The 144,179-nt window shown below is 43.0% G+C and overlaps 3 protein-coding genes, 1 non-coding gene and 2 pseudogenes across 5 annotated transcripts; 2 read left to right on the forward strand and 4 right to left on the reverse strand.

Moving 5' to 3' along the window:
- Positions 1–14,510: 14,510 nt before the first annotated feature.
- On the reverse strand, positions 14,511–20,998 carry LOC123999501 (annotated as a pseudogene).
- Positions 20,999–21,516: 518 nt separating this feature from the next.
- On the forward strand, positions 21,517–24,276 carry LOC123999502 (oxidized purine nucleoside triphosphate hydrolase). Its single transcript, XM_046305362.1, has 5 exons — positions 21,517–21,699; positions 21,972–22,128; positions 22,354–22,499; positions 22,689–23,766; positions 23,829–24,276. The coding sequence occupies exons 2-4, from the start codon at positions 21,977–21,979 to the stop codon at positions 22,859–22,861; spliced, it is 471 nt and encodes a 156-aa protein (XP_046161318.1). The 5' UTR covers positions 21,517–21,699; positions 21,972–21,976; the 3' UTR covers positions 22,862–23,766; positions 23,829–24,276.
- Positions 24,277–24,680: 404 nt separating this feature from the next.
- Positions 24,681–37,097, reverse strand: LOC123999736 (sorting nexin-8-like). Its single transcript, XM_046305768.1, has 13 exons — positions 36,986–37,097; positions 33,204–33,331; positions 32,336–32,481; positions 31,971–31,974; positions 30,886–31,006; positions 29,066–29,202; positions 28,854–28,934; positions 28,597–28,757; positions 28,221–28,350; positions 28,058–28,126; positions 27,533–27,682; positions 26,866–27,015; positions 24,681–26,655 (listed from the first exon to the last, which is right to left on the reverse strand). The coding sequence occupies exons 1-13, from the start codon at positions 37,005–37,007 to the stop codon at positions 26,566–26,568; spliced, it is 1,389 nt and encodes a 462-aa protein (XP_046161724.1). The 5' UTR covers positions 37,008–37,097; the 3' UTR covers positions 24,681–26,565.
- On the reverse strand, positions 27,848–27,922 carry trnaa-ugc. The gene has a single exon. It is a non-coding gene; the product is annotated as a tRNA-Ala (tRNA).
- A 1,265-nt stretch (positions 37,098–38,362) lies between the features above and the next one.
- Positions 38,363–117,554, forward strand: LOC123999500 (annotated as a pseudogene). The gene is made up of 14 exons (XR_006832465.1): positions 38,363–39,448; positions 62,358–62,527; positions 86,813–86,924; positions 87,157–87,377; positions 88,450–88,545; positions 95,357–95,429; positions 96,012–96,087; positions 101,739–101,794; positions 103,044–103,136; positions 104,266–104,358; positions 107,208–107,344; positions 109,424–109,599; positions 110,301–110,379; positions 113,982–117,554. The product of XR_006832465.1 is annotated as a protein tweety homolog 3-like (transcript).
- A 7,921-nt stretch (positions 117,555–125,475) lies between these two features.
- LOC124000378 (beta-1,3-N-acetylglucosaminyltransferase lunatic fringe-like) lies at positions 125,476–133,438 on the reverse strand. The gene is made up of 7 exons (XM_046306697.1): positions 132,885–133,438; positions 128,433–128,481; positions 128,066–128,168; positions 127,816–127,969; positions 127,436–127,687; positions 127,236–127,321; positions 125,476–127,091 (listed from the first exon to the last, which is right to left on the reverse strand). Exons 1-7 carry the CDS (start codon positions 133,314–133,316, stop codon positions 127,025–127,027), a joined length of 1,143 nt encoding a protein of 380 aa, XP_046162653.1. The 5' UTR covers positions 133,317–133,438; the 3' UTR covers positions 125,476–127,024.
- Positions 133,439–144,179: the final 10,741 nt, after the last annotated feature.

Here is a 144,179-nt window from a genome sequence, read left to right on the forward strand (position 1 = left end):
TTCCCAAGTCATCTGACTGTCAGCTCAGCTGTTGTTACCATGGCACCCCTGGCTGGTAAAGGAAGAACCACAAACTGCTGCAGACAGCAAATGCAAGAATAGAATAAGAATAGAAAAGAATGGTTGTGTTCTTTGCATAATTTGGAGACCATTTTGTGAAGACTCTCAAGAGTACAATATGCAAAGTCCAGTTCAGTGAATTCACCTCAGTAGGATAATTTTAAATACATTGACATGCGATATCTTTGAGCCAGAACTGTTCAAACTATGTACATTACACGGTTATTGTATCTAACTTTGCCACATCATTTGGATAATTGTGTCAAGATAAAGAGAGTATATAGTAGATAATTAAGTTCCGAGAAGGGCAGAATTGAAACAGGCTATCGTAGAGATACCTTGCACATTAAAGTAAATGGAACATAAAAAGAATAGACCAAAATAATAACTGGTTTATTGAATTAAAAATAATGCATTAACAATTATTTATTTCTGTCAAGTATTTTTGATAAATGTTTTTCCTTTAGCTAAAATTCATTAAGGGAATACCATTCAATTACAGCTGTAAAGATTTAGAATAACAAATGCTTTTGGGACATGAGGACAGCATTAAAGAAATTGCTAAAAAAAAAACAGAGCTATCTCAGAACCCAGTCTTTGAGAATACTGCTGAAACGAGAGATTCTCCAAGCCCACTTTCTTCATCACATGTGTCTTTGAGAGACATGGTGCTGGATCCAAAGAGTTAGGGAGCTTTTCACCAGAGTTTGAGGCAGCTTGTCGAAACCATTTATTGTGTGGAAAGTATTGGCAGCTTTTCCCCCCTCGAGGACTCAGCAAACTTCTCTTTAATGAAGGGGAATATCAAACACCATTCCCAGCGGTATTCATTGCCTGTAGAGGCTTTCACTTGTTGTTTCACAGCAGTAGAATTACAGTGGGGCTTTTTAGTCTCACCACCAGTTAGCAGTGTGCATTGCACAGCACAGAGTGTAACAAGTCTGTGGGGTCTAATTGAAGTCCGAACAACAGATTGTCTTTGATCATCCTTCCAGATGGAGAGAAGTACGGAGCGATCTCAATGTCAGTCGCTGGAGCCAAAACATTTGTCTAATCAAAAAGTCGACCTAACGACACCTCTCACAATGGAGGAAAACCAAGCGATGGCTTTCTGGCATCAGAACATACATACTAATTGTTACCCCTTGACTCAGACTAATAGTGACATAACTAACAACATTAGTTTCAAGTTCTAATGTCACATGGACAAGTACATTGAAATGCCTTTCTTGCGAACCCCAAAACACAATAATCAATAACAATGTAATACTAGAAAAAAAACATGAGAAATAAGAAGAAATATAAAGAACACAATAAGTAAGTAGATAAGCATACAGGGTCAGTTCTAATACCATAGTTACAATGTGCAGGGATACTGGAGTGATGGAGGTAGATATGGATAGGGGAACGGTGACTAGCCAAAAGGATATAAGATAAACAGAGTAATAGCAGTGTGTGTGTGTGTGTGTGTGTGTGTGTGTGTGTGTGTGTGTGTGTGTGTGTGTGTGTGTGTGTGTGTGTGTGTGTGTGTGTGTGTGTGTGTGTGTGTGTGTGTGTGTGTGTGTGTGTGTGTGTGTGTGTAGAGTCAGTTTAATATGGCCCTGTGAGTGGGTAAGGCCCTGTGAGTGAGGCCCTGTGAGTGGGTAAGGCCCTGTGAGTGGGTAAGGCCCTGTGAGTGGGTAGGGCCCTGTGAGTGGGTAAGGTCCTGTGAGTGGGTAAGGCCCTGTGAGTGGGTAGGGCCCTGTGAGTGGGTAGGGCCCTGTGAGTGGGTCGGGCCCTGTGAGTGGGTAAGGCCCTGTGAGTGGGAGGCCCTGTGAGTGGGTAAGGCCCTGTGAGTGGGTAAGGCCCTGTGAGTGGGTAGGGCCCTGTGAGTGGGGGTGAGTGGGTAGGGCCCTGAGTGAGTGGGTCGGGCCCTGTGAGTGGGTAGGGCCCTGTGAGTGGGAGGGTGGGCCCTGTGAGTGGGTAGGGCCCTGTGAGTGGGTAGTGGGGGCCCTGTGAGTGGGTAGGGCCCTGTGAGTGGGTAGGGCCCTGTGAGTGGGTAGGGCCCTGTGAGTGTGCATAGAGACAGTGCAAAGGTAAAAGGTTAAAAAAAAGGATACAAGGTTAACTCAGATAGTCTGTGTAGCTATTTTGTTAGCTATTTATCAGTCTTAGGCCCTGTGAGTGGGTAGGGCCCTGTGAGTGGGTAAGGTCCTGTGAGTGGGTAAGGCCCTGTGAGTGGGTAGGGCCCTGTGAGTGGGTAGGGCCCTGTGAGTGAGGCCCTGTGAGTGGGTAAGGCCCTGTGAGTGGGTAAGGCCCTTTGAGTGGGTAGGGCCCTGTGAGTGGGTAGGGCCCTGTGAGTGGGTAAGGCCCTGTGAGTGGGTAGGGCCCTGTGAGTGGGTAGGGCCCTGTGAGTGGGTAGGGCCCTGTGAGTGGGTAGGGCCCTGTGAGTGGGTGAGGTCCTGTGAGTGGGTAAGGCCCTGTGAGTGGGTAGGGCCCTGTGAGTGGGTAAGGTCCTGTGAGTGGGTAAGGCCCTGAGTGGGTGGGTAGGGCCCTGTGAGTGGGTAGGCCCTGTGAGTGGGGCCCTGTGAGTGGGTAGGGCCCTGTGAGTGGGTAGGGCCCTGTGAGTGGGTAGGGCCCTGTGAGTGGGTAAGGCCCTGTGAGTGGGTAGGGCCCTGTGAGTGGGGGCCCTGTGAGTGGGTAGGGCCCTGTGAGTGGGTAGGGCCCTGTGAGGGCCCTGTGAGTGTGCATAGAGACAGTGCAAAGGTAAAAGGTTAAAAAAAAGGATACAAGGTTAACTCAGATAGTCTGTGTAGCTATTTTGTTAGCTATTTATCAGTCTTACTGCTTGGGGATAGAAGCTGTTCAGGAGCCTGTTGGTGTCAGACTAGATGCACCGGTACCGTTTGCCGTGCGGAAGCATAGAGTCTATGGCTTGGTGGTTAGAGTCTTTAATGATTTCCTGGGCCTTCCTGCCACACTGCCTGATATAGATGTCCTGGATGGCATGGAGCACGGCCCCCGTGATGTACTAGGCTGTCTGCACCACCCTCTGTAGTGCCGTGCAATCGAGGGCGGTGCTATTGCCATATCAGGCAGTGTTGCAGCCAAATACTATCAAAGGTACAGCTGTAGAACTTTTTGAGAATTTGAGAGCCCAAGCCAAACTTTTCCAACCTCCTGAGGAGGAACAGGCGCTGTTGCACCTTCTTCATGACTGCGCATGCGTTTGGACCATTTTAAGTCTAGTGATTTGGACACCGAGGAACTTGAAGCTCTCAACCTGCTCCACTGTGGCCACATCGATGAAGTCCACGGTCAGATAATTGGTCTTACTGACATTGAGGGAGAGGTTGTTGTTCTGGCACCACACTGCCAGGTCACTGACCTCCTCCCTATAGGCTGACTCATCATCTCCAGTGATCAGGCCTACCACCGTCGTGTCATCAGCAAACTTGAATATGGTGTTGGAGTCTTGCTTGGCCGATCAGTCTTGAGTGAACAGGCAGTACAGGAGGTACAGGAGGGGACTAAGCACACAGCCCTGTAGGGCCCCTGAGTTGCGAGTTAGTATGGTGGAGGTGATGTTGCCTACCCTCACCACCTGGGGGCATCCTGTCAGGAAGTCTAGGATCCAGTAGCAGAGGGAGGTGTTCAGACCCTAGGTCGTAAGCTTGGTAATGAGCTTGGAGTGGTGTTGAACGCAGAGCTGTAGTCAATGACCAGCATTCTCACATAGGTATTCCTCTTATCCATGTGGGTGAGGGCAGTGTGGAGAGCAATTGAGATTGCGTCATCTATGAATCTGTTGGGGCAGGGATGCAAATTGGAGTGGGTCTAGGATGTTTGTGATGGTGGAGTTAATGTGTGCCATAAACAGCCTCTCAAAGCACTTCCTGATTACTGAAGTGAGTGCTACAGGGCAGTAGTCATTGTAGCGTGAAGCCTTAGAGTTCATGGGCACGGGAATGATGGCGGTCATCTTTAAACATGTGGGGATTACAGTCTGGGACAAGGAGAGGTTGAAAATGACCGTGAATATGCCTGCCAGCTGTTCTGGATGCTCTGAGATCGCACCCTGGAGTACCGTCGGGCCCCTCGGCCTTGCGGCTGTTGACCTGGTTAAAGACCTTTCACACATCGGCCTCGGAGAGCGAGATCACCCAACCCTCTGGGTCGGTGACGGCACTCACACCCAGCACGATGTTGTCGTTGTCAAAGCATGCATAACATGCACAGTGTTCGTCTGGTAGAGAGGCATCGTTGGACAGATCACAGTTGGGTCTTCGTTTGTAACCCGTATTAGCTGTAGTTCCTGCCACATGTGGCGGGCATCGGAGCCCGTGTAATATGATTCCACCATATTCCTATACTGTCCTCTTGTTCGTTATACCTCAGATTTACATCACTCTATATCATCCATAGGTTCATATCCATGCGCATTGATGAATGACTTGCCTCATAAATAATGCAGCAATATGGTTAATGCCCTGAATGTAAATAATGTTCACAACTTTATAACTCTCATGTGCGAAGCAAAGGCAAGGTCATTTGACTTACCAGTTGTCATTGACTATCACCAACGGTGTTCTGTTAAGCTGTGATTTAAAGGCACAATCTGTAAGATTGCCCACTGTTCAATGGCAACTTAATGATATATATACCAGCAGGATCAACCTGTTGAAATAACAGATTGTGCCTTTAGGCGGGATATCTGGATTCCTCAGTAAGGGCTTCAGGGTGATTCCCTTGAGTAAGAGACTCTGGTTTGATTCTCATCCAGCTCATTCCTGGCATTTCTGAGTGTTTGGCAGCCCCTTCATTTCTCTTGACAATCGATTACATGTCTTAAACTTTAAAGTTCAATGTAATTAGTAATTATTCTTAACGTTTAAGCTGACAATAATAGTTCATCTTAACCCTAATGGAAGAATGTGCCATCTCAGACAACCTTTCCTGAGTGAATGCATGCATCATTCTCTTTAATGTAGGATAAAAGGAAACGGTCATTTGTCTACTCAACTTGTTTTGTTAAAAGTCAAACACTTTTCCTATGTTCGATTCCCCCAACCCCCCCGATCCAGATAGTCCCTTGTCAAATAGATGTGGGATTGACCACTCATCAGAGCTGTGTAAATGAAAGAGTTGCTATATCATCAGAGCTGTGTAAATGAAAGAGTTGCTTTGAAGGCATCAATTACATGATAAACCTACCATGGCCTCTTGATTTCTATACTCCCAGTGCCACGAGATAACAATTCGACGTCAACTATCTTCAAAGCTATGAACTCTGCATGGCTGGAATGGAAAGGCTAATTAGCAAATTTCCATTGAAAAGATGAAAAGACAGTCAGTGTCTATTTATCCTGTCATTTTAAACCAATTCTTCTCACTATATGATTTGCAGCAATAAACAAATTCATTCGAAAATATATGGTGCTGGATGCTGCAGTATGGTGCTGGATGCTGCAGTATGGTGCAGTATGGAGCTGGATGCTGCAGTATGGTGCTGTATGCTGCAGTATGGTGCTGGATGCTGCAGTATGGAGCTGGATGCTGCAGTATGGTGCATTATGGGGCTGGATGCTGCAGTATGGAGCTGGATGCTGCAGTATGGAGCTGGATGCTGCAGTATGGTGCAGTATGGTGCTGGATGCTGCAGTATGGTACAGTATGGAGCTGGATGCTGCAGTATGGTGCTGGATGCTGCAGTATGGTGCAGTATGGAGCTGGATGCTGCAGTATGGAGCTGGATGCTGCAGTATGGTGCTGTATGCTGCAGTATGGAGCTGGATGCTGAAGTATGGTGCAGTATGGAGCTGGATGCTGCAGTATGGTGCAGTATGGAGCTGGATGCTGCAGTATGTTGCAGTATGGAGCTGGATGCTGCAGTATGGTGCTGTATGGAGCTGGATGCTGCAGTATGGTGCAGTATGGAGCTGGATGCTGCAGTATGGTGCAGTATGGAGCTGGATGCTGCAGTATGGTGCTGGATGCTGCAGTATGGTGCTGGATGCTGCAGTATGGAGCTGGATGCTGCAGTATGGTGCTGTATGGAGCTGGATGCTGCAGTATGCTGCAGTATGGTGCTGTATGCTGCAGTATGGTGCTGGATGCTGTGGAGCAGATATGTTTTTTATGGGATGAAAAAGTTTTCAAAGATTTCATAAACATTAAGACCATGCCTTAGATTGTTAGCAAGCGAACTTCAAAGCCAAACCGAATGACTTTTTTTGTATGTTCCTATGGCAATTAGACAAAACAAGAAACATCCCTGAGCAAATCATGTTTATGCCACTCTGTATATAAACACATTCAGAATATCTTATTAAATACCAGTTGATTATTTTCAGGAGGATAAAACGGGTTTGAAATGGAATTTCTCTGCATGTTTTATTTATTTTACGGCAAATATACATCAAGATTACGTAGTAATTTGCAGTTCCCCCATTTCCTCTTTGCAGAGGCAATGCAAAAAGACAGATTAAGCTTAATTAAATGCTCCATTTGGTTAAACATCAGGTGAATAAAGTAGCGATGTGCAACTTTTTTTTTTTAACTTCTTCATATTGAGCCATATGCAGTTTGTGATGACAAACTGGTACTGCATACCCTATGGTGTTGGCACATTCTGACACGTTCTGATTCTAAAGAAAAATTGGTCATTCCACATGAATATTCAAATCTGATTCAAGTGAAGTGCTGTACCTCAGAAATGCAAATCCTTAAAAAAAAAATCACAGCTAAACAAGACCAAAAAGTGTCATTTAAAACAGGTCACATGTATAATTCAAAGCTGTTGTGTAACAGCAAGAAGAGTCGTTTTCCCCCTTCATTTGTAGACCTCCCGCTGCTTTCCCTTCTGAGAGAAATGTTAGATGTCTTACCAAAAAGCATTGTCTCCTGCTGCTAGCCTGAGAACTATCACCGAAGGTGAGTCAACAGGAATGACCAGCAGAGCACCGTGGGAGCTCTCTGGTTCTCCAGATAGCCAGTCAGAACAGTTTAGCAACCAACACCCCTCCATAAACACAGGGGAGGCTGTTACAACATACACTTCTCTATACTGACTCGGGCCATATAGTGGAACTTACTGTAGTGCTGTGTGTCAAACTCTGCCTTCAGCATCTTTAGAGATGAATGGCTACATGTAGTCCAAAATACTCCCTAGTTTACACTGTGAGCTCCTAAGTAATCCAGGAGGGCATCCAGCTATAACCAGAGAAGCAAAGTGAGGGAATTTCTCTTCAAAAGGGTTTGGATTTGATATGCAGGGATCATTTATAGCAATTAAGACTTGGCATGAAGGTATGAAGGGGATGAACATTTGTACGCTTCAGTGATTTGTGAATAATATTCTTTGGGGAAAAAAACTAGTTCCCTTAACCATCATCAGTGAATTTTAAAACAGGAATATTTTCAACTGTACACTTACTTACAAATCAGTCAGGGTTAGAATAAATATATTTGTTCAAATATTTTAGTGCTTGCCCTGAGTGGTCCGTTTTATATCATGTGCAAATGACATGTCATGGGCTAATTTGTAGGAGATAGTTAGAAAGTGCAGATAATAAATGTACTTGGTCCGTTTTTATGAATAAATCATCATCTCCCATGATTTCCTTGTAGTGGGATCCAAATCATTTCCCGTCTGACAGGTAACGAAGCAAGATGCCCCAGAACTAGCCCTTGCACCATCTGTCTCACCACACGCTCTATTCCGGCAGTAACTTCTCATTTACACTGTCCACAGGCCTGCGATCCAGCCCTGCAACCCTAGAAACCAGTTACACACCTGTCCCTTGACAAGTTAATTAAATGAAAGGAATAATTGGTCCATGGCAAAGGATCCTAATAGCTCTGTCAAACTGTCATGCAATTAAAAGAGAAACTTCTAATGGGGACTGTATGGAAGTCCATGTGGCGTATAGGTACTTTATACAGTAAGAACATATCTGGGGTTTCAGATACGACCTGGATTAAAGGAGAAGCTGCCCTCCATCTCTTTATCTCCTCCCTCTCTCCAAGATGGAATTCAATTGATCTGCCTTAGACTAGCCTGGGAGACAGCTGATGAGGAGAGCTAACCCCTGAGTACTCCCGGACGGGTGTAATTCTGAACATTTACGCCAGAAAGAGAAATGTCTAATTGAAGAGTGAAGTCTGGACACCTGTCTGAAGTCTTTTGCCTGATTTCAAGACTTCATGGTGTAGAGAGAGCTACTTAAGCACCTACTGTCGTATGTTGGCAACCTAATGCCTGAACGGGTATGCATATTCAATTGCATGCCTCATTGTACCCTCCCGCATCCTTCAGGAGGGCCTGCACCTAGATGTTTGCAGACAAGTCTCTCAGTGTGTCCGTGCCCAAATGGTGTAGCTGAACCATCAAAACTATGAACTGTAAGTGTCAATGATAACACAAAGAAAGACAAATATACATCAAGAGATTTCTGGATAAGAGCATGTGCTAAATGTGTAAAATGTCAATTTCAAGTTCATTTAACTGTCAGCGCAGTTATGAATGCTTGGCCAGTCCACCATAATTTGCGCTTGCTTATAAAATTGGATAAGTGGATAATGGCCTAAAAGTCTATTCAACAAGCTAGGGGGTGTGTGTTGGTAATGTCATTTCACTTCATCCATTTCTTCTTCCAAGAAGTGAATGCAGCATCCTGATGCAGTGAACTGATTATTGAGTCAACTGTGTTGCAGTCACATTTGATCTTACGCTTTCTTTGATGCCATACAGATGTGAGCCCTGTGAATCAATGCTCCAAAGTGTGCGTTTTTCTGCTGTGTCAGAGTAAGATGAGGTGACTAGAAAATACATACTTTTTCCTGGAAATGTACTTTTGTTTTTACTGTGTTCACATCACAAGTTTCACACTTTGTTAAGCAAAGGTAATCCATTAAGAAATAATAGCCAAGTGTCAGGATCTGCATGCAATGCTCGGTTGGCAACTTTCTTAGTCCTTCTCTAATGACCGAATCCTAACTTGACAAGCACCAATTTCTCATGTGTCATCCAACTCTGAACTCAAATGGACTGCAGACAACATCACTTTACATTCAGGCCCAAGCCACTTCCTGAATTGAACCGCTAAAAGAGGAGGCTCCTAATCTCCCGGATGCAGGCTTTTAGCATAAAAGCAAATTAACCCATTGCTGACAGAGCCAGGTAGCTACATCTATTAACAATCCATGTGGGAATACATTTCCACCACAATCCATGAGAAAGTTTATTGGAAATCCCTAGTGCTGCCTGAAAGAAAGGAAACACATTAGAAAGTTAACTTCAAACGGTTCCTCTGAAGCTGTGGAAGTTTGTTCACAAGCCAGATGATTAAAGAGGTGATCTCATTTCCATAATTGAATTTGAAGGAATTCATAGTCCCTCCAAAATGCTTATTTTTTATTTTTTAAGCTTAATTGCCTACTATTTACATACAAGCCACCAGCTGTCTCCACAAAGGTAAATTAACCCACAAGGCGTTATGCCTAGCCCTTTCAGCAACAGCAGTAACAAGTGCAAAGGAATTGTAGGATTGCATCTAAATACGTGTCAGAAGCACAGTGTTTAGGGAATAATATTAAAATGTGATCTGAGTACCAAACGAATTGCACGATCAACAAGTAATGAGCAGAAATCAAAAGGGGCTTTTCACATTTTTCTCCATCAACAGACAAACAATTGGGATTGAAGGTTTCTTCTTTATTAAGGTAATTTCAGCATGGCCAGAAATGTGTTCAACAAAGTATACTCAGTCATCACTCCTAAAGAAAGTGACAGGTTGCCTAAAGGAAACCAAATAAGCAGATTTAATTAATACATTAACATGATCTATCTATTTCATTGGTGCCATAAATACATGCAAATCAAGTCATAATTAGGTTTAAAAATTCGATTTCATGGGATAATCGGACTTCTAAAAACTCAATTTTAGATTTTAATCAGATTTCAACAAGGATATTAACTCAGTGGTAATTTGAAGGGCATTTATTCATGTAGAGTATATTCAGCCTGAGAGCAGTTGATTAATTAAATAAAATTAAACCGTTGAGAGCTTTTATTCAGTAGAAATGTTAAAACACTGTTAGGCACTATGCTAAAAGAAAGATGTTTTGTTCCAACAATTTAGCATGAAAAACCCCAATTGAAAGATACGGTCAAAGGTCTACTTGAAAAATTCATATTCTTTTCAAATTGATTTAAGAGGTTGTTGTGACCCATACAATACTTACATGTCTCGTGCTTTTGTAACTTATAAAGGCTGTACAATTCTGAAAAGCAGCTGGTAGACATTATACTTGGGGATGGCTGAACCCAAATGCTGGCATCAGAAGTCGTGTTGTGTATCTATTGAATAGAAGGACTATCTTTACATCAGGGTTTGTAAAGATAGCAAAATGCCCATTTATAAACTGGGAGATTTGAGCTCTGAATGCTGATTGGCTGACAGCTGTGGTACAGATGAAGTCAGATGTTTACATACGCCTTAGCCAAATACATTTAAACTCAGTTTTTCACAATTCCTGACATTTAAGCAGAGAAGAAATCCCTGTTTCAGGTCAGTAAGGATCACCACTTTATTTTAAGAATGTGAAATGTCAGAATAATAGCAGAGAGAAGGATTTATTTCAGCTTTTATTTCTTTCATCACCTTTCATCACATTCCCAGTGGGTCAGAAGTTTACATACACTCAATTAGTATTTGGTAGCATTGCCTTTAAATTGTTTAACTTGTATCAAACATTCCGGGTAGCCTTCCACAAGCTTCCCACAATAAGTTGGGTGAATTTTGGCCCATTCCTCCTGACAGAGCTGGTGTAACTGAGTCAGGTTTGTAGGCTTCCTTGCTCGCACACACTTTTTCAGTTCTGCCCACAGATTTTCTATAGGGTTGAGGTCAGGGCTGTGTGATGGCCACTCCAATACCTTGAATTTGTTGTACTAAAGCCATTTTGCCACAACTTTGAAAGTTTGCTTGGGGTCAATGTCCATTTGGAAGACCCATTTGCAAACCAAGCTTTAACTTCTTGACTGATGTCTTGAGATGTTGCTTCAATATATCCACATAATTTTCCTCCCTCATGATGCCATCTATTTTGTGAAGTGCACCAGGTGTTCTTCAACTTGAAAGCCCCCCCCCCCCTTTTCCTCCAAACATAACAATGGTAATTTTGGCCAAACAGTTCTATATTTGTTTCATCAGACCAGAGGACATCTCTCCAAAAAGTACAATCTTTGTCCCCATGTGCAGTTGCAAACTGTAGTCTGGCTTTTTTTAATGGCGGTTTTGGTAGCAGTGGCTTCTTCCTTGCTGAGCGGCCTTTCAGGTTATGTCGCTATAGGACTCGGTTTACTGTGGCTATAGATACTTCTGTACCTGTTTCCTCCAGCTTCTTCACAAGGTCCTTTGCAGTTGTTCTGGGATTGATTTGCACTTTTCGCACCAAAGTACGTTCATCTCTAGGAGACAGAACATGTCTCCTTCTTGAGCAGTGTGACGGCTGCATGGTCCCATGGTGTTTATACTTGCGTACTATTGTTTGTACAGATGAACGTGGTACCTTCAGGCATTTGGAAATTGCTCCCAAGGATGAACCAGACTTCCAGAGGTCTACAATTCTTTTTCTGAGGTCTTGGCTGATTTCTTTTGTTTTTTCCATGATGTCAAGCAAAGAGGCACTGAGTTTGAAGGTAGGCCTTGAAATACATCCACAGGTACACCTCCACTTGGCTAAAATGATGTCAATTAGCCTATCAGAAGCTTCTAAAGCCATGACATAATTTTCTGGAATTTTCCAAGCTATTTAAAGGCACTGTCAACTTCGTATGTAAACTTCTGACCAACTGGAATTGTGATACAGTGAATTATAAGTAAAATAATCTGTCTGTAAACTATTTTTGGAAAAAGGACTTGTGTCATGCACAAAGTAGACATTTGTGAAGTGGTTGAAAAATTAGTGTTAATGACTCTGACATAAGTGTGTAAACTTCCGACTTCAACAGTATATCAGACCATATATCCTGGGTATGACAAAACATGTATTTTTACTGCTCTAATTACATTGGTAACCAGTTTATAATAGCAATAAGGCACCTCGGGGGTTTGTGATATATGGCCAATATACCACGGCTAAGGGTTGTGTCCAGACACACCGCGATGCATCGTGCATCATTTTATACATGTTTTTATTTAACTAGGCAATTCAGTGAAGAACAAATTCTTATTTACAATGAAGGCCTACCAAAAGGCCTCCTGCGTGGACGAGGGCTGGGATTAAAAATATTTTTTTTTGGACAAAACACACATCACGACAAGAGACAACACTACATAAATAGAGACCTAAGACAACAACATAGCAAGGCAGCAACACATGACAACACAGCATGGTAGCAACACAACATGGTAGCAGCACAAAACATGGTACAAACATTATTGGGCACAGACAACAGCACAAAGGGCAAGAAGGTAGAGACAACAATACATCACGCAAAGCAGCCACAACTGTCAGTAAGAGTGTCCATGATTGAGTCTTTGAATGAAGAGATTGAGATGGGCAGTTCTATCTTTTATCAAGAACAGCCCTTAGCCATGGTATATTGGCCATATACCACACCCCCTCGTGCCTTATTTATGAATTTGAAATCATTCCCCATTAATGTCTTGTAGTTGTTATAAAGAAAAACATCGCTATGAGCCACAGATAAAGCGGTCTATCAGGGCTCTGGTAAAACTCCAGGCACTTCACAACCACCTGTATTGTGGATTTACACTACATTACAGAAACTGGTGATACGCAACATGTCCTTGAAGCTGGAAATTGAGGACTTTTCAAAGACAAGAATGGAAAAGCAAATACATAGATACAAGGTAGCTAGCCTAAACTACACGGAGACTATGAGGAAGCTCTGGATCTTCTTACCAAGGCAATGCACCAATATTGGAACATGGAATGCCAAAACAATGTATTTATTTATGATTGTGTTAGGCCTTTCAACCTTTCACCTCTAAACATGTCTAGTTTACTTCAGAAGTTCCTTGCACACTTTCCTGCTGGAGCAGGTGAAACCTTCACACGTGCTGTGGTTAATCGTACCACAATGACCTGTGCGTCAGCAGCAATAACAAATCGAACTTTGAGGTTACCATGGAGGTGGAAAGAAATCTGGACAGCATATCAGCTCACACAGTGTACAATGTAATCTATTATGTCCCCCTCCTACCTACACACAATGCTTGATGGTAGTGGTGACTGGCTTCAAACCACTCTATGGTGGAACTTGTATAGCCGGTGCTAGTCTCATTTATGGCAGTGAGGTTAAAGGAGTATTGAATAGAAATGCCATTTAACTGGACATTATTTGTGTCTTTGGTCATCAATGATTTGTGAAAAGTCAAGGCGTTTGAAAAACATAGTTCAAGGTCGAGTTCAGTGGTCGATACCATGAAGACGATGTTTAAAACGAGGTTGATTTGTCACGCACATACCTAATATTTTTATGCAGACTGATGTCCACATTGCTGTTCATTCTTTGTGCTATGTAACACAAGTCATGTGGAACTCAATATGCCAACAATGAACCCTTTACAATCTAGCTGCGGATCACATACAACTGAGATGATAACAGGGAGGTATCCATGGCTTGAAAGTCACAGCTCACTGGCTAATTGTAGGAAGGTTTATAATAGCATCATGGAGACAGGGCCCCTCCACCAATGTATGGTATCAAATATATGAAATCTTCCATGTGGATCTTTATGGTGAGGTTCTTTTCATCATATTCTCCATTTTAAGGGACATTTGTATCTGTTTCTCCTGGCCCCATCACATTTAATTGTGTTCTCAGTCCATTGCATAGTTCTGATACATTTGTTTCTTTGTTCCTAATAAAATCAGCAGAGTACTTTCAAACCCTGAGAGGCATATAATTACAGGAAGAAAACAGGCAAAGTAAAAGGTACCAAATCAACACTACCGTAGGCCTTCATCCCGTGTTATTTCGCTCTGTATATTTTTATTTTATTTAACTAGACAAGCCAGTTAAGAACAAATTCTTATTTTCAACAAAGGCCTAGGAACAGTGGGTTGTCATTCTGCCTTGCTCTGGGATTCGACCTCACAACCTTTCGGTTATTATTCCAACACTCTAACCACTAGGCTACCTGCCGCCCCCTGAGGGAAATCTCAACCAGTGGCAGTCCACTTGACAAAAATAATTATAAATCACATCATTTCAAGCAGAGCATTCAAATGCAAGCCTGATGATGTATTGAAGAGCACATCCCCGCTCTCAGAGAGTGAAGACCAACACTATTTATAATGCACGGCTTCAGTGGCATCAGCCATTTCATTAGTCATGCTGTCCATGGTTCTTTCATCCAGCCTGTTTTCCCTTTATAAGCCCTAAATGAGAGAATGATTACATATTACTACATGGCTGGCAAAACTGATTATAAGCATTACAAATGGAAAACTGGAATATTTATTATCAAACAAATACCAAATGTACTTTGTAATACTTCAAACATGCCTGACAAAGGAAAAAATAAATAGTTCTGACGTGCACAGAAATTTACTTGAGGAACACGGTGGCTCTGATGATAAGGGCTTGATACATACAATACATTCTGGCCCATAGCTGTTGATATCACCTTGTCTCTCGGTAAAGATGAAAACAGCCCATATGGAGAAATTATTGGCGCCTGCAAACGCACAGTTTATTGATACCTCAAGGGCGCCATCTTCTGGTAGGCTAAATATTTCAGCTCAATAGAGAAAGGAATAATGCATGCTTGATCCAAATTTATTGTTGGATTTTACAGATGTGGTATGGACTTACAAAGTATGTTTAAAATATTTTATGGAAGGTTTCAAGAATTGTAGATGTTGAATAATGTAAATCATTGTGGAATATCCATCGATTTTAATGAGTTGGGTAAAGAGATCATAGAACACTATAGATTTTTTACAAAAAGTACATTCAGGAAGGAGAAATAGAGGGGCTACTCAAGTGCTTGAGCACCTAAAGCCTTTCATTGCAGGTGAACAAAGCTTATGACACGCATGAAAATATACAGTCAGACTATTTCATTTTCTCTGTACGACCGGGCAAGGAAAAACAACTCGGACGACTCCTTTCGGCTGGCTTTTGGTTTGACTGTCCTGACGTCACGGAACACAGCTGAAAGCTTCTGCTAAAGCTGGTGCGCCAATGTCCCGTCCCAATACTTACAAATCAGAGAGCCACCGGTCTGCAACACCTTCTCAGCCAAGTCAATCAATGACAATGACATTGTGATGAGTTTTTCATGGTCCATCTCCTTGAAACCACTGGCATTGGGTGCCCCATCACTCATGATGACATGAGCCTGGACACCAGGGAGAAGTTCAAGCAGCTTGGCATGTGTGACTGGGTCGGTGATGTCATGATTGGACAGGAAGTGAGCTCCATCTAGAGGTGCTATATGCAGAAGGTCAATTCCAACCACAGTGCCACGGGGGAATTCTCCATCTGGAAGTAACAAAACATGCAAGAGGTCATGAAGTGTAGAACTGCGGTCATAACTCATTTTCACAGCTTCTTAGCTTTTTAGCTTTTTAGCACATAAAAGAACATTGGATAACACTGTCAAGCCTTGACAATACATTTCACTGATGGCACACCGATGTTCTACAGATGATCCTAATGCTTGGCACAGAGCTCTCCACAAGACCAACAATGAACTTAAAATGTCAAAAAACAGAACAATGAGGCAACTGTACATTGATTCCACCCCCAATAGTAACATTCATATTTATTAGAAACAGCGCTGAGAAGGTTCAAGGTTCGGAGGCCAGTTTGGATCAATTTGTCCACTACTTCGACCAAATAAAACATCTTGTTGCTGAACTTAAAACCTCTCCACTGTCACTACCTACAGCAGCCTCCACTCCCTCTGTGCCCTAGAATGTAGTCCCCAGTGTCGCTCTTCCTCCCTCGCCTGCAGCAGACACAGCCCTGAGCATGCCTCTCTCACACGGGACACCTGCTGTACCACAGCATCTTCTAGAGGAGATCAGCCTGGTGCTTCAGCATAGGGATGAGGTTTGGGAGCCGCAGTGTGCATTGAATAATGTTGAGGAGGAAAACCAGGCTTTCGGGATAGAAGTATGTAGACTTGGAGAGGAACTGTCCAGCACAGTCAGTCAACACTGGCCACATACACAACCTGCAGAAGGAGCTACATGACCTAAGGCAGGAATTTCTCAGCCGTAACCATCCACTCTACAAAGAGTCCCACAAAAACGAGGACAACAGCTAAATCAGAACACACCAACACACCAACCAACCAACCAATGCACTGACCCAACTGACCACTCCATCCCCAACTCACAGCCTGTAATTCTCCAATCACTCCTACCATCCTTCATAGAACGGACGAAAAACCAGACATTATATTAATGATGGATTCAAGTGGAATGTATTTATTAGAGAATAAACTTTTCCCAAATAAAAATGTGTCAAAGTTATGGTGCCCCACAACAGAGGGAGCTTTGGAGATGTTGACTGTGGCCCAGTTTGTCTCCCCCAGCCACACTGCCCTTCACACCACCCTCTTCAATTCCCCTTACAATCTCCCTCCCATGGTACCAGATCAGGCCCGCCTCAGCACAGCTGAACCAGACCCATCACAACACAGCTCAACCAGTCCTGGCCTATCACAGTACAGCTCTACCAGACCCAGCACAGCTCAACCAGACCTGGCCCATCACAGCACAGCTCTACCAGACCTGGCCCATCACAGCACAGCTCTACCAGACCCAGCACAGCTCTACCAGACCTGGCCCATCACAGCACAGCTCTACCAGACCTGGCCCATCACAGCACAGCTCTACCAGACCTGGCCCACCACAGCACAGCTCAACCAGACCTGGCCCATTACAGCACAGCTCAACCAGACCTGGCCTATCACAGTACAGCTCTACCAGACCCAGCACAGCTCTACCAGACCTGGCCCATCACAGCACAGCTCTACCAGACCTGGCCCATCACAGCACAGCTCTACCAGACCTGGCCCACCTCAGCACAGCTCAAGCAGACCCATCACAGCACAGCTCAACCAGACCTGGCCCATCACAGCACAGCTCTACCAGACCTGGCCCATCACAGCACAGCTCTACCAGACCTGGCCCACCTCAGCCCAGCTCAAGCAGACCCATCACAGCACAGCTCAACCAGACCTGGCCCATTACAGCACAGCTCTACCAGACCTGGCCCACCTCAACTCAGCCCAGCTTTACACTGGACTGACCATTACCCCAGGGTCTAGCAAAACACTGTTGAGGGTAGTGCACTACATGATGCAGTCCACACCATGTATCATTCACATAATCAGCCACACTGTCCTCCATACCACCCTCCTCATTTCGCCCACAACCTCCCTCCCAGGCTAGACCTTGGCAAAGTCTCAGCTCACTCAACAAATAGCTGCAGATGACCCTGTGCCTGTTAGCTCTTATGGGACTGAGCTGAATACGCCCTCTGACTTTAAATCCTGTAGGGGTCTTGGGCTAATGCGCCTAAATGTGCAAAGTATGGTTTTAAAAAATAGACACAATTAACATTTGGGTGCAGGACTCGTGTCCTGACATTCTGGTTCTCTAGGAAACATGGTTAAATGGTTCTGTATCTGATAAAGACATTGAAATGATTATAATTTATTTAGATGTGACAGATTACAGAAAGGGGGAGGAATGCCCATATATGTCAAATCTATTTTCATGGTGTCCCAATCTTTAAATATTTATATTCCCCATAAATGTTAGCTCCTGGTTGTAGAAGTGCACATAAACCAGAATACACACTTATTTGTTGCTGGGATTTACACCCCCAAGCTGCCATGGCAGATGCTATTGGTGCTATATCTGAGTGTTTAACACCTTTTTCTGTCCACGGAGTTGGTCATTTTAGGGGATTTTAATCTGCATTGGCTATCCCCGGCCTCAAATCCATTTAAGAGCATATACATTGATTTGAATCTGACTCCAACTGATCTCAAAACCCACACAAATAAATGTGAAAAACTATTGTTAACTCCTCATTGATTAATTTTATTCTTACTAATAACCCCAAAAAATATATATTTTAGTATTTGCGTATATCTTGGTGATCATTGTCCCAAAGTATGTATTAGAGATACAAAACAGCAAAATACTCATCCTTGTTTCATTAAGAAGAGACATTTGAAAACATTTTCTCCTCAAGGGTTTTTAAATGGCATGTTCTACTCTGATTTAGCCACCATATCCTGTATTCCTGACCCAGAGTTGGATCTACTCTGATTTCAGAGCACTCTCATCTGAGTGTGCCAGAGTGCAGAATAACTGATGAATTTTGGAATGCTCAACACCCATTAAATATGGCCGATGTCAGTAAACCTCAGCAAAAAGTTGTATTTAAAATTGATGCCAGCAGGACAGTTACAGTTTCTAACTCTCTGAATACCTTAAAAACAGCCTAACCAGCTCTGCTAGGGCAAGAAAAATGGTCAGAGTGAGGTGTTCTCTCATTTATGCCTGGAAGTAGCTGGCCTGCTAGCTAACTTTAGCCAGTGAGCTCGGATCAACACTACTCCTCAGCCAGAGCGTCCGGTGTGCACTCTGAATGCTCCGAGAGCGAAACGCTCTGAATTTAAAAACGGACAATCTGAAAATGCTCTGAATTTATGAACGCCCAGAGCGCACTGAGCTCTCTCTGGCAATCCAGAGTGAATTTACGAACGCACCCCTGGTGAATCTTTGTTTTCATTTAAAAAAATGTACTATCTGTGATGTGCTAGATGCCTTAAGATTGGGCTGATATGCTTGATCCATTTTCTGATGCAGCTCTCTGCCCCCCTGATAGCTGAATCATTAACCCATATGTTTAACCTGATGATTATATCTGGTACTATCCCCAGGGTTTGGAAGAAGGCCCATGTACTCCCTCTTCACTAAGGTGGTGACCCTTGTGACCTAAATAATTATCAGCCTATTTCTAAACTTTCTTGCCTCGCTAAAATATTAGAATCCTTGATTAATTCTCAGCTAAGAACCTTCTTATCTTTGACATGTATTCTAAATGTACATCAGTCTGGTTTTAGACCAGGTCGTAGCACGATCTCTGCTGCATCCCTAGTTATAAATGATGTGGTTAACTGTATGGATAAAAGGCAACATTGAGCTGCCCTCTTCATTGACCTTTTGATACTGTTGATAATTCACTGCTAATTCAGAGGCTTTCATTAAGTGGTCTTAGACCAGGCTGAATGTACCTGGTTTAAAAATGACTTGACACATAGAACTTAATGTGTATCTACTGATGGTGTTAAATCAGGTTTCCTGGATATTAAGAAAGGTGTTCCACAGGGGTCGATTCTGGGTCCTGTACTTTTTACTGATTACATTAACAATATCGTACTATGCTTTATTACGGGCGACAATTTTAGTAGCCATCACTGCATTCTCCACCAGAAAGTTGGTTGTCCCTCTTTGATGTCCCATTGCTATGTTTTCATTTATAATGCCCTTTTACAAAAAAGTCCCACTGTACCTAACATCTTGACTAAACTTAAAACATATGAGTTAGCACACCCAGTCTCAGGGATGGTTAACTCTGGAAATTTACTAAAAGCTAACTAAAAGCTGATTTGCCCTTCTTGAACGTTATTTGTGGAACCATCTTCAAAATGTTCTTAAATGTGATGTTCTGGTGCCTCTAGGTCCATTCAGAAAGCTGATTGAGGACCGTATTACTGATGAATGTGATGTTCTGGTGCCTCTAGGTCCATTCAGAAAGCTGATTGAGGACCGTATTACTGGTGAATGTGATGTTCTGGTGCCTCTAGGTCCATTCAGAAAGCTGATTGAGGACCGTATTACTGATGAATGTGATGTTCTGGTGCCTCTAGGTCCATTCAGAAAGCTGATTGAGGACCGTATTACTGGTGAATGTGTTTGTTTTCCAGGCTCTGATCAGGCCCTACACCCAAACAAGGGCACTGCGTTCATCCACCTCTGGCCTGCTCACCTCCCTACCACTGAGGAAGTACAGCTCCCGCTCAGCCCAGTCAAAACTGTTCGCTGCTCTGGCCCCCCAATGGTGGAACAAACTCCCTCACGACGCCAGGACAGCGGAGTCAATCACCACCTTCCGGAGACACCTGAAACCCCACCTCTTTAAGGAATACCTAGGATAGGATAAGTAATCCCTCTCACCCCCCCCTATAAGATTTCGATGCACTATTGTAAAGTGACTGTTCCACTGGATGTCATAAGGTGAATGCACCAATTTGTAAGTCGCTCTGGATAAGAGCGTCTGCTAAATTACTTAAATGTAAATGGACCATGCTGTTATTTCTGCTTGTGTTTATTTTATTTCTATTGTGCGTATTTTCTGCAGTTTATGTAATTCAGGGCTCATCTGTAAAAGAGACCTTGGTCTCAGTATGACTCCCTGATAAAATAAAGGTTAGATAAATAAATACAAATAAACATGGTCGTCAAAAGAATGTCAGACGCAGGAAGATATATATATTGGCCTGGCTGGTAGGTTAATTATAACAGTATGTCATGTGTTAATCTGCCAGTTGGGTAAATACAAGACGTACTCACTAGCCGCAGTTGAGTTGACCCTGTGAACAGCGATCTGGCTCCAAGCACCCGGTGCAGCACCACAATCTATTGCGTTGAAACCGGGTTTTAAAAGTGTGTATTTGTCATCAATCTCCAGCAGTTTGAAGGCGCTTCTACACCGGTAGTTGTGCACATGGGCAGCCTTCACAAAGGGGCCATTAAGCTGCCGAACTATCCAGCGCTGATCAGCAGTACTCTTTCCTTTTAGCGTATGCGCAGCCTTTTTTAGGAGATATACAGAGGTATGTAGATATTATTTTTGTAACACTGAGTACCACATTATTTAGCTAAATGTAATGGCAGCGATGTGCTAATGCTGCTGGCAAACATCATTTCGGTCGATTTTGTAGTTGCACTTCCTGATCACATGAGTTTGTTGGACACGCTCGATTTAGTCAAAGACAGCCGACTCGGCGATTTAGCTCTCCCGGGAGTCCTGCAGGGCGACATTAGAATCACGCGTGATCCGCCAACCCGGCGCGCCGCGCGAGCTAAATTGAACGCATCTAATTCATGTGTCCGAGGACGTCAATGATGCACATAATCTGCGCAGATCGATTTATTTTGGAGAAGTTATAACGGGTGGCAATTATTTTGTTTTCAAACGTGTTACATTATATGAGGATGCGTAATTAAAGATGTTACCGTAATACTACAGCAACTGATATCACCAGTTATGGAATTGTTTTGATATGATGTGGCATTATACTTTTGTTTCCAGTCGACAATATTTGAGGGTAACACATTTTCACAGATCTTTAACTAAAACGACCAACTTTATCCTATATTGTTTTTATCAATATCGAATGCTACAGGTCAGTGCCCGACACATTGAATACGACCACATGGCAGTGCCGGACACATTGAATACGATCACATGGCAGGCATTTCTACAGTCAACGCGGGATTGGAGAAATTCGTTATTTATTCTGGATAACTCTAATCTACGAAAACCATTTAAAGGACTAGATTGACAACCTAAAAGTTGCTATAAAGGCAAGTTACTTGCATGGATTTTTACTTCTAGTCTACTTGAAGAATGCAATAAAAGGCTACTTTAGTTTGCCGCTGTGCACTGTTGTAATGTCTTCTTGCGTACCAGAACTCTTACAAAAGTGTTTTGGCAGAAAATAACTTTACAGAATGCTGCTGTATAATCTGAAATGTATAATTTCTAGAGATACTGTAGCTTCGATGCAACCAAGAGAGTGAGGTCATCCATGGATTGTGGTCTACTGATTATTACACCCTGATTATGTATATTACAGGTACAATGTTGACCAACAAGCTGCTGACCCTGGTGCTGGTGGTGCAGCCTGGACGGGTGCTGCTGGGCATGAAGAAGAGAGGGTTCGGAGCAGGGAAGTGGAATGGGTTTGGTGGCAAAGTCCAACCTGGGGAGACTATTGAAGAGGCTGCCAGGCGGTGAGATTGGTTGCAGTCCTTGGTAGATGCCTTGAAAGGTTTTCCTACTATTTGGTTGATCAATTTGCTAACATATTCCAGCACTGGGCAGCATCCGATACTACATACCCCCATAAATGTCATATGGTGATGGATGTTACAGTAGGCATGGTCTGATTGCATGTTATCTGAAGCCTACACACTTTCCTGCTACTTTCTCTCTACTTGCAAACTTTTTTTCTCCAGAGAACTGCAGGAGGAATGTGGCCTCACAGTGGATGCACTTGATAAGATTGGAAATATCAAATTTGAATTCATCGGAGAAACAGAGCTGCTTGATGTGCATGTTTTCCGAGCTGACAACTACAATGGGGAGCCAACAGAGTCGGATGGTATTCATTCTCAATCTCATACATTCTATGTAGGGCCAGGTTTGGAGACCAGGATAAACTCATAGCCCAACAGGCTATAATCATAGACCCCATAGTTTTCCTGGAAGAGACTGCTGACCCTATACTACGTGCCTTTTTATGGACATTCCTTAGACTGTTGTCTGACGAAGTTCACCTTTTCTCTTATAGAGATGCGGCCGCAGTGGTTCGACTCGGACAAGATACCCTTCAGTCAGATGTGGGTTGACGATATTCTGTGGTTTCCACTGATGCTTCAAAAGAAGAAGTTCTTGGGCTACTTCAAATTTCAGGGTCATGACTTGATCATCGAACACAAGTTGGAGGAGGTAGAAAGGCTTTAAGACAGACTACTGACCTCGGACTCATTCGTACTGTCAAAGAGCATTCCCACATGTTGTCTACCTAAAACATCCCTGGAGAAATACTGCAGAATTCCTACTGATTCCAGCTACCCTTGTTCAGTGCCAAGAAATCCCCAGGTCTTTTGTAAATTAACAAACACTTTGTTGCCAGTGACCATATGCCTGTGAATCAGTAATAATAATTCCCACTGAGCAAAAACAAAATACTGGATGTTTAAATGTTGCTGACATATGTATCGTATTCCACTATGTGTGTTTTATGTTTCTATATTACACACTGTGTGTTTAAAGTATGTGCGAATGCATTGTGCTCTTTAGTAAAGAATGCATCTCTTTTTTGTTACTTTATCAAACAGGTGGTAAACTGGAATGACAATGATTTGGATTGTTACTTTATCAAACAGGTGGTAAACTGGAATGACAATGATTTGGATTGTTACTTTATCAAACAGGTGGTAAACTGGAATGACAATGATTTGGATTGTTACTTTATCAAACAGGTGGTAAACTGGAATGACAATGATTTGGATTGTTACTTTATCAAACAGGTGGTAAACTGGAATGACAATGATTTGGATTGTTACTTTATCAAACAGGTGGTAAACTGGAATGACAATGATTTGGATTGTTACTTTATCAAACAGGTGGTAAACTGGAATGACAATGATTTGGATTGTTACTTTATCAAACAGGTGGTAAACTGGAATGACAATGATTTGGATTGTTACTTTATCAAACAGGTGGTAAACTGGAATGACAATGATTTGGATTGTTACTTTATCAAACAGGTGGTAAACTGGAATGACAATGATTTGGATTGTTACTTTATCAAACAGGTGGTAAACTGGAATGACAATGATTTGGATTGTTACTTTATCAAACAGGTGGTAAACTGGAATGATTTGGAATGACTGGAAATGATTTGGATTGTTACTTTATCAAACAGGTGGTAAACTGGAATGACAATGATTTGGATTGTTACTTTATCAAACAGGTGGTAAACTGGAATGACAATGATTTGGATTGTTACTTTATCAAACAGGTGGTAAACTGGAATGACAATGATTTGGATTGTTACTTTATCAAACAGGTGGTAAACTGGAATGACTGATTTGGATTGTTACTTTATCAAACAGGTGGTAAACTGGAATGACAATGATTTGGATTGTTACTTTATCAAACAGGTGGTAAACTGGAATGACAATGATTTGGATTGTTACTTTATCAAACAGGTGGTAAACTGGAATGACAATGATTTGGATTGTTACTTTATCAAACAGGTGGTAAACTGGAATGACAATGATTTGGATTGTTACTTTATCAAACAGGTGGTAAACTGGAATGACAATGATTTGGATTGTTACTTTATCAAACAGGTGGTAAACTGGAATGACTGATTTGGATTGTTACTTTATCAAACAGGTGGTAAACTGGAATGACTGATTTGGATTGTTACTTTATCAAACTGGAATGATTGTTACTTTATCAAAGGTGATTTGGATTGTTACTTTATCAAACAGGTGGTAAACTGGAATGACTGATTTGGATTGTTACTTTATCAAGCAGGTGGTAAACTGGAATGACAATGATTTGGATTGTTACTTTATCAAACAGGTGGTAAACTGGAATGACAGGGCTAACTGGGCTAACTGTGCACCGCCCTATAGGACTCCCAATCATGGCCGGATGTGATACAGCCTGGATTTGAATCAGGTACTATAGCGACGCCTCTTGCACTGAGATGCAGTGCCTTAGACCGCTGCACCACTCGGGAGCCAAATAATAATAATGAGACGGGTGGGTATCTGATATTTTTTATTTAAGTGAGATTCAACATAACTACAATAGTTAATGGTCCTGTATCCACATCCTTCACCTAGTTCCAATGTTCTTTCTCAAAGATCAGATAAAGCATTTGTTCCTCTTATTATTTAAGACTTCCCAAAAAACAAGGTTATGACAATATCTTATGTTGACACAATAATAAGAACTTGTGAGGAACCAATTAACAGTTCCACAGAGGACAAAAAAGAATGCATTGAATAACAAAACGTATTGCCCCAGAGCTCTTTAATATAACTCAGTTCTAATTGGGAGACAACATTTTGTAACACAGCCTCATTCATGTACTTTAATGTAAAACACATGCAATTTGCACATCCTGCAAGAGGGTGAATTTTGCAAGAACAGGTTACGTAAAACCTTCAGAATTGTGAGTGGAAAACTGAATTCTTCATCAGATCAAATAATGAGAAACTTTACCAACAATCTTATGCTTTAGACATGGAATCAATGTATACTGTTGAATAAGAGGACAAATCATTGGGTATATTATTGAAAAAGATCAATCAGAATATTACATACACAGAAAAATATTAAATATAGTTTTCAGCTCTACATTAAGTCAACACTGAACCACCATTGCAGCTCAATTCAAACTGAAACATTGCGAACATGTCAGAAGCATTAACACAGAGCACATTTAATTTCTACCTGAAATAATATATTACACGATAATTACTTCATAATTGCACTAATGACTGTGTGGCATTGTAGCATGTTTCTTTGGTATGTTCACCATTGGTCAGGTGGAGTGTTATATCAGCCATAAATCATAAATGATTTACATTTGATCAAACTTCCTCTTGATAGCTTGCTCGGCTCTTGCGTAGAAACTGAAGTAGCTTTTCACAGTACTGCAACTAAGATTCGATTGAAGCTAGGAATCTGAAGTCCTTTGCATGAATATCAACACAACAAGCTAGCAAGCCCAGTTGCACAAGTGTGGTCAGTAGGATGATTAATACTTATGTTGTACTTCCCAACAAATCATTGAATAGCATGCTGCTACTACATTTATTTTAATATATATTGGTTTGCCTGTCTTTATCAGAAATGAGGCTTTGCCCTGATTGGAATCTTTCTAAACATTTACGCTAGTCATTTTAAACACAAAAGGTTATATTGCCACCACCTGGCTGCGGCAAGGAAACCTATCGTCTCTGTGTGGCAACATCTTCAAATCAGCTTAATTAGTGGATTCTTACATTCTTAAATTTGTCTGCCTGCAATAAGACACTACATTATACCTCAACATAGGCGAATGATCCTCCAAGAAGTGTAGGTAAGAAGTCCCTCATATGGTAAAGGCAGTGAGCTACAATATAACACAGAAAGGTCCAGCTTTTCAACAAAATGTTCCCTATATATCAATTATGAAATCAATATTTTCCTCCTCATACAGCAAGGCAGCAGTACACATTCTTCAAAGCACTCTTCCACTTCCCAATGAGCTCCTTTGACTGATCAACCTCTGACATCCCTAGTGAGGATGCACGTACAGCATAATATATCTCGAGGTGCAGACCACATCCATTCATTGAAATCAGTGATATAGTGGTAAAAAAAGTGGGTAAACTGATAGCTTGGTAGCAGAGAAAAAAGTAATGCTCCCTAAACTTCAATGCATTTTTCAGCAAAAGATGGATAAACTGTCCCACAAAGAAAAATGTGAGTAAACTACATTTACTCACCACTGATTGATACTTAAGGCACAGTTTGTAGTGTCTTTCAAGGTTTTATAAAAAACAGTTCACCATCAGTCCCTTCTGAGACTTTGACTGTCTCTCGGCTTGCAAAGCAGCATATTCATCGCTCGTGGAGAGAGAAGGGGACATGGGTGTCTACTTGGGTGTAAGAGGAGGGGATTGCATTTCATCGACACCGAAGAGACACCCAAGCTTCTGCTGGAGATCATTCCACACTGCACCCATCTAGTTATCGAACAAACAAAGTAGTCTGTTACAGTGAAAGCATCCTCTGACCAAAATTCCAAGACGATCATCTTATAATTGTGTATCTATTAAAAATTAGAATCAACACACACACACACACACAGCAACCTATGAACTGTGTGCTCCACTACTTCAACTCAATCCTTAGAAATCCATGCCCAACACTGTATATTTCCAGGCGAGTCTCACCTCTTGGTGACCTTGGACCTGTGAGTTGACGAAGGCTCCCAGGATGTGAGAGGTGATGGGCAGGTATGTGAAGATGAGCTGAGTCTCCTGGTGAAGGCAGAACAGGGAGAAGTAGTTCCGCAGTTCCATGGTCTGAATGGCATTCTCCTGCTGTTGGGGGAGGATACAAACCATTACTTCACAAACCACAACCATATGATGGTTATCAAGAGTGAACAGCCTCATTGATCATAAGACCATGCTGTCATGGCCTTGTCTGTAGAAGTCAGTGTTGAAAAACATGACATATGAGATCCATTCTCAGGGCTGAAATGCCCAAATGTCAAATGCAATATCGTCCTAAAATGGTTTAGTATGAGAAATGTGGTAGGATATACAAGGACATCAATCCTTATACCAGGCTATCAATCAACTCCCCAATGATGGCATATAGGAAAATGCTGTTCCCTCCTTCCTCTCAATGTCGGAGAGGACAGTCTCTCCGAAGGAGGGAGTGTGGGTTGGCCTGTGATGTCAGGATAATGAAGATTAAATAATGTCAACAGTGTTGATTTGACATGTGACAACCCTGAGTAAACGAGGAAGGAAGAGCGTTTTCAAGCACACTGAATGAGCGAGTGAGAGAGTGAGAGATAGAGAAGGAGGTAGAATGAATGAGAAAGAGAACCTGCACAATGCGAGACTCCAGTTGCTCCACTGACACCTGCTCTTTGGGCTGCACTGTGGCACTCATCATCTGCCTCTTCATCATGCCGTACTTCTGCAGCGCTCTCTGGTGCTCGTGCAATACTCCCTTCTCATGCCGCTCACACAGATCCTATGGGACACAGCAACACACACACACACACACACACACACACACACACAGGGTAAGAAATTTCTAAATAACTAGCCAATTTTTTGTTTTTACATTATAGTAATTTAACAGACACTCTTGTCCAGCGCGGCTTACAGTAAGTAGTGAGTACATACTTTTTCGTACTGGTCCCCCGTGGGAATCAAACCCACGACCCTGGCGTTGCAAGCACCATGCTCTACCAACTGAGCCACATGGGTCAAAGATGTATTGCTAACACTCTAAATTAAGTTGCTGTTAAACCTGTGTGGTACATTTGTAATAATACTGCTAACATTGCATTAACATGACACATAGTTCTTCAGGAACTGCATTTTTTACATCTCTCAAACTCACTCTGTATGATTGCAGCAAATCCAAGAATAGATTCAGCTTTTCCACAACATCGTCCTCTTCTCTCCTCCCCTTAAGATATCAATGAATTAATTGTTTTGCACGCAGGTAGTTTGGCAATAGCACTGGAGAACAGGTGGTACGTATACAGTGAGTTGGATTGTACCTGCTGAGCACCTTTGTCGGCTAGCAGAGCAAACTCCACGGAAAGGCCTTTCAGAGACTGACGGAGAATGCCCCAGGTGCTTTGGGATGAAGCCAGAGAGGGAATGGGTGAACCATCTGAGCCCAGTGTACTGCAACAGAAAGCATAACTAGAGAAGCTGGACCAGTACGGTGTCTTGGCTGACAAAAACGATTTGAAGTGAAACCCGGAAAAGGAAAAGGAAAACAAATCATTTACAATTGCCAACATTTTCTTCCCCAAAACTGTTGTATGGGTGGGGTAGCTAGCATAATACATTTCCTTGGGCCAAAACACTTGCGTAGAGAGGGGCGATAGAGAAAGAGAGCTTTATGCCCTTAAATGCTGAGTTCTGTACCTGAGCTCCCTTCCAAACATTAGCAAATCAGTGGCGTTTTCCTTGGAGCGCTCTGCCATCTTCTCTGCCCGGTCCCGCAGCTTGTGAAAGCTGTTGTGGATATTCCTGATCAGTTCTCTGCTTGATGAAAACTGGGCCTGGATATCAGCTGGGAGATAATCCTACAGCACAGATGTACCAAGTCTCACACTGCTGTGTCTCAGTAGGATATCAAATAGTCATTTGATGCACTATTTCATAATAGAAACAATACAAACCTTTGCCAGAGTCGCCATTGTATTAGTCATGAATTCATCTCCCATTTTCTTGCAAGCATCACGCATTTTCACTTGAACATCCTGAGAGTAAGAGAGAGAGAGTAAAGTTGTGTGAGCAGTACGGTCATTATCCATGGCAAGCCCAATGTGAACTTGGCATAGACAACTAGCAGAGATGAACCAAGGTGGTCTTTTCAGTAGCAGAGACGTACCGAGCCGTTGAAGGTGAGAAAGGTCTTGACCAGTTCGTCCTCAGAGAAGAAGGGGTGTCGTGCCACTAGGTTGATGAACCGGCCCAGAGCACGCCGCCTTCCCTCTATAAAGTCCCTCTCAGACATGGAGGTCAGGACTGTAGACAGACAGAGGTCAGTTAAAGAGCCAGCATATTCAGTTGTTCTGCTTCTGTAAAACTGAAGATATCATACCGTTCTATGTAATACAGTCAGGGTTGGCTCTTGAAGTAACTAATCAACCTGGATTAATTTTTAAAAAGTATAATCGGATTACTTACATTCTTAAAAACAGCTAATTGCTTGACGGGATTACTTCATCTATCTATTCATTTATCTATTGATTTGATTTGATATACTTCATCTTGATAAAACTTTGTCATCATTGCTGTCATTTAGCGTACCATCAGCACTTCTCACATGCTCTCAGAGATTCTATTATTCTGCTGATCGCCCATCAAGGGTGGATGGCTTCTTATGTGGTTGAATGAATTGGTAAGGCTTCCAAAACATTTACACCTGGCTCAATGGTCAATGAAAATCATCTGGACTACAGAGTTCCTGCTTGCTGCTTTGAAGCAGTGCAGTTTCAAACTCTCTTTCCTTTATGAAATGCTTTCTGATTGCACAATATTTCAAAATGTAGGCCTAATCATGGGAAAAACACTATTGAATGCCACCAATGTTGATACTGTTTACAAGAAAAAGGGTCTACGCTTTCTGATCTGAATTGTATTTAATATTCAACAAAGGGCACTCACGTCGGGCATTCAAGGTGGGTGTATAGGCATATAGATTAAATGTACTGTTAGATATACATTTCACGGCTACCTATCAATAATATGCTATATTTTGAGTTAGTGATCTAGCTAACCACTTCCTCAGCTGGTGAATTAGTCCCAAATAAACTAGCCTCAAAATGTAAATTAGTGCCCAAAAAGATGTAGACAAATGAATATCTATTGAACAATTTTTTAAAAACAATTCTGTAACCCTATTTTCATAGTAAAATAATAACAATTGCCTCGTTGCCAAACCCCAAATCCTTGACAATCACCAGTTTAGGTTGCAAATCAAAATAGCTGGAATCATGCAGTTGTACTTGAACATGATGTTAGAATAAACCGTGTATTTCTTGAATCATACCGTGTTAGTAGTCTAGTACACCTCTGAATAAAAAACGCTGAATTGCTTTATAAGACGATAAAGCTACCATTGTTTTCTATTGCATGACCCCACAGCAATTGTGGTGTAACCAAATCATGGGCTGGTGCCAAGAAGTGAAAATGTCAGTATGGAGCCCTGTGACTATGCTCTTACACATAGAATATAACATGAATTATAGGATCTTTAAGCTATGCTCTCACCCCATTTGGAAATAATCATGTTACTAAATTAAAGAATACTACATTAAATCAACAGTTTTAAGCATTTGCAAATATGTCTGGATGCTAGAAGTGAAAGTAATACAAAAGTAATCAAAAATGTAATTGGATTAGGTTACTTATTTGGAGTAATTCAAATGATTATTTATCATGTAACTGTAATCAGTAACGGATTACATTTTTCAAGTTATCCGCCCAACCCTGAATAAAGTAATAACAATGGTATCTAATAATGGTAATATAAAGACAGAGTTCATGTCTGGATGTGAGAACACGGGTGAAGTTGGATTAATACAATTAGAGTTCCTCTGGATCAGCGGGACCCCAGCTCTGATGCAGACTGGAACACTTATTTACAGATCAAAGCCTCACTCTCCTCCTAATAATCAAACGTTCTGACTGACATCCTCCATGTACCTCCTTTCAGCATTCTCTTAGGCGGCAGTGCAGGCACCATTCTGTAGGCAAACCTCTGCAGCAAGAGCTCGTGGAAGACATCGAAATCAGTGTACCGCCGGTAAACAGAGATCTTAAAATGCTGAAAAAGTTCAAACAAATATTATCTGTTAATAACAGAGATGTGCAAAATAACATAATGCTTTGGGTTGTGAATTCAACAAATATATTGACAATGGATGTGTTTGTCATGGGTTGGCTTTAGTTCATACTGTTTGGGAATGCTCACTGCACAGAAACCACGCCAGCTCTGTTCAGCTTAGGCAGTGTAAACGATGCAATGTACTGTATGTATACATTCATTCTTAGATGGACCCTTACCAACAAGCATTAAAGCCCCTCGTTTCACCAAGACAAAAATGCAGAAATAATTGGTTCCCTTTATCTAATATTAGGATTTGGTTGAAGATCTGATAACATTCAGTATCAAAAATATGCAAAAGTAAAGAAAATTAGGGGTAAAAATAGTTTTTCACGGCACTATATATACACATAGTAAAGAGCACAGGACCCAATACCAACGCCTACGGTACACCTTTCATAATATTGAGGAAACTAGACTTGACACCATTAGAAAGCACACATGACTCTCCCTAAACTCAAATGTCTCTTAAGTCTTTCAAACAATTATGATGGAGTGATTCATGTGATCCTGAATGTAACCCTGAATGTAACCCTCCTTAACATTCCACAGAGATATGAGCAGAGTTAATAGTCCTCCTACAACAACCAAGAAACCAACTCTACCATAGCTCAGCAGAGAAAATGTGACATCAATTTCACAGAAAGCGGTCAGCTGCCATATTGGCAGCACTTGAAATAACACAGAGGGCCCTAAATAATCATATGAGCTTTGGAACAGAGCTCTAACTCAGCGCTGTGTTCGGAGTAATGGCTACCTCTGAAAAACAAAAGACGACGTCTCCTCTCCAACTTAAGTACACGGTAACACTCAAAAACCTAGCCGCAAGAATACAATCAAGAAATACAAGTGTACTTAAGAGAGAGGGAAGAGTTCTTCCTGTAACTTTCATTATGATTTTCACAGAGCTGTTCCAGAGGAATAAAAAATGTCAGGGAAAGGTCTTTTACAGAGACATGGGAAGGGAGCTGGTGTATTCCCGGACGCAATGCCCAGAGGTTAGAGGAAACCGGCCAACAAATACAACACACTATGATAGAACTAGGACCAGCTTTTAGCACAGCACACTTGCTTCTTTTGTGTGCAAATTCAATGTGTACTTTAGCTTGTCACATGCATATTCAACTTCACACAAGAAATATATAGTGAACTGAACTTTCTCACACAAGCGGTTCATAGGGGTCACAAAGGTTTTTGACCTTAGATACTAAACAGCCAAGCTACTCATTAAGCTACACATTTACTGCTATGTCCTCCCTTGAAAACAACTAGTTAAAAGGCTTACCTTGTATGCAGTTCTCTAAGAGTTTCGGGCTTGGTTGCTTTCCTTGCTGAGCAAGCGCGATCAACGCCAGTGCTTTATATAGGGACAACTTGCTTAAGAATCCATCTGTGTAGTCAACATGCTCAGCAATCTGAAAAAGACAAGGACATTACAGGACTCTCTTAACAGGTCATTGCTCGATCCAGGCTAAAAATCCAGCAGTGGTTGACGAGAAAATGCAGAACACACTTTAGTAATGATATAATACAGTAGGAAACATCAAACTGAACCATGTGGTCTCAGCTGAAATACATCAATGAAGCGTTTCCATGGCTAACGTGTAACACGTTGTATTTTTCATGTCCCATGTGCTCTTGAATAACACAACTTTTAAACGCCATCCCCTCAAATACCATCACTTTTCAGTAAGCTTTACTGAAGCAAATACCACTAATTAAATGGCAGCAAGGAGATAGTTAGCAGAAACCACCCTTTCTAATAACTGGTGTTGGAACTAGTATTGTAATTACCCCCTTAGTACCTAGTGGTAAAACAAATACAGGCTTGAGAGGCTTTGAATAGAGTTGAATTGTTTGTATCAAAGAGCGCTAGATGTTTTTCAAGACTTTTCTGTTTAGTGTCTACTTCCTATTCTGCAGAATGTCTTGTTCACTTTTCTTGGAGTTCCAAGAAGGGAAGAGGATAGAAAACCCATAGGTCTAATACATAACAAACCAGCCTGTGCTTTGGTTTTATAACAACAAAAACTTGAGCCTAAAAAAAAACCACAAAACAGCCAGAACTCCCTTTCCACATTTGGCGGCCATTTTAAATCATAGATGTGACAACAAGTAAAGAAAACGTTGTGTTCACCTGGCTCTGCACAGCACTGGGGAGATCTGTTCTGCTGAGCAACCTCTGGAAGACCTCCACCTGCACTCGTTCCTCTATCTTACTCCGGATGGCCTCATACACCTCCCTGTAGTATGGAGGCACTGATCCTGACAGAGGAGGTGCACAAACCATTAGGCATGGATTTATGTGGATGAAGACATTCTTATTAATTGCATGACTTGTGGTTAAACATCATGGCAACATCGATTTAATTTAACCTACACAAAATCAACTGTATTGGTCACGTACACATATTTTGCAAATGTAATCGCAGGTGCAACGAAATGCTTGTTTATAGCTCCAACAGTGCAGTAAAACCTAACAATACAGAAACACACACACTCCAAAAGAAATATCAGAATGAGCAATGTCAGAGTCCGACTAATATATATATATATACACATGAAGAACACCTGCTCCATTACTGAACACCATTACAGACTGACCAGGTGAATTCAGGTGACCAGGTGAATCCAGGTGAAAGCTATGATCCTTTTTGATGTCACTTGTTAAATCCACTTCAAATCAGTGTAGATGAAGGGGAGGAGACAGGTTAAAGAAGGAGTTTTAAGCCTTGAGACATGGATTGTGTATGTGTACCATTCAGAGGGTGAATGAATAAGACAAACTATTTAAGTGCCTTTGAACAGGGTATGGTAGTAGGTGTCAGGCACACCAGTTTGTGTCAAGAACTGCAAAGCTGCTGGGTTTTTCACGCTCAACAGTTTCCGTGTGTATCAAGAATGGTCCACCACCCAAAGGACATCCAGTCAACTTGACAACTGTGGGACGCATTGGAGTCAACATGGGTCAGCATCAACATGGGCCAGAAGGTGTTCCTAATGTTTGGTATACTCAGTGTATATTTATATAATGGTGTGAAACTATGGACAGTATATGAATAGAGAAGGTGTGTACAGAAGTAGTTATATAAGATGAGCCTTGACTAGAATACAGTATATACATATGAAGTGGGTAAAACAGTACGTAAACATAATTAAAGTGGCAGTCTCTAAGGTGCAGGTAGGGCTGAATTCTGGGCTTATAAAATTATACCTAGGCTAAAAAATAAGCCTTCAACATAGGAGCCACTAATAATATAATTATTTTATCAAAATAGATTAACCTGCATTTTTGCAAAATCACTGATCTGGCTTTCAAATCAGTCTACGAAATGCAATTTTTGTTATAATTTTTACCAGAACCATGCACATCCACTAATAATGACCAACTTCTCGTAACGGGCATTATAGAAAAATAAAGGTGTAAAATGTAACTTTTTGGGCAAACCAGCATGTTCACATAGAAATGTGCGTTATAGATCTGTCATTCATGAAAAGCAAGTCTAAGAAGCGGTAGATCTATTTTATTTGCCCTATTTCTATGCATCCTGTACATTAGTTTCGTTTTTGCGGTTTTTTACTTTAAGTTTTGTACATCAGCTGAAAATACAATATTTTTTTTATGGAAAATATATTTCACAGTGGTTAGATGGTACAATGATGCTCTCCACTATATTTGCTTGTTTTGTCACAAACTGAAATTAGGCAAACTATTCAAATTTTAGTAACCAGGAAATGGCTGAGTGATTTCTGCATAGTGCATCTTGAACACAGATCTCATAAACAATCTCAAGCACCAGCCCACCTGCTAGTGAGTCGCCAGATAATCTTTATATTTAAAGTCTTGCCAACTTGGATCTACAGTGCATTTTGTTGTGTTACAGCCTTAATTTAAAATGTATTAAATTGAGATGTTGTGTCACTGGTCCACACACACACACACACAGTACCCTACAACGTCAAATTGTAATTTTGTTTTTAGAAATGTTTACTTGTTAAAAATGAAAAGCTGAAATGTATTGAGTGAATAAGCATTCAACCCCTGTTAATGCAAACCTAAATAGGTTCAGGAGTAAAGATTTTCTAAACAAGTTACATAATAAGTTGCATGGATTTACTCTGTGTGCAATGATAGTGTTTAACATGAGTTTTGAATGACTACCTCATCTCTGTACCCCACACACTCTGTAAGGTCCCTCAGTCGAGCACTTAATTTCAAACACAGATTCCACCACAAAGACCAGGGAGGTTTCCCAATGTTTCTCAAAGAAGGGCACCTATTGGTAGATGGGTAAAAAAAGCAGACATTTAATATCCCTTTGAGCATGGTGAAGTTATTAAATACACTTTCGATGGTGTGTCAATACACCCAGTCACTACAAAGAGACAGGTGTCCTTCCTAACTCAGTTGCCAGGGAGGAAGGAAACTGCTCAGGGATTTCACAATGAGGCCAATGGTGATTTTAAAACAGTTACAGAGTTTAATGTCTGTGATAGGACAAAACTGAGGATGGATCAACAACAATGTAGTTACTCGACAATACTAACCTAAATGAGAGTTAAAAGAAGGAAGCCTGTACTGACAAAAAATATTCAAAAACAAATTTTATGTCCTGAATGCAAAACAATGTCTAAGGTACCACTCCAGAATCTCCCAAGGTGTTCAATTGGGTTGAGATCTGGTGACTGAGACAACCATGGCATATGGTTTACATCGTTTTCATGCCCATCAAACCATTCAGTGGCCAATCATGCTCTGTGGGATGGCTAGCCAAAATAATGGCCTGCCCAGCATTTTTATACATGACCCTAAGCATGATAGGATGTTAATTGCTAAATTAACTCAGGAACCACCTGCTTTCAATATACTTTGTATCCCTCATTTCCATGATATGTAATTTTCATAAGGAAAAAAAATAACTATCGACAACTTTCCTATGGTAGTCTGGGTACCAACTAACTTTCCACTCCTGTCATTTGCCAAGAGGCTGGTAAAAATAAGAAGATGAAGCAAGACGGGAATCCTCTGCTCTCCCCACACCCAATGTTATGTTTACAATGACATGTATTAAGTCAGAATACCTAATGTTAGAATGTTTCTGATTAAATGTATGAATTAAATTAATGTTTTTCTATTAGTCTAATTTGCATAAATATTGTGATTGGATGATAGCTGTGAGGGTTATCGAATCAGGATCCAATTTTAATGATAGAATGTTCATATGAAGAGTGCCTAAAGTCTCTTAGGCAAATGACAGGGTAGTGGAATTTAATAGCTAAATAAAAGACAACCAGGCTAGTCCTATGCTATGGAACGTTGAATACGTGAGTTGGACAGGTCATATAAATATAATCTAGATGTTAATGTCCCATAGAATTACAATCCAAACCAGGTGAGAACATGACAATGAGCAGACCAATGCAACGGTACAGCAGCCTACCCTACTGTATAAAAACGAGTTTCTGTCAAATCACCCTTAATTACACCTATATGTTCTTGTCTATTACTGTTCTGTACTGTTATGCATTTGTAAGTTTTACGTGGACCTCAGGAAGAGTAGTTGCTGCATGTGCAGTAGCTAATGGGGATCCTAATAAACTAAACACCCTTGCTAAATTTGTAATCTAATGCTCAGATGAGTAGCCTGCATTTTACAATTCGCAGTAAACCTACTATATTACTGTTTATCTTAAATTGACAGGTTTTATAGTTACATCACGAATCGTAGGCTGCACTATTTAGCTCTGAACACTTCACATCGCGTTCTCTTAGTCTGAATTTAATGAACAAACATAACGGCCCCCCGAAAAAAGAACATTATTTCGCCTGCCGCCACGTAGGACGTTTACAAAAAGTCGAAAACATATTCTTAAATCCAACATAAAGATGTGGAACATAACATGTATTTAGCAAATTACCTTCATTGAGCTCGCCTGCCATAATTCAGATTGTCATGTGAGCACGACAGCACCTCCATGTGATTTCCTGAAGAAAAACCTCGAATAATTTCCTATTTCTTAAAGTTGCAGTGAACTTTGGACTTTTGCCAGATTTCAGACCTTATGCAGCAGTACTGTATATGTCCAAACATTATTGTATGCACTCGACAATATATGGATTACTGCAAACTGGATATTAGGAATCCAGAACATAGGAGCATAGGTGAACAAGAGTTCTTGTATATGGGCCCTCCCCCACAAAGGCTTGAAACACCTCAAATATGCCTCTGCATTCCCATTCTCAGTCCAATTTTGGAAACCGAGCAATTATGACATAGCCTAAACGCAGTGGTGTAAAGTACTTAAGTAAAAATACTTTAGAGTACTACTTAAGTAGTTTTTGGGGATATATGGACTTTACTGTACTATTTATATTGTTGACTATTTTTACTTCACTACATTCCTAAAGAAAATGCTGTACTTTTTACTCCATACATTTTCCCTGGCATCCAAAAGTACTAGTTACAATTTGAATGCTTAGCAGTACAGGAGAAAGGTCAAATTCACATACTTATCAAGAGAAAGTCCCTGGTCATCCCTACTGCCTCTGATCTGGTGGACTCACTAAACGCAAATGCTTCCTTTGTAAATTATGTCTCAGTGTTGGAGTGTGCCCCTGGCTGTCAAAAATAATAATAAAAAGGAAATTGTGCCATCTGGTTTGCTAAATATACGTAATTTGATCTATAGCATTTACTTTTATTTTGTACTTTTACTCAAGTAGTATTTTAATGGGTTACTTTCACTTTTACTTGAGTCATGTTATATTAAGGTAGCTTTACTCAAGTATGACAATCGAGTACCTTTTCCACCTTTGCCTAACCACAACTTGATTTGAAAAAGACTCTAGCCAAATAAATCAAAGAACATCTCTTTGAGGACCATTGCACCAAATATATTTATTGGATATTGATATAGAAATGTGTATATGATTACATTGGGTTCAGATGGTCTACAAGTCTATTTTGGGTTCAGATGGTCTAAAAAAAAGGGGGGGTGATTTGTCTCCTCCAATAGATCCCGAAGGAGTGAAAAAAAACAGTCAAATAATTAGCAGGACCCTAAATTGATAATTACAAAAATGTTGATATTGTACAGAATGTGTCATAATGATTTCCTGGATAGAGCCCAATAGTTTGTTCATTTATCCCTTTACTCAGCAGGTCGACTTGATAACTCGCTCTTACTCAAAATATGCCTGGGTGTGTGTAGCTTCACCATCTTGCCACCAGAGGCCACTACACACAAATCATTTGCAACGAGATAGTGGCGCTGCGCGAGGAGTGGGTTTGTTGTGGGTGCGAGCGGGACTGCAATCTGCATCGGATGGTGTCGAGGTTGCAGCGTCGTAGCCCCCTGAACAGTTCACCGAATTGTTGTTTATCTTTATTGAATGAACGGGAATTGTCCACTTTAAACTACTTTGCAATACAGTAAAAGACTTGGTCACAATCAAAGCATTTAGGAAAATTGAAGAAAAGACAAAGGGCGCAAATGGAACTGGAGCAACTACGGACGGAGCACGGATATATTCGCTAAGCTAGTTAGCAAGCCAACTAGCCTGCTGCTAACTTGATACATTGGAACACGAGTAACAATCAACTGGCTATGACTGATAACGAGGAAAGGACAGTCAAATTATAATCTAGAATGAATTATTGAGAGTCAAATCAAATGTTTTAGCTACGCATTTTTTGTTACGAAAGTATTTGCATGGAATGGATGCGTTCTGTAGAATTGCTCAACAACAATAGTTAGCCGGCTAGCTAGCTACGGTTACTTGCATGTTGAGTTGGGAAGCTATCCCGTTAGCCAAATAACGTTACGTCATCTGTACAGTAGTTAATAACTAGACGGTCAGGCAACTACAATAAGGTGGATGGACTGTCATCTGCGTGGGGGTGTTCGTGAAGTTAACGTTAACTGGGTAGCCTATTCCTCCTTCAGATGTTTTGACACAGTTTAGTATTACACGTGACAGAAGTGAACATGGTAGTGTTATATGACAATGGATATAGTTAGCTACCCGTTTGTTAGTACCGTAGGGAAGAAGTGACAACCGATATCTCAGGTACAGTTTAACGTTGGACCACAATGCATTAGGTCTGACGTTCTGCTTTAAAGACACAGGAATCTCTTTGGTTTTGCTGGACAGCATACTAACAATAACTTTATGACGCGGGCTCAGTCCATTATTTCATTTTTGACTGACCACACAGATCACAGTTTCCCTAAAGCGTCCACAGCCCTCATACCATGGCAGCGGTTGTCAACTACTCACCGCCGTGGTGGGTCAACCTGCTACACCGACTCCCTCATTTCAACCTTCAATTCGAACAGACGAGCAGCGATTTTCGCCCGGAGGACTCGTCATATCAACAGGTAACTTTGACATACACTTACTTGAACTGTGTATGTGTGTCTTGTGAATCAGAAGCAATAAATGTCTGTCAAACATTATACGTTTGTAAACAAAGGAGTTGCCAGTGGGTTGCTGTTTGATGTATGATACTATTCTGGGATGATGCAATTGATTGAGGATTTTGGGGAGTTGAACAAATGGGGCAGGCATCAGCACAGACCAATACAATGTTATACGCCGGTGCATTGACAATGCCTATTAAACTTGTTTGGTGCAGAGCCTTTGCAAGAGTACTCAAGACTCCTTATTAACTGTGGTTCCCTAGGCGGTGTACAGTACATAGACCTACTCCCTACTGAGACTGGAGGGGTGACTGACAACTACTTTTGCAGGCTATATTTCTCAAACTGTTGTCAGGTTGATTTCCCATTGCAGAAACAGCCACTGTTACCTTCTGACAAGACATGACATGTATGGATTCGAGGGATGGGTGGAGATGGACTAAAGACAGTGGTCTTTAAACCGAGTTATAACAGGGATCCCATATTTCATAAATTGCAGCATAATCACAGCTATTCATCGAGGTCTGGTTCTCCTAATTAAGTGTGTGTGTGAGGGGGAGCATAATGCCCATTTACTGTGTGGCTGTTATGGCTTTGGCCCGTGCAACAGCAAACAAACTATGGACATTTTAAGTTAGCTAAAATGGGGATTTCCAAAATGAGCTTGTCTGCTTCCAAAGTGTATGGAGGAGGATGAGATTAACAGATGGCTTCCCCTTCCCTGTCAGCTGCTGTGGGTATCACAACGACAGTTGTCACAACAGGCTCAAAAAAGGGCTGTGTCTCCTGGCACTGTGTGTGACTGTCTGTTGAGTGCTCAGGGAGAAGAGAGATTGCCAGAGCTGCTCATTCACAGCTTCTAGGACCAAGATAACCTGTCAGTTATCAGACTTAATACTGGGCCGTGGGCCTGCTGACCTAACACTTCATCCAGCCTACACGTCTCAACCCCAGATTAAGTCATGCTGATGGAATTGAATTTACTATCCCTGACCTACAGAAGTTATTTCTCAAATTTCTTGAGATGACTGTCCTAAACAAAGCAAGTTGTGGGCCATGTCAGTGTGAATGAGACTCAGTCATGTCTGTAATGTGCCATGCAGTCATGTCTGTAATGTGCCATGTGTTCGCTGATGATTAGTCTGTTAGGCATTATTTGCATTCTTGTCACACTGTAACTCTGTTCCTCAGGAGACAGAGCCCGGCATCAATAGGTCATTAACTTCTTGCGTCGAGCCATCCCGGATCCGGTATCGTGACTACAGCCTCAAACTCATTACCATAACGCAACGTTAACTATTCATGAAAATCGCAAATGAAATGAAATTAATCTATTTGCTCGCAAGTTTAGCCTTTTGTTAACAACACTGTCATCTCAGATTTTCAAAATATGCTTCTCAACCATTGCAAAACAAGCATTTGTGTAACAGTATTGATAGCTAACGTAGCATTTAGCGTTAGCATTCAGCAGGCAACATTTACACAAAAAAACAGAAAAGCATTCAAATAAAATCATTTACCTTTGAAGAATTTCAGATGTTTTCAATGAGGAGACTCTCAGATAGCAAATGCTCAGTTTTTCCTGAAAGATTATTTGTTTAGGATAAATCGCTCCGTTTTCTGCGTCATGTTTAGCTACGAAAAAAAACCTGTATTCAGGATTGTGTAAATCTAACCGCAAGCTCATTAGCATAACACAACGTTAACTATTCATGAAAATCGCAAATGAAATGAAATTAATCTATTTGCTCTCAAGCTTAGCCTTTTGTTAACAACACTGTCATCTCAGATGTTCAAAATATGCTTCTCAACCATTGCAAAACAAGCATTTGTGTAACAGTATTGATGGCTAATGTACCATTTAGCGTTAGCATTCAGCATGCAACATCTTCCACAAAAACCAGAAAAGAATTAAAATAAAATAATTTACCTTTGAAGAATTTCAGATGTTTTCAATGAGGAGACTTTGTTAGATAGCAAATGTTCCGTTTTTACAAAAAATATTATTTGTTTCGACTAATCGCTCCGTTTTGTTCATCACATTTGGGGAGGGGGGAAAAAAAATATATATATATATTAAGTCATTAAAACGCAAACTTTTTTCCAAATTAACTCCATAATATCGACAGAAACATGGCAAACCGATGTTTAGAATCAATCCTCAAGGTGTTTTTCACATATCTATCGACGATAAAATCCATCGTGGCATTTTACTTTCTCTTCTGAAGAAATGGAACGTGCATGGACCTACAGATTACGCACACAGGACACCGGGTGGGACACCAGGTAAATGTAGTCTCTTATGGTCAATCTTCCAATGATATGCCTACAAACACGTCACAATGCTGCAGACACCTCAGGGAATAGACAGAAACCGCAGGCTCATTCCTGGCCCATTCACAGCCATATAAGGAGACATTGGAACACAGTGCCTTCAGAATCTGGGGCATTTCCTGTATGAAACTTCATCTTGGTTTCGCCTGTTGCATTAGTTCTGGGGCACTCACAGATAATATCTTTGCAGTTTTGGAGACGTCAGAGTTTTGTCTTTCCAAGGCTGTCAATTCCATGCATAGTCGAGCATCTTTTCGTGACAAAATATTGCGCTTAAAACGGGCACGTCTTTTTATGCAATAATGACATAGCGCCCCCATAGGTTGAACAGGTTAAGAGCTTGATGTATGACATTTGACCTGAGGTTGTGATCCCCAAGGTCTTCTGGCTGCCTGATTTTTACGTTTTAGTTACTTAGCAAATGCTCTTATCCAGAGTGACTTAAAGTTCATCTTAAAGAAGAATTTCACTATTTAGAACCATAATCTGTATTTTTTTATGTAAATGGCATGTTAATGAAGGTTCCAGACAGATTTATTTGCAATTTCACTTGATTTTGAGAAACTTATCCCACCAGCAACTTCCCGAGTCTTATTCTTGAGTTACAAGGCATCCAGAAAACATGAACTGATGCTCCAAATACATCCTACAAATGCCAAAGCTCTCAGTATCCTGATGCAGGTCTTTAGATGTTGTACACATGACATTTTGTCATACTGAACTTTATCCACAACTTTATAATATATTTTTTTAACACGAGCGATCATTTCTAGCGTGCACATATTGGCGTGCATGCGTTTACTTCCTTGTTCCTCTCGCTTCTGCCTATACCTCAGTGACTACTGCACACCTATAAGTTATGGGGTGTGTTTCACAAACACACTAGCCAGTCCACAACAACGTGTCCACTGTAAACGCAGAGCTGCTAGCTAGCTGCTGGTCGCTAATCTACCGAGAAAGATAATTATTTGTTGTTTTTTACTATGCTACCAACACGTCTGACTAGAAAATATGAGGAAATGTTTGAATTTGCAGGCGAGCCTTATTTATTTGATGTTGTATACACAGACGAAGAGCTTCAACAGATTGAGGATGACAGAGAAAGGGGAGGGTGAGATGGAGCAGGCAGGGGCTCAGGCAGATATTCAACCAGCAGCTGAGATGGGACTGAGGACCTCTGGGAACTGGTGGTATACCGCTGAAGGCAAGTGTCTTTGCTGCACGGAGTTGGACCTGCTTATACCAGCTTTGGAAAATCTATACTGAACAACAATATAAACATAAATGTCAACATTTTTACTGAGTTACAGTTCATATAAGAAAATCAGTCAATTGAAATAAATAAATTTGGCCCTAATCTATGGATTTCACATGACTAGGCAGCAGCGTAGCCATGGGTGGCCAATCAATCAGAATACGTTTTTCCCCACAAAGGGACTTTATTAAAGACAGAAACACTCCTCAGTTTCATCAGCTGTTTGGGTGGTTGGTCTCAGATGATCCCGCAGGGGAAGAAGCTGGATGTGGAGGTCCTAGGCTGTCGTAGTTACACGTGGTCTGCGGTTGTGAGGCCGGTTGGATGTGTGGTTGTGAAGCCGGTTGGACATATGGCCAAATTCTCTAAAACAATGTTGGAGGTAGCTTATGGTAGAGAAATAAACATTAAATTCTCTGTCAACAGATCTGGTGGACATTCCTGTAGTCAGCATGTCAATTGCACCCTAACTCAACTTGAGACCTGTGGCGTTGTGTTATGTGACACAACTGCACATTTTAGTGTCCCTTTATTTTCCGAAGCACAATGGGCACCTGTTCAATTCTTCATATGCACAAAAAGCTTATTTCTCTCATTCTGTCCACAAATTTGTTTTATATCCCTGTTAGTGAGCATTTCTCCTTTGCCAAGATCATCCATCGACCTGACAGGTGTGGCATATCAAGAAGCTGATTAAACAGCATGATCATTACACAGGTGCACCTTGATGGGATCCTGAGGCCCATTGTCGTGCCATTCATCTGCCGCCATCACCTCATGTTTCAGCATGATAATGCACAGCCTCATGTGAACAGATCCATTGCTATGCTATGGATTAGAGGTCGACCGAATATGATTTTTCGACGCCGATACCGATTATTGGATGACACCCCCCCCCCAAAAAAAAACGATACCGATTAATCGGTCAATTTTTATTTTATTTCTAATAATGACAATTACAACAATACTGAATGAACACTTATTTTAACTTAATATAATAATAATATAATAATAAAATCAATTTAGCCTCAAGTAAATAATGCAAAAACAAAGTGTTGGAGAAGAAAGTAAAAGTGCAATATGTGCTATGTAAGAAAGCTAACGTTTCAGTTCCTTGCTCAGAACATGAGAACATATGAAAGCTGGTGGTTCCTTTTAACATGAGTCTTCAATATTCCCAGGTAAGAACATTTAGGTTGTAGTTATTATAGGAATTATAGGACTATTTCCCTATATACCATTTGTATTTCATTAACCTTTGACTATTGGATGTTCTTATAGGCACTTTAGTATTGCCAGTGTAACAGTATAGCTTCCGTCCCTCTAGTTAGCACACGCTAACTAGCTAGCCATTTCACTTCGGTTACACCAGCCTCATCTCGGGAGTTGATAGGCTTGAAGTCATAAACAGCGCAATGCTTGACGCACCACGAAGAGCTGCTGGCAAAACGCACGAAAGTGCTGTTTGAATGAATGTTTACGCGCCTGCTTCTGCCTACCACCGCTCAGTCAGATACTTAGATACTTGTATGCTCAGTCAGATTATATGCAACGCAGGACACACTAGATAATATCTAGTAATATCATCTACTAGTGATTATGATTGACTGTTTTTTATAAGATAAGTTTAATGCTAGCTAGCAACTTACCTTGGTTTACTGCATTCGCGTAACAGGCAGTCTCCTTGTGGAGTGCAACGAGAGAGAGGCAGGTCGTTATTGCGTTGGACTAGTTAACTGTAAGGTTGCAAGATTGGATCCCCCGAGCTGACAAGGTGAAAATCTGTCGTTCTGCCCCTGAACAAGGCAGTTAACCCACCGTTCCTAGGCCGTCATTGAAAATAAGAATGTTTTCTTAACTGACTTGCCTAGTTAAATAAAGGTATTAAAAATAAAAAACGGCAAATCGGCGCCCAAAAATACCGATATCCGATTGTTATGGAAACTTTAAATCGGCCCTAATTAATCGGCCAGTACGATTAATCGGTCGACCTCTACTCTGGATGGACGTGTATGACATTGTGTTCCAGTTCCCGCCAATATCCAGCAACTTCAATGGCAACAGCTGTTGAAGAGGATTGGGACAGCATTCCACAGGTCACAATCAACAGCCTGGTCAACTCTATGCGAAAGCAGATGTGTCATGCTGCATGAGGCAAATGGTGGTCACATCAGGCACTGACTGGTTTTCTGATCCAAGCACCCACCTTTTTTTTTTCTTGGTATCTGACCAACAGAGATCTGTATTCCCAGTCATGTGAAATCCATAGATTAGGGCATCATTTTAAATGACTGATTTCTTTATATGTACTGTAATTCAGTAAATTTTTAAAATTGTTGCATTTATATTTGTTCAGTATACATCTCTGCCTAAATGTTCTTATGTGCTGCAGCAGATTGTTAGATGTGTGGGGGTGTAGAGCACTATAGGCTATGGCACTAGTAAACATCATCTTTGATGTGTGGACTTTCTTTTAAACAAAACATGTTTTCATTGCTTGCTAGTAATTATATAAATCGATCTTTAAAAAAAACGTTTGGATGTGTCTGACTATTCACTCCTTATTTGACAGCAGTCAACAAGGTTGTTCTGGCTCTGAGGAAGCTGATTTAGTTGATCTCGTCACGAACGAGCATCATTTATTTCCCCTTATAAATTGTTTAGGGTGTTCATGTTTCCACGTATATCTAGTAATTCATTTCTTCTAAATGTATATACTGTTGCTTACTCTTTTTGCCAGTGTCATGTTATTTACTGTGCGCAAGGCTAATAATTATGTGTCGCGGAAATGTTTGGTCGAGTTGCATTGTCTCATTTCAGTTTCATATTTAACTGCAGTAATTTACCATTTTGCAATCCTCCCAGTGGCTGCAATGTTTGTTTATTTCCATATTGTAATGTGTCCTGTGTTTTGAGGTTGTGTGTGTCTCGGAACTCCATGTCTTGTCAGTTTTCTCTGTGCATAATGGGAGCGCAGCTCCATAAGTAATATGTTTTGCCTCCTGTTGGCCTGCAGAACTATTGTTATGAATTGTGTATTCATTAATGGAAATTATTCCCGCATATTATTTAAACAGAATATGTTAATGTAGGTATAATGAGTATGTCTGTTACATGATTTAATATGCCATATTTGGGTTAATGGTATGGTTCATAGGGAGGGGCCATAGGTATAAAGGTACTTGTTTCACCTGTGAGCTTCAGTTATGTTGTAGCTCTGCTATGTGCTCTGTATGGGGCGGCTGTCCATAGTCTGGTATACCCCAACCTGCTATAGTTGGTTTGGCAGGTTAGGCCTGATTTGAGGTTTAGGTTTTTGATTCATATTCAAACCTGTATTTTAAGTCTGTTCATTTTGTAGATACCTTTTAGTAGGTTATGTACATTTTCATTGGATTTTGTCATTTACTGGGAATTACCTTTCACTGTTACTAAGCTGGACACTATTTTGCACTTGATCTTGCTGCCTGCTACTGACTGCCCTTAAGGCTGCTCCAACATCTGGTCCCCATGACCTGTGCCTAATGTTGTGTCAAATGGACAATGAATGCACCAATCCTCTGCAACTTGGCATAGTATAGTTTGATATGGAATATTTTCTTAATTTATAGACTAATCAACGGTGGTCAGCACCGGTCCTGGCCGATATGCCGCGGGACATTTAAAAAAAATGCCGCTCCTATACTCGCAAAGTAGAATTGTAGCCTAGGCTATACGGTGTCGGCCTGCAATTAACTATTTTATGAATGTCTGTGTAACCCACCGTTTGTAAAACAGGCAATTTACCATTAATTTTATGTTAATTTATTTAATCATTAATTTACTGCTCTCATTCTCGGAGTGGAAAAGTTGTTTGCAGATTTCAAAACCTCCTTTGCTTGTGAGAAACAACTTTTGGTTTATTTCCTAACATATTTTACATGCTCCATATGAGCATGTGTCTGGTTTCTCTGTCCTGTTAATGTTGACGGAGCACGCATAGAAGTACCTGGCTTGCTTCTCGCAAATGTAAAATGTAGGAAAGTGGCCAGCTGGGCTTCTCAGTTTTTCTTCACCTCACACAGTAAGTCAACGAAGTCTGTTTTTTTTTTTTAAATACATTTTTTACATCCATTCAAATTTATAGTAGTTCCTCACAGTATTTAAAAACTCTTTCCAACACTCTCCCCTTCGATAATCAGCATCGCTGATAAATAGGCTATGGACATGTTGCATGTATTTGTTTCTATTTTAATGATGGTCAATTTTAATCTTCATACTATAGCATAGATGTCCCCGTTCATACGCTAATTGTCAATTCATTATCTTGTACTCTGCTTTCCAGAAAGTAAAGCTAGGCCTAGGTTTTTTTAATACGTTTTAAGGAAAGGAGAAATACTTGCTCTTGTATCTGACATACGCTAGTGGCTTTGATTGACGGGTGCTTTTACAGGGTTGTGAGTACGCTGATTCTCTCTATAGGCCTATATGTCCATTCAGAAAGTTTCCTAAAGAAGCCTGTCTGGACTCCATCTCCTTAATAAGAGTCAAACGCTCCTGTCTTGATTTAATCTGGTAAACGGTCTGTTTTCGGTAGTTTAGGCTACATTATTTCTCTCATTACAGCGTTCTCTCTTTGAAGAACATATGTCACTGCCATTGAATGACCGCAGCAGCAGGGTTTGTGGCATGTGACTATTTCGGGAAAGGTTTGAGAACACATCGGACTTTGCTTGAATGGATTTGTGCGTCGAAATAATAGGATCTGTATTAGAAAATGTTATATGCAGAAAAGCCAACAGACACGGACGGGTTAGGCATATATCATTATTTTGACTTGTTATTGTTGTGTCAATACAAAAATGTGACGGGTCCTCTCCAACCTGCTATTTCTTAATTTGTTGAGTAATATTTATAAGTAAGAGCAGGAGTCAGAATCAGCTACAATCTGGGCCTTGTCTGGTCTTGGAACACTAGATATGTTCTTGGGTGGTCGTGTTGGAAGTTGAACATTTGAGAGCGGGTCCTTGTACACCGCTGTCTTGTCCTTCCGTCTTTTCAGCACAGCCTTACCAGGTCCATCCGGAAAGTCTGTTTTGTTGGGTCGTAAATGTTTGTGGGGGGAGAACCATAATGTACCTGGGTGTGCCTGAGAAGAAATGAAACCCCAATCAGCAATTTTCTTACTTCCGCATAAGATTTACACACTAAGTCTACCTGTTTGTCTACCTTCCCTGAAAATAAGATTACAAAGTATGCACAATGACAGTAACAAGTATTACAGGAAAGAGTGACATGGTGTTACTTTCATCAAGTCTACAAAGACATGAAAACAATGACAATGTGATTAGCTTCTCCCTAACCCTAGACAATGTCTCCATAGAATCCATGACCTCTCCGTTATATAATCCATGACCTGTCTATTGCAAAACCATCACATTTTACCTGCATCAGTGGTTGCCTGTCAGGTGTTGTTGTCAGGGGCTACAACAAAAATGTGTGATGTGGGGGTTACTCGTGAACCAGAGTTGGGGAAACACTGATCTCAGGTGTACGGTGCAAATTCGAACACATGTTATAATCCGAAAAGCTTGTGAGTACATTGTAATGCACTCAATTGTGGTGCAGCTTAATGGGTTGGTTCTGGCTGACATGGAGCAGTGGTCAATTAACTTTAGGTTTCCTGTGACATAAAAACCCCCATAAGCAACAAGACGACAATGCCAAATCAGTCTTTTATACATAAACTCAGCAAAAAAAAGACATCTTCTCACTGTCAACTGTTTTTATTTTCAGCAAACTTAATGAAGCTAGGGGGCACTATTTTTATGTTTGGAAAAATAACGTTCCCAAAGTAAACAGCCTATTTCTCTAGACCAGATGCTAGAATATGCATATAATTGACAGCTTAAGATAGAAAACACTCTAAAGTTTCCAAAACTGTAAAAATATTGTCTTTGAGTATAACAACTGATATTGCAGGCAAAAGCCTGAGAAAAATCCAATCAGGAAGTGACTCTTATTTTGAAACCTCTGTGTTCCTATGCATCCCTATTGACCATTGAAAGGGATATCAACCAGATTCTGTTTTCTATGGCTTCCCTAAGGTATCTACTGCCTTTAGACATATTTTCAGGCCTTTATTTTGAAGAATGCACGTGAACGACCACATTACGTAAGTGGTCAGGTGGGGGCTCTGAGTGATTTTTGTGCAAAAGAGAGAGGCGGCCATTGTTCCTCCCGGTCCTAGTGAAAAGCCAACTGTCCCGGTTGATATATTATCCAATAGATATTTGAAAAACACCTTGATGATTGATTATAAAAAAACGTTTGCCATGTTTCTGTCGACATTATGGATATAATTTGGAATTTTTGTCTGCGTTGTCGTGACTGCTATTTCCAGTGGATTCCTGGGCATAACGCACCAAACTAACGGAGGTATTTGGATATAAAAATATCTTTATGGAACAAAAGGAACATTTGCTGTCTAACTGGGAGTCTCGTGAGTGAAAACATCCGAAGATCATCAAAGGTAAATGGTTAATTTTATTGCTTTTCTGATTTTCGTGACCAAGCTTCCTGATGCTAAGTGTACATAATTCTATGCTAGGCTATCGATAAACTTACACAAACACTTGTATTGCTTTTGCTGTAAAGCATAATTTCAAAATCTGAGACAACAGGGTGATTAACAAAAGGCTAAACTGTGTTTCACTATATTTCACTTGTGATTTCATGGATATGAATATTTTCTAGTAATATTTTTTGACTGTTGCGCTATGCTATTCAGTGGTTGCTGATGACAAATATACCGGATCTGGGATGAGTAGTTCTAAAAGGTTTTAACATATGTAAATATTTGTACGAACATAACGGGATTCAACAACTGAGACATAAACTGAACAGGTTCCACAGACATGTGACTAACAGAAATTGATTAATGGGTCCCTGAACAAAGGGAGGTCAAAATCAAAAGTAACAGGCCGTATCTGATGTGGCCACCAGCTGCATTAAGTACTGCAGATTTGCCAATTCTTTCTGTGAGAATGTTACCCCACTCTTCCACCAAGGCACCTGCAAGTTCCCAGACATTTCTTGGGGGGAATGTCCCTAGCCCTCACTCTCCGATCCAACAGGTCACCGGTGTGCTCAATGGGATTGAGATCCAGGCTCTTCGCTGGCCATGGCAGAACACTGACATTCCTGTCTTGCAGGAAATCACGCACAGAAAGAGCAGTATGGCTGGTGGCATTGTCATGCTGGAGGGTCATGTCAGGATGAGCCTGCAGGAAGGGTACCACATGAGGGAGGTGGATGTCTTCCCCTGTAACGGACAGCGTTGAGATTGCCTGCAATGACAACAAGCTCAGTCCGATGATGCTGTGACAACACCACCCAAGACCATGACGGACCCTCCAAATCGATATCGCTCCAGAGTACAGGTCTCGGTGTAACGCTCATTCCTTTGACGATAAACGCGAATCCAACCATCACCCCTGGTGAGACAAAACCGCGACTTGTCAGTGAAGAGCACTTTTTGCCAGTCCTGTCTGGTCCAGAGACGGAGGTTTGTGCCCATAGGCGACGTTGTTGCCTGTGATATCTGGTAGGCTTGTTTGTAAGGCAGGTCCTCACAAGCCCTCAGTCCAGCCTCTCTCAGCCTATTGCAGACAGTCTGAGCACTGATGGAGGGATTGTGCGTTCCCTGTGTAACTCTGGCAGTTGTTGCCATCCTGTACCTGTTCAGCAGGTGTGATGTTCGGTGAGTGCCTATTCACAGAATAACACAGCCATTTTTCCTGCCAAAGAGAGGATTCACAAAAAGCAGAAATATAGATAAAAATGAATCACTAACCTTTGATGATCTTAATCAGATGACACTCATAGGACTTCATGTTACACAATACATGTACGTTTTGTTCGGTAAAGTTCATATTTATATCCAAAAATCTGAGTACATTTGCCCCTTACGTTCAGAAATTCCAAACCATCCTTTGATTTTGCAGAGAGCCACATCAATTTACAGGAATACTCATATTAAACATTGCTAAAAGATACAACTGTTGTGCATGGAATTTTAGATGCACTTCTCCTTAACCTCTTGCTCCTACCTGGCACGCAGGCGTCCCATCTAGAGCTCTGGAAATGCAAATGCGCTACGCTAAATGCTAATAGTATTAGTTAAAACTCAAACGTTCATTAAAATACACATGCAGGGTATTGAATTAAAGCTACACTCGTTGTGAATCCAGGCAACAAGTCAGATTTTTAAAATGCTTTGCGGCGAAAGCATGAGAAGCTATTATCTGATAGCATATAACACCCCAAAAGACCCGCAGGGGACGTAAACAAAATAATTAGCGTAGTCGTCGCTACACAAACCGCACAAATAAAATATAAAACATTCATTACCTTTGACCATCTTCTTTGTTGGCACTCCTAGATGTCTTTTTTCGATTTAAATCGGTCCGTATATAGCCTAGATATCGATCTATGAAGACTGTGTGATAAACGGAAAAAAATAGCATTTCATAACGTAACGTCATTTTTTTTAAATTCAAAAAGTCGACGATAAACTTTCACAAAACACTTCGAAATACTTTTGTAATGCAACTTTAGGTATTATTAAACGTTAATAAGCGATCAAATTGATCACGAGGCGAAGTATACTCTTTAGCTGTCCGTCTGGACAAAATGTCCGTGTAACTCTCAACCAAAATATCCGGACGGAGACCGGAGGGAATCGATTCCCTTAATTCGGTTTGACCAAGAATCAAAGCTGAATCAAATGACAAGACTCTAGACATCGTGTGGAAGCTGTAGGCACTGAAACCTCGGCCTCATGTAATTCGGTTCACTTTGAACAATTCCTGGAAGTGGCGCAAGGATATTTATTTCCATTTTCAGTGATCAGATTTTCTTGCACTTTTCGATGAAACGCATGTTCTGTTATAGTCACAGCCGTGATTTAACCAGTTTTATAAACGTCTGAGTGTTTTCTATCCACACATACTAATCATATGCATATACTATATTCCTGGCCTGAGTAGCAGGGCGCTGAAATGTTGCGCGATTTTTAACAGAATGTTCGACTGAAGAGGGTCGACTGAAGAGGTTAATGCAACCACAGTGTCAGATTTAAAAAAAGCTTTACGGAAAAAGCAAAAAAGTCGGCGCTCAGAGCCCAATCAAGACACAAATATATCCACCATATTATGCAGTCAACGAAATTCATAAATAGCATCATAAATCTTCACTTACCTTTGCTGATCTTCGTCGGAATGCACTCCCAGGACTCCCACTTCCACAAGAAATGTTTGTTTGTTTGGTAATGTCCATTTTATGTCCAAATAGTTACTTTTGTTAGCGCATTTGGTAAACAAATCCAAACTCACGAAGCGTGTTCACTAAAAGCAGACGAAATGTCAAAGTTCCGTAACAGTCAGTAGAAACATGTCAAATGATGTATTGAATCAATCTTTAGGATGTTTTTAACATAAATCTTAAATCATGTTCCAACCGGGGAATTCAATTGTCTTCAGAAGTGCAATGAACGCGCATGGTCAGAGCATGGTCAGCTCATGGCAGATCTTACTCATTCCCTTCTCCTTCGGCCCCACTTCACAGTAGAAGCATCAGACAAGGTTCTAAAGACTGTTGATGTCTAGTGGAAGCCTTAAGAATTGCAACATACCAATATCCCACTGTATCTTCAATAGGAGCTGAGTTGAAAATAGACCAACCTCAGATTTCCCACTTCCTGGTTGGATTTTTTTCTCAGGTTTTTGCCTGTCATGAGTTCTGTTATATTCACAGACATCATTAAAACAGTTTTAGAAACTTGTTTTCTATCCAAATCTACTAATAATATGCATATTCTAGCTTTTATGGCTTTGTAGCAGGCCATTTACTCTGTGCATGCTTTTCATCCGGACGTGAAAATACTGCCACCGACCCCAAAGAAGTTAAACCCTTTCAATGAAGATCTGTGAAGTTATTTAGATTTTTACAAATTATCTTTGAAAGACCGGGTCCTGAAAAAGGGACATGTCTATAAGTGAAAGCATTATTGCTAAATGTTTTGATAAGCAGTGATCTGATAACTACATACAGTGGGGCAAAAAAGTATTTAGTCAGCCACAAATTATGCATGTTCTCCCACTTAAAAAGATGAGAGGCCTATAATTTTCATCATAGGTATACTTCAACTATGACACAAAATGAGGGGGAAAAATCCAGAAGATCACATTGTAGGATTTTTAATGAATTTATTTGCAGATTATGGTGGAAAATAAGTATTTCCAAATGCCTGAAATTGGAAATTGCTCCCAAGGACGAACCAGACTTGTTGAGGTCTACAAAAACAATTCCGAGGTCTTGGCTGATTTCTTTTGATTTTTTCCCCCATGATGTCAAGCAACAAGGCACTGAATTTGAAGGTAGGCCTTGAAATACATGCACAGGTACCACTCCAAATGACTCGAATTATGTCAATTAGCCTATCAGAAGCTTCTAAAGCCATAACATAATTTTCTGGAATTTTCCAAGCTGTTTAAAGGCACAGTCAACTTATTGTATGTTTAACTTCTGACCTACTGGAATTGTGATACAGTGAAATAATCTGTCTGTAAACAATTGTTGGAAAAATGACTTGTGTCATGCACAAAGTAGATGTCCTAACCGACTTGCCAAAACTATAGTTTGTTAACAAGAAATTTGTGAAGTGGTTGAAAAACAAGTTTTAATGGCTCTGACCTAAGTTTATGTAAACTTATGTATTTATATATTAATGTGTGTATGTACATATCCTCCGTAGGAAATCGTATAGATACTACAATAGGCATGATCATTTAAGTTGACATTGCACATTGGGTGGACTGACGGCAATCTTTGTGGCACTAATTTGAAGTTAAAATTACAATTCACTTAAAATGTCAAAGGTGTTGCAGTGGTGTGAAGGGATAGGTCCATTGGTGGTTAAAAAAATTATTCAACAACAAATAACAAATCTAGAATTTAGAAAAGTTTGACAAACCTGTTTTGTAAGCTTTTAACAATATCGAACTGAAGTATTTATATTTTCCAGTGATAAAGACATCATTACCTCGCTATTGCCCACCACCAATTTCCACTACCATAGATTTAGAGGTTACGCCAATGAGTGTGTAGTAGAAGATGAGTGAGTGCAGCAGTCCAGTGCAAGCGAGCTGCACAGCTGAAGATTGGGGAGGGGAGAACCATCCTCCTGCACTCTGCAGCATGGCACACAGAATTAATGGATATTCTCAGCTCATTTACTTGAGGGTTTCACTCAACCCTTACTGAAGTAAAATCCACTCTGTCTTTGATGTGCTGATCAGTGACCTTTTTCTCTTTTTAACGGCAAGTGTTAAGAATTTAGTGTTGAAGTGGATTTCAAAATGAGAGATAATTGCCAGTCTGTCGACAGGGTACGACAAAAGCCAGGATTTGTTTTACCCCCCCCCCCACGGGAGTGGGACTGGAGCTCGGTTTGTTTGGGTGTGGGCAGACTGGGGTGAGGAAAGTAGACAGGGCCAGCATGGTTTCAGCCTCCTACCTTGGTTAGAGACCCAGGAGAGAGCCCAGGCTAGCCTGAGGAATGGGAAAATATATATTCTTTAGATTTAGGCCATACTTGGCCAGAAATGCCTTTTTTTAAAGTAGGCTACTTTGGTTAAGGCAAGTATGTTGACATCCACACTGCCAATAGCACAGTGAGATCGATGTATGAGAGAACCAATTTTTATGTACCTGGTGTGGTGGAGTGTTAGCCAAAAATGAAATTGTATTTAAACATTTACTTTGTCTTTACGTAGTGTCATCTAATGATGTGCCTTCATGCACAGGAAGTGGAGAAGGGCAACAGGGTGATAATCTGTTATGTCAGCTTGTTCACCTGGTGTGACACAAGACTTCCTAGCTGTTACAGGAAACAGGCTGTTTGTCACTGCATCCGTCTGCATATGTTCGTCAAGCAGTTCATTTTAGATGGGGAATTTGACCTGGAAGTGAAACTTGATTGTAATGGACAAAGTGGACAGTTGAGTCAGCACGTGTTATTTTCTCTCTTCCCTTGTCTTGTGATTTGGGTCTGCTATTCTTTCATGGCAATGTGTCCAATTCAAAGCCATACTTAAGTGCCCTTTAATTGAACACATATGGACCACAATTGGCTTTTTTGGTATGTGAAAAACAACTCCCATCCCTGAAACTTGAATCAAAACATAAAACAAGGACCATTTCCTTTTCTAGACAACGGGGAGTGAAAATGAAAGAAATCATGACTAAAAGGTAGAGAATTACTTTTAAATTGAAGGTCATTATTAGTCAGCATTGAATTCCCATCATCTTGGATCAGAAGCTGGGAAGATGAGAAGGGGTTGAAACAATGCCAGCATCCTGTTCACAGGATGGTACGGCTCCTCTCCAGACCCTTTGAACTTCACTTAGTCAGACAGTGACAATGACTATTTTCCATTTATTTAACCACTCAAGGTATGAATTTTCTCAACTTGCATTTCAGCATATGTAGTATTTGAAAATGTTTGCGCTGTGTATCCATGAAGTAGTGGTATAATATCACTAGGTCGCTCTGGATAAGAGCGTCTGCTAAATGACTTAAATGTAATGTAAATGTACTAGGTAACACAGATGGCTGCCCAGGAGATGGAGCTCAGTGAGATACTGTAATTTGAGTTCAGATATTGTTTCTCCAGGGTGGGGGAACCGTCTCAATAAAGCGCTTCAATGGAGAGGCCTCTATTCACCAAGAGCCCAGGGGCAGCCCGTTAGGCTGATCTTAATGAAAAATGCATCTGTTTAGAGAACCAGGGTGCCGGTATTTTCCTGTTTAATATATCCGACTACTAGGGGAGGAGAAACTGTCTGGATCGAAATCTGTGTAATTACAATGAACTTCCAACCTGTATTCCCCCACAGGAATACAAACATGAGCGAGAGGCCTGTGTGAACTACATATGAAGTGCCTACCCTCTCCCTATGTGCTGCAGGCTGAAGTATGGGACTGGTGCTGGACCTACAGTACTCAGCAATAGACCCGTTTCTCTAGCACAATACTTAACATGTCATCAGGCCATGAGATCCATTTGATAATAGGTGTTATGCTGTTTCAGTTTGATCATACACTGCTCAAAAAAATAAAGGGAACACTTAAACAACACACTGTAACTCCAAGTCAATCACACTGTGAAGTCAACTGTGAAGTCAAACTGTCCACTTAGGAAGCGACACTGATTGACAATACATTTCACATGCTGTTGTGCAAATGGAATAGACAACAGGTGGAAATTATAGGCAATTAGCAAGACACCCCCAATAAAGGAGCGGTTCTACAGGTGGTGACCACAGACCACTTCTCAGTTCCTATGCTTCCTGGCTGAAGTTTTGGTCACTTTTGAATGCTGGCGGTGCTTGCACTCTAGTGGTAGCATGAGATGGGGTCTACAACCCACACAAGTGGCTCAGGTTGTGCATCTCATCCAGGATGGCACATCAATGCGAGCTGTGGCAAGAAGGTTTGCTGTGTCAGCATTGTGTCCAGAGCATGGAGGCGCTACCAGGAGACATGGAGGAGGCTGTAGGAGGGAAACAACCCAGCAGCAAGACCGCTACCTCTGCCTTTGTGCAAGGAGGAGCAGCACTGCCAGAGCCCTGTAAAAAAGACCTCCAGTTGGCCACAAATGTGCATGTGTCTGCTCAAATGGTCAGAAACAGACTCCATGAGGGTGGTATGAGGGCCCAACGTCCACAGGTGGGGGTTGTACTTACAGCCCAATACCGTGCAGGACGTTTGACATTTGCCAGAGAACATCAAGATTGGCAAATTCGCCACTGGCGCCCTGTGCTCTTCACAGATGAAAGCAGGTTCAAACTTAGCACATGTGACAGATTTGACAGAGTCTGGAGACGCCGTGGAGAACGTTCTGCTGCCTGCAACATCCTCCAGTATGACCGGTTTGGTGGTGGGTCAGTCATGGTGTGGGGTGGCATTTCTTTGTGGGGCCGCACAGCCCTCCATGTGCTCGCCAGAGGTAGCCTGACTGCCAATAGGTAGCGAGATGAGATCCTCAGACCCCTTGTGAGACCATATGCTGGTGCGGTTGGGTTCCTCCTAATGCAAGACAATGCTAGACCTCATGTGGCTGGAGTGTGTCAGCAGTTCCTGCAAGAGGATTGATGCTTTGATGCTATGGACTGGCCCGCCCGTTCCCCAGACCTGAATCCAATTGAGCACATCTGGGACATCATGTCTCACTCCATCCACCAACGCCACGTTGTACCACAGACTGTCCATGAGTTGGCGGATGCTTTAGTCCAGGTCTGGGAGGAAATCCCTCAGGAGACCATCCGCCACCTCATCAGGAGCATGCCCAGGCATTGTAGGGAGGTCATACAGGCACGTGGAGGCCACACACACTACTGAGCCTCATTTTGACTTGTTTTAAGGACATTACATCAAAGTTGGATCATCCTGTAGTGTGGTTTTCTACTTTAATTTTGAGTATGACTCCAAATCCAGACCTCCATTGGTTGATAAATTTGATTTCCATTGATCATTTTTGTGTGATTTTGTTGTCAGCACATTCAACTATGTAAAGAAAAAAGTATTTTAAGAATATTTCATTCATTCAGATCTAGGATGTGTTATTATAGTGTTCCCTTAATTTTTTTGAGCAGTGTATTTAGCCTAAACTCGCATTTTTGTTTGCTCGAGCTCTCTTCACCTCTTTCTCTCTTTCTTTATTTTTCTCTCAATTCAATTCAAGGGGCTTCATTGGCACGGGAAACATATGTTAACATTGCCATAACAAGTGAAGTAGATAATATACAAAAGTGAAATAAACTATTAAAATGAACAGTAAACATTACACTCACCGAAGTTCCAAAAGAATAAAGACATTACAAATGTCATACTATATGTTGTAACGATGTACAAATGGTAAAAGTACTCACTCACATTCACCCTAAGACTTCCAAGGTTCAGCAGATGGGTGCCCTTTCACATCAAAGCTCTATATCGTAAGATCTGATCCCAGACCATATGACATCTACCTTGCAGCCTAGCCAGGACTTTATGTCAGTATTGAACCCACTTTCTTATCATTTTGATCCACTTTACCCGTAGGTGAATAAAGTGTCCTACTACTACATAAATTGTCTTGCTGATATGATTTTACACTCCAAGTTGAGAAGGCTACACTGCCAATAGAGAAGACAAGCTCTTGCTATTCTTTGGACATTAGGCTAAATCAGGGGAGCAGGCATATCCTCATTGATACAGGCCGTGCTCCCAGATTGGCTTGTTTTTAGCTGCATTCCTGCTCAGTTGCAGCATTCTGTTTCCTGTTCACTTTTGCCTTACTTTTAAGCCAGTTGGCAGTTTCCACATAGACCCTTGTTCTCTTTTCCCTGTTCTGAAATGAGGCTATGTGAGAGAGATTCATTTGCCACTATAGCACACTCCAAATAATGTCTTAATGATTGAAACATGCTTTATATAAAGCTCATAACGGGCTCTACCCAGTTGGTTACAATGATCAAATCTAACTTTATTTGTCACATGCTTTGTTAACAAGGGTGAAATGCTTGCATACAGGTCCTTGTCAACAATGCAGAGAAAGAAAAAAGAAACATTAGAAAAACTTGGCCGTATACATGGGATGAATGTGTAGGGGTACGATGTAATTGAGATGGATATGTACATCTACGTATGGGTAAAGTGACAAGGCAGCTGGATAGATAATCAACAGTTACCAGACACTCATTTAACACCAACCAAAATAATTTGTTCATTTAAGCAACAAGGCAACAAGGGGGGTGTGGTATATGACCAATATACCACGGCTAATGGCTGTTCTTTAAGCACGACACAATGCAGAGTACCTGCCAATCAGTTGTCAGCCAATCAGCATTCAGGGCTCAAACTTCTGCCTATATCCTCTTTCATTTAAGGAATGTGAATTATTTGTTTTCTAAGCAATCTTTACTTGGCATACAGTTGGCAGTATAAAGTCTATTTTGTTTTTCCTGTGCAAGAATTAATGACCTTTTGTCTGAGATGGGCTCGGTAAGTAAATGCATCTGAATATCATTAAAGTCAAGAAGTCTTAATGGATTTACTTCGAGAGCCTTCATTTCCTTTTATGTACTGTTCCATTTTAGGGAGAATGCTTTGTTTTTTTTGTTCGCTTTTCACTGTCCGCACTCGAGGTCGACCGATCAAGTTTTCATAACAATCGGAAATCCGTATTTTTGAGCACCAATTTTTTTATATATATATATTTATTTAACTAGGCATGTCAGTTAAGAACACATTCTTATTTTCAATGACGGCCTAGGAACGGTGGGTTAACTGCCTCGTTCAGGGGCAGAATGACAGATTTTCACCTTGTCAGCTCGGGGGATCCAATCTTGCAACCTTACAGTTAACTAGTCCAACGCAATAACGACCTGCCTCTCTCTCGTTGCACTCCACAAGGAGACTGCCTGTTACGCGAATGCAGTAAGCCAAGATAAGTTGCTAGCTAGCATTAAACTTATCTTATAAAAAACAATCAATCATAATCACTAGTTGATTATATTACTAGATATTATCTAGTGTGTCCTGCGTTGCATATAATCTGACTGAGCATACAAATATCTAAGTATCTGACTGAGCGGTGGTAGGCAGAAGCAGGCGCATAAATATTCATTCAAACAGCACTTTCGTGCATTTTGCCAGCAGCTCTTCGTTGAGCGTCAAGCATTGCGCTGTTTATGACTTCAAGCCTATCAACTCCCGAGATGAGGCTGGTGTAACCAAAGTGAAATGGCTAGCTAGTTAGCGCGCACTAGTAGCATTTCAAACGTCACTCGCTCTGAGCCGTCTAGTAGTTTTCCCCTTGCTCTGCATGGGTAACCCTGCTTCGATGGTGGCTGTTGTGTTGCTGGTTCGAGCCCAGGGAGGAGCGAGGAGAGGGACGGAAGCTATACTGTTACACTGGCAATACTAAAGTGCCTATAAGAACATCCAATAGTCAAATGTTAATGAAATACAAATGGTATAGAGGGAAATAGTCCTATAATTCCTATAATAACTACAACCTAAAACTTATTACCTGGGAATATTGAAGACTCTTGTTAAAAGGAACAACCAGCTTTCATATGTTCTCATGTTCTGAGCCAGGAACTGAAACTTTAGCTTTCTTACATAGCACACATTGCACTTTTACTTTCTTCTCCAACACTTTGTTTTTGCATTATTTAAACCAAATTGAACATGCTTCATTATTTACTTGAGGCTAAATTGATTTTATTGATGTATTATATTAAGTTAAAATAAGTGTTCATTCAGTATTGTTGTAATTGTCATTATTACAAATAAAAAAAAAATTGGCCTATTAGTATCGGCCTTTTTGGTCATCCAATAATCGGTATCGGCGCTGAAAAATCATAATCGGCCGACCTCTAGTCCGCACGCATGAACAGAAGACTGGAGCCCAGGTGGCGCCTAAAATTAGATCCTTATTTAGCATTTGCCCAAAGGAGCTGGGCTGTCCTGCATTTTGTAAATCATTTCCTATCTCAAAGGAGCTCAGAGCAGCTGTTGTTGAGGAAGGGTGCGGTAATACTGGATTCATTCTCATTTAAGGCGTTACAACAACAGGAGAAGGCAGAGAAGAACAATAATCCAAAAGACCATTTCCTATGCACATTTGTTCTCAACCTGATATCCATGAGGTAGTGAAGCCAAATAATTACCACTGCTACCTGGGCATTTTAATAATATACAGTATTGCATTGGACAAATCACTTCAAATGTACATCTGACAGCAGTAAAGAGCGAGTGAGCGGTGCTAAGCCCAAATGACAGTGGCCTTCCTCTGTCACCCCAGGGCTCTGGTCACTTAAGACTTTGTCTGGAATGGAATGACAGTCATTCTTCTCTTTTCCCTCTGCTGGAGAAGTAAGTCGCCTCACACGAACCCTGACTCTCTTTACCCCACTTCCTATAAAGTCACAAGCTCTGGTCTGGCCTGAGCCAACACAATACTCTCTCCAGCACCCCGTTTGGAATGGGGAAGATGGCAGCTTGTGAGCGTCCAAAGATTCCAGTCATTTTGAAGTGTTCACATGGAAACAGGGGTTCACTGGGCCCACAAAAATCAAGTTATTTGATATTAAGCCACGCCCAAATTTCATACAGGATATATCCATTACGATGAATCATAAGACTGACGGTACTGTACAGCAGACAGATTGGGAGCATAATATGCTTTACAGTATCTTCTGTTTTTATGATTCATCGTAATGGATATATCCTGTTTGAAATTTGGGCTTGATTTGAAATAATTGTGGCCTTACCCTGTATTATGAGAACGGGCTTTAAGTGAAACTTCAAAAATGAGGTCAGGGAAACACAGATTATTCATGTGTGAGGACGTTCGAGACTAAGATTATATGGTTTCTATGTGTTTCAGTAGGCTTTCTCAGAGTATGCGTCTTATGGTGGTGTGTTTGTGCTTGTTCATGATGGGGGGTTTTATGAGACTTGAGGTTTTTCTCCTCTGCCTTCTACGTTATTCTCAAAGTTATGACGATAACCCTTAATTAACTGTGATCTGGTGTAAATGAGCTATGACGAGCCAAAGGGCATAGCTAATAATCAGAGACCATCTCATTGCCATGTGACTCCTCTGGGTGGTCAGAGTGTATATCTGCTTTAATAGCTTCTCATTCCTTGCAGACTGGATGTGCAAGATAGCCTAGCGGTTAGAGTGTTGGGCCAGTAACCAAAAGTTTACTGGTTTGAAGCCCCAAGCCGGCATTGTGGGGAAATCTGCCGTTCTGCCCTTGAGGAAGGCAGTTAATCCCCAACAACAACTGCTCCCCGGTCTCTGATGACATGGATGTCTTTTTAAGGCAGCCCCCCCCACACACACACACCTCTCTGATTCAGAGGGGTGGCCATAAATGCGGAAGACACATTTAGGTTGAATGCATTGTTGTGCAACTGACTAGGTATCCCCTTTCCCTCAATATCATTCCAACGGGCAACAGCTATGCAGTAAAATAAAATGTAAAGGTCTAAATTAGACTATTGTTCTAGGACCACTAAATGGATCCTGGATGCTTGGCTCCTGTATCTCTACATCCTACAAAGTCTCTCTGAAAGCTTTCCCCAGCAGGTGTGTGTGTGTAATAACTGCAAAACTTTCCATTGCTATTATTCATTATGTGTGTGAGATGACGTCTCATCGTCCTCTTGTTCCCCCTCAGTCCATCCTGCTGCTGGGAGGCGTGGCTCTAGCTTGCCTGGCCCTGGACCTGCTCTTCCTGCTCTTCTACTCCTTCTGGCTGTGCTGCCGGCGGAAGAAGAGCGAGGAGCAGCCCAACGCCGACTGCTGCTGCACCGCCTGGTGTGTCATCATCGCCACGCTCGTCTGCAGGTGAGTCCCACATGGAAAGACGTACGGCTGTGATCACTCAACAGACCCTTGGTTCACTACCCAAAATACAGGCCTAGCTGTAATGAGGTGGGCCATCTCTAATTTCAACATGTAAAGCCTGGGACTGCAGATGACAATGCAAGGATTAGCAGTGTTCGCCATCACCCCTTAACATCCTCGATTGGCCCTGTAGTGCACAGACATAAGCGCGTTCCATGCATGATGGAGCAGTTTGTGCCTTTTTAATCTCCTCCTTGATACCTTTGTTATCTAACACATTGCCAGCAGTCTTTCTCTGAGATGAGTGAACACCACCCACGGTGTCATACGTGACTGGCTTTAAGACCTCATGCCAAGTCTGCCAGAGGGAATTTATTAGGGGTTTAACGGTACATGTATTCGTGTTCGGTCCATAATGTGAACCCGAATGAATACATAAAAGATATTTACAGTCCAACATAAGAGTACATTTCAGGATATTCTGTTAAAACAGCTAGATCCTTTGCATATTTTTTTTTGCAACATTTTAATTTTAATTGCAGCATATCAAACTGTACTTTTGTGAGGTGCAGAAGTAAATTATTTTTGTATGATGGCGAGTGGTGGGATTGATTAACCAGAATTTAACCAGAATTTATATACAATGCTCAAAAAAATAAAGGGAACACTAAAATAACACATCCTAGATCTGAATGAATGAAATATTCTTATTAAATACTTTTTTCTTTACATAGTTGAATGTGCTGACAACAAAATCACATGAAAATGATCAACGGAAATCAAATTTATCAACCCATGGAGGTCTGGATTTGGAGTCGCACTTAAAATTAAAGTGGAAAACCACACTACAGGCTGATCCAACTTTGATGCAATATCCTTAAAACAAGTCAAAATGAGGCTCAGTAGTGTGTGTGCCTCTATGACCTCCCTACAATGCCTGGGCATGCTCCTGATGAGGTGGCGGATGGTCTCCTGAGGGATCTCCTCCCAGACCTGGACTAAAGCCAGAACCCAGGGCCAACCGCACCAGCATATGGTCTCACAAGGGGTCTGAGGATCCTATCTCGGTACCTAATGGCAGTCAGGCTACCTCTGGCGAGCACATGGAGGGCTGTGCGGCTCCCAAAATAAATGCCACCCCACACCGTGACTGACCCACCACCAAACCGGTCATGCTGGAGGATGTTGCAGGCAGCAGAACGTTCTCCACGGCGTCTCCAGACTGTCACGTGCTCAGTGTGAACCTGCTTTCATCTGTGAAGAGCACAGGGCGCCAGTGGCGAATTTGCCAATCTTGGTGTTCTCTGGCAAATGCCAAACGTCCTGCACGGTATTGGGCTGTAAGCACAACCCCCACCTGTGGACGTTGGGCCCTCATACCACCCTCATGGAGTCTGTTTCTGACCATTTGAGCAGACACATGCACATTTGTGGCCTGCTGGAGGTCATTTTGCAGGGCTCTGGCAGTGCTCCTCCTGCTCCTCCTTGCACAAAGGCGGAGGTAGCGGTCCTGCTGCTGGGTTGTTGCCCTCCTATGGCCTCCTCCACGTCTCCTGATGTACTGGCCTGTCTCCTGGTAGTGCCTCCATGCTCTGGACACTACGCTGACAGACACAGAAAACCTTCTTGCCACAGCTCGCATTGATGTGCCATCCTGGATGAGCTGCACTACCTGAGCCACTTGTGTGGGTTGTAGACTCCGTCTCATTGAACCACTAGAGTGAAAGCACCGCCAGCATTCAAAAGTGACCAAAACATCAGCCAGGAAGCATAGGAACTGAGAAGTGGTCTGTGGTAACCACCTGCAGAACCACTCCTTTATTGGGGGTGTCTTGCTAATTGCCTATAATTTCCACCTGTTGTCTATTCCATTTGCACAACAGCATGTGAAATGTATTGTCAATCAGTGTTGCTTCCTAAGTGGACAGTTTGATTTCACAGAAGTGTGATTAACTTGGAGTTACATTATGTTGTTTAAGTGTTCCCTTAATTTTTTTGAGCAGTGTATATAGGACTGGGAAAAATCTACTTGAATGGCCCTCCAACAGGTACATTTCCACCTCTCACATAGTTCGAAACGCAGCATCAGAGTGGAAGCTTGAGAGGCCCAACATAACAGTTCTGTCACAACAGACAATGCCAGGAACATTGTGAATGCTGAACATTGTGAACAGCATTTAATTTTCCCACTGTACCGAAACCAAACTGAAACGTGACTCCAAAACCGCAACACGTACCGAACCGTGGGTTTGGTGAACTATTACACCCCTAGAATTTATGCATAGTTTACTCTGCTGGAGGCTGTGCTCTAAGGAGAGCAGAACTGTGACCTGTCTCCAAACTCATAATGGACACAGGAGGTATTTGACACACACTGTCAGATGCCACTTTTATTGTTGTTTATACCTCTCCCCTTCTGAACTGAGGATACAAGAGCAGATCTTCATTTGACATTGGACTTCACAAACCATGGGTTGCATGCTGTAGTCTGGGGATGACAGACAGGACCCCCACAATTCTTCTAAACTTTGGCCCATAAATGTAATCCCTTTGAGAAAATATTTTGTTTTTGTGTAGGCAAACAATTTCTCTGCAGTGGAAGGGATGTAGTTTGGTATCTTGTAGCATCTGAAAGCTGCTGTTACTGGTTTAGTGTCTAACTACTGTGGTGAGATGGTGGTATTTTTAGAACTAATCTTCTGCTTACTTCATTGAAGCTCTCAATTGGAGGGTAGGCTACTTGGGCGCTTGCTGCTTGGTGTTAACCCCTTCCCGTCTGGTGTTCACATGTTTTAAACAATCTAGCATCTATTCAAGCAGAGAATGAGAGGTGCACAGGGTTAAAAGGCTTGACACCACAAATCCCTCTACTAGATACGTTCTGCAGTCTGCCTCAAATTAAATAATCCTCAATCACAGCTACTTTTTTGTATCTAGGCTGTTAGATTTCCTTTCTTAGAAAGGTTATCTAACTACTTACAGTTGAAGTCTGAAGTTTACACACACTTAGGTTATTAACTTATTTTTCAACCACTCCACAAATGTCTTGTTAACAAACTATAGGTTTGGCAAGTCGGTTATGACATCTACTTTGTGCATGACACAAGTAATTATTCCAACAATTGTTTACAGACAGATTATTTCAATTATAATTCACTGTATCACAATTCCAGTGGGTCAGAAGTTTACATACACAAAGTTGACTGTGCCTTTTAAATAGCTTAGAAAATTCCAGAAAAGGATGTCATGGCTTTAGAAGCTTCTGATAGGCTAATTGACCTCATTTGAGTCAATTGGAGGTGTACCTGTGGATGTATTTCAAGGCCTACCTTCAAACTCAGTGCCTCTTTGCCTGACATCATGGGAAAATCCAAAGATAACAGCCAAGAACTCAAATTGTAGACGAGTCTGGTTCATCCTTGGGAGCAATTTCCAAACAAATCAAATCAAATTGTATTTGTCACATACACATGGTAAGCAGATGTTAATGCGAGTGTAGCGAAATGCTTGTGCTTCTAGTTCCGACAATGCAGTAATAACCAACAAGTAATCTAACTAACAATTCCAAAACTACTGTCTTATACACACAAGTGTAGGGGGATAAAGAATATGTACATAAAGATATATGAATGAGTGATGGTACAGAGCGGCATAGGCAAGATACAGTAGATGGTATCGAGTACAGTATATACATATGAGATGAGTATGTAAACAAAGTGGCATAGTTAAAGTGGCTAGTGATACATGTATTACATAAAGATGCAGTAGATGATAGGTACCACGTTAATCTGTACAAACAATAGTATGCCAGTATAAACACCATGGGACCACGCAGCCGTCACACCGCTCAGGAAGGAGACGCGTTCTGTCTTCTAGAGATGAACGTACTTTGGTGCGAAAAGTGAAAATCAATCCCAGAAGCAAAGGACCTTGTGAAGATGCTGGAGGAAACGGGTACAAAAGTATATATCCACAGTAAAACGAGTCCTATATCGACATAACCTGAAAGGCCACTCAGCAAGGAAGATGCCACTGCTCCAAAGCCCCCATTTAAATATAATAAAAACTTGTTGTTTTTTATTTATTTTAAGAGCCAGACTACTGTTTGCAACTGCACATGGAGACAAAGATCGTACTTTTAGGAGAAATGTCTTCTGGTCTGATGAAACAAAAATACAACTGTTTTTGACCATCGTTATGTTTGGAGGAAAAAGGGGGATGCTTGCAAGCCGAAGAACACCATCCCAACCATGAACCAGGGGGTGGCAGCATCATGTTGTGGGGGTGCTTTTCTGCAGGAGGGACTGGTGCACTTCAGGAAAATTGTGTGGATATATTGAAGCAACATCTCAAGACATCAGTCAGGAAGTTAAAGCTTGGTCGCAAATGGGTCTTCCAAATGGACAATGACCCCAAGCATACTTCCAAAGTTGTGGCAAAATGGCTTAAGGACAACAAAGTCAAGGTATTGGAGTGGCCATCACACAGCCCTGACCCCAATCCAGTAGAACATTTTTGGGCAGAACTGAAAAAGCTTGTGGTGCAAGGAGACCTACCAACCTGACTCAGTTACACCATCTCTGTCAGGAGAAATGGGCCAAAATTCACCCAACTTATGGTGAGAAGCTTGTGGAAGTCTTCCTGAAACATTTGACCCAAGTTAACCTGTTACCTGCTGCATCCCTTGTTCTCAATTTCCTCCTGAAGACATACCCTAATCTAACTGCCTGTAGCTCAGCTCCAGAGGCAAGGATATGCATATTCTTGGTATCATTTGAATGGAAACATTCTGAAGTTTGTTGAAATGTTAATTGAATGTAGGGGAATATAACACCAATAGATCTGGTAGAAGAAAAAAACCTCAAAAATGAGCGAGCTACAATGACATTGAGCATGAAGTCACCCAGGTGTCCCACTCAAATGTACCCAAGTGGCCGAATTGGTACAGTGATTCATTTTGAAGGAAAGAACAATATACAAAATACATAAATGCTATTCTAACACACACCCCCAAAAATATATATTTAAAAAATATATATACCGTAATTTCCGGACTATAAGCCGCTACTTTATTCCCATGCTTTGAACCTCGCGGTTTATACAATGACACGGCTAATTTATGAATTTTTCCCGCTTTCACAAGATTTATGCCGCCAAAAAACTGAGCACCGTCACATAATGTGCTCAAACTTCCCATCATTCTGATTACGGTAGTAATTTTGTCACCCTCATCATGGCAAAGACACGAAGAAATGCATATGATGCAGCTTTCAAGTTGAAAGCGATCGATCTGGCTGTTGGAAATGGAGCTACCGCACGGGAGCTTGGCCTTAAAGTCGTTGTAAACAGCAGCGTGAGGAACTGACTCAGTGCAAAAAGACAAGAAAAGCTTTCAGAGGGAAGAAAAGCAGATGGCCCAAAGTATTTGCAGCCACTCGACATCAGTGTCAGTCGTGCATTTAAGGTGGCGCTCCTTGTTCAGTGGGAGGCTTGGATGACAAGTGGGGAGAAATCCTTCACTAAAACGGGCTGCATGCGAAGAGCATCTTATGGTCAAGTCTGCCAGTGGGTCCTGACAGCGTGGAGCATTGTCAAAAAATCCACTATCATCAACGGGTTTCGAAAGGCTGGACTGCTGCGTGTTGAAGGGGCAGCATGAGCTGAGCGGGGTATTTGCCTCCGGATGAAAGTGACGAGAGCGACAATGAAAATGATCCAACATCGGATGAAGCAATTCTGAGGCTATTTAACTCCGACACCGAAGGAGATTACTTCAGTGGTTTCAGTGCACAGGAGGAGGAAGATAGTGCCCAAGTTAATTTGTTTCAATGTACCGGTAGGCACCTGCGGCTTATGGACATGTGCGGCTTATTTATGTACAAAATACATCATTTTTTATAATTCAGTGGGTGCGGTTTATATTCAGGTGTGCTTAATAGTCCAGCAATTATGGTATTTATAAATAAAAATAACAAGAGTAACTATTTACACATGTTCTATTTACAATATTGTGAAGACCCTCAGTCCTCTACACAATATTGTGCTGCTGGTGCCATGGCCCATAGCATAGGTGTAAAGCAGAGGCTTACTGAACAGGTGGTGCAGGTGATGGGGCATTTCCTGTTACAAAGGCATCTCCCTACTGTGCCCTTTTTGCCCTGAGGCACATTCATGCCTGCAGAGATGAATCTGGTCAGGTGAACAACACTGGTTGGAGCAGAAGGGACAGAGGTAGAGGGGACAGAAGGTGTTACAGTGGACTTGCTGTAGCTAGCAAGCTCCTGGATGAGTAGCTCCCTGAAGGCTAGCTGTGAGATGGGGGGCTGTCCACAGCTCTTGGCTATTTCCTTCTGCAGGATGAAGGAATTCACCACAGCAATGTCAAGGAAATTATAGAAAAATGTCTTGTACCATTTCATGGTCTTGTGGAGAACATTGTAGTATCATATCCTACCTCCCATGCCCTTGTTGTAGTCCTTCACAGCAGCTGGAACGGGGACATTTTTTGTGGTCCATGCCCCACTACTGTCCTTCACACGCCTGACGACGTGATCGCCACTGGAGGACTTGTGGATAGTTGTGCACATGACCACCTCTCTGGGATCCATCCACTTTACAAAGAGCAGGCCATCTTCACGAATCCATCTCATGGTACCCCGCTCAGCCCGATAGGCATGTTGTTCACCTTTGTTTTTGGAAAGCCCTCTCTGTTGGTCCGGATGGTGCCACAAGCCCACACTTCCCGCTTCCTCAGCTCTGTAAACAGGGTAGGGCTTGTATAGAAGTTGTCCACAAACAGTTTGTAGTCCTTCCCCAGCAGTTGAAAATCCAATAACTCCATAACGGAATCATAACTCAGTCCATTACCGGTAGCAAAACTGTTTATCCCCTCATAAACACAAAAATTGCAAGTGTAGGCACACACAGAATCTTCCAAAACAAACAGTTTGTAACCCCATTTGGTTGGTTTGTTACACATGTACTGTTTGATGCTGATTCTGCCCTTTGAGGCTACCATCCTCTCATCAATGGACAGGTTCTGGGCAGGCTGAAAGTAGGTCTTGCAGGCCTCAACGATGTTGGGGTAGAGAGGTTTGATTTTGCAGAGCCTATCAAACCTTGCGGTGCCTCTCTTCTTGTCATTCTCCCCATCAACTTCTGGGTCACTGATGTGAAGCGCCCGTGAGATAGTCAGAAACCTTTTAGAAGACATGACAGTGGTGGGGAAAGGCAGTTGATAGAGAGCTGATGTTTTCCAGTAGTCCCTCAGAGTTTTCAACTTCACCAGCCCCATGTAAATGACCAGTGAAAGAAAGCAGAAAAGGTCTGACATGGAAATGGTCTTCCATGCCTCTTTCTTTCCTGCCTGCTTCTTAGCCCCTGACGAGGTGAAAAACAGTTGAAAAAGTTGAAGGGGGCTATACTTTGCAGTCATGTCTAGTTGAGGTCCTGGCTGCCTTTTTGGTCTAAAAACTGTTGGAATTGGTTCCACATCTTCCAACACAGTGTCAACGACCCTCTGGCCCTCTGTCTGTGGGTTTCTGTCTTCCCCACCTCCGCTTCTTTGTCACTGACTTCAAACCTCTAGATGGCAGGGTAGGTGTGGAGCCAGTGACAGCAGGGGTCCTGCTGGATGAACAAGCTTCAGAGGGGGATGGACACCTAGACATTGGTGGCGCATAATCAGAATCGCTACCACTGTGGAAAAAATCATTGTTTCAGTAAGAATACTTTAACGTATGAGCCCTGTATCAACACGTAAAATAAACAGATGTATATAGAGTACAGGGAACATAATCACTATGGTGAAGTGCTGTAAAATAAATGTAAAAAATATCGCACACAATGTATAGCCAATGTGTACCTTACACATTTCATTACTGATGATAGTTGTATATATTGCAAACAAAAAATCTCATAAATTATATTTTATATTAATTTTAAACAACGACATTAGCATGATAAGTTTTTACCAGTCCAGCATGGAATCCTCTCCGTACAGAAACATGTCTTCAACTTGCCTCGCTGAAAGATTCATCTTCCTGAAGCAACTCTGTCTTTCTCTATCAATTTCTTCTATAATTTGGGTTACATCTGTATATCTAGACTTTGTTTTAGCTTTTCATAATTTAAATATATAAAATAGCTGAAAATGCACTTCACTATGTACTTCTATGCGTAACACTCGTGGCTCCGTCAAGTAGGATTTGCAATGGCGAATGAACTTCTTTTACGCCAGAGGCTGGTCTTTGAACGTATAACCATTACATATTGCCGTTTGCCTCAGCTCATTGGCTATCTTCCAAGCTCGATTTCAAGATGATCAGTGGTCATCGGGCCAAAATACAGTCAATCAACGACAGACCGCTACTACCATTGGTGCGCAATGAGGTCATTGATTGGTGTCTTCAAATCGGGTTGTTTCGGTCAATGCGTCCTGGAAAAAGAGCCATCAAGTGTGATTGTGTTACTAACAAACAGAGGATTGCAATGAAACCAACCATGACTGGATAAACGTGTGTTTAGTGTGTATTTACCACAAATGTTTCATCCAAAGTTGAATGAGACGGAAATCACGACGCAAGCGATTTACAAATGTTTCGTGTTAGGCTATAAAAATGGATTTTATCAAACAAAACTAACATTCACTGTGGAGCTAGGACAATTGGCATTGCCACCAGAGGAATATTTAAGGTAAGTGATTTATTTTATTGTTATTTCTGACTTTTGTGACACTAATGCTTGGTTGGAAAATGCTAGTAATACTTTTGTTAGATGGGTGCTCTCCTCAGCATGGTTTGCGTTCGACGTAAAGATTTTTTGAAATCTGACACAGCGGCTGGATTAATAAGATGTTAAGATGTTAAGACACATGTATTTACAAGAATGTTTAATATTACGAATGGTGTATTTAGAATTTTAGCGCTCTGCAATTTCACTGGCTGTTGGCCAGGTGCCAGAGAGGTTAAAGCTGGTGCGAGAGAGGTTAAAGCTGGTGCGAGAGAGGTTAAAGCTGGTGCGAGAGAGGTTAAAGCTGGTGCGAGAGAGGTTAAAGCTGGTGCGAGAGCGGTTAAAGCTGGTGCGAGAGCGGTTAAAGCTGGTGCGAGAGAGGTTAAAGCTGGTGCGAGAGAGGTTAAAGCTGGTGCGAGAGAGGTTAAAGCTGGTGCGAGAGAGGTTAAAGCTGGTGCGAGAGAGGTTAAAGCTGGTGCGAGAGAGGTTAAAGCTGGTGCGAGGGAGGTTAAAGCTGGTGCGAGGGAGGTTAAAGCTGGTGCGAGGGAGGTTAAAGCTGGTGCGAGGGAGGTTAAAGCTGGTGCGAGGGAGGTTAAAGCTGGTGCGAGGGAGGTTAAAGCTGGTGCGAGAGAGGTTAAAGCTGGTGCGAGAGAGGTTAAAGCTGGTGCGAGAGAGGTTAAAGCTGGTGCGAGAGAGGTTAAAGCTGGTGCGAGAGAGGTTAAAGCTGTTGAAGTGGTTGTTGTCTGACTGAGAGATGCTATTATGAAGATGAGGACATATTGATTCTGTTTAGAGTAAGTTGATGCCACAGATCACTGAATAAGTGGAACGAGGAAGTTGGAGAGGCATTGTTGTATAATGTAATCTTCTGTATGATTATGAACAGTGAAGAGTGTTACACAGAAACCTTTTTTTGTGGACATGTGATGGGTCTCAGCTGTTATTTTTATTTATTTTATTTAACCTTTTATTTAACAAGGTAAGTCAGCTATTGAACAGCTCTATGCTGAACCACAACTGGTTTAATGGCCAGACATATTTAGGCTTTAATTTTATAAAGGTAAAATAAAAATTAGCATTGGTATATGCAAGTTCCTGCGCTGCACTGCAGTCAGCATTGCCATAGAATAATGCCAGTTTTCAGCGTCTCTGTCTGAAACGTTGGTTCCTTACCAAACACCATGCCAACGCCCCTATTCTCTGGGATAGACGTGATAACCGTGAGGCCTCGTCTCTGCAGGAAGTCCTTCAGCAATGTATTGGAAAGTAACAAAAAAGTTAGGAAAACAAAAGATTTCTCACATTCAAACTCAAATCATGTGACAAATGAGCTCTCACTGTAGTTTCCATGGCAACATCCTCTCAGAAGCCAACTCAGGACACAGAAGAAGACTCAGAGGGGCTGGCTCAGCGCAGGCAGGGCTCTGGCTCAGAGCAGGCAGAGGGATACTCAAGGACTCTGGTGGTTTAGCGTTAGAACCCTTTGAATGACAATAATATTGTGGTGTATTTTCAGGAATTAGGCTACCCCAAGAATTCTGCAAACTAATCACACTAGATGGCATACTATACTGGACAAAATGTAAATGCAACATGTAAAGTGTACAGAAATACAAGATCCCAGATATTTTCCATACACACAAAGATTATTTCTCTCAAATATTGTGCACAAATTTGTGTACATCCCTGTTAGTGAGCATTTCTTCTTTGCCATATCATATCAAGAAGCTGATTTAAACAACATGGTCATTACACAGGTCCACCTTGTGCTGGAGACAATATAAGGCCACTCTAAAATGTGCAGTTTCATCACACAACACAATGCCACAGATGTCTCAAGTTTTGAGGGAGTGTGCAATTGGCATGCTGACTGCAGGAATGTCCAACAGAGTTGTTGCCAGAGAATTGAGTGTTAATTTCTCTACCATAAGCCGCCTCCAACAACGTTTTATAGAATTTGTCAGTACCATGCTGTATTTATGTCTGTAATAAAGCCCTTTTGTGGGGAAAAACTCATTCTGATTGGCTGAGCCCCTGCCCAGTCATGTGAAATCTATTGATTTATTTCAATTGACCAATTTCCTTCTATGAACTGTAACTCTTTCAAATGTTGCATGTTGCGTTTTATATTTTTGTACAGTATACTTCAATGGGATGGCAAAGTATCACATTGGGGTAAATGCTAAGGACGATATACCCTTTCACTATCAAAGAGTAGCTCTGTGTCTAGTACAGTGGGAAACCAGACCAAACTGTTGTCTGTTTCTGAGTCCTTCCTTCTGGAGTCCCTCCCAACCAATAATTTACACGGCTGTCTGGAATAACAACAGGCTAGTCCACCACAGTCACACAGACAAGCTTTGGAATCCCTGGGTCTCACAAAGGGTCATGTTCTGAGTGGCAGTGACAGATAAGTGAATGAACAGTGCTGTCTGTCAAAATAATGGACCTAGAATTCCTAGAAAAACCTTCCTTATTATGCAGCCCCTTCCTTATTATGCAGCCCCTTTGTCAGTGATCTCTTAAGACAAAGCTATTGGCCAAAATGGCCACTCTGTAGTGTCTGGGGCCCAGCCCAGTATTTATGACTGATGATAGGTTTTTTGTCTTCTCACCTCAGTCTCCCTCCATCCGTCTGTGGGATAGGCACTTCCCAGCCTTCTGTTTTCAAGGCGCTGTGACCCAGGTGGTACCTCTCCCTGAACTGTAATTGCATCTCTGGTTGAATATGAATGATGGATATCTGTCCTCCCTGAACCCCAGTGAGTATTGACTATCTGCACCTGTCACTGCCTTAACAGTGAGCTTCTGGAGTCTCTCTGCCCGCCTCTCCTGCCCTGCCCCTCCTGTGAGAACAAATCCATCCACATGATGCAAGTCTCTGCAAGCCCAGGCAGCTGAAAATATTTCTTCCCGGCTGTGGGAGTCTTATCGACTCCCATCTATGCTTGTAGAAAGAAGTCTCTTCGCCCTACCCTCCTTTCACAAGCTATGAGACGGTCTCTCCCAATTGGGAAGGAGCACAACCCATAATAAGCAGCGGAGGTATCATGAATTTAACTACTCTCTGTGCTTAATGCTATTGTGTAATTCTTGTGGTCTGTGCTAGGGATGGGCCCGGTTAATTGAACGGACGTTAGTATTTGATTATTTGCGAGTGTACATGTGTAGGCCTATTTTAACATTGAAAAGGCTTTGTCTGAATTAACTAAAATGATCCATGAAGTGACATTACTACATACAAGTAAATACCGTGACATTTGACATTCTATATTTAATAAAACAACAAACTTTTTAATATAAAAAAGACACATTAATATTAAAAAAGACACACTGGTAGCCTTCACACATTTCACACGTGTAAATCGGTAGGTGATGTGAACAAAACCTTTTAAACAGGTCAACATTCACAAAGCCGCTGGGCCAGACGGATTACCAGGACATGTACTCAAAGCATGGGCGGATCAACTGTCAAGTGTCACTGACATTTTCAACCTCTCCCTGACTGAGTCTGTAATACCTACATGTTTCAAGCAAACAAACCATTGTCCCTGTGCGCAAGGAAGCGAAGGTAACCTGCCTAAATGACTACCGCCCCGTGGTACTCACGTCGGTAGCCATGAAGTGCTTTGAAAGGCTAGTCATGGCTCACATCAACAACATCCTCCCGGACACCCTAGACCCACTCCAATTTGCATACCGCCCCAACAGATCCACAGACGACAAAATCTCAATCGCACTCCACACTGCCCTTTCTCACCTGGACAAAAGGAACACCTATGTGAAAATGTTGTTCATTGACTACAGCTCAGCATTCAACACCATAGTGCCCACGAAGCTCGTCACTAAGCTAAGGACTCTGGGACTAAACACCTCCCTCTGCAACTGGATCCTGGACTTTCTAACGGGCCGCACCCAGGTGGTAAGAGTAGGCCACAACACGTCTGCCACGCTGATCCTTAACACTGGGGCCCCTCAGGAGTGTGTACTTAGTCCCCTCCTGTATTCCCTGTTCACCCACGACTGTGTGTACAAACACAACTCCAACACCATCATTAAGTTTGCTTGGTGTCCACATCACCAACAAACTATCATGGTCCAAACATACCAAGACAGTTGTGAAGAGGGCACGACAACACCTTTTCCCCCTCAGGAGACTGAAAAGATTTGGCATGGGTCCCCAGATCCTCAAATGGTTCTACAGCTGCACCATTGAGAGCATCCTGAGCGGTTGCATCACCGCCTGGTATGGAAACTGCTCGGCATCTGACCGTATGGCACTACAGAGGGTAGTGTGAATTGCCCAGTACATCACTGGGGCCAAGCTTCCTGCCATCCAGGACCTATATAATATGCGGTGTCAGAGGAAAGCCCATAAACTTGTCAGAGACCCCAGTCACACAAGTCATATACTGTTGTCTGTGTTACCGCGCGGCAAGCGGTACCGGAGCGCCAAGTCTAGGACCAAAAGGCTCCTCAATAGCTTCTACCCCCAAGCCATAAGACTGCTGATCAATTCATAAAATCGCCACCGGACTATTTACATTGACCCCCCCCCTTTGTACACTGCTACTCGCTGTTTGTTTGTTTGTTACCTATGCATAGTCACTTCGCCCCCACCTACATGTACAGATTACCTTAACTAGCCTGTACCCCTGCACACTGACTCGGTACCGGTGTATACAGCCGGTTGTTATTCTTATTGTTACTTTTTATTTGAGTCTACTTGGTAAATATTTTCTTCGTCTTGAACTGCACTGTTGGTTAAGGGCTTGTAAGTAAGCATTTCACTGTAAAGTCTACACTTGTTGTTTTCGGCACGTGTGACAAATAAAGTTGGATTTGGTCAAAGCGGCACTACAGTCAGAGGCTAGATATGTAGCCTAGCAGGTGAGTGGGGACATTCCTAATCAATGCATAAAGAAATAGAAACGACGGAAGTTAGACTGTTTTTTAATCTGAAGCTTGCCGTTAATGTTCCATTGTAGGGCATTACATAGGAGAAGCGTGAGAGATTAGTACTCTGCCAATGACTGTGCCTGTTATAGCAGCACGTGTCCCCGCGTTGGACTGTATCCGTAATCGGTAGATGGTTCTGATGGAAAGGTTGCCTTTTGCATGGCCCAGCAGTGCCCAAGAAAGTGTTCAATCAAATAGTTTGATGCCATCAAATCAAATCAAATTTTATTTGTCACATACACATGGTTAGCAGATGTTAATGATAGTGTAGCGAAATGCTTGTGCTTCTAGTTCCGACAATAGTAATAATAATAAGTAATCTAATAACCAGTAATAACCAACAAGTAATCTAACTAACAATTCCAAAACTACTGTCTTATACACAGTGTAAGGGGATAAAGCATATGTACATAAAGATATATGAATGAGTGGTGGTACAGAGCAGCATAGGCAAGATACAGTAGATGGTATCGAGTACAGTATATACATATGAGATGAGTATGTAAACAAAGTGGCATAGTTAAAGTGGCTAGTGATACATGTATTACATAAGGATGCAGTAGATGATATAGAGTACAGGATATACGTATGCATATGAGATGAATAATGTAGGGTATGTAACATTATATTAGGTAGCATTGTTTAAAGTGCCTAGTGATATATTTTACATCATTTCCCATCAATTCCCATTATTAAAGTGGCTGGAGTTGAGTCAGTGTCAGTGTGTTGGCAGCAGCCACTCAATGTTAGTGGTGGCTGTTTAACAGTCTGATGGCCTTGAGATGGAAGCTGTTTTTCAGTCTCTCGGTCCCAGCTTTGATGCACCTGTACTGACCTCGCCTTCTGGATGATACCGGGGTGAACAGGCAGTGGCTCAAGTGGTTGTTGTCCTTGATGATCTTTATGGCCTTCCTGTAACATCGGGTGGTGTAGTTGTCCTGGAGGGCAGGTAGTTTGCCCCCGGTGTTGCGTTGTGCAGACCTTACTACCCTCTGGAGAGCCTTGCGGTTGTGGGCGGAGCAGTTGCCGTACCAGGCGGTGATACAGCCCGCCAGGATGCTCTCGATTGTGCATCTGTAGAAGTTTGTGAGTGCTTTTGGCGACAAGCCAAATTTCTTCAGCCTCCTGAGGTTGAAGAGGCGCTGCTGCGCCTTCTTCATGATGCTGTCTGTGTGAGTGGACCAATTCAGTTTGCCTGTGATGTGTATGCCGAGGAACTTAAAACGTACTACCCTCTCCACTACTGTTCCATCGATGTGGATAGGGGGGTGTTCCCTCTGCTGTTTCCTGAAGTCCACAATCATCTCCTTAGTTTTGTTGACGTTGAGTGTGAGGTTATTTTCCTGACACCACACTCCCGAGGGCCCTCACCTCCTCCCTGTAGGCCATCTCGTCGTTGTTGGTAATCAAGCCTACCACTGTTGTCGTCCGCAAACTTGATGATTGAGTTGAAGGCGTGCGTGGCCACGCAGTCCTGGGTGAACAGGGAGTACAGGAGAAGGCTCAGAACGCACCCTTGTGGGGCCCCAGTGTTGAGGATCAGCGGGGTGGCCCACCTGGGGGCGGCCCGTCAGGAAGTCCAGTACCCAGTTGCACAGGGCGGGGTCCCACACGAGCTTGGAGGGTACTATGGTGTTGAATGCCGAGCTGTAGTCGATGAACAGCATTCTCACATACGTATTCCTCTTGTCCAGATGGGTTAGGGCAGTGTGCAGTGTGGTTGAGATTGCATCGTCTGTGGACCTATTTGGGCGGTAAGCAAATTGGAGTGGGTCTAGGGTGTCAGGTAGGGTGGAGGTGATATGGTCCTTGACTAGTCTCTCAAAGCACTTCATGATGACGGAAGTGAGTGCTACGGGGCGGTAGTCGTTTAGCTCAGTTACCTTAGCTTTCTTGGGAATAGGAACAATGGTGGCCCTCTTGAAGCATGTGGGGACAGCAGACCGGTATAGGGATTGATTGAATATGTCCGTAAACACACCGATCAGCTGGTCTGCGCATGCTCTGAGGGCGCGGCTGAGGATGCCGTCTGGGCCTGCAGCCTTGCGAGGGTTAACACGTTTAAATGTCTTTACTCACCTCGGCTGCAGTGAAGGAGAGTCCGCATGTTTTCGTTGCAGGCCGTGTCAGTGGCACTGTATTGTCCTCAAAGCGGGCAAAAAAGTAATTTAGTCTGCCTGGGAGCAAGACATCCTGGTCCGTGACTGGGCTGGGTTTCTTCTTGTAGTCCGTGATTGACTGTATACCCTGCCACATACCTCTTGTGTCTGAGCCATTGAATTGAGATTCTACTTTGTCTCTATACTGACACTTAGCTTGTTTGATAGCCTTGCGGAGGGAATAGCTGCACTGTTTGTATTCGGTCATGTTACCAGTCACCTTGCCCTGATTAAAAGCAGTGGTTCGCGCTTTCAGTTTCACGCGAATGCTGCCATCAATCCACGGTTTCTGGTTAGGGAATGTTTTAATCGTTGCTATGGGAACGACATCTTCAACACACGTTCTAATGAACTCGCACACCAAATCAGCGTATTCGTCAATGTCGTTATCTGACGCAATACGAAACATATCCCAGTCCACTTGATGGAAGCAGTCTTGGAGTGTGGAGTCAGCTTGGTCGGACCAGCGTTGGACAGACCTCAGCGTGGGAGCCTCCAGTTTTAGTTTCTGTCTGTAGGCAGGGATCAACAAAATGGAGTCGTGGTCAGCTTTTACGAAAGGAGGGCGGGGCAGGGCCTTATATGCGTCACGGAAGTTAGAGTAACAATGACCCAAGGTTTTTCCACCCCTGGTTGCGCAATCGATATGCTGATAAAATTTAGGGAGTCTTGTTTTCAGATTCGCCTTGTTAAAATCCCCAGCTACAATGAATGCAGCCTCTGGATAAATGGATTCCAGTTTGCAAAGAGTCAAATAAAGTTTGTTCAGAGCCATCGATGTGTCTGCTTGGGGGGGAATATATACGGCTGTGATTATAATCGAAGAGAATTCTCTTGGTAGATAATGCGGTCGACATTTGATTGTGAGGAATTCTAAATCAGGTGAACAGAAGGATTTGAGTTCCTGTATGTTTCTTTCATCACACCATGTCTCATTAGCCATAAGGCATACGCCCCCGCCCCTCTTCTTACCAGAAAGATGTTTGTTTCTGTCGGCGCGATGCGTGGAGAAACCCGCTGGCTGCACCGCCTCCGATAGCGTCTCTCCAGTGAGCCATGTTTCCGTGAAGCAAAGAACGTTACAGTCTCTGATGTCCCTCTGGAATGCTACCCTTGCTCGGATTTCATCAACCTTGTTGTCAAGAGACTGGACATTGGCGAGAAGAATGATAGGGAGTGGTGCACAATGTGCCCGTCTCCGGAGTCTGACCAGAAGACCGCCTCGTTTCCCTCTTTTACGGGGTCGTTTTTTTGGGTCGCCGCATGGGATCCATTCCGTTGTCCTGGTTGAAAGGCAGAACACAGGATCCGCGTCACGAAAATCATATTCTTGGACGTACTGATGGTGAGTTGACGCTGATCTTATATTCAGTAGTTCTTCTCGACTGTATGTAGACCTGGGGTACTAATGTAAGAAATAACACGTAAAAAAAAACTGCATAGTTTCCTAGGAACGCGAAGCGAGGCGGCCATCTCTGTCGGCGCCGGAAGAGGCCTCACCACCACCCCTTCAAATGAGAAGCCAACATTGGGCCGGGACATAACTCTCAAGGTGGGTATACATTATAAGCTTAGTCCTGAGTTCGACTCTGGGCTAGGAGTTGTTGTACTTGTAGACAAGGAAGGGGAACGTGGTCTCTCACGCACTGACCCCTGCCCGTCCCCCTGCTACAGCAGCAAACAGTTTTACAAAAAAACACATGTATTTCGGATATCCGATATTTAAAAAAATATATTTTAAAAAATGTGTATTATTCAAATAGTGAAAATATTTCAAATGCCCATCCCTTGTCTGTGAGCATGGAAGCCTTTTTGGAGGGGGAGAAAACAAATCCGGTCTGCCATTAATGATAAACTGTAACCAAAGTAGTGGATGGTTTTGTAACAGACTCTTAACTGTCATGCACTTTGTGTTGTGTGTTTAATAATCTGCCAATAAAGATTTGGGAGGATGAGGAAACAGCTCCTTCAGCTATAATTTTGAAAACATGACCTTTGTGTTGTGGGTTCAGCCCCCAGGCCACCCAAACAAGTAAAAAGTTTAGTCTGTTTCCTTTCTTTGTTTAGTACTTCTCAGGTCATGTCATCATTGTCGACACAGAGGCCCAGCCAGGAGTCTCAAGGTGCTGAAATGGAACTCGTTCTGCTCATCTAGGGACGGACAGATGGACACACAGATAGCAAGCTGTGGACAGTCACTGTCTGTAACTCATACATAGATGATCAAAGCGGAAATAGGAAAGCAGCCACAAACGCAGAGCAAAATGGCCTCATGACAGGTGACAGGAGAAGGAAGGACCGACAGACATTTAAAAAGGGCTGATATTTTCTGCTCTTTATCTTTTTCAGTGTTTTCCTGTTCACCTGTTGACCACATGGAAAAAGAGGCCTCGGCTCTTCATGGATCCACCCAAATAAATGGGCACTTTTTTAAAGAATCCAACCATTTGCTTTGTGCAGTTTATGTTCAGCATTGTGGAGGTGTGAGAACACAGCCTAAAAAAAATTCCACTCCGTATCGGTCTGCCTATTCTCTCATGTATAGATGACAGGCCATCATGGTAAATAAGAATTTGTTCTTAACTGATTTGCCTAGGTAAACAAAGGTTAAATAAAAAATGTATAATAATACTATGTAAGGAATCCTCTGGGATTTGACTGTTAGGCCAGATACTTGTATAAGCATACAGTCTCAGAGGAGTCATGAGAAAGGGAAGAACAACATGAGAGCAGAGCAAAGAACTCCCACACGTACTGAAAACTGAGTAATGTCTTACAAATGGAGGACGCCCAAGAGAGACACATTAAACACTTCCATATCCCCAATAAAGAGTTCATTTATATGGGAGAGCTTGTGAAATCCAAGCACGAGCTTTTTGCTGACTCAATTGTGAAATCTTCCTGTTTTTGTCACATCCATTTTAACACTGGGCTTCACTGAATCCTGTTTTCACTCCCCATGAGTTGGATCAGCTCAGAGCCATCTTGTTGGATTCAGCTGAAATCACTGCAGAGCGGCTCACAAAAGCATGGAGACTTGATGAGCATGTGGGCTGCATGACAATTACTCTCTCCCTGTGTGTCGTCGTCGTGTGTGTGGTGAGAGCGTGGGGAAAGTGGGATTAGAGCAATGAGTAAAAATGCTGAATGTGGAATATCAAATTCAGTTTAATGCCACGTGAATGACAGGCAGTGTAAATTTATGGTCCAACTGTCATGAAACTTGAGAGAATCTCTGCAATTTTGTTTTACTGAAGTCTTGCACAAAGCTCATGATTTGAGGGAGTCCTCGCAGTCACATGCCCATCTTCTGTCACTTTGTTACGTTTTGGCTGTGAAACTTGAGGTTGTCGAGATCAAAGGAGTTGTTGCTGCTTGCATAATTAAAGATGATGGAAATCCCAGGCAAGAGCCTAGGAAGCAGAACTGCCTTTCATGTAAATCTGTTTTTAGGCTTGACATGGAGTGTGCGATAACATCTTTCTGGTTTGTCTTCAGCCTGCTGTAAACTCACTGTGCTGGTCGATGACCGGGAGATGGAACTCATATGTCATTTCTGGCGTTTTCTTTGTGAACACCTAAACAAAAAGCACTTAAGACATTGCCTTGCTGCTTTGTCAGTCCTGAATCACTGACCTTGCAGTGAGAGAAACAACAACGCTCTGTACATTTCTGTGAAACGGCACGGGGGTGTAATATGAACGACACAAACCGAATGTGTTTAGAAAACATTACAAACTCCTAAACTATCAGGGTTGTCGAACAACACTAAACCAACAAACTAGTGGGGTTGTTGTGTATTTAATCTCTGGCTGTGTTTCCTGTTCTAAGTTTCCACCACAGTTTACCAGTCCCCAGAGGGAGATGTGCTTTGTTTGCCCTGAACACAAACCCATAGTTCCAGCTCACCTTTCCATCCCTCAGAGTATGAGAGGAAGAGATTGCCCTAGCTAGCAGCAGTTCAGGAAATGGCCAATCCCATCCACTCATTGGCTGCAGGGTGAAGAGGAGTGGACTGGCTCCCATTTTAACAGGAGGTGTTTCCCTTGTCAACATGACATTTGATTTAATCCCATCTGACATCAGATGCTCTTGTGCAAAGGACTGGGGATGTTATGTCACAGGCATGAAGAGTTAAGCCTAAACAGACCTGCTTTTTTTTTTTTTAAAGGGAAAAGGAAAGATCTGAGCTTCAAATTCACTGCTTGATTTTATGGGGGGGTGAACATTTGATATTATGTATCTTACTGGTAGGGTGGTTCGTTGAAGTCTGTTTTTTTTCACAAGATGTCTAGACCGCATAGGAGGGCTAGATCAGCTTAGTCTTCACAATATACACTGAGGGTACAACACATTAAGAACACCTAAAATCCACGTCAGTCAGTGTAGACGAAGGGGAGGCAACAGGTTAAAGGACGATTTTTAAATCTGGAGACAATTGAGACGTGGATTGTGTATGTGTGCCATTGAAGGTGAATGGGCAAGACAAAAGATTTAAGTGCCTTTGAATGGGGTATGGTACTTGGTGCAAGGTGCACCGGTTTGTGTCAAGAACGGTTTGTGTCCAGCCAACTCGACACAACTGGGAAGCATTGGAATCAACCTGGGCCAGCATCCCTGTGGAACACTTTCGACACCTTGTCTATAGATTTTACGCAGGGGATGATTGAATGTCTTTCTCCAGGTTTTAACTTATCTTATGTCTATAATGATTGACTCTGCTTCTTTCTCCCCTCCCTGAGGTAATTGTCGTATTGTACTGCTTTAACTTTGCTCAAAAGTGGTTGCCATGGCAATTTCATAAGTGATTGATGGTGCATCAAAATGTGATATCACTTGCCGTGGCTGCATCGTAGAATTCAGTTTGAATCTTTGTTCAGAGATATTCTCCTCATCTGTCCTTGAAGATTCTCCACTTCAACTGAGACATTATGTTGAGTAAGCCTAGTTTCTGTTGATGTAGCCTAGTTATTGCTGCAGCCTTACATGCATGACACTCAAACTTCTCTTTTGAAATGTTCAAAGTTTTGGTTATTACTGGAATGGCCTGGTCTTGGCTCCATTAGTGTTGAACAAGCTAGATGTTTATCAATGCCAGAGGAACCCTTTGTTTGGCCTTACCCCAGACCCACACCCTATACAGATCATCCTGGCAGATGTACTGACTTGCATGAATGATGGGAAATCTGCTACGGCTGCAGGAAACCATGTAACCATAGCCTTAGATGGCGTCTGTCTGAGAACCACAACTGAACGTACCTGCTTTAAACCTACTGTAGGATAATGGCAGTGAAACTTTGAAATTCTGCAATACAATGTTAAAAGCCAGTCTGTTTGACCAGAACGTCTCCTTTGATACGATGCCCCCGGGCCTCCTTCCATCTTGCGTGTACAGTTCCTCCAACTGCCTTATAATGATGTCATCATGTAATCGGCCTATTTACTTTAGTTTATAGCTCTGAAGGACTCTGCATGGAGCCTGTCCTCCATCTGATGTGTGTGTGTGTGTGTGTGTGTGTGTGTGTGTGTGTGTGTGTGTGTGTGTGTGTGTGTGTGTGTGTGTGTGTGTGTGTGTGTGTGTGTGTGTGTGTGTGTGAACTGTAAATGGACTGTCCTTCAACAAGCTGCTGTACACATGGAACGCTCCTCCAGTTTGCATGTGTTCAGCTGAGAGTGACCATATGGTCACCAGGCTATTGTTTGGGCTGGCTGTCTGGCTCGGCAGTCTCTCAGTCAGCAGGGAGGCAGTGATTGTGACTCCAATTGAACTGCTCACAATGGGAGGGAGTTGGAGAGAGAATATTTATTATTTTAATTATGTTAATATTGTAAATCTCCAAAGTAAGCTTTGGCAATATGTACATTTTTACGTCATGCCGATAAGCAAATTGAATACAGAGAGAGAGAGAGAGAGAGAGAGATGCTGTAGTGACCCCTGGCGGTGAGGTATTTGTTTCCCAAAGGGGAAAGAGGTTAAAAGTAGTGACAACTCCTTAGACAAGGCTACCCCCTGATATCATTCTCATTGTTGATTCAATTGATTACCCCCCCACATGTATTGAGCAACAGTCCCACTCTCACAAGATCTTCAGTTCCTACGGATTTCTTGGGTTTCACTGTTGAGCAAAATCTAATCGCATTCTTATCTAAAGGACAACTCAGACTTCTAAAGGCCTACTTGTATCAGTTTTTATTATGTAGCTAATATTCAGAATGTTTGCAAATAATTAGATGATACAGTGCCTTGCGAAAGTATTCGGTCCCCTTGAACTTTGCGACCTTTTGCCACATTTCAGGCTTCAAACATAAAGATATAAAACTGTATTTTTTTGAGAAGAATCAACAACAAGTGGGACACAATCATAAAGTGTAACAACATTTATTGAATATTTCAAACTTTTTTAACATATCAAAAACTGAAAAATTGGGCGTGCAAAATTATTATTATTCAGCCCCCTTAAGTTAATACTTTGTAGCGCCACCTTTGGGATATGTCTCTATCAGTTTTGCACATCGAGAGACTGAATTGTTTCCCATTCCTCCTTGCAAAACAGCTCGAGCTCAGTGTAGTTGGATGGAGAGCATTTGTGAACAGCAGTTTTCAGTTCTTTCCACAGATTCTCGATTGGATTCAGGTCTGGACTTTGACTTGGCCATTCTAACACCTGGATATGTTTATTTTTGAACCATTCCATTGTAGATTTTGCTTTATGTTTTGGATCATTGTCTTGTTGGAAGACAAATCTCCGTCCCAGTCTCAGGTCTTTTGCAGACTCCATCAGGTTTTCTTCCAGAATGGTCCTGTATTTGGCTCCATCCATCTTCCCATCAATTTTAACCATCTTCCCTGTCCCTGATGAAGAAAAGCAGGCCCAAACCATGATGATGCCATCACCATGTTTGACAGTGGGGATGGTGTGTTCAGGGTGTTGCTTTTACGCCAAACATAACGTTTTGCATTGTTGCCAAAAAAGTTAAATTTTGGTTTCATCTCACCAGAGCACCTACTTCCACATGTTTGGTGTGTCTCCCGGGTGGCTTGTGGCAAACTTTAAACGATACTTTTTATGGATATCTTTAAGAAATGGCTTTCTTCTTGCCACTCTTCTATAAAGGCCAGATTTGTGCAATATACGACTGGTTGTTGTCCTATGGACAGAGTCTCCCACCTCAGCTGTAGATCTCTGCAGTTCATCCAGAGTGCTCATGGGCCTCTTGGCTGCATCTCTGATCAGTCTTCTCCTTGTATGAGCTGAAAATTTAGAAGGACGGCCAGTTCTTGGTAGATTTGCAGTGGTCTGATACTCCTTCCATTTCAATATTATCGCTTGCACAGTGCTCCTTGGGATGTTTAAAGCTTGGGAAATCTTTTTGTATCCAAATCCGGCTTTAAACTTCACAACAGTATCTCGGACCTGCCTGGTGTGTTCCATGTTCTTCATGATGCTCTCTGCGCTTTTAACGGACCTCTGAGACTATCACAGTGCAGGTGAATTTATACGGAGACTTGATTACACACAGGTGGATTGTATTTATCATCATTAGTCATTTAGGTCAACATTGGATCATTCAGAGATCCTCACTGAACTTCTGGAGAGAGTTTTCTGCACTGAAAGTAAAGGGGCTGAATAATTTTGCACGCCCAATTTTTCAGTTTTTGATTTGTTAAAAAAGTTTGAAATATCCAATAAATGTTGTTCCACTTCATGATTGTGTCCCACTTGTTGTTGATTCTTCACAAAAAATACAGTTTTATATCTTTATGTTTGAAGCCTGAAATGTGGCAAAAGGTCGCAAAGTTCAAGGGGGCCGAATACTTTCGCAAGGCACTGTATATGCATCAGAAATTCAGTGTTGTATGTTGCCACCTTGAATGCATTTGATTCCACTTGGGAACCACTTTGGCGCAGTGGTTCCCAACCTTTTTTGGTTACTGTACCACCATCTGAATTTTTCTCTGCCTGGAGTACCCCTGAAGTACCCCCTCATGTGCATTTTACCAGTAGGCCTATGGTCTCATGAGTCTTCTCAAGTACCCCCTGTGGATAGGCCAAGTACCCTCAGGGCTCCTGGTACTCCTGGTTGGGAACCACTGGTCTAGCACTAGCTGGGAGGCAGTAGGTCTTTGTGATTGCCAGGGCGGCTCCCCCTATAATCTCCGGCCTCCTTGAATGGGCAAGGGTTGCTCTCCTGTGTCAGTGCAGCCTTTGTTAGTTCTGGCGTGGGGCTTGCTGACCCATTCCTCTTGGTTGCTATGGACTCTGTATAGGGAGGCTTTCTGCTGTAGCTCAATGCTGCCTGTTTAGTAGCATCTATCCCTGGCAGGGTTGATGCAGGGTTCACACGCCTACCCCGTACGTCTGTCTGTCTGCCGTGCTGTGCCGACCCCTCTTCTTCCTCCTAACCGCTTCCTCTCCTCCCCTTTGTCTCCTTTCAGCGCTGGCATTGCTGTTGGTTTCTATGGGAACGGCGAGACCTGTGACGGCGTGAACAGGCTGACGTACTCCTTGCGCCACGCCAACCGCACTGTGGCAGGAGTGCAGAAACTGGTAATACTCCCATTGAAACAATGACACCACAGCAAAATCTCTACTGTCACAGCCATAACATGGGCTGGGCCCACCATTCACAGTCATCATACTATTGATCACTATAAGGAGCAGTGATTCCCCTGCTAACCCCAAATAGATACGATATAATTAACACTATTGATTTTGTCTATCCCCATAAGGAATGGGTTGTTTGTGACTTTGGGTGTCCCGCCCTGTGCCTACTACCTAGGTATCAGACGGCACGGGCTCCCTGAAGCAGACAGTGGATGGCAGTCTGGGGCAGCTGGAGGGCCAGTATGCCAAGCACACAGACTATCTCTCTATCATCCAGAAGCTGCAGGGCCAGCTGGACGAGCTGGTGAGGCAGATGGTGGAGATCCCCTTCTGGGGAAACAGAGACATCTCCCTGGAGGAGCTGGCCGTCAACATCGAGCTCTACGACTGGTACAGGTGAGAGATGGGCAGACTGGGAGACTCAATATATGACATCTCATGACATACAATTTCTATTGTTCACCAAAACCATTACCAGAACCGAGGCCTGTTTGTTTTAGTACATCGTTTGGCTATTGTAGGTGAATGTAGTTGGAGTTTGTTTTCCTGTCATGTTGTATGATACATTGCTTGTATTTCAAGTTGGGTATTAGGGAGTTTTTATTATTAGCTACTTTTGCTGATGCCTCATTTACATACAGAAGCTCACAGCAACATGGGTTTAATGGAGTGTGAACAGAACTACACAGCTTCCACTCTGAGAGGAATCCTGCACTAGAGGATTAGCAGTTTACATGAACAGTACGTCATTCCTCGTAGATTGATGTTTATGCTGGTGTCGTGCCGCAGAATTCCACTGCTAGGCCCTTTAGAGAGAGAGTCATCTCAGTTGATACTCAGAAAAGGCTAATATGATCCACAAGAGACCTCATATTTTTCTGGGGAAACCCTTCAAATGAACCATTTTAGTGGGAGGAGACATTGGATGAAACACACAACACAGTCCTCCCTCCTGTAACTCGTGTTAACAACCCTGCAGTGTAAGATAGTTTATATATCCTCAGTACATTTCACAGTTGGATAGTTGGTCTCCTGGTGAGACCGTCCAGCTAGCCAGTCAGTGATATTCAGTTGGCTCTGTATGAATGTGAAAGTCGTTAACAAAGATGACTGCAGTCAACAGTGGAAAGGCCTATCCAGTTTAATCAGTTTGATTCCGCAGCCGACCCTCCCTGCTACTTCCTCTCGACATCTCAAACACTTCCTCCCTCAGCATCTCGCAGGGGAAGTGGACTTCAAATCACGTCTCCTTCTTGTTTTATGTTTGAAGCCATCCCCATGTTTGTATCCTTTTGATTTCTTTAGCAGTACCGATGTGATTTGTACAGTGGTCATAGTAAACTTCTCCTTCTTGCTGTACTGTGCTGTGTTTGTCAGCAGGTGATGGGGTTTCTTCAGTCAGTTGGTCTATAGTTCTGTTGTGTTTGTGGTTGTTTGTGACTGTTGTTATTGTTGTTTTCCACTTCAGGTGGCTGGGCTACTTAGGCCTGCTGCTTTTCAACATCCTCATCTGCCTGCTGGTGCTGTTTGGCCTCATTCGCAACTCCAAGGGAACACTTATTGGGTAAGTCCTACCATGTGAGGGAGTGAACCAAAAAGAACTGTGGGGAGGGGGACCATATTCTGCTGGGCCATATATTTATAGCAATTGTCATGCTATTGAAATATTTAAACAAAATGAAAGCCTCCAACGTGTCAGATGTTTTATCTCAAGTATCACTTTGTTCGCCCGTTGCAAATTACTTTTGACTGTACGCTGAACAGCCTTGTCATTGCGATTATGTGAGACGAATTCACGCTTCCTAAAGTGTCAGCCAGTCACAATCCATTTGGCACGTGCATTAAAACTAATCTCTCATAAAATTCCTCTGTCTCAACTCTTGATAACTCTGCAGGAAAGTATGTTAGATCCTTTTTTAAAGGCTTCAAGGACACAGGCTCATCACTGCCTGTCCTCCTCTTCAGTCCCTCCCCTTCTATTTCATTTAATGATCTGTGACTGTGGATACAGCGGGGTCAGTTTGGGAGGCTCATTATCATGTTGGTCAGTTCCAGAGTGTTGGGCTTTATGGTTCCCCCAGGTCCCGCTCTCCTATCCCTCCTATGTCCTTTCATCTCACGCATCCTCAGTGAATCAGACCCAGGTCATCCTCAAGCCCTGCCCAGAGACCAATGAAGGGGTACTTCCTCTAACATAATTAACCCCAACTCTCCTTGTGAGATGAGGGAAACAATATCCCTGTGGGTGTTTAGGGTTGAAATCAAGGTCTCCCTTTTCATAGCTCAACATTAAACCCTCCAGCATTTTATTTAGATCAGTCATAATGTGTAATAGCCATCGTTTGGTGTTAAGGCTAAGCAACTCCCAGTCCAAGGCAATGTTTCCTCAATTTTTTTGCGGCATTGAGAACATTTTTGTCTGCTGAGAGCAAACTTGAATGTTTGCTCTCAGCAGTGTGTGTTTAGTGTGTGATCTGAGGCTGTACCCAGTTTTTTTGTTAGTTTTAACAGTGGCCAAGTGGGCTGCTGTGGCCATTTGATCATAATGTCGTTCTACCTGAGTGGCCTACTGTAAAAAAAACAATGGAGAAAATGCATCCATAACATTTTAGCATGGAAATAGCTATTGAAATAACTGTTCTATGATACAGGCCTACATCCCATGAGACTTTTGAAAACATGCAGGGCTTGACATCAACCTGTTTAGCCACTTGTCCTTCAGACAAGGAGGTGACTGGAAGTGTTGTTGTATTGTGTTGAGGCCACTTTACAAAATAAAAAGTTCTGTTACCTAAATCCCTCATTTGTTTAGGAAAAACATTCCCTTGACCCTTGCTCTTAACGTGACGCATGTATGCATCGCATGCACATGACCAATAAGGCCTGACCTATAGCATATCATAATTACATCAATCAAATCAAAATCAAATCAAATGTATTTATATAGCCCTTCGTACATCAGCTGATATCTCAAAGTGCTGTACAGAAACCCAGCCTAAAACCCCAAACAGCAAGCAATGCAGGTGTAGAAGCACGGTGGCTAGGAAAAACTCCCTAGAAAGGCCAAAACCTAGGAAGAAACCTAGAGAGGAACCAGGCTATGTGGGGTGGCCAGTCCTCTTCTGGCTGTGCCGGGTGGAGATTATAACAGAACATGGCCAAGATGTTCAAATGTTCATAAATGACCAACATGGTCGAATAATAACAAGGCAGACCAGTTGAAAAGTTGAAACTGGAGCAGCAGCATGGCCAGGTGGACTGGGGACAGCAAGGAGTCATCATGTCAGGTAGTCCTGGGGCATGGTCCTAGGGCTCAGGTCAGTTGAAACTGGAGCAGCTGCATGGCCAGGTGGACTGGGGACAGCAAGGAGTCATCATTTCAGGTAGTCCTGGGGCATGGTCCTAGAACTCAGGTCCTCCGAGAGAGAAAGAAAGGAGAGAATTAGAGAACGCACACTTAGATTCACACAGGACACCGAATAGGACAGGAGAAGTACTCCAGATATAACAAACTGACCCTAGCCCCCCGACACAAACTACTGCAGCATAAATACTGGAGGCTGAGACAGGAGGGGACAGGAGACACTGTGGCCCCATCCGAGGACACCCCCCGGACATGTCCAAACAGGAAGGATATAACCCCACCCACTTTGCCAAAGCACAGCCCCCACACCACTAGAGGGATATCTTCAACCACCAACTTACCATCCTGAGACAAGGCTGAGTATAGCCCACAAAGATCTCCGTCACGGCACAGCCCAAGTGGGGGGGGGACGCCAACCCAGACAGGATGACCACAACAGTGAATCAACCCACTCAGGTGACACACCCCCTGCAGGGACGGCATGAGAGAGCCCCAGTAAGCCAGTGACTCAGCCCCTGTAATAGGGTTAGAGGCAGAGAATCCCAGTGGAAGAGGGGAACCGGCCAGGCAGAGACAGCAAGGGCGGTTCGTTGCTCCAGAGCCTTTCCGTTCACCTTCCCACTCCTGGGCCAGACTACACTCAATCATATGACCCACTGAAGAGATGAGTCTTCAGTAAAGACTTAAAGGTTGAGACCGAGTTTGCTTCTCTGACATGGGTAGGCAGACCGTTCCATAAAAATGGAGCTCTATAGGAGAAAGCCCTGCCTCCAGCTGTTTGCTTAGAAATTCTAGGGACAATTAGGAGGCCTGCGTCTTGTGACCGTAGCGTACGTGTAGGTATGTACGGCAGGACCAAATCAGAGAGATAGGTAGGAGCAAGCCCATGTAATGCTTTGTAGGTTAGCAGTAAAACCTTAAAATCAGCCCTTGCTTTGACAGGAAGCCAGTGTAGAGAGGCTAGCACTGGAGTAATATGATTTTAAAAAATTGGTTCTAGTCAGGATTCTAGCAGCCGTATTTAGCACTAACTGAAGTTTATTTAGTGCTTTATCCGGGTAGCCGGAAATTAGAGCATTGCAGTAGTCTAACCTAGAACAAAAGCATGGATTAATTTTTCTGCATCATTTTTGGACAGAAAGTTTCTGATTTTTGCAATATTACGTAGATGGAAAAAAAGCTGTCCTCGAAATGGTCTTGATATGTTCTTCAAAAGAGAGATCAGGGTCCAGAGTAACGCCGAGGTCCTTCACAGTTTTATTTGAGACGACTGTACAACCATTAAGATTAATTGTCAGATTCAACAGAAGATCTCTTTGTTTCTTGGGACCTAGAACAAGCATCTCTGTTTTGTCCGAGTTTAATAGTAGAAAGTTTGTAGCCATCCACTTCCTTATGTCTGAAACACATGCTTCTAGCGAGGGCAATTTTGGGGCTTCACCATGTTTCATTGAAATGTACAGCTGTGTGTCATCCGCATAGCAGTGGAAGTTAACATTATGTTTTTGAATAACATCCCCAAGAGGTAAAATGTATAGTGAAAACAATAGTGGTCCTAAAACAGAACCTTGAGAATCACCGAAATTTACAGTTGATTTGTCAGAGGACAAACCATTCACAGAGAGAAACTGATATATTTCCGACAGATAAGATCTAAACCAGGCCAGAACATGTCCGTGTAGACCAATTTGGGTTTCCAATCTCTCCAAAAGAATGTGGTGATCGATGGTATCAAAAGCAGCAATAAGCTCTAGGAGCACGAGGACGGATGCAGAGCCTCGGTCCGATGCCATTAAAATGTCATTTACCACCTTCACAAGTGCCGTCTCAGTGCTATGATGGGGTCTAAAACCAGACTGAAGCATTTCGTATACATTGTTTGTCCTCAGGAAAGCAGTGAGTTGCTGCGCAACGGCCTTCTCTAAAATTTTTGAGAGGAATGGAAGATTCGATATAGGCCGATTCGTTTTTTATATTTTCTGGGTCAAGGTTTGGCTTTTTCAAGAGAGGCTTTATTACTGCCACTTTTAGTGAGTTTGGTACACATCCAGTGGATAGAGAGCCATTTATTATGTTCAACATACGAGGGCCAAGCACAGGAAGCAGCTCTTTCATTAGTTTAGTTGGAATAGGGTCCAGTATGCAGCTTGAAGGTTTAGAGGCCATGATTATTTTCATCATTGTGTCAAGAGATATAGTACTAAAACACTTGAGCGTCTCTCTTGATCCTAGGTCCTGGCAGAGTTGTGCAGACTCAGGACAACTGAGGTTTGGAGGAATACGCAGGTTTAAAGAAGAGTCCGTAATTTGCTTTCTAATAATCATAATCTTTTCCTCAAAGAAGTTCATGAATTTATCACTGCTAAAGTGAAAGTCATCCTCTCTTGGGGAATGCTGCTTTTTAGTTAGCTTTGCGACAGTATCAAAAAGGAATTTCGGATTGTTCTTATTTTCCTCAATTAAGTTAGAATAAATAGGATGATCGAGCAGCAGTAAGGGCTCTTCGGTACTGCACGGTACCGTCTTTCCAAGCTAGTCGGAAGACTTCCAGTTTGGTGTGGCGCCATTTCCGTTCCAATTTTCTGGAAGCTTGCTTCAGAGCTCGGGTATTTTCTGTGTACCAGGGAGCTAGTTCCTTATGAGAAATGTTTTTAGTTTTTAGGGGTGCAACTGCATCTAGGGTATTGCGCAAGATTAAATTGAGATCCTCAGTTAGGTGGTTAACTGATTTTTGTCCTCTGGCGTCCTTGGGTAGGCAGAGGGAGTCTGGAAGGGCATCAAGGAATCTTTGTGTTGTCTGTGAATTTATAGCACGACTTTTGATGGTCCTTGGTTGGGGTCTGAGCAGATTATTTGTTGCAATTGCAAACGTAATAAAATGGTGGTCCGATAGTCCAGGATTATGAGGAAAAACATTAAGATCCACAACATTTATTCCATGGGACAAAACTAGGTCCAGCGTATGACTGTGACAGTGAGTGGGTCCAGAGACATGTTGGACAAAACCCACTGAGTCGATGATGGCTCCAAAAGCCTTTTGGAGTGGGTCTGTGGACTTTTCCATGTGAATATTAAAGTCACCAAAGATTAGAATATTATCTGCTATGACTACAAGGTCCGATAGGAATTCAGGGAACTCAGTGAGAAACGCTGTATATGGCCCAGGAGGCCTGTAAACAGTAGCTATAAAAAGTGATTGAGTAGGCTGCATAGATTTCATGACTAGAAGCTCAAAAGACGAAAACGTCATTTTTTTTGTTGTAAATTGAAATTTGCTATCGTAAATGTTAGCAACACCTCCGCTTTGCGGGATGCACGGGGGATATGGTCACTAGTGTAGCCAGGAGGTGAGGCCTCATTTAAAACAGTAATTGACTAGATCTCCACAGATCTAATCAATTAGTTATAACAAACTCTGAACACCGTAACACATGGCAGCAAAAGGGATGCAGAGGACGTGACAAATAAACTTGAAACCGGAATGTTTACTGGTTGCTCAGGAGGTAAAGGGGAAGTCAGATGTGTGGAATAAATTTCAGTAGTTGTGGAAAATACTGGAGATCAAGAAAAAGAAGGTAAAGAGCAAGCACCGAGTGCCTTATTTTATTGAACTAAAATGCTTGATTTGCATTTCAAACCATTAATGACTCGTATGCTATATGATGACATGAACAGCTGAATGATTGATACACTGCTGTAACCTACATAACTATTGAAATCTAGTCCTCAGTGAGTTACGGTATTAAGACCAAACAGGATGCACTCTTAGGCCAACAGCTCGATGGTGGTTATACAATACTGCCATACTAAGTCTACTAATGATAATGACATTACTTATTATTATTATTATTATAATGATGATGATGATCATACTAGTAATAATAACAAGAAGAAAGGAGGGTTGTTATTATTATTATTTTTCATTATTATTATTGTAAATATAATTTTACTCACAATTTGGAACCGTGTAAACACTAAATAAATGATAAATAATACCAGAGGCTGAAAAAAATATGTAAAGACTTTATTACAGCATAGCGTAGATTAAAAACAGCCCAATTTGTGAAATTGTTTATCCGACTTGTTGTGGTTGCGTGAGGCTTGGTGCTCACGGAATCAGTAGGCTATTAAGCAAACACTCAAACAGGCAACAGAAGCAGGATCTGTCTTATTTCTGTTCGATATATATGGATGATTTATAAAGCCAATCCCATATAACATTTAGGGCTATTGATTACGGACCTAATTAAGATGGCGTTTCCTCTCTCCTCACTTTTCTTAGACAATTAAGGCAAGAGCTGTTTTCTCGTCTCCAAACTCTGCTGCTGCCTCCCACATATTTTGCTTTACTTTGTTATTATGCACATAACAACATGGTTTAGGAAAAGCACCAATTCAATAGCGTACTGATATTTCAGAACCACGGACAGCGACTTCTATCCAACTCAGGAGAAAGATCATTTGTTATAAAGTAATATTATTTTTATTAGTGTTGCACCTTTGTTGTTATGTAATATAACCATATACAATTTCAGTAGCACTTCTTAGTGATGGACTGTGCCATCCACACAGCCTCCACAATGGATTAGTCCACTCAGACAAGTGCCAATCAGACAGAGGTCTTGTAAACAATGATGATAAATAAAAATCAATAGAAATCTCGGTCGACCAAACAATCAACCAGTCTACTAAATGGGGTCAGCCCTAAAATGTGCACGCAGATACATGCGGTCTGCCTATAACAAAATCTCAGACGTTTTTTTTCCCCCGGTATGTTGCTTTGAAAGGGACAAATTATGTTGATTCGATCACAATTCCCACAGTAGAGGGAAACGTTGCTCGTGTAAACTAACGGGGTGAATCTATAGTAAACTTGAGTGAAGTTCAATCTCGTGCGTCTCTGTGCGGGCTGATATTTCTTCTGGGTGGCAGTACTGTTCTAACCTCTGTCCTCACTCTCTGTCTCTCTCTTTCTCGCTCTCTCTCTCTCTCTCTCTCTCTCCTTCCGCAGAGTGTGTCTTCTGGGCATCCTGGCTCTGGTTATTAGCTGGGCCTCCCTGGGCCTGGAGTTGGCTGTGTCTGCCGTGAGTGTCTCCATGGGAACATGGCTCTATATCTCTTTGTTGAGGCTTGGAACCCAGAGCTCATTCCCAGTAGTGTGGGAGTTAGAACCTGTACAACCTTATACCTGAATCACTGCAGTGGGCCAGCTGACACTGAACAAAATAGAATGTTTGGCATGAGGTACTATTGTCAGTATGATTCATGAAGTTAGGGTTGTTAACACTTGCCAAGTTTATCTAGGGACAATTGCAAGGCAGACTAGCTACTACAATTTATAGCTGGTACAATGTGCCGTTCATTGTGCGCAGCATGCCTTTATCAAATATTTAGGACCCAGTGGGATCTGTCTTTATGCAAATCTCCCTCCCACACCATTTCAAATGGATAATGCACTCCCCTGCATATGATTCAGAGATGACCCCCCTGCCTCGTCTTCCTTCCGTGACACGATGATGCATGTGATCTTTATTATCTCCTGATGGAATCCTCTAGTGAGACTGATTATCCTGCAGACTAAACATTCTCATTATTCTAACTACTGTGTTGTTGGGAAATGTTTGTTTTTTCCCAGCGTGTGACTGTGTTTTACTCCCTCTCTGCAGACCTCCAGTGACTTCTGCGTTGCTCCAGACATGTTCGTCACCCAAATGACCGAACAGTATGGAGTGCTCAATAAAGGTGAAGATTCATTAAGAGGAATCGTCAGTGTCTTAGATTTGTCACGTTTATTGAGAAATCGATCATAAAGTGAAATCCAGACACTGCTCTCTGTGAGATTCACATCTAACTCTACTTTTAAGTTGTTTTGTGTAAGAACGCCGAAAGGCAGGTTTTTGTTCGATTTCTCAGTCACGTAAGCTTTCATATCCTGTTTGTTTTGGAGGAGAACAACCTGCTGACTATGAATTGCGTTCTCTCTTCAACTTGACAGAAAACTACAACAGTTGTCGAAAATCGTTGTAGGGGAAATGCATAACACCAATGAAAAGTGTGGCTTTAACACAGTCTGTTTGTTTGTTTGATAAAATGAGTGTTTCTTTTGTCGTCGGGTACTCCTCTGGAGGATGTTTTTGATAGCTCTGACAAATGATTGGATTCATTCTCGTCAGTTTCATACACACTGGGATATGATGCAGAAATAATGACAGAGCAACGACACAAATGCCAAAAGCGCTTTAATATTTGCCAGACAAGCCCAATCACTTTGATGCTCAATCAATTCCCCATCCCACCCTGGGGAGAGAGATAAACCTTTTTCTTTTCTCTGGCCAGCGGTGAAATGTATTGCTTTCAGATTTATGGACCAGGGCTGGGGTGCATGAGCTACCTCCTCAAACCTGTAATAGGATTCAATAAATTACCCCCAGAGCATCTGTGGCCGGGCAGACAAGCCAGGGGTGACTGGCTGCACTGAATTTTAAGTGTCTAATGCGACCTGTGGCGTAATTGGCCAAACTGGTCCCATGATGATGAGGAGAGAGATGGAGCCAGGGGTGTGTGTGTGTGTGTGTGTGACTGAGATAAGACCAGTGGAGGAGGGGGGTGAGGAGAGATGTTATGGTGAAGCAGGCAGAGTGGGTGGGTGGGTGTTTGTTCCTACTACAATTGAAAGTACTGCATCATTTGACACAGTCACCAGTAGGGCTGGGAATTGCCAGGGACGATATAATCACGATACTTAGGTGCCTTCCGATTCCCACATCTCACAAGGGAGGCACGAGAAAACAACAAGTTTTGATCAGTCATGGAAATAAAAGTGCTGAAAACAAATTGGCTCCGTATTTCACAAAATAAGCTATGATGTAAAAATACTATTATTGCAATATTGTCAAAACGATACGATATATCGTCAGAAATAACACAATATGTAACTGTATCGATTTAACAATATTTTTCCCCCATCAATAGTGCCCAGTTAGTGTCATCCTTTTTCTAAATCACCACTCCAGCTTTCCCTCTCCATTGTCAAGTCATTGCTGGAGAGAATAGAGCGCTCTACCCTGTCATTGTGAATGCCTCTCTGTCTACTCTCCTTAGGAATACTAGAGGAGGCGCTCCAGTAAGGAAAGCCTACATTAACTGTAGATCCGGGCTAGTGGAACTGTTGTTAAGACCTACAATTGAAGTCGGAAGTTTACATACACTTAGGTCGGGAGTCATTAAAACTCGATTTTCAACCACTCCATAAATTTCTTGTTAAAAAAATATAGTTTTGGCAAGTTGGTTAGGACATCTACTTTGTTCATGACACAAGTCATTTTTCCAACAATTGTTTACAGACCAATTATTTCACTTATAATTCACTGTATCACAATTCCGGTGGGTCAGATGTTTGCATACAGTAAGTTGACTGTGCCTTTAAACCGCTCGGAAAATTGCAGAAAAGGATGTCATGGCTTTAGAAGCTTCTGATAGGCTAATTGACATAATTTGAGTCAATTGGAGGTGTACCTGTGGATGTATTTCAAGGCATACCTTCAAACTCAGTGTCTCTCTGCTTGACATCATGGGAAATCCAGAGAAATCAGCCAAGACCTCAGAAAAAAAATTGTAGACCTCCACAAGTCTGGTTCTTCCTTGTGAGTAATTTCCAAACGCCTGAAGGTGCCACGTTCAGCTGTACAAACAATATTATGCAAATCTAAACACCATGGGACCACACAGCCGTCATACTGCTCAGGAAGGAGACACGTTCTGTCTCCTAGACATGAATGTACTTTAGAGCGAAAAGTGCAAATCAATCCCAGAACAGCAAAGGACCTTGTGAAGATGCTGGAGGAAACAGGTAAAAAAAAGTATATATATATATCCACAGTAAAAACGAGTCCTATATCGACATAACCTTAAAAGGGCGCTCAGCAAGGAAGAAGCCACTGCTTCAAAACCGCCATGAAATACCCAGACTACGGTTTGCAACTGCACATGGGGACAGAGATCGTACTTTTTGGAGAAATGTCCTCTGGTCTGATGAAACACAAATAGAACTGTTTGGCCATAATGACCCTCGTTATGTTTGAAGGAAGAAGGGGGAGGCTTGCAAGCCGAAGAACACCTTCCCAACCGTGAAGCACAGGGGGTGGCAGCATCATGTTGTGGGGGTGCTTTGCTACAGGAGGGTCTGGTGCACTTCACAAAATAGATGGCTTAATGAGGGAGGAAAATTATGCGGATATATTGAAGCCATCATATCTCAAGACATCAGTTATCATCATGTTAAAGCTTGGTTGCAAATGGGTCTTCCAAATGGACAATGTCCCCAAGCATACTTTCAAAATGGCTTAAGGACAACAAAGTCAAGCTATATTAGAGTGGCCGTCACAAAGCCCGACAAAACCTGACTCAGTTACACCAGCTCCGTCAGGAGGAATGGGCCAAAATTCACCCAACTTATTGTGGGAAGCTTGTGGAAGGCTACCCGAAAAGTTTGACCCAAGTTAAACAATTTAAAGGCAATGGTACCAAATACTAATTGAGTGTATGTAAACTTCTGACCCACTGGGAATGTGATGAAAGAAATAAAAGCTGAAATAAATCATTCTCTCTACTATTATTCTGACATTTCACATTCTTAAAATAAAGTGGTGATCCTAACTCACCTAAGACAGGGAATTTTGTACTAGGATTAAATGTCAGGAATTGTCATAAACTGAGTTTAAATGTATTTGGCTAAGGTGTATGTAAACTTCCGACTTCAACTGTATGTGCATCACCTCATCTCTGTTCAGTACAGTATCTTCACACACTGCCTTGAGGCTGGACCTGGGCATTCAGTGGTGTTACTGTGTTCTGTTTTTCCTGCGTGTTAACATGCCTGTGTGTTTAAAAGTAGAACTGGAAATTATTGCAAATGAATGTAAGGTGGTTTTAGACTTCAAAGCGAGCTGAACAATTGTGGCATTGCAAGCCTTGATTTTAAATGGGTACGCTATTGGTGATATGACTCTGCAAGATTCTCTTTCTCTTCAACATGATGTCCAGTACATGTTTGTGACCCCTAAGATTGACCTTGCTTTCCACCCCTAAGGTTGTTGTTCTCAATCTGCAAAAGGTCACCCTTTTCATTACCTTTATTCCGTTCTATCCTTATTTCATACCTGTCACTCCTGCATCAGGAGAAGTGGCCGCCCTGGTCAAGCCATTGGTTTTATTGCTGCACACGATTTCCTGTTTATTTTGCCCTGGTAAACGAACGCTACAGGCTATACAGTGGGGAGAACAAGTAGATTTTCTGGATTTTTGTTTTAGATTCCGTCTCTCACAGTTGAAGTGTACTTGTGATAACAATTACAGACCTCTACATGCTTTGTAAGAGGGAAAACGGCAAAATCGGCAGTGTATCAAATACTTGTTCTCCCCACTGTACCTCACTCTTCAGCACTGAGGTCTCTGGGAATCATTTCAACAGCTCTGGTTCCATTCTTCATGTTATCGTTTGTTCCTCGCTGGCTGTAATGTGTCTATCTTTACTGCCCTGTCCGAGCCCCAACAGAAAGGCTGTTCTATTCTCCCGCTTTCTGCTTAATGTTTCAGCCATTGTTTCTCTTTTATATCACTCTGCCATTGTGGTAGTAAAATCCTGAACCGAATGATTGAATCTTCCACAAAGTTAAGTTATGAGTCTGTCGTCTCTGACTGGCTGCTTTAAACACTATTAAAGGCAGTAAATGAGAGGTCTTCTATTCAGCCTGTTATCATTGAATGAGCAGTTAATTTCCCTTGTCAGTGCCACAATTCCACTGTTTATGAGACTCACAGGGAGGGAGCTCAGTTTAGAGGAGCTACAGCAGATGTGAACTGGCCCATCCATAACCAGAGCAGACTTGCTCTTCTCTCTACCACTCTGTGCGTGTCTGTGCGTGGGTGTGGTGCAGTATATCCGGAACCCATTTGACTGTGTGGTAATCAGTGAACGTCACAGACCAGTGTCACATCAGAAATAGGATGCCATGTGTTATGTTGGTGGTGCTGGTGATATTCTCTATGATTAATACTGGGGACCAGAAGTAGAGCCACTCTGATTCAAACCTGCGCTATGTTTGAGTCACGAACTCGCAAATATCATTATTTATTCAATTGCATGAGTGTGTGGCCCACACAGTGTGGGTGAGAATACATGTCTCCTTCTCACACCGTCCCAGATTGAGTTCCCTAAAGCAGGATACTGTTAATCCTACTGGTACAGTGTGCCTGACCGTGCTGCTAGCTAACCCATTAGCATTGTTTACGGAGCTCTGAACTGTCCCCATCGACCCAGGTTCTGTCCCAAATGGCACCCTATTCCCTATGTAACGCACTACTATTGAGGTAGGGTGCCAATTAGAGACGCAACCCCAGTCTCTCCTCCTCACAAGCCCCAGTCTCTCCTCCTCACAAGCCCCAGTCTCCCCTCCTCACAAGCCCCCAGTCTCCCCTCCTCACAAGCCCCCAGTCTCCTCTCCTCACAAGCCCCCAGCTAATCGGCAGCCATTGATTACCCTGCAGGCCCTCCCAAAGATCATTATTCACCCTCTTCACAAAAGCAACCCCAAAAATATTCATAGTCTGTCTGTCTCTGGGGAAGCTGACCTGAGATGATACCACATCACTGTAGGTTATGGAGTTCCCAGCTGACATTCAGTAGGCTGGGCACTGCTTCAGGCAGTGGCATATAAAGGCTATGGGATATCAAGGTCAGGGAATAGAAATACCATCCAGGGCCTCCCGGGTGGCGCAGTGGTTAAGGGCGCTGCGCCATCAGAATCCCTGGGTTCGCGCCCAGGCTCTGTCGTAACTGGCCGCGACCGGGAGGTCCGTGGGGCGGCGCACAATTGGCCTAGCGTCTCCCGGGTTAGGGAGGGCTTGGTCGGTAGGGGTGTCCTTGTCTGATCGCGCACCAGCGACTCCTGTGGCGGGCTGGGCGCAGTGTGCGCTAGCCAAGGTGGCCAGGTGCACTGTGTTTCCTCCGGCGCATTGGTGCGGCTGGCTTCCGGGTTGGATGTGCGCTGTGTTAAGAAGCAGTGCGGCTTGGTTGGGTTGTGTATCGGATGACTCATGACTTTCAACCTTCGTCTCTCCCGAGTCCGTATGGGAGTTGTAGCGATGAGACAAGATAGTAGCTACTATAACAATTGGATACCACGAAATTGGGGAGAAAAAGGGGAATGAGAGGAATGAGAGGACCTGCTTTCACAGGGGAAATGGTTGGAGAAAACATGATGTCCTCTGTGAGAATGTGGTAATGCAATTCACCTTCTGGTAGTGTTACTGTACTACTAGAACTAACTAGACTGAGGTTGTCTGCGGTACTGCTCACATCATCTGATCCAGGCCTGTTGTGTGTTTTTCCACAGACATTTTGCAGTACTACATGACATGCAGTGTGGGCCAAACCAACCCATTCCAACAGGTAGGCTAGTTCAAACAGATGTTTTACTGGCCATCATATTTTAGCAAAGCGCTTTGATATAGGCCTCACAGACACCAGGGATGTGTTGGTTTTCTAACATGTTTAGTATTCATATCTTTTTCAGTGTACAGTATATGCGTGAATCAGGCTAATGTGTAACTTTGATGCGGGTTATAATTTATCCGATCTATTGAGGCTGAACAGTGAGATGCCTCTCATCTAGCTAATGCGTCTCACTACCTTGCATACTGTATAAAGTATGCACATATCTTCTCTCATCTATGACCTCCGAATGACCTCTGCGTGTGAATGAGACGATCCCATTGGACGAAAGGAAGGGCGATGATGATCATATGCGGCCTTTATAGATTCATCTGTGGACTGCCGTCTCAGATGAACATTTCACACCAACGCCTCGGCCTTAAAAGCAGCAGCTTTAACCCAGCGGGTGAAGTTGGTGGAAATGACGTCGTTAGAACCTGAGTCTTATTAATAGGAGTAAGACTTGTCAACCACAGCTACTTCAGGGGGAAAATATAATATTTTCACTTTGTAGCTTTTAATTGACTAATTTAGATGTCGCGAAACATTGATGTACAGTAGATGTTTACTGACAAAACATATCTCCCAGAAAAGCTTTTTGTTCAAAGAATACGGGTCAAGGCTGCAAGACTGTTTTTGGGTCACAAAAAGCATATTGTGACTGTACCAGTCCACCTAGAGAGGAGTGGTCTTGCTAGGTAAGACAGAACAAAATACACACTCCCTGTGCCTTTCATCTTTTAGGCCAAATGTCAGTTTTTCCCCGGAGGTGTAAATGTAGAACTGTGAAACAGCCACTAAGGCCATTGCCAGTGTATTAATGTGATTTGAAGACCCTACCATAACACCCTATCCGTGACTTGCTTTTAATGGACTGTAGTATCCCCCCCCTCTTCTCAGTGCAGCACAAGCCCAGGCTAGCTATCACAGCAACATCTGTTAAGAAAAAGGGTTGATATATATGTAATATATCTCACAGGTACCAGGTGTCAATGCCGACATTGGGTTGAGTGTAAAGGGAAATATTTGACCATCAGAAAGGACTAGAGTTTGCTAGCATGGTTTAAAATATATATATATATATATATATATATATATATATTCTGTGTTAGGGTCAGGAGGTTTGTCACGAAGACATTGAACAAGTAGCGCAGTACTCAGTGCCATGTCTGATACAGGCGGTCGTGTTTCCCCTCTTGTGTTGTAGAAGTTGTCCGGGAGCCACAAAGCCTTAGTGGAGATGCAGGACGACGTGTCTGAGCTGCTCCGCTCGGCCACCAGAGAGTACCCCCAAACTAAGGTGAGCCTCCTGACATCTGTCACTTTACTTCCTGCTGTGAATGCCACCTGCCAGAGTACCGATGCTAAACACATCCTGCCTTCCCCCTGGTTTGGACACACTGTACTATTGTAGCAGTTCTACGGGTTGCACGGTGCACTGAATGGAACCAGTGGACCAAGAGGCAGAGAGAGAGGAGACGAGTGCACCTGGTCACAAGAGTCTGCTGCCACGTAACCTTTGTGTTATGCTCCTGTTACTTTCACTGGCCTCCTCTGTACAGCCCTGTGTTGTATTGTCCAGCGCTACTCTTTCCACTGTGTGCACAGAGCATACTTCAGTGGGACAGTGAAGAGAGAAAATGCTGGTGCCTCCCGGTTGGTTAAGGGCGCTGTACTGCAGCGCCAGCTGTGCCATCAGAGACTCTGGGTTCGCGCCCAGGCTCTCTCGTAACCGAGCCCATACGGGAGTTGTAGCGATGAGACAAGATGGTAGCTACTACAACAATTGGACACCACGAAATTGGGGAGAAAAAGGGGGTAAAAATTCAACAACAACAAAAAAAGAGAGAGAAAATGCTGAGTTCACAGGAACATTTCACATTCTGTTGGGCTACCAGAGATGTAGAACTCCATCAACACTCATCAGCCCTCATGTCCCAATTAGTCATTTAAAATAGACCTCTGGACAGACGCTGTTCTCTGCCGGCTGTTACAGCCCATAGGAGAATCCGGACGTGGTTTGTTATTACACCTCGTGCAGACAGACGGCGGTATAGCCTAAATTTGAGGTTTGGGAGGAAGTACCTTCATTTCAATGGGATGTGGTGCGCACCATTAAAATCCTGGAGTCTGTTTGCACGAGGCGTCAGGGTTGCTGACTCTCTTCTGGTTTGGGAGTTTTCTCAAAGTTTCGCCGACTCTCTACTTTTGTTGGCGTCATACCAACCTTCTTTGCTAGTGTAAGTAGGACACGAAAAATTAAGTACTGCCAGTATCTCTCTCATACACACACACACACACACACACACACACACACACACACACACACACACACACACGCTCACTGAGACAGTGGTCTGGCCTAATTTGCTGTGTTAAATGTAGACCTGGCCCTGTTTTTAAAGTGTTTGTGTGTTTGTGGCTTGCAGGGGAATCTAGAACAGATCCAGGGGGTGCTGAACACCACAGAGATCGGCCTGCATCAGCTCACTGCCCTGGTGGACTGTCGAAGCCTGCACATGGTGAGCTGCCTTCCTGCCTGGGACACCAGAGGGACCATGGCTAACATCCTTACTCCACAGGGGATGTCGTATGGTCTCTGTTTTGCGTGGTCACGGTCTACGTGTACATATCCCTCTCTGGGATGTGGTTGTTAGTATGTACGGTACATTTGGTGCATGTCCAGTCCGATGATGTTGGCAGATGTGTTCGCAAGCTGTGTCTAAACGGTCCAGTGAGTCGTTGTGTGACCCGCAGTTGGCTTTCCCTCTGCCTGTGTGATGGAGAGGACCACGTTCACGGTTCACACTCCTGTGCACGTGATTCTGTGCTCCGCTTAGCTGAGCTCAACTCTGCTCCACTGCTCTTGGTTCAACCCTGTATTCAGACCTGCTCCTCTCTGCCTGCAGTGCATCCGCCGCCCTGGGCTGAGCTGCATATCTCTCTGATCTGTAGTAGCAGCCCTACCTGACAGCTCTTCACGTCCTCCTCTGTTAACCCCTATGTGGCCGGTGCCCACTGTCACACTGTCAGAACCCTGCCCTGGGTCTCACTGTTCCTACTGTCACTCCCACTCTCATCCCCACCACTCACAGCCCTCACAGCGGAGGGCAGGAGGACCTGATCCAATCAAGCAGTAGCCCAGGAGCTCACATTCAGCCGAAACCAAGACCACTTTCAGGAGCAGACAGAGTGTCATGACGTGAATAGAGCTGAAGTGGTTTGTTCTTCTACAGAGAGGGATGTTTGTTCTGCATCGTATATTTCTTTCTAAACATTGTGCTGAGCGTGACCCAGGAGGATGGTGTAACGCGCCTGCCTCTACATCACATGTAAACATTCTGTACCTAGAGGGAACAACCAAGACGTCTCAGCGCAAATGCAGGAACCAGAAGTGGTCGTCATGAAATGTTTTCTTTAAAAGCTGGACATTATTATTCCCAACTTACTCTGCTTTGGTCATGTTGAATAGCACTCCCGGGTATTGCGCATGTCGTCAAGCTACTTCCTCTCGATAATGACTGTAATTTGCTTGGCTCTGAAGCAAGACGCTAGAAAAGCACCGTCTTGGCCTGCTTTCTCACTCCTCCACGCCATGTATCATTAAATAGTCATGTCTAACCTCCCTCCCCCCAGTATGTGTGTCAGATAGGGCGCTGTGTACAGTAACCCTGTGTAGCAGGCAGGCAAAATGTAGCATCTGTTTGGTAGGTTAGTTGTATTTCTATGACGTGATGTGAACCTCTATCCTGTGCACTAGTTGTCATAGATACATGGCAACGAACCAGACAGTAGTGATGGGAGGAAAGATCCATGCAGTTACATATCGGGGTATTATTTTTGAAAAGATGACGCATAGTTTTGACAGTATCGCAGTATTATCTGTGCGCTAGTTGTCTGTACCTGCACAAAAACTCCACTATTTGTCCTTCATAGTTTTAAGTAGGAAGCCCATTTGTTTTCAGCACTTCTATTTCCATGACTGATAACTTGTTTTCTCGTGGCTCTATCTTGTCCCTCTGCAGCAGCAATGTTTTTGAATGATCGCCTCGCAATAAAGTCACAGTATCGAATCGCAGTACAGATTACAATTGTGGGGTTCCCAATACATCGTCTTGGCACCTAAGTATCGCCCTACTAGACAGTGGAGTATACTATGTGCAGACAGATCTGTGACCATGTTAGTGGTATTGTGTCCAGGCATTGCAAAACTTCACATTTTCTCTTGCACAATTGCATCAATGTCCTGTCGTACAGGCCTCATTAACTGTGTTGTGTTCCAGGACTATGTCCAGGGTATAACAGGGTTGTGTTATTAACTGTGTTGTGTTCCAGGACTATGTCCAGGGTATAACAGGGTTGTGTTATTAACTGTGTTGTGTTCCAGGACTATGTCCAGGGTATAACAGGGTTGTGTTATTAACTGTGTTGTGTTCCAGGACTATGTCCAGGGTATAACAGGGTTGTGTTATTAACTGTGTTGTGTTCCAGGACTATGTCCAGGGTATAACAGGGTTGTGTTATTAACTGTGTTGTGTTCCAGGACTATGTCCAGAGTATAACAGGGTTGTGTTATTAACTGTGTTGTGTTCCAGGACTATGTCCAGGGTATAACAGGGTTGTGTCATTAACTGTGTTGTGTTCCAGGACTATGTCCAGGGTATAACAGGGTTGTGTTATTAACTGTGTTGTGTTCCAGGACTATGTCCAGGGTATAACAGGGTTGTGTTATTAACTGTGTTGTGTTCCAGGACTATGTCCAGGGTATAACAGGGTTGTGTTATTAACTGTGTTGTGTTCCAGGACTATGTCCAGGGTATAACAGGGTTGTGTTATTAACTGTGTTGTGTTCCAGGACTATGTCCAGGGTATAACAGGTTTGTGTTATTAACTGTGTTGTGTTCCAGGGCTATGTCCAGGGTATAACAGGGTTGTGTCATTAACTGTGTTGTGTTCCAGGACTATGTCCAGGGTATAACAGGGTTGTGTCATTAACTGTGTTGTGTTCCAGGACTATGTCCAGGGTATAACAGGGTTGTGTCATTAACTGTGTTGTGTTCCAGGACTATGTCCAGGGTATAACAGGGTTGTGTTATTAACTGTGTTGTGTTCCAGGACTATGTCCAGGGTATAACAGGGTTGTGTCATTAACTGTGTTGTGTTCCAGGACTATGTCCAGGGTATAACAGGGTTGTGTCATTAACTGTGTTGTGTTCCAGGACTATGTCCAGGGTATAACAGGGTTGTGTCATTAACTGTGTTGTGTTCCAGGACTATGTCCAGGGTATAACAGGGTTGTGTTATTAACTGTGTTGCTGTGTTGTGTTCCAGGACTATGTCCAGGCTATAACAGGCTTGTGTTGTGTTCCAGGACTATGTCCAGGCTATAACAGGGTTGTGTTATGATGGACTGGAGGGCCTGATCTACCTGGTGTTCTTCTCCTTCGTCACGGCTCTCATGTTCAGCTCCATCGTCTGCAGCCTACCTCACACCTGGAACAACAAGAGGTCAGAACCCTTCTCCCATACACACTACTATCCTCCAGTACCACATACAGTCCATCCAATTGGACCTCAATGCTATTTCTGTTTCTATGTTAGTGCTCCATGTCTATGAGCAAAATGGTTCAGAAAATGAACAATGTTTTAGGTATTTCAGGGTTTGAGAAACCATTTAGAATTGCTTCCAATAGAACTCATACATTAGTTAATAGAGCTTTTGCCTGAATCGTGGACTGTAGCCTCGGAGGCCCATTTTACATTACAAGGAAATGACTCTAATGATTAGCCTGTAGACAGACAGAGACAATACTATTATACAATTGAATCATTTTTCTTCCTGAAGAGTTTCTAAACCCCTGACTAAATGTGTTCGCTGCTTTAAGTCTTCCGTTGCTAGTGTGTAGAACACCGGCAGCGTGTTCCATGGGACCTGGCCAGGAGGGCCCAGCTGCTTCCCCAAGTATCACTTCCTGTTATCCCCCTCTCCCTAATTGTGCAAAGCTTTGCCTAAATCTATTGCAACCATTGCATGGAGTGGTGTAATTTTGGAGGTTGACGTTGTTGTACTTTATGAAATCCATCTGATTTCCCTCCACTGGGTGCCCCTATCAGCAGCAGATGGATAGGATGAATCATAATGCCTTGTAAGAGAGATGAGAGTTGGCTGTCCCAAGCCACGCCTCCAGTTTAACTCCACTATGTAATTAGCAGAGTTCTGAGGATACTGGTGGATATGTTATGTTCTGCAGTTTTATCTCAGCTCGCTGTTCCTGTTACACAGCAAAGGTTTTTTTTATTTTTAGGAATGCATCTTCTAAATGACATATAGTTGTTTGAGTAATAGCTCATTGTTGTAATGATGCATGTAGTTCTTAATAACCCAACATTAAGCTTTACTGCTTCTAATGCCATAGGCCATCCCATTGATATGTTTTATATATGAACATGGCAATGTTGGAAATTAGTTAAACCCCCCCCCCCCCCCCCCCAGTACGTACTCTGTCTTCGTAATGTTCTGTATGGGTGAATGGGTGAATGCGTGCTGCCCTGAATGGGATGATGTCATTAATTAGCTGTGTGGAGGAGAACGCTGTGGGTGGTGTGTTGAACACTAGAGGGAGACAAGTCACCATGACCATGTCATCATCATCAGCGCTATTCACTGCAGCGCCACAAGGGCTGTTTTTGTCTTCTTTTGTTGTCCATGTTTTATATCTTGACCGTTGTGCTACAGGGGGAAATGTCTTTTGTTTTTTTGAAAATGTGACAATGTGGGCTTTCAGTGGTTCCCTTGCGGTAGTCACGATCACAGCTCATGTTTGAACAGAAATGGCGAAGTGAACCAATCTGTATTGTAGCAGATCAATCTTTAATATTTGTGTGGAAACTGAATACATTTATATCTTAGTGGAGCATGGTTTTATTCCTTAAGCTCAGTGGGGATTTGCTGCTATCCCTTTTTCAAAGAGAAGACTTCTTTCGTCTCCCCTTGGGCAGTGAAGACATTGAATAGAAACGTGGCCGTGGATGAATGCAAAACGTGACTGTGAATGTGCCTGTTTTTGTGCTGCTGCTGCTCTCCACCTTGTGGCCGTTTGTCACTCTGCAGGGTTGTAAATTCCATTTCAGTTTGGAAATAACTGTCATTCCAATTTTTGTCCCCCATGATGAAATTGAGAATGGGACTGTGGATGTGTCCTTGTACGTTTGTCACACGCAATACCTCAGACAATGCTGGCCCGATTTTGACTAAACTTGGGTGAATGGTGCGTCTTTCCATAGAGATCTGACATTTACAAAATTACACTGATTTGCCCAAGGCAGGAGCTATAGTAATTAACTGATATGTGTTAGTCACATGTAATATCTCATTTGGTCCAACAGGGGGCATCTGCATCCTTCTTAGGGTATGACCTGTTTTCTGTTGCCTTTTCCTCAATGATTTTCTATGAGAAAGTGTGGAAGTCGATTTGTAATTTCTGTATTCTTCCTGAATTGAAATGGAATTTACTCCAACCCTGGTCATGTGTGTCCTGGTGGACCTGTGACTCAGCAGTGTCTCTCTCTCTTTCTCTGTCTCTATAGGAATGAGGCGGACAGCGAGGAGGAGTCCATGGCCCACGGAGGCAGACTGCAGAACCATGACAACCTGTACCGCGTCCACATGCCCAGCCTGTACAGCTGTGGCAGCAGCTACGGCAGCGAGACCAGCATCCCTGCTGCAGCACACACCGTCAGCAACGCCCCGTCACAGAGTACATGTGAGTACAGTAACACCAGTCCCGTGAAACACTCGTCTCAAAGAGAATCACTGGGGAACAGTGGGTGCACTTCCCCTCCACTTTCTCAGTGTTGAAAGGTTCAAAGCAGGCTGTGGTGGTGAGGATTGAGGAATGTGAGATAACATGTGACCCAGGGCTGTGCTAGCACAGAGAACGAGAGGAGAGGTGCTCTGCTCTCCCATAGAGGGTCACATTCTGGCGGCCACGAGAGATGCAGCTGTTGCTCTCCAGCTGTGGCCCTTTGAAACCCAAGGCCAACAGCCTTATGAATGGGCCTCTTAGGATGGGGGCTGGGGGAGGGGATTTGTTGGTACTTCTGGTTTTGGTGGATTGTACAGCACAGTACAGCCTGGGATGTACTGTGGGGTTCTGTGTCTGTGGTGCCTGTAGGTGGTAAATGGTATCATGAACTATTTGTATATGTGGGTGTACGTGCTTCTGTGGCATGGAAAGTATATTTTGAGGGTCAGTAAGACGTGTGTGTGTGTGTGTGTGTGTGTGTGTGTGTGTGTGTGTGTGTGTGTGTGTGTGTGTGTGTGTGTGTGTGTGTGTGTGTGTGTGTGTGTGTGTGTGTGTGTGTGTGTGTGTGTGTGTGTGTGTGTGTGTGCGCAGGTTCTGCAGCTGTAGTTCCATCTCCGCCTGTGTTTAACCTTGGAGTGTGTGTTTGTTCTGTTACACAGGACCCAGAATGCCAGTGCCTTCCAGAACCCGCGGTGTGAGAACACCCCACTGATAGAGAGAGAGTCCCCTCCTCCCTCGGTAAGTGTCCCAATGTCTACGTTATAAACTGATTGGCAGAACACCTCCACTGACTGGGTCATTTGGCAGCCGTTGTGTAGGACACGATAATGATGATAATGAAAGATCTTCCGATGAGATCTTGTTTTAAAGTAAACAGTCTGCCAACGGGGCCTGTCTTTGGAAATGATGTCTCAGTGTAGTAAGTGCATTGTTTTTGCCTCTTATTTTGACATATTCAAGTGAGTTTGGCTCACAGTAAGGGCTAGAGTCAACATGACGATCCTAGCTACCAGTCTTCACAGGTTGTGTGTTGTAAGTCAACCTGAATCCCTCCGTCAGTGGTCCCTGGTCCTCCCTGGCCGGTCGCCCTCCTGTCCTGGAGGCTGAGCCCCTCCTTGGTGTCCGTGTGTCTGCTTGGGCCTAGACTCTGCGCTGTGTATCTTCTCTATACTGTCTTGTCGCTGTTGTTTTCTTTCCTGCAAACCCACACAGTTGTATTTGACTGCCGACATGGACAGTTACAGCCGCAACAACTGGCAGTTAAAGCCCTCGGCGAGTGAGAGATCGTTTTGGTAACCTCCTCCGCTATGCTAACAGGTACAGACAATGCCCCCCCCCCCCCATCCCCCCACCTGGCCTGTGTTCCCCCCCAAACCAAGTCTCCCACCCCAACCACCCACGCTGTAACCAGAGTTACCTGCCACCCCACTGCCCTCCTGTGTCTTGCTAGTGTGACCCCTCACCTAACGCGTGTCCCCTGACTGTGGCCTTGGGCAGCATGCCTTCCTATCCCCCAGCACTGCAGCTGTTTTAGGTGGTACACGCCACGTTCTTGTCCTGTCTTCAGGCTCATCGTGGCCTTTCTTTCATGAACATTTAAGCCGACATCCAACAGAAAAGGACAGTCACGTAACTGCGTTGCAGTCTGCCGAGCCCTTCAGACTGTTGCATTCCCCTTTCCACCGGAACCAGGGAGGGTCTGGAAAGGAGTGGACACTGTGGATGACATCTGAGTGGACTTTTTTAGGGTTTAACGGTTTTGAAAAATGAACAAGTCAATTACTGTAGAAGAGAACAACTTTATCCAGTTTGCTGCCAGGAGATTCCCCTGGTCCAGGACTTGTACTGGTTCATTTTGGAAGTCTTGACTTCTTCTGTGACCCAGAACATCTTTCTGCCACTGTCAGGTTGTTCCACCTATGTCTCCGTCTCTCTCCTGGCCTTCAGAGCTCATAGATGTACACTATAAAGGGTCAAATGGCTCCTGAGTGTGGAGTGGGATGATCTCCACTTCACTTTACCTCTAAGTCTAAGAGACTCCCATTGAAAGTCATGATGAGCTGGCAAGGCCACTTTTCAGTACAACCGTGTGCAGGATATAACGTCTGGTTATTTCCAGTTGGCCGAGCATGGTGCTGGCAACGCTGATGATCCTGGGTGCACACATGACTGCAAGTCACTTTGGATAAAAACTAAATGGCATGTATATTATATAGGAGCTATAGGCAACTGGAATAAGTTCTGTTAGTTCTGTAAACCTTTCACAGAGTATGTACTGCAAGTGCACCTGGTTTTGTCTGCTCCTTCCTTTGCAATAAATACATTGTAATGTACACAGATGTGACAACCCAATTCTAGTGTGGTTTATTATCTCTAAGTACAGTATGATAAGCCCTTACTTTCCCATGTAGATACATACTATATATACACTGGATAAATGGATGGATGGATATATATTGTTGATATGGTAGATGCAATGGATACGGTCGGTAGATACGGTAGATACGATAGATAAATATATACTGTATCAATCGTATCTACAGTTGAAGTCGGAATTTTACATACACTTAGGTTGGAGTCATTAAAACTTGTTTTTCATCTTCAGATACTATAGGTAAATACTGTTGATACTGCAGATAGAACTATAGATAGATACTATAGATAGATACTGTAGATGCTATAGATAGATACTATAGATAGATAGATACTGTAGATGCTATAGATAGATACTGTAGATGCTATAGATAGATACTGTAGATGCTATAGATAGATACTGTAGATGCTATAGATAGATACTGTAGATGCTATAGATAGATACTGTAGATGCTATAGATAGATACTGTAGATGCTATAGATAGATACCGTAGATGCTATAGATAGATACCGCGGGCAGGTACCGTAAGTAGATACCGCGGGCAGGTACCGTAAGTAGATACCGCGGGCAGGTACCGTAAGTAGATACCGCGGGCAGGTACCGTGAGTAGATACCGCGGGCAGGTACCGTGAGTAGATACCGCGGGCAGGTACCGTGAGTAGATACCGCGGGCAGGTACCGTGAGTAGATACCGCGGGCAGGTACCGTGAGTAGATACCGCGGGCAGGTACCGTGAGTAGATACCGCGGGCAGGTACCGTGAGTAGATACCGCGGGCAGGTACCGTGAGTAGATACCGCGGGCAGGTACGGCGAGCAGAAACCGCGGGCAGGTACCGCGAGTAGGTACCGCGGGCAGGTACCGCGGGCAGGTACCGCGGGCAGGTACCGCGAGTAGGTACCGCGAGTAGGTACCGCGGGCAGGTACCGAGAGTAGGTACCGCGGGCAGGTACCGCGAGTAGAAACCGCGGGCAGGTACCGCGAGTAGAAACCGCGGGCAGGTACCGCGGGCAGGTACCGCGAGTAGATACCCGAAGCCGATACCCGAAGCCGATATTGCAGGCAGATACTGGAAGAAGATACTGCAGGCAGATACTATAAGAAAGATACTATACATACTATAAGTAGATACTATAAGGTAGATTCTGCAGATAGATACTGTAAATAGATCTGTAGATACTGTAGGTAGATACTGTAGATACTGTAGGTAGATACTATTGGTAGATACTACAGATAGACAGGCTTCACTACAGACTATCTCTGTGGTAGAATTCCAAAAAGTATACAGGAAAAGCAGTTAAGGGACAAAATGATCTATATTTCAGGTTCACATCACAGACTGAGCATGCAATTAATTATTTCCATTTCCAACCAAAATGCAGACTCAAGCTTGATTTTATGCACCAGGCAGTTACATTTCTGATCTCACACACACACTGTTCAGAGCCAAATCTGAGGGTAGGGGAATCTGAGATATTGTGAACATACTGCTGATCCTAGGTGTTCACAATAGGCTGTCCAAATGACTCCCAGGGTGACATTCCCCCAAGGCAAAACCCCAGTGCTGTATCCCACATGCATTTGTTTTGCAGCGTCAAAATGGGGGACCCTGAATGTTTTCTCTGTTGGTGTTGTGATGTGTGGAGCTTGTTCATTCTCCAGCCCTCAAAACCAAACCCTCTCTATTGATTTGTTAAGGTGACCTGTTGTTCTCAGCGTGTTACATTAGTCATGCTTTTTTTGATGTCAGGGCAAAGACCTGCACTTTCAAACATAGAAAATATCAAATATACACCCCTGAGGCAGAGGCAACATGTAAAGACTACGGCCTTCATTACAATGTTTTACTGAGGCCCTTTCATGACTTTTCCATTTTTTACAGTTCTCTATTGGATGCAAATGTTTTATCTGAATACACGGGTCACATGCTGTTTTGTTACGCCTTACTTTTCTCTTTCTCTCAACAGTACACCTCCAGCATGAGGGCCAAGTACCTGGCCAACAGCGGACCGGGTCCCAGTACCTCCACCCCCGTTCCTCCACAGCACCAAGAACACGACTCTGCACACCACTCACGACAGCACACTCCACACCGCCCACCACATCACCCAGCGGCACAGCTCTAGACAACAACGGGGGCGTGACCCACCAACAGACACACCAGTGTGGAACCACCTCGCCTCTAGAACTTCTTCTCCAATGCCCCTCAACATCTCTGTGATGTCATCGCCATCCTCATCCAGGCTACAGTCCCCATCTCCTTTCCTCTTCACTCTTACTAGCCCTCTCCCCCAGCAACAACTTCAAACATCTGAGCCAAATATGTCTTTTGAAGTGTGCTTGATGGCAGAGCAAAGAAAGAACGCGCAAGGCAGACGCATCATGTAAATAGTTCTGTCGTCATTACAATGTTTTCCGTAGGCCCTTTCATGATGTTTCCAGATGGCCCGTCTGGGCTGGTCCACAGCAGAGCAGATAGCCAGTGCAGGGTGAGGGCCAGTGGGAGGTTATTTCCAGCATCGTGGGATCGCTGTCATCTGCTTCATGGGCTGCTAGTGGACTGACTGAGTTGGTGGCCCTTGTTCCCCTGCTACCACAGCCTCGCCTCAGTGCTGGGCCATCCTCGTGGCCCAGGGACAATACAGACTAATGAGGCAACTGGCCTCCAGCTCTTCATAAACGATCTCTGCTCCTTTTCCTCCTCCTCTGCTCAGCCCACCAAATATCATCTTGAACGGAGTGATAATGTCTTATGTGAGGATATGTTGCTCAAACAGCATATTTTGGTCTTACTTGTCTGCCACTTTTTCCCTGTATTTGATATTGTATGAAGGAGATATCCACAATCAAATGGTCTCCGTGTTAACCACTGCAAAAACCACTGGTTATGGTGCTGTGAAGGAGAGAACACCTGATGAGATAATGAAACTAAACTGCCATTGCTTTGGTGAGGACTGAGACAGTTATGGGAATATCTAGCACTGATAACTATTGATAGTGATTTTGTTCAATATGTTGCTATGTACTGTACTATCTCTCTCATTGCTGGAGGAGATGTTGAGCAATACCTTACACAGAGAGCTGTGGAAAGGCCTAGAAACTGCTGTTCCCTCACACCCTTTTACAGAACTAGACCTCTGTCATGGCAAGTTGGGATCCATGCACGGTTCCTCCAAAGGTTGGATGTACCTCCACAATACTATGGCCATGATATGTCTGAAAGACAAACACCAGTGTTTCTCAAGCATTCCGTGTGAGTGTTCTTCATAATAGTGGAACATCTCAGTTCCTCATGTAATCCTGTTATCTGGAGGACTTGCAACACGACCAGTAGAACACCGGATCGAGGAAAGGGCATTAACATCAGTGGTATTATCGCGTCTCTCAATCCATGTGTCTGACGAGATCACATTGACATATCATTACTACTGTCTAACAAGCTGAGAGACTACTGATTACTCATCTATGTAGCCATCAGCTTGTTATTGCATTTGTCTGTACAAACAGACTGTGAGTGGGACCAGTTATCTTATTTCACCATGTCTTATAGCAGTAGGTCTATGACTGGAAAAGACTGGGATCTCTTAACTCTTACATTAGTCCTGACCTGCATGTTTGTGGCTGTTGTCCCCCCCCCTCCCCCAGGGGGAGTGATACAGTATGCCACTATTCCTGGAAAATGACTGAAGCTACATGGATTTTGAACTGGAGAGTTTTGCTGTGAAAACGAGTTTATTTTCGATTCCGGCGTCTGCTTTCGGATGATGTGAACTGAAAAGACGGATGAAGCTCACTGAAGACGAGGAGCTGTGAACGGTGGGACCCGCTGTCTTCTCATCAATACCACAGACTGCTGTTATCAGAACTGTAATTCTCATTACATTGAAGAGTTTTGGTCAATTGAGGATATGCTCAACAAAATGTTCACACTTCTATGGGAAGGTTTTGTTCTCAAACGGAAGACTATTCAGACGACAGACAGATATGAGGACTGGTTCCAGGTTGCTGAGAGACTAAACAAAAGAGGAGTTTTCCTCCACCATTATAAGACTCATTTAATAGATCATTTGCAGTGCTCTTCTGTTAGCCAGGTATCTTGTGCTGGTGTTGGTGTTCGTCTGCGTACAGTGGTCGGTGTGTTTGCTTGCCAGTCTCCTGTCCTCCCAACAGATCTCTGACCGCCTCGCACAGTTCTCCTCTGCTGAACCCTATGGATATAGTCCGAGTTACATCCAGTGTCTGGAGGCTGTGTACATGAATTAGTATGTATTTCTTCTAAAGAGGGGTAGAATACATGTATTCTAGTGTACAATTATGCATGTTACAACAGCCAAGAGAACTGGACATCCTTAATGCGCCAGCATTTCATTGTCACAAAGATGTGTTTTGGCGTAAAGAACTATTTTGGGGAGAAAAAAATGAAACTGCAGGAGTTGTTTCACAATGGGTAAATTGAAGAAATGCTGTAGTGACACGGGTTCATTTGTACCATTTACCTTTTCAGCAAGAGCATCCTACATCTCTGTGGACTCCTAAAGCATGGTGCCCCTTCAAACGTAGAGTGAAATATTGTTGTACGTTGTTTCTACCGACGCTTCTCTTGGCGCCCCTTCGTTCTGCATTGTAATCAATATGAGAGGTGTGGTTCTTTCTTCAGTCTGTGCCAATAACCAAACACAACACCTTACCTTTACTAGGATCTTTTTAAATGTCTCACGTAGGCCTGTTTGTACAGTTCACAGCACTTTGGTTGCCTGAGCAACCAAATTAGGAAAATGAGCCCTACATTTTGAACTGAAAATGTCTTGTTCTTTTATTCTCTGTGTGAAAGACCATTTGTTATAGTAACGATGCATTTTTACCGTTTTAGAGTAGTCATATTATCTTTGTTAATATTGTAATGCTAGACCAATGTACAGACTTTAAAGGGATACTTCAGGGTTTTGGCTATTAAGCCCTTTATCTACTTCCCCAGCGTCTGATGGTTTAATAGACCACCGTCTCTGCATCCAGTATGAGGTAGATCTGCGAGCCAATGCTAACTAGCGATAGCTGAATGAGTGGAAGTGTGTGGTATCTACTAGCAAATGCGCTGACACTAGTTAGCAACTTCCTTCAAACTGCACACAGAGACATAAAAATGGTATCCACGAGTTCACCTGACTCTGGAGAAGTAGATAACGGGCCTTAATTGACAATATCCCTTTAAAACATGTTTGCTAAATGAGCTGGTGAAGTTGACATTTCCTTTGTCATTGTGATGAAATCTCTTTTTGCTTCATACAAAAAAAAGTAATTTACCATTGATTCTTTTTAGTGTTCATTGCATATATTACGATGTGTAGCAAGCAGAAAATGTGTGTTTCTTTTATGTGAATACGATATAATTTGTCTTTCATTGCTTTGTTTTGATAACATTTCCCTGTAGATTTACTCATTTGTTTTTATATTATTTTAAAGCAATTACTAAAATATTGTACATGTTAAACCTGTGGTTTTATTGAGCTTGAACTATTGAAATTAAACCAACCTTAACTGTTGAACCCTGACTTGTCTTTACATGTAGTAAGGAATAGACAATGTTGATCATAACTGTTTTCAAATGGACAGAAATGCAGGATTTATACGAGAGTTTGATTTTTACTTTGCTGCACATAGGCGTCCACTGTAAAATAATGTAGGCTATCAATGGTGAACAAAGATAACAGATTGTTTGCTCCACTTAGCTGACATTGTGACTAGTAGCACTAGGTAGCAGCAGAACTACACAGTGTCTCAGTAAATATATCTGTGCTATAGTACCCTGAGGTGATGGTTGTACAAGTATTTTGATATTCAACACATCAGGCTTTGTTTCAGGCAGTAATATAGCTCAAATGTATTTCTGGGATGTGCTATTGTTCTCTATAGTGTGCAGATTGAAAGGCTATAGGACTGGAGGAGAAAGGCTGTGTTGTCTGTGTAACCTCACTGGGCCGACGGCAGGCGAGAGGCCAGTGTCACAAACAGGACAGACGTCCAGCATTGTCTCCTTCCTGTAGGGCAGAACGTCAGGCAGCTGCTGTCTCTCCAAGACTGGCGTCCTGTCTAGTCTAAGGGGGGTTGGAGGGATGGGAACGGGGATGGATGAGTGAATGGTCCCTCGATCCTGAAAGATCATAACCCAAAGTACTTTAATCCTACTATTTTGTTCATCCCATTTTACAACCAAATGTAATGTTAGGAACTCAGCCTTTACGATACATGAATTTCACAAACATGACAAATGTCCAACAAATCCTTTTAAATCAAATCGGTTTTGTCATGTGTTCTTCCAACATAGTATGAACAAAGAACTGGTCAACACTTCTTCCTGGATCGTAGGATGATGATAAGTGAACAGCTGGAGAAGGAGATAAACTCAGCAGCTGTCTGTTCCTTCTGGCCACTCACTGCACTGTCATCAGTTTGGAAGGTCCATTTAGTATCTCTCACCAGATATGAACTTTTTGGTAACCCTTTAGGATATACATTAAGTATGCATGGAGGCAACAATGCCTATCAGATGATATTATTTGGTCTTCCATGTAAATGGTTTATGATGCTTACGATATTCGCTGAATTAAACAAAAAAACTTTTCTAATTCAATATTCTTGTCTGAATATAATCACATCTACCTCCTTCCTTCCCTGCTTCTCAAAGTTTCAGTTTGACTGAGAAGTAAAGAAACTAAGCAGAACGGTGTTTAAATAGTCTTGTTTCTCCTGAAGAGGCAGCCAAGTTTTTCACAAATGCACCGGAAATGTATTCAGCGAGAAGGAGCGCGCTAATGAAATTTCACACAGCCTTACTCTTGAGGAAATTGAATTACTCCCCATTGTTGGATTGGAGGAATGCATTGCTAATGCATTGAGGTGGAGGACTGAATAGCGGAGCGGGGCGAGATGGTGCCAGGGCCCTCTGACCCCCAACAGACACTTCCTGAGTCGGGCCTGGGCGCACAGCCAGATGCTCCTACACTAGCACAGCTCTCTCTCCTCTGGAGGATTCTAACCCCAGCTATCTCTCCTCTGGAGGATTCTAACCCCAGCTATCTCTCCTCTGGAGGATTCTAACCCCAGCTATCTCTCCTCTGGAGGATTCTAACCCCCGCTATCTCTCCTCTGGAGGATTCTAACCCCATCTATCTCCTCTGGAGGATTCTAACCCCAGCTATCTCTCCTCTGGAGGATTCTAACCCCAGCTATCTCTCCTCTGGAGGATTCTAACCCCAGCTATCTCTCTAGGACTCAGAGCAGCTGCGTGACAGACCAGACGGAAGAAGTGTAGATGCCTCTCTAAGTTGTCATCCCTTTTAGCTAGAATTAGAAAAGTCTAATTCTAGAGGATGTCTCAGTGTATTCTGAGCCACCCTTTTTTAACACAATGTATAGTAGTGTCCTGTGGGACTGAGCCAGGCAGAGAGCAGTGAATGCAGGTCCCAGGCATCTGACTGGAGGGACGTCCTACCAGGCACATTGTAGTTGGAGTCATGGGAGGGCCTGGGAGTCAAGGAGACAGGGCGTGTTGCTTGTCCCTCCTTTGTGGCTGGACTCAAAAGAGAGGGGCAGCTGTATCCTGGGGGGGGGGGGTGTCTGTGTTACTCACATCCCACACACACCAGGAGGGGGGAATGAGGGATCGCTGGAGCTACTCTGTTATCCACTCCCTAACCTTTTATTCCATGGTTGTGTGGAAACCCAGTCATTTCAAAAGCAATCATTGGTATTGGTGCAGGGTAGTTAACTTCTCGAGCAAATCCCCTCCCTCTCCTCTCCTACTTTTAACATTGATCTAAACCGTATCCCTTTTCATTCCTAGGCTTTGAGGGGCGTCTTGCCTCCTGGGCAAAACTAATGCCTTGAACCAATGTTTTTCCACCACCTCTGGTTTAACAAGGTACATTTTCACATGAATTTGCCACACTTGCCGTGAATGTGGCCACATTCCACCTGTAGAAGCAACAATAGCTGGAAATGGCATTTACAGAACGAGCTATTGTGTTAGAAAGCAGGGAGACTTCTATATCGCTACAAAGAACAGGTCTTCTGTGGTGACGATTGTCTTGTTGCTGGTTGGTTGCTGGTTGGCTCTTAGGCCTAATATATGGAATGATTGAACTGAGCCCCATTTGAAGTGTGGCACACCTATAACAGTAATCCTAGATCACAGATGTATTAGTGGGATTTGGTATAGGTTATGAATAAACAGCATTACGCAATAGCTGTAATATACTGTATTTAAACTGAAAATCTCATGAGGCATACATGGCAGTAATCAAGCTTCAGTCAACACTCGTAGCTTGGAGTCATATATCTCTCTTGAGTGTCTGCCGGGGGAGAGGCCTGGGGAAGGTGCTGTCTGTCCAGAGAATTCAATTGCATCCAGATTTGCATTCCATGCAAAAGCTTGTGTCTCGCACACCCCTAAGACACTTACACAAGAAACCAGACTTCTTCAGTTCAATGTGTGCTCGAGTCCCTAAGTTAGGACGGTTTCCCTACATGTTGAAAGGAAATGTTCTATTTTGTTGCCTCCACTATCAAATCAACCTTTCTTGCGTATCTCTGCTGAAGATCTCTTTGGTGTTATACAGTAAGAACAGGCCTCCTTCCTTGTGTACATTTCAGAATGTGTTGTAATGGGGGTCAAATTATTATAGGCGTGTCAACCTAGTGTTCAGCTGGTAAAGATGGTCAGTCTTCATCTCCCCAACATCTAGCATGTCTTTTACGCGACACAACCTGGGGTGTAAGAGCTGACAGTGATATTTGCATATCTGAGAGTAGCATGGTTTGAAATACTGATCTCCTCTGCTATTACTGATGTTATTACTGATGTTAACGCAGAGGGTGTGAGCCCAAGCGTCACTCAACAGCTCTGCAGGTGCCAATGTTATCACTGTAGAACACTGGAGTGGGAAGGGTTAAACCCCAGGGCATAAAGTACTGACTTAATGAGCTAATCCTTGTTCCCCAAGTATAATGGTGTTAGCGTTTCTCCCTCGTTTCTCCCTCGGATGCTGGCCCATGTTGACTCCAATGCTTCCCACAGTTGTGTCAAGTTTGCTGGATGTCCTTTGGTTGGTGGACCATTCATGACACACACGGGAAATACACATGTTGAGTGTGGTAAAAACCCAGCAGCGTTGCAGTTCTTGACACAAGCTGATGCGCCTGGCACCTACTACCATTCCCCATTCTATGGCACTTAATTCTTTTGTCTTGAAATTTCACTCTCTGAATGGCACAATCCTTCTTTAACCTGTCTCCTCCCCTTCATCTACACTGACTGAAGTGGATTTAACAAATGACATCAATATGGGATTGTAGCTTACACCTGGATTCACCTGGTCAGTCTATGTCATGGAAAGAGGAAACGTTCCTAATGTTTTATATACTCAGTGTATGTTTCTTTAAGTGTAGGAAAGTACTTTGGGCCTCGGGCAGCGATGGTATATGAGTGAGGAATAGGCAGGACAGCCTTTCATGTCTTGAAATAAGTGGATGTTTTCAGATAATTCAAATGATTCAATGTCATGGAATGTGTTCGAGTACATTATCATTGTCACTGTAAGTCTGTTGATGGATAATTCAATTACAGCTTGTGCCAACAGGAATTAATTTCCCAGCACTCAGATCAAATAATTCAATAATCATGAGTTACAAGCACAGCCTTTCTGAGTCGGTGTGGAATGGATGGGGGAGATCAAGCTATTGGCTGAACACACATGAACTGTTTTACCTGCTGTGGGACACTGTAGAAGATCCCTTACCTTACCCAATGGACCTTTCAAGAGGCTACGGTATATAGATGGATCGGTCTGGGTGGAGTCTGCAGCACTCCTCTTAAGGCCGGATCTTCACTATAGTCTGTTCAAGGACACTGTCTTCACAAATAATAGCCACTCTGTATTTCAAGCGAGCTTTCACTTCTAGAGATAGTTGACACCTGGATTATGGTAAAGACAGCCTTCCCAGCTTTTGAGTAAATGTTGAGAAAGCGGATTAAGCCCCCAGCCAGTTGCTGTGAGTGCTCCCTCCCAGTGGGGCTATACAGAACCGTCCTGCCACTCCAGCCACTCCTAATCCTACAGACACCGTGGGCTGTTAATTGGAGACTGTCTGGGTGGGTGATCTGCATGGGAAAGCCACGGTGACAGCGTGCGAGTCACCAGCGTCTCCGCAATCCCCGGCGCGCTGTGGAATGTTTGTCTCCTGGCAGTTGTTCTAAAGACGCCTTCCATACCTCGCCAGATTTGTGCCTTATGCCAGGATTCACCATGAACATCACTGCAGGAGTTTCCTAAACCACACCACCACTGCCCCACTGGCCAATGCCATTCCATTGTCAGACAATCATTTATTAATTGACACATAAATGTAGATAATACCCACTGGGTACAGACGTCAATTCATTGTCTATTCCACATTGGTTGAATGTAATTCCGAGGCTGTAACACAACCGACCGTGATTGGGAGTCCCATAGGTCGGCGCACAATTGTCCCAGCGTCGTCCGGGTTTGGACAGTGTAGGCAGTCATTGTAAATAAGAATTTTTTCTTAACAGACTTGCCTGGTTAAATAAAGGTTTAATAAAACAAATATTTTAAAAATTGAATTGAAATGTGGAGACTGCATTGACTCAACCAGTGTGTGCCCAGTGGGTCTGAATGAAAACAAGGCAGACCTCCCTAATGAAACAGACTTTTCGTGTGTACTTTGACACATCTGAACCAACAGCAAGCAGTGAGGTGCGAGATGTAACACCTATGAGGCTATAGATTCTCCGAGGTGTTAAAGTGTCTTATCAGCAGGATACAGACAGTCTCAGATCATCACCGTCTACAGCCATCTCTGACACGTCTCTGTAGATAAAATGATGGTTGGATCAACTGTTGAATGTGTCCACCAAATGAGTCAGAGTGAGTCACAATGCAACTATCTTACCTCAGGAGTGTTTAACAGGTTTGCTTTCATGTTTCATTATCAAGGCACCAGTTGTTCTGGTGTTTACATTGCACATTTTTTTTTGGGGGGGATTTCATGATTTAAATATAGTTATGTTTGGAATCCTACTCGCTCTATTATCGGCCTACACGTTCTCAAGTAGGTTGGGAGCTTTTTTAGACAGGAAGCACCCATTAAATGGACCGTCTGGGAAAAGGCGGAACTCAGACAGTCTGTAGCGTCTGAAGTGGAGGGGAACCAGTCAAAACAAATAGAAAACCTTTAAGTCCGTGTGTGTTTAAAGTACTTCTGAATTCATGTCAACTGCCACATGGGAGTTCTCAGAACTGTCATTAAAAGGGTGGCAGAGCAGGCAGACAGAGTCTAGATACATCAGCTATTCCTGATTACTGACGCCCAGGGTTAAAGCCACAAGTACGGCGAGGGTGAGGGCAGACAGTTTGACTGACACAATTCTGGAGAAGCTAACACAAGGAAGACTGGAGATCGAGTGTCGACTGGCATCGGTGTGTGGAGAAACAACATCCACTATGCAGACAATTCATCATTTAAAAAACGGAATTTGGATAGTGGACTGGTTTGGTTTCTAAAATCTTTATCAGTGATAACAGGATGAGGCACAACATCCCCCCCCCCACCCCAGTTCTGTTTCAACATTGTGTCTAGTCACCAGAAGAGATGAGGTTACAGGGCTGTAGCATCCTGTTGTTGCTCTCTGATAACCCTCTCACCAGTTACATGTCTTTCTGTTTGTCATCTGTCACCTGCTGTTGTGTCTGTAACTACATGTCTAAGGTTGCCTGTCTCATACACTCAGGACTTCCATTCAGTGGGACTGTAGCTTATCTCTCAAAGCATATTTTAATCTTTTGACTCACCCACTTTACATTTACAGTCATTTGTCCATTTTGAAAACATTTCATGTGAAGGGATGAAGGACCCGTCAGTGAAGCTGAGCATGTGAGACAAATTACCAGAGAAAACATCCAGACCACAAAGCCATAATCATAGCTTGGCTTGGTGATATGTAGTGGGAAAAGTTATAGGCCCTTAATGTGCCTGAAGCTCAGTTTCAAACAGACATCTGTCATCAAGCTCTCTCTCTCTCTCTCTCTCTCTCTCTCTGTTCTCTCCTCTCCAGTGACACATGAAATGATAACTGACCCTCCAATCTTTATGGAGGTTTGAACGGAGGGTGAAATGTATTATATGACACAGGCGTGTTAAAGCCATCACTCAAGTAACCATATCCATTTAACCAGCGGCTATTGGTTGGGTAAAACTGTATCCTGACTAACCCAGAGGAAGGAAGGGTTTCTTGACTGGCACTGGACCCATGTGAACAGCATAAAAATGGCTAAAGTACATAAACTCTTGTACAATTAAGTGGTAAGTCGCAGATGTGTCCTCGTAATAACACGTCTTCTTCGGCGCCGAGAGCAGTTTGATATTTCACTTAGAAAAACAAAGGTTTTTATATTAATAACAAATCCTCAATTGAAGAGTAATGTCAACTCCTACAGCTTTGGCTCTGAAGTCTGGTCTGACTCCAGGGTTACAGAAACGTTACCTTGGTCTGTCGTTTCAAAACCTAGAGGGATGAAAACTTCTGAGCTTTTCTGCACTTTGCTACAGGTGAGACTGCATTGGTTGAGTGATGGACGTTGGGTCGAGTATCCTTCAGATCAGGCAGGGCTACTGTTTATTTACAGTAAGAGGGGTACAATATGGGATACACAATGCTTTACCCACAATTCATCATCGCCAAACTGTTTTCCCAAGGCTCTCCATCACTGTAGGATGAATGATTTCCTCCATCTTGGCATAGAATTCTCATGTCTGAAGAAAAGCAGTGGTTCGGTCTGTCAGACACACAGAAATGTCACATCTGATCACAACTTCAGTGGAATTAGGATCGTGACACATGGAGAACTGTGGTTTGTTCATTTTCTCGCAATCATTTCGATTGCAACAATGTCCTTTCCCATACCCAGTGTTGTAGACTAATAAATAAAGTCGGAGTTGTGGCATTTAAGTGCTTCCAATTAGCATTATAATTCACACCCTGGGCCTCGGCCAACATTCAGACTCACTGGGAGAGGATGTTTGCCTAAATGCTTTAGTGAGACAAGCACGGAGCTTTAGACAGAGTACATAAGCATTTGGGCATTACCATTTCGCCCTTTTCTTTGGCATGGTTGTGAGAGATGACAGAGTTCACAATGAGTTTTTAATCGTCATGCCTGGGTGTGCCCTCTGACAGTTACATATAAAATCATGGCAAGTTATGACACCCTATGTCATCCCTTCTAAATAATGACGTGCTTGAATAAGCTGATATTTCGTTCACACACAAACACCATCTGTAAAATACAAGGATGGTTTATTCCATTCTAGCCTTTATGTAGAAGGAGATCTGTAATCTCATGCTATGAATGGAATGTAATAGAACAAAAAAACACAAAACAGAGATTGTTTCTCAGCGGTTATCCAACTTTATTTCAAAGCGTCATGTTCAGGCACCACACGGGTTCCTATGGTAATAACATCAGGATTTGATCAAAATCCCTGAGAAGCAAACAGAACCATCCAGACACTGGAGGATAAATAACAGCCCTTCAGCGCAGTTACAACAAGCAGTAAAAAACATGTCCAGGTCGTCAAAATCATTTACATTCTAATCCTCAATATACACATTTAGCATTTCAACTAAAAAAGGCACAGTACACAAATACTGCTTTATAATTAACATGTACAATCCTACCCAATATGGGTTGTTTACAGAGGAAGAACACCTCTGTGTGTGTAAACACTGGTGTTGCTCTTGCAAAGCTCAATACAAAACCAACCCGCATACTCACTGAGGAATAAGCTAGACTAATGTACATGGCTCTCAATCAATCCATTTTGTGCAAAACGTATCAGAGAGTATTACATGTGTTGAAGGTCATCTAAAGAAGGTCAATATAAACTCTCAGTGGAAGAGTTGGAGGTCATTTAGTTACTTCACAAGAGCAAGCAAAAGTTAATTTCAAACCCAGCTGTGCAATTTTTAAAATAAGACCATCTTCAAAACAAATCAACAGTTGATTGTAACAAAGAAAAAAATCTATATCTTTGCTATATATTATTTTCCCTGATTCTATCAAATGCAAGGAATGTTATTAAATACAATCAAATCTAGAGATATTGATCTTTTTGGGGTTATGTCATTACATCCGTTGGCTTTGACACAGCTGTGAAACATATCTAAGGACGTCAATTCTGTCAACTCATTCATTTCAAACTATCAATAAGGGGAAAAGTGCTTATTCCTGATATACCTCAGATTTTATAACCTGACGGCACATTTGGAAAACTGCCTTCTGCCAGCTCAAATCATATTAGTAATAACACTGACAAATCATTAACAAAAAGGACCAAAATATCTTCATATTATTGTTTTTGTCCGGAGTCTTCTGAAATGAGCAAAAAAATATAAACCACCAAAAATCCCAAAATGAAAACCATTTCCTCCACAATCTCAGACATTCTGACCGTCTGATTATTTCTATAGAACCTAAAAGGGTCACCTTGAATGGCTTCCAAAACCCAGAAGAAACTAAAAGAAATTGAACAATAAGGCAAACAATTCAACGGAAATTCAACAAATGAATCACGTAAAGCTGGCAAAAGGCTTGGATATATAAGTAGTACATTCTATAAGAATTGCAAATACAATTACAAGCAACATTTAAAACACAACGCACTGATTGCCTGCAAAGCCATAATGCTTTAAGCTCCTTCCCACTAAGTGCCTGCCTGGCTCCTCTGCCCCTATGCCAGGGGAGGAACCAAGACACCACACAGGAAGGAAATGTCCCAAGGCGGGCCGCACAGCAGCCCAGTAAAACTATCAGAGTCTGTGTGCCACTGAAACAAAAATACAGTGACATCACAGTCCGATACCAAACACGGGTCCCCACCAGCCTTTCAGATACCGAGGCACAGCGGGGACGAGGATACCAAAGGAGCCGGTCACCTAGTAGGCAACCTGAAGCGGACACCAAGGGGTGTCTGGGTACAGCAAACAGTGCACAGACTTAAACCTGGAACACAAGGAGCGAGAGAAAGAGACATGGAGGTTAGATTAACAGAGAAAAAAAGATATACCCTCTTTACAGTCAAGATAGTTCAAGTAGAGTAGGATCGCCATTTGTGTATTAGTAGTCATGCAGAGTGTAACGTCTTACCTTGATGGGTCTTCCTCCACTGGGAAAGCCCCTTTCATATTGATGATGTTCCTCTTGTTCTCAAACATTCCATAACTCAATGTGATCTGGAATAAGCACATACGAGAAAGAAATAAGCAACCCTTCCCAATAAGTTCTGATAAATAATTCTACTCTATTCTCACAGTGAAACGACGGACTGACACACGTTCACATCTCACCTGTTTGTGAAGTTCAGATCTGGACACCTGTTGCAGGTTCTCCAGATGGGAGTGGAAGAAGTTGCTGCGGGTCAGAGGCACCCCCAGCACCGACTCGATGATGTAGCCGATGGTGCAGTCGTCAGGCAGACGAATCTTCTCTGCAGTGTTCATAAAATGGCCACCACTGGCCCATGGGCTCATCTTCAAAGCCAGGCCTCGACTCACACAGAAGCCGGCTCCCCCAGTAGCAAACCAGAAGTTTACTGGTCGCTGGAAGAAGAAGAAAAAAAAGACAGCGAGCATATTAAGTTGTTGTTATGCAACCTTTCTGAAGCATCTCAAACTTTTAATAACCAATTGAAAAGTTGTCATAGGCCAGGGGGGCTAAGTGCACCTACCATCTTGCTGTCTCCTAGCCTCTCTGTGGCCTCGATGGGCCGGTCCAGGCTGGGCTTGCCAATATACATGTCCTGGGTGTGGGGGTAGTGGGACAGCAGCTTCACCAGAGTCCTCATGTTAACGTAGTTATCATCATCCACGTGACAAAACCACCTAAGAAGGGAAAACATTGTTAAAGCATTACAATTACTATCAAATCTAGAATGATATACAGCCTGGGTAAATTCATCACTTTAAATAGACACTTACTTTTTCCCAGACTCAATGAACTTGTCGTACTCCACAGCCATCTTGCAGGATAGAGCTTGGCGGCTGTGTGCTGCTGAACAGTTGGTGTTGATGGCGTGACTCCCTGTAGGAACAATGAGGGAGGAGATGGTGAGTTACAAACTAGTACCTTACTAGTTAGTTAATGCAAGTAATTGTAACTATAGCGCTGTTAGAGCCTTAACGTCATCTGCCACTAAGATTACATGCCCCAGGAGCTCAAAGCAACACATTCCATGGGGATTAAAATAGGGGCTTGGTTTCTCACTATCAAATCTGGACGTTTAATGATACACTAATTCCAGCTACTGTTCAGGTTAAGATAAATTCTAAAAAATCCCAAACTCACCAACTTTCTTCTTCAGCTCCTCATCTTCTCCGTCTGTGAAGATGTATGTCTGAAAAGGAGGGAAAATAGATCACGTTGTGGGGGTGGAAATCCATGAAATCAAAGCCCCTTACAAAACAAGTGGTGGCACAAGAATCAACTGGAGTCCAAACTACAGATGTCCTTGTTCACCATACATCGAATTCAGTGTGATGACCATCTATCAGCAGTCGTTTATGCATGTGGAGAACACATGAAGTTAAACAAGCTCCACTCTAATAAAGGCCTCTTGTGCAAGGTTCCCCTCTCTCCATGGCAACTGTGCAGGTCCCCCAAAAGTATCCCAGACATAGAACAAAGAGGGAGGCAACCATCTCGACACCACTGACCCCCAACACCATTCTGGATCTGTACCCACTCCCAAGCCCCAACATGTTGACTAGAAATAGAAATCGATGGCCATCATTCAGATATGATCATTTCAACACCACCTGTGTGACACACAGTAAGGTCTTAGCAGCCGAAGAATAAAGCTGTCAAGGTTAGAACCCTGCAGGCTGGTGTTTAGTTAACAACAAAAGGCAGCCTCAGTGGCACACTTAAAAGAGCAGGTAGGGATTAGGGGTTGTTTTATGGTGGGTAAGGGCTTAGCAGGTGCTAGGCAGCCCTCCCCCAGTCAGACAGGGCTGATGAAAGGGCCCCCATGGCCTGTTTGCGTCTGCCGTTGCCTGTTTGTGTGCGTGTGTGTCTGCCGTTGCCTGTTTGTGTGCGTGTGTGTCTGCCCGTTGCCTGTTTACTCTTCCCCTCTTGTGAGACAGCACCTGCCTTATCCCCGCAGCGTGCCCCAACACGCCAGGTAGCAGCACGCACTCAGCCCCACTCCCTCCTTCCCTTTCTCGCTGCTCGCGACCTCCCAACAGTTTATGACAACTGAACCAACCCCACATTCCCACTAATTGATTGCTGCCTCTGACTGTTGAGCAGCAACAGCCATCTGAGATGTGTATCTAAACCGTGGGGCTGGCTAAGTTCATGCCAGAGGGCGATAAGGCAAAGACATTCACTTTTCTAATAACTCCCCTCCCATTTCTACAGTTCAGTACTATCTGCCATCGGTGCCAAAGATTTATCTGATTGGTTTGAACAACAAACAGGGAGCAGATGTTGTGCGATGGATGCTGCAAGGCCCTGGGCCTGTGTTTGTTTAAGGAAGGGTGGTGGTTTCACTGATAAAGGGATCAGAGGCTGGCGCTGTTTGCTTTAAGTCCCGCTGAATGGACAGCCTAATCACTGAGGCAGCTGCCAGCGCAACCTGGGTACTGACAGACAGGGGTTGAGTGGGGCTGATGGAGGGGGGGGGGGGTCTCACTGCTGATTAGTAAATGCAAATCTGTGTGGTCATTCACCCCCACTTCAAGCTTCTACCCATCCCCCGTTCACCTCCTCTCTCACCACCCCATATGCTGGCCCTCTTCAATAGAACAATGCCGGGTGTTTTCATGCTGGGTAAAGTCCTCCACTGGGTAAATTCTAACTATGTTTGCTGGGATTTGCATACAGCTGCACCAGTTAACTAAAGAGAAGTCTCCAAAGGGCTAAATGGCTTTTGTCTTAACTGAAACATTAAAGAAGTCACTGGAATACTAATTCATTCACCCCCATAATTTCATAAATAACAAGTCCTGCCCCGTGAGGAGAATAACCCGTTGTTTTTTTATGATGGGGGGGGCCCTGCATTCCTCCCCACCAAAGAAAGGCCTGGCACAGCCCAGTCTGAGCAGAGCATGGTGCCTGGCTGGCTGTCTCAAGATCTCCGGGAAGGAAGGGCACGGACTGCACTCCCCTCCACACATCTCCCTCCATCAACAACCACGTACTCCGCCCCCCTCACTCAACCATGTCACGTTCTCCCTTCCCTTTAGCCTTTAGCACAGCACTAAAGTCACTGGAGTGTGGATTACAGTACAGGACAGAGAACAGGCCACCTACAGACACACAATGACACTTTCCCACTCTCTGACCAGCTGGATATTCAGACTCATTCCTTCATACTGTGAAAGGCTTTTTGATTAACTCAACAATGGAGCCAAGTCTTCTTCAGAACTGCCAGACGTACAGACGCTCGTTTTGGGAGTGCTGGCGAATTAGTATAATTTCAATTAAAAATGGAATGCATATCAAACCACTATGATGTCACTGCCAGTGCCAGGCTACCAGCTGTTCTGTCCAGACACAACCAAAGTCAATACCTTCATAATGCCCATTGATGTGTAGTTTAGAGCTAGATTTCAACCTGTGTTTTGTAGCTAGTTATGTACTGCAGAGCCCAGAGTACTACAAGCCAGAGAACGCTGTTGCTGCACAGTTTGTTCTCTCATTGTTTTGAGGCTCACTCACGAGGGAAGCTGCATTGTTCCAGGGGGGAAATCTGCTGAAACACCGGAAACAACGGCTTACTATTTGAACAACCCGTGCATAATAACAAGTTGTAAAATTAGAAAAAAAGGTATTTATCATATTATGTCACAGTACTTTTGCTTACTCACTAACTTATGACTCACAAAAATGGGTCTTTCACTACACCAACTTTTCTTTGAACCATAACATTCCCCCCCCCAATAATTTATTTAATTTGATGTAATAAAAAACAAACTTCTGACCATAATACTAAATCGGATATATTATTCTGCCAGACACAGTAGGCCACAGGCACAATTCTATCATGGTAATCACAGATTGGATCTACCCTCTATTTACATGTAAACATTATCTGATAGCACGTCCGTTGGCTTAAGGAATTAAGCAAACAGAAAAAGTGTATCTCCTGTGCTGGAAATACAAATCAGGGCTCTGATCTGCCCAGTTTACAGTTCTAGTCAGGCCTCACCTGCTGGCAGAATGCCATGATATCTCTACCAGCTACAGACATGATCAACTGGATTCAGTCAGCTGAGCTCCACAGGTGTTCATCAATTGAGCATTATCATATAGCCTGGGTGCAGATGTCCATATGTGCTGAGAATGACCTGATTCCTATGACTGGCATTAGAACCATCCTTTGTTCTCTAACTTCTGGCCACCTGTCAGGCTTCCTCCAGGAACTCCCATTTGTATTGTGGGCCCAGGCTGTCCTTTATGCCTGCACTGTATCCCACCAGCTGCCTGATTAAACCCTGCAGTTAACCCATCTCTGAGAGAGAGAGAGAGTTGACTTACATCATCCACTACAGTAAGCACAACACTCAATGTCCATGTAAACTGCTACTCCCCAAACTATTGACAGCCCATCTTACTGAGCATAAACCTTTCCTGAAGTAGGGGAGGGGGGGGGGGGCTAGGACAGATGTCAGATAGACTTCCCCTGTATCTTTCCCTTATATCGGATGTAGTAAACTCACCACAGACCATTATGGAATGGGGTGAGTTTTTGGAGGGAGTTTTTTTGAATGGGCTACTGTATTTGATCATGTGATGCGTCTTATGTGTTCAAAGTTCTATTTTCTCACCCCACTTCCTCTGCATACAAAGAGAGACAGTGTTGCCATGACTAACCTTCAAAACACCCAAAACAGAGTGGGGTTTGGCTTGGGATGGAGAGAAGAGTTCTCAAAAGAAGGTGGATAAAGAATGTGCGATTGTGCCCAAGGAGAATTTAATTTACTTTTGAAAAATATGCGTGACAACTCTGGGTAGTGGATAAAATCACTATGACTAGCCTGTTTCCTCTTGACTATGGCTGTGAGTGCCTTTGTGCACCAGTCGAAAACAGCTTGGTTCTCAGGGCTGCATTTTCATACTCAGCGTGCTACTCCCAGCACAAACTTCCCTATAGATGCACCCCTTTGTCCCAAGCATCCCCTTAACGAAGCCCCCCCCCACAGATTTCCCATTCCTTGGCTGCTGGACCCAGACTCAGCTCCCACGTTTCCATGGGGTCGGCTGAGACAAGGGGGCTGGGAAAGCTTTTCTTCCCCCTCAGAAAGACGCTTTGTTAGCCCTGGAAAGGGGACAGCACTGGGGCTGCTGCTGTGAGACATGCATTGCACCAGGGCATTCACGGGGTCTCCCAAAAGAGGGGGTGAAAGAGAGGGGAAATGAGGGGGGTGCAAAGGCTTGAAACTGCTCCCTATGTTCTCAGGGGCATCACTCAAGGCAGAATAAAAAGTGACAGAGCCTAAGGAACTCTGCACAACTAAGAGGGTAACATGGACAGTTCAGGATCAAACAGTTATCACCCATTTCACCTGACATGAGTGGAAAATACGTTTGAGTGGGTCAGCCTTAACACTTAACTCTCATTATTTTATGGGAGAATATTAGTTTTTTTGTAAAAGCATTGTGGTAAATTGCCTAGCCTAAGCCTACTAAAAGAAATCTAGTGGAAATATGTGATTGTTTTATTCTAGGTTATGTCCATAGAAGATTTCAAATTAACCATTTTCTTCTGATAATAATGTAGTATTGTTGGCTTACCTGCTGCATGTTTCTAGAGATCCAGGTATCCAGAAGGAGATTCAGTCGAGACTGATGGAACTTCTTTGTGGTCTTGACAGCAATGAAGATGTCATCTGCACTGATGTCCTCTGCGGGGGACGCATCTGTCGCTGACTGAGCGGACCCTGCAGGCTTGTCCGCCTCTCTCCGTCCCCGGGTCAACTTGGAAAAATACGCAGAGAATCCTTTTTTCGTCTGCGCCTCCGAGTTGACCTGTTGCTGAACAGCCTTCACTCCGTCCGTAGCCAAGGTGTCCATGCTCTGGAGTGAGCGCGTCCCCATCTCTCTCTGGTTTGGAACCTCATCTACCTGAACTCTTTGATGCTGCGCGACTACCAAGAGCAACAGAAGACAGGTGAATAGCCCACTGGTTACAGAAATAACCGTTTTCTTACCATAACTTTTCGACATGTTGATATATTTCAAAACTACAATATGTAGTTGTATACTGAGAATAACCTAAATTGAAAGTCCATATAGGAATTCTCTCCAGATAGAACAAATAAATCAAACAGCCGTCCCGTGCGTCTGCATTATTGTAATACAATGCAATTTTGTCCTCGCCCAACTTTATAACCTACCCTTCAAGCTAGCCACGCCTCATGGGCGGTCTGTAATGTGCCATTGCGCTATATTGTGGGGACGCTGAGAAAAGACTCTCCCCCGGGCAGATCTAAATCGTAGATACGCCCACGATTTGAGGCGTTTGTGTGTGCGCGCGCGCGCGTGTGCGTGTGTGCGTGTGTGTGTATGTGTGTGAGAAATAAATTATTTTAAGCCCCTTGTTACTTTTGAATTCCTTGCCCGCCAAAGTTTTCACATTCTGCTTAGCCTACAGCTATTTTCTATAGGCACTTTGCTTGTTCTTGAATCTACTATAAATTGGCCTTTATAGTAATTTGGTAAATAGAACATCAAATATGATGCTGTGTGAGCATGTGACATATACATTTGAATAAAGAAGTATTATTATCTGGAGGATAAAAAGGTTGCGAGTTCAAATCCCCGAGCTGACAAGTTATAAATCTGTCCTTCTGCCCCTGAACCCTGAAAAGGCAGTTAACCCACTGTTCCTAGGCCATCATTGAAAATAAGAATTTGTTCTTAACTGACTTGCCTAGTTAAATAAAGGTAAAAGAAAAAAGAAAAATGGCATCAGATCCTAAGGTTTTCCTTATCAGGGAAGTCCCATGACAGTTACAGATAAGAGGGAAATATTTACTCTAAGAAAGCAGCAGGTGGACATTGTTCATGTTTTCAGTTAGCACCGTGTCTGCAGCTGGTGATGGTGAAGAGTAAGCATTTTTCAACTAGGCTTGAATAATTAACAAACCTATCTGGCTTTAGTTGGCCCGTTTGTGGGAAGAACATCTGAGCCTCACAATCTACAAGAGATGGTGCCTAACTGAACACATCTGGACTATATTTAGACCACTTATACAAACATCCTTGTGAATGAAACATTTCTTTAGTTTGGTTACAGAGCAGGATTAGGAGTTTACAATGATTGGTTAGGCCTACCATTGGAAACTTCCATTTAGGACCGGTGGATTCTGTAACATTTGGCTACGTTCCACGTCTTACAAATGTCTCTCAGATATAAAAAAGTTGGACTCCTCATTGAAATTCTTTGTGAACTCATTCAAATTCTGCCAAGTGTGGACAGCTTGTTCGCCAGCCAAGCAAATGCAATTATTCTGCATTGACCTTGTAAGGGCTTTAAACAGTTGGCAATTCCTCAGCCCTTGTTATTTAAATTCTGTCTCTCAACCAGTGGGGTGGCTGACCCCTGGATGTGACATGAGTTCCAGCAGACCGACTGCCATGCAGCTGGCAGTGACAGGTCTGAATACCCACACTCACTCCCACCAGTCTCAGTCTCAGACCAGAGAATGGCCAACGGACCAAGCAAACTATTGGATGAAAATGATAATCTCATGTTAGTAAATTTAAAAAACAGTTTGATGTGAAAAAGCATGTGAATCGTGTGAAATCATCTTTTGGTTATAGGGGTTAGCGTTGAAGTCATATTAAGAATATTCTAACACTGACTATCCTTATTTGCCGTCATCTAGCTAAAGCCCTACCCCACCCCTTCTATTGTTGAGCTAAGTAAACCAGAGTAAATTGGTATGGATACAACCTTTATACTTCTAGTCCTCTTTTTTTAACCGACATCCCAAGGACTGGTTGAGCTAAAAGAGGACACACTGTGAGATGGAGGAGAAGAACCAGTAAGAGAACACACTGTGAGATGGAGGAGAAGAACCAGTAAGAGAACACACTGTGAGATGGAAGAGAAGAACCAGTAAGAGAACACACTGTGAGATGGAAGAGAAGAACCAGTAAGAGAACACACTGTGAGATGGAAGAGAAGAACCAGTAAGAGAACACACTGTGAGATGGAGGAGAAGAACCAGTAAGAGAACACACTGTGAGATGGAAGAGAAGAACCAGTAAGAGAACACACTGTGAGATGGAGGAGAAGAACCAGTAAGAGAACACACTGTGAGATGGAAGAGAAGAACCAGTAAGAGAACACACTGTGAGATGGAAGAGAAGAACCAGTAAGAGAACACACTGTGAGATGGAAGAGAAGAACCAGTAAGAGAACACACTGTGAGATGGAGGAGAAGAACCAGTAAGAGAACACACTGTGAGATGGAAGAGAAGAACCAGTAAGAGAACACACTGTGAGATGGAGGAGAAGAACCAGTAAGAGAACACACTGTGAGATGGAAGAGAAGAACCAGTAAGAGAACACACTGTGAGATGGAAGAGAAGATCCAGTAAGAGAACACACTGTGAGATGGAAGAGAAGATCCAGTAAGAGAACACACTGTGAGATGGAGGAGAAGAACCAGTAAGCCTTTCTCCTTAAATGTCCCTTTAAAACAAACTGAAATGTGGGCTTTTAACTTCATCCTTTCACTTCAAATTGTTCCTGCCGACAAGTCCTTTTGTGCATCTTTTAAAACTGCTCACAAAAATGCAGCTAAAAAACAAGTATAAGAAACCAGGGAGAGGGGGTTGTCTCCCTGGCCCTCATTCTTCTTGGATCAACAGGCTCTTTCTCCTGGTTCTGCAAGAGATTCGTCCCACCTCTAAAAAGGCTTTTGGTCAGACAGCTCCTTGGACTCCTGGGACAATGACAGTTGTTAAAATGGCGGGTGAAATGTACTCAGTGAACGTCCTGCTTCTATACCAGCTTCATGCCAGCCACCCCCCCCCCCCTTTTTGCTCCTGTCTTCCCTCCACTGACAGCAACAAGAAAAACATAAAACCTTCTTTTCCCCTTAAACGGCTCCACCACACCATACAGTACCCCATTCCATCCCACCCTGAGCCCTTCTAACGATGTTACCGCTGAATTTCAATGAATTGAAATCCCCTTTGTAAAGAGTATCCCACTTCCACCAAAGAGTGCCCACAGACCCACCAATAAACACAATAGCGCTTGATCTCTCTCTCTGAACATCTCTGGGGATCTGAATAGAGAGGGCCTGGGGGGCCTGAGTGGGGTGGTTATGATTAGAAGGGTGCTATTTATATTCCTCATTCACTGTAGGATCTATGCACAAAGGGGAGGTAAAGCATTCCTGTCAGTTCTGAGGTCAGTTTGAGAAATATTACTGTTGTTTTTTATTGTTTGTGTCTAGCCACAAAAATGTCTCTGTCACACCACTTATTGTTAAGGCCTTGTTCCCATCACTGAAACTTACAAAACACATCGACTCAGTGCTGAAAGATTGCACACTCACTGTTGAGAATGACTACACACAGTTTCACCTTGCTCTGTACGTCTATAGGAAGCATCTGTACATGGTAAAGAGGTTGCATATCGCTCTGGGAAAATCCTGTACACATATATTTTCTATTTATTTCATTTACATCTTCGCTTCTCATCCCCTCCAGCATTTGACAAAATGTGATGCTCTTGACTATAAACAGACACGTACAGTGCATTCGAAAAGTATTCAGACCCCGTTACTTTTCCCACACTTTGTTACATTACAGCCCTATTCTAAAATATATATATTTTTAATTCCTCATCAAACTAGACACAATAACCCATAATGACAAAGCGAAAACTGGGTTTTAGACATTTTTGCAAATGTATAAAAATAAAAAACGGAAATATTACATTTATGTAAGTATTCAGACCGTTTACTCAGTACTATGTTGAAGCAACTTTGGCAGCGATTACAGCATCGAGTCTTCTTGGGTATGACGCTACAAGCTTGGCACACCTGTATTTGGGGAGTTTCTCCCATTCTTCTCTGCAGATCCTCTCAAGCTCTGTCAGGTTGGAAGGGGAGTGTTGCTGCACAGCTATTTTCAGGTCTCTCCAGAGATGTTAATTTGGGTTCAAGTCTGGGTTCTGGCTGGGCCACTCACGGACATTCAGAGACTTGTCCCGAAGCCACTCCTGCATTGTCTCAGCTGTGTGCTTAGGGTCATTGTTCTGTTGGAAGGTAAACCTTCACCCCAGTCTGAGCACTCTGGAGCAGATTTTAGAGGTTAATCTTGAAGCTATGGGGGCGCTTTTTCATTATTGGATAAAAAAAACGTGCCCGTTTTAAGCGCAATATTTTGTCACAAAAAGATGCTCGACTATGCATATAATTGACAGCTTTGGAAAGAAAAAACTCTGACGTTTCCAAAACTGCAAAGATATTATCTATGAATGCCCCAGAACTGATGCTACAGGCGAAACCAAGATAAAACTTCAAACAGGAAATTAGCAGGATTTTTGAGGCTCTGTTTTCCATTGTCTCCTTATATGGCTGTGAATGCGCCGGGAATGAGCCTGCCCTTTCTATCGGTTCTCCAAGGTGTCTGCAGCATTGTGACGTATTTGTAAGCATATCATTGGAAGATTGGCCATAAGAGACTACATTTGCCAGGTGTCCGCCCGGTGTCCTTTGTTGAAATTGCTGCATAATCTACAAGCTGCACGCAGTCATCCAGTGATTGAGAGGAGAGAGGATGCTTCCACGAACGCTATATCATGAAGAGATATGTGAAAAACACCTTGAGGATTGATTCTAAACAACGTTTACCATGTTTCAGTCGATATTATGGAGTTAATTTGGAAAAAAGTTTGGCGTTATGATGACTGAATTTTCGTTTTTTTTTTGGTAGCCAAACATGACACAGAAAACGGAGCGATTTCTCCTGCACAAATCATCTTTCAGGACAAACTGAACATTTGCTATCTAACTGAGAGTCTCCTCATTGAAAACATCCGAAGTTCTTCAAAGGTAAATTATTTTATTTGAATGGTTTTCTGTTTTTTGTGAAAATGTTGCCTGCTGAATGCTAATGCTAAATGCTACGCTAGCCTGCAATAGCTATCAATACTGTTACACAAATGCTTGTTTTGCTATGGTTGAGAAGCATATTTTTGAAAATCTGAGATGACAGTGTTGTTAACAAAAGGCTAAGCTTGAGAGCTAGCATATTGATTTCATTTCATTTGCGATTTTCATAAATAGTTAACGTTGCGTTATGGTAATGGTCTTGAGGCTGTAGTCACGATCCCGGATGGCTTAACGCAAGAAGTTTTTAAGGATCTCTCTGTACTTTGCTCTGTTCATATTTCCCTCGATCGTGACTGGTCTCCCAGTCCCTGCTGCTGAAAAGCATCCCCACAGCATGATGCTACAACCACCATGCTTCACTGTAGGGATGGTGCCAGGTTTCTTCCAAACGTGACGCTTAGCATTCAGGCCAAATAGTTCAATCTTGGTTTCATCAGACCAGAAAATCTTGTTTCTCATGGTCTGAGAGGTTTTAGGTGCCTTTTGGCAAATTCCAAGCAGGCTGTCATGTGCCTTTTACTGAAGAGTGGCTTCCGTCTGACCACTCTACCATAAAGGCTTGATTGATGGAGTGTTGCAGAGATGGTTGTCCTTCTGGAAGTTTCTCCCATCTCCACAGAGAACCTCTAGAGCTCTGTCAGAGTGACCATTGGGTTCTTGGTCACCTCCCTGACCAAGGCCCTTCTCCCCCGATTGCTCAGTTTGACTGGGCGGACAGATCTAGGAAGAATCTTGGTGGTTCCAAACTTCTTCCATTTAATAATGATGGAGGCCACTATGTTCTTGGGGACCTTCAATGCTGCATACATTTTTAGGTACCCTTCTCCAGATCTGTGCCTCGACACAATCCTTTCTCGGAACTCTATGGACAATTCCTTCGACCTTATTGTTTGTTTTTTACTCTGACATGCACTGTCAACTGTGGGATGTTATATAGACAGGTGTGTCTTTCCAAATCATGTCCAATCAATTGAATTTACCACAGATAGAATCCAATCAAGTTGTAGAAACATCTCAAGGATGATCAATGGAAACAGGATGCACCTGTGCTCAATTTCGAGTCTCATAGCTAAGGGTTAGAATACTTCTGTAAATAAGGTATTTCTGTTTTTAAATTTGCTAAAAATCCTAACAACCTGTTTTTGCTTTGTCTTTATGGGATATTGTGTGTAGATTGCTGAGGATTTTTATTTATTTAATCCATTTTGGAATAAGGCTGTAACGTAACAAAATGTGGAAAAATTCAAGGTCTCTGAGGAGATCATCAATCAATCACATGCTTAGACTTGGCCATAGACTTTGACTTATTGTCAAACGAATTGCACACTTCGAAAAGAACTGAAAACGGAATATGTCTTGGAAAGTATAATTGTGTGAATATAACTATACCAGTGTTCTAGTTGACCACAATTGAATGCATCCCTGCCTTTTATTGAATGAATTGTGTGCTGTATTTATTTTAAGTATTTTATGAGCTCTCTGTACCTCTGGATTCTCTGTGAGGTCTGGAAAATGTTAAGCCTCCTGTAAGCCTTGAGTCACAGTCATGCTGTTGTTCCTGAATATGGTACCAATAAGCAGAAATTATCACACAGCTCTGAGTCTGAAAGGAAGACCTTCTCAAACCACTCCTCTGTCTTCTTGTCTTCTTCTCTCTTTCGGTCTCTTTGAAAAATGGATTAGTCGACATATTTTGCAAGTAGCCGCAGTGATAAAAGCCATATTTTCCTGCCTTTGATTCATTGTTTCTTGACATAGACCTGCTCATACACCCTGCTGATAGAGTGTCTTTCTGTTCTCTGCTGGGTGATCAGGAAAACACTACTATCCCACAGAGGGAGTGTCCCAGACCCAGACCTGACTTATGGCCTACTTTACAGAGAAATCTACCCATGTATGTCTCTTTGGAGCGGTTCTATTCAACTTAATGGAAACTCTATCTGTGTATTGTGGACCGATATAGAAAAACAGGCTCTATTTATTTGTCTGTCAAGCAGTGAGCCATTCTGCCTCTTATGATCCTGTGGAGAGCATCCTCTAATGTTGCATGGGGGCAAGGAAATTGAAACCCACTTCTGAGGGGCCGACCAGTCCCCTGGCTCTCACTTCTGGTGTGACCTGTAATCCTATCAGTGCTAGTGTGTCCATGCTGGGAGAATAAGCAGAGGAAGGGGCTTCTCCTGCTGCCCGTTTCTCATTTACTGTCTGGCCCAGGCCCACATGCCTTCTCTGAGAGTGAGAAACAAACATTCACTGTCACATATTTTATAGGCATACTACACTGAGTGTACTAAACATTAGGAACACCTTCCTAATGTTGCATTGCACCACATTTTGCCCTCAGAACAGCCTCAATTTGTTGGGGCATGGACTCTACAAGGTGTCAAAAGCATTCCACAGGGATGCTGGGACATGTTGACTCATTGGAATAAACAACACATGGAATAAACAAGCATACAGTCAATAACACAATAGAAAAAAGGAAAAAAATATAGCATATTTACTTTTTTGCAGTTATAAGTCTAAGATACACTATATGACCAAAAGTATGCTGACACTTGCTCGTTGATCATCTCATTCCAAAATCATGGACATTAATATGGAGTTGGTCCTCCCTTTGCTGCTATAACAGCCTCCACTCATCTGGGAAGACTTTCCACTAGATGTTGGAACATTGCTGCGAGGACTTGCTTCCATTCAGCTACAAGAGCATTAGTGAGGTCTGGCACTGATGTTGAGTGATTAGGCCTGGCTCGCAGTCGGCGTTCCAATTCTTCCCAAAGGTGTTCGATGGGGTTGAGATCAGGACTCTGTGCAGGCCAGTCAAGTTCTTCCACACCGATCTCGACAAACCATTTCTATATGGACCTCGCTTTGTGCACAGAGGCATTGTCATGCTGAAACATGAAAGGGCCTTCCCCAACTGTTGCCACAAAGTTGGAAGCACAGAATCATCTAGAATGTCATTGTATGCTGTAGAGTTAAGATTTCCCTTCACTGGAACTAAGGGGCCTAGCTCGAACCATGAAAAACAGCCCCAGACCATTACAGTTCAAATCAAATCAAAGTTTATTTGTCATGTGCGCCGAATACAACAGGTGTATAGTGAAACTTACTTACAGGCTCTAACCAATAGTGTGTGTGTGTGTGTGTGTGTGTGTGTGTGTGTGTGTGTGTGTGTGTGTGTGTGTGTGTGTGTGTGTGTGTGTGTGTGTGTGTGTGTGTGTGTGTGTGTGTGTGTGTGTGTGTGTGTGTGTGTGTGTGTGTGTGTGTGTGTGTGTGTGCGTGCGTGTGTGTGTATTGTTAAAGTGACTATGCATATATGATGAACAGAGAGTAACAGTAGCGTAAAAGGAGGGGTTGGTGGGTGGTGGGACACAATGCAGATAGCCCGGTTAGCCAATGTGCGTGAGCACTGGTTGGTCGGGCCAATTGAGGTAGTATGTACATGGATGTATAGTTAAAGTGACTATGCATATAAGATAAACAGATAGTAGCAGCAGCGTAAAAGAGGGGTTGGGGGGGGCACACAATGTAACCATTGGTTACGTGTTCAGAAGTCTTATGGCTTGGGGATAAAAACTGTTGAGAAGCCTTTTTGTCCTAGACTTGGTCCTATGCATTCGGGCAGGTAGTGTTCTCCTAGGATCTGCCAAACCCAGATGGTGAAGTATGATTCATCACTCCAGAGAACGTGTTTCCACTGATCCAGAATCCAATGGTGGCGAGTTTTATACCACCCCAGCCAACGCTTGGTATTGCTCATTGGTATCTTAGGCTGCTCGGCCATAGAAACCCATTTCATGTAGATCCTGATGAACAGTTCTTGTGCTGATGTTTCTTCCAGAGGCAGTTTAGAACTCGATAGTGAGTGTTGCAACTGAGGACAGACCAAATGTTTCCACTTCACAATAACAGCACTTACATTTGACCGGGGTAGCTCTAGCAGGGCAGAAATTGGACAAACTGACTTGTTTGAAAGGTGGCATCCTATGACGGTGCCATGTTGAAAGTCTCTGAGCTCTTCAGTAAGGCCATTCTACTGCCAATGTCTGTCTATGGAGATTGCATGGCTGTCTGCTCGATTTGATACACCTGTCAGCAACGGGTGTGGCTGAAATAGCCAAATCCACTAATTTGAACTTTTGTATATACTGTCAATCTACCACTTTCTCAATGTTCAACACTTAAACTTGCATGCAGGCTATTAGGCAGATGTGAATTATTTTTGTTTTAAAACATGTTTGACTTATACATTAAAGTCTTTGGACATGCCAGAATATTTCTAGATTTTTGGAAGTCATTTTCTGCATGCTTTGGCAGTGGGTGCCATGTGTGGTTGCCAGTTGCAGTTGTTGTGGGCGGCTTGTGCTTTATTTCCAGCTAATCTAATTGATTACAGTACTATGACAGTGGATTAGATGACCAATCGAATACAGCTCCAGGTCAGGTTACACTCTGACATGTCCAGGCATGTTCAACTGACTCCATCCTGTTCTGCCATAAAGGCCTGGGTTAAAACTCTTCCATTCGGCTTGCAACACTAACATATTGCTATGGTACCCATGTTGGGCAGAGTGAAAACATTTTGATGACTCAATTACACCCCAAACAGCCTCTCATCCCGAAGTTACTGCTGCATTACTGCTACAATTATTGTGATATTTGGAAATAGTTAGAAAGAGGGTGAAAAGTGAGAATAAGGAGATTTGTTACAGCATCCGTAGTTTTAATTGTTCTGTAATCGTCAGAACTTCTAATACCCGTTGACAAATGTCATTTATATTTTATTCTCATGGAACTATAAGTGATGAGAACGTTGGAAAGGATTCATTTGAACTGTGTGGGTGCTGGCTGTGGCAGCCAGGGCCTGAAGACAAGTGGTCTCTGTTGGAATGAATGGCTTGTCTTCAACCTGTACAGTGTCATTTTGTCCCCAGCCGGCCACTAGCTACCTTGCTGGGTCTTCACAATGGGAGATCCAGAGGAGAATGCAACATGTCACTGTGATGACTGGATTCCATTAAGTACTCAAGCGTTACTGCCCAGTGCTCTCATCAGGTCTAATTCTCATTCAAATGACCCAATGCTGCATGCCTATGTGGGAACCAGAGCCAACTACTGTGTAGGTGTGTTTAGACTCTCGAGTTTAGAAGAAAAAATATATATATATTTTTTGGGTGGATGGATTTCCCAGTCTGATGTTGTAATCCTGGGGTGCTTTATGTCTTCAAACATTTAATAGATAATCAAAAGTATTTACATTGGTGATCTAACATTAGACTACTTAATGATCATTCTCACTGTCGCGGAGCCCTATTTGGAAGCTTTTCAACAACTCTCCAAGCCACTTGAAAGACTTTGTTGTAAGAAACAGTGGTTTATAACACCATTATATTCAGTACTTTATGGACAGACACGGTGACCCATTTAGGGCGCTATACATATATCTTTACCCCTTTTTTGTGGTATCCAATTGGTAGTTACAGTCTTGTCCCATCGCTGCAACTCTCGTACGGGCTCGGAAGAGGCGAAGGTCGAGAGCCACACAACTCAGCCAAGCCGCACTGCTTCTTGAGACAACGCCTGCTTAACCCCAAAGCCAGCCACACCAATGTGTCAGAGAAATCACCATACACCAGGTGACCATGTCAGCGTGCACTGCACCTGCCCCGCCACAGGGGTCACTAGTGATTTGGGTCTCCGCCGGCTGCGGCAAAGCCTGGACTCGAACCAGAATCTGTAGTGGCACAGCTAGCATTGCGATGCAAGTAGTTACCAACAAAACCCTCACAATTTGCTATGATTTCTGTGTAAATATGGAGGAATTAAATATAAGCTGAACAATTTGAGTCAATCGTGAACTTTGTGTTAATAACACCAGAGCCATCCCAGATTTGGCCCCTGGGGCCCTAGGCAGCCATTTTTTCTATGGTAACATTGTTGGACA

Source organism: Oncorhynchus gorbuscha, linkage group LG16, assembly GCF_021184085.1.
Source record: "Oncorhynchus gorbuscha isolate QuinsamMale2020 ecotype Even-year linkage group LG16, OgorEven_v1.0, whole genome shotgun sequence".
Classification (NCBI taxonomy): domain Eukaryota; kingdom Metazoa; phylum Chordata; class Actinopteri; order Salmoniformes; family Salmonidae; genus Oncorhynchus; species Oncorhynchus gorbuscha.

What these genes read in the sequence shown, in the direction of transcription:
- LOC123999502 (XM_046305362.1), top strand. Translation starts at nt 21,977, where the DNA reads ATGTTGACCAACAAGCTGCTGACCCTGGTGCTGGTGGTGCAGCCTGGA. An exon ending in ATTGAAGAGGCTGCCAGGCG is followed by an intron (nt 22,129 to 22,353) that starts GTGAGATTGGTT and finishes TTTTTTCTCCAG; the next exon opens with AGAACTGCAGGAGGAATGTG. An exon ending in GGAGCCAACAGAGTCGGATG is followed by an intron (nt 22,500 to 22,688) that starts GTATTCATTCTC and finishes TTTCTCTTATAG; the next exon opens with AGATGCGGCCGCAGTGGTTC.
- LOC123999736 (XM_046305768.1), bottom strand. Translation starts at nt 37,007, where the DNA reads ATGGCAGGCGAGCTCAATGAAG. An exon ending in TAAGAGAATGCTGAAAGGAG is followed by an intron (nt 29,203 to 30,885) that starts GTACATGGAGGA and finishes GTCTGTCTACAG; the next exon opens with TCCTGACCTCCATGTCTGAG. An exon ending in ATTTGCTGCAATCATACAGA is followed by an intron (nt 27,683 to 28,057) that starts GTGAGTTTGAGA and finishes TGTGTCCCATAG; the next exon opens with GATCTGTGTGAGCGGCATGA.
- LOC124000378 (XM_046306697.1), bottom strand. Translation starts at nt 133,316, where the DNA reads ATGTCGAAAAGTTATGGTAAGAAAACGGTTATTTCTGTAACCAGTGGG. An exon ending in TCTCTAGAAACATGCAGCAG is followed by an intron (nt 128,482 to 132,884) that starts GTAAGCCAACAA and finishes CCTCCTTTTCAG; the next exon opens with ACATACATCTTCACAGACGG. An exon ending in GTGGAGGAAGACCCATCAAG is followed by an intron (nt 127,092 to 127,235) that starts GTAAGACGTTAC and finishes CTTGTGTTCCAG; the next exon opens with GTTTAAGTCTGTGCACTGTT.